This window comes from Synchiropus splendidus, chromosome 4, assembly GCF_027744825.2.
Source record: "Synchiropus splendidus isolate RoL2022-P1 chromosome 4, RoL_Sspl_1.0, whole genome shotgun sequence".
Lineage (NCBI taxonomy): Eukaryota > Metazoa > Chordata > Actinopteri > Syngnathiformes > Callionymidae > Synchiropus > Synchiropus splendidus.
This window is the reverse complement of record NC_071337.1, coordinates 14,598,727-14,720,622: the sequence shown is the minus strand read 5'-3', so window position 1 is coordinate 14,720,622 and position 121,896 is coordinate 14,598,727. Positions and strand designations below refer to the sequence as shown.

General features: G+C 41.8%; 7 protein-coding genes across 16 annotated transcripts in view; 6 read left to right on the top strand and 1 right to left on the bottom strand.

The window, feature by feature from the left end:
* The first annotated feature begins 2,014 nt into the window (after positions 1-2,014).
* LOC128757242 (potassium voltage-gated channel subfamily KQT member 4) lies at positions 2,015-42,800 on the top strand. 7 transcript variants are annotated; one of them, XM_053862360.1, is made up of 17 exons: positions 2,015-2,817; positions 23,073-23,163; positions 23,776-23,902; positions 24,029-24,204; positions 24,608-24,733; positions 26,133-26,243; positions 26,324-26,419; positions 27,192-27,280; positions 27,753-27,878; positions 28,198-28,218; positions 29,080-29,136; positions 31,021-31,250; positions 31,328-31,427; positions 35,662-35,793; positions 37,012-37,150; positions 37,389-41,520; positions 42,620-42,800. In XM_053862360.1, exons 1-16 carry the CDS (start codon positions 2,516-2,518, stop codon positions 37,590-37,592), a joined length of 2,127 nt encoding a protein of 708 aa, XP_053718335.1. In that variant the 5' UTR covers positions 2,015-2,515; the 3' UTR covers positions 37,593-41,520; positions 42,620-42,800. The 7 variants fall into 7 exon arrangements, with proteins under 7 accessions (XP_053718335.1, XP_053718336.1, XP_053718339.1 ...); XM_053862361.1 differs by lacking the exon at positions 29,080-29,136 and having other exon boundaries at positions 31,024-31,250; XM_053862364.1 differs by lacking the exons at positions 27,753-27,878; positions 28,198-28,218.
* A 12,321-nt stretch (positions 42,801-55,121) lies between these two features.
* tinagl1 (tubulointerstitial nephritis antigen-like 1) lies at positions 55,122-76,668 on the top strand. 2 transcript variants are annotated; one of them, XM_053863180.1, is made up of 12 exons: positions 55,122-55,210; positions 58,389-58,699; positions 61,332-61,398; positions 63,609-63,701; positions 63,766-63,880; positions 66,241-66,367; positions 66,454-66,604; positions 66,764-66,950; positions 68,132-68,177; positions 69,556-69,679; positions 73,593-73,638; positions 73,963-76,668. In XM_053863180.1, the coding sequence occupies exons 2-12, from the start codon at positions 58,396-58,398 to the stop codon at positions 74,128-74,130; spliced, it is 1,428 nt and encodes a 475-aa protein (XP_053719155.1). In that variant the 5' UTR covers positions 55,122-55,210; positions 58,389-58,395; the 3' UTR covers positions 74,131-76,668. The 2 variants fall into 2 exon arrangements, with proteins under 2 accessions (XP_053719155.1, XP_053719156.1); XM_053863181.1 differs by having other exon boundaries at positions 55,137-55,206.
* A 2,932-nt stretch (positions 76,669-79,600) lies between these two features.
* On the top strand, positions 79,601-87,537 carry ubqln4 (ubiquilin 4). Its single transcript, XM_053862729.1, has 11 exons — positions 79,601-80,407; positions 82,568-82,719; positions 82,928-83,037; positions 83,139-83,401; positions 83,520-83,678; positions 83,753-83,975; positions 84,061-84,200; positions 85,179-85,262; positions 85,601-85,716; positions 85,942-86,170; positions 86,752-87,537. The coding sequence occupies exons 1-11, from the start codon at positions 80,264-80,266 to the stop codon at positions 86,890-86,892; spliced, it is 1,761 nt and encodes a 586-aa protein (XP_053718704.1). The 5' UTR covers positions 79,601-80,263; the 3' UTR covers positions 86,893-87,537.
* A 1,217-nt stretch (positions 87,538-88,754) lies between these two features.
* On the top strand, positions 88,755-92,634 carry LOC128757435 (ras-related protein Rab-25-like). The gene is made up of 5 exons (XM_053862731.1): positions 88,755-89,000; positions 89,153-89,348; positions 89,422-89,615; positions 91,937-92,017; positions 92,094-92,634. The coding sequence occupies exons 1-5, from the start codon at positions 88,964-88,966 to the stop codon at positions 92,216-92,218; spliced, it is 633 nt and encodes a 210-aa protein (XP_053718706.1). The 5' UTR covers positions 88,755-88,963; the 3' UTR covers positions 92,219-92,634.
* Positions 92,635-97,586: 4,952 nt separating this feature from the next.
* Positions 97,587-110,217, top strand: LOC128757834 (zinc finger protein 385D-like). 2 transcript variants are annotated; one of them, XM_053863407.1, is made up of 8 exons: positions 97,587-97,716; positions 98,598-98,707; positions 103,208-103,306; positions 103,747-103,897; positions 104,834-105,058; positions 105,130-105,311; positions 106,932-107,033; positions 109,627-110,217. In XM_053863407.1, the coding sequence occupies exons 1-8, from the start codon at positions 97,644-97,646 to the stop codon at positions 109,867-109,869; spliced, it is 1,185 nt and encodes a 394-aa protein (XP_053719382.1). In that variant the 5' UTR covers positions 97,587-97,643; the 3' UTR covers positions 109,870-110,217. The 2 variants fall into 2 exon arrangements, with proteins under 2 accessions (XP_053719382.1, XP_053719383.1); XM_053863408.1 differs by lacking the exon at positions 97,587-97,716 and adding an exon at positions 97,813-97,906 and having other exon boundaries at positions 109,627-110,216.
* Positions 110,218-113,847: 3,630 nt separating this feature from the next.
* sgo1 (shugoshin 1) lies at positions 113,848-117,148 on the top strand. The gene is made up of 8 exons (XM_053863660.1): positions 113,848-113,966; positions 114,424-114,566; positions 114,763-114,950; positions 115,103-115,152; positions 116,284-116,369; positions 116,441-116,494; positions 116,584-116,647; positions 116,835-117,148. The coding sequence occupies exons 2-8, from the start codon at positions 114,434-114,436 to the stop codon at positions 116,911-116,913; spliced, it is 654 nt and encodes a 217-aa protein (XP_053719635.1). The 5' UTR covers positions 113,848-113,966; positions 114,424-114,433; the 3' UTR covers positions 116,914-117,148.
* A 1,231-nt stretch (positions 117,149-118,379) lies between these two features.
* The window catches only part of kat2b (K(lysine) acetyltransferase 2B), an 8,830-nt gene continuing 5,313 nt past the window's right edge, over positions 118,380-121,896 (bottom strand). Inside the window, exons 11-18 of one of the 2 annotated variants that reach the window (XM_053862243.1) lie at positions 121,817-121,896; positions 121,618-121,728; positions 121,386-121,529; positions 121,041-121,155; positions 120,938-120,968; positions 120,733-120,796; positions 120,584-120,668; positions 118,380-120,510 (exon numbers count right to left, since the gene is read on the bottom strand). The exon at positions 121,817-121,896 is cut by the window's right edge and continues 47 nt beyond it. In XM_053862243.1, the coding sequence (XP_053718218.1) occupies positions 120,317-120,510; positions 120,584-120,668; positions 120,733-120,796; positions 120,938-120,968; positions 121,041-121,155; positions 121,386-121,529; positions 121,618-121,728; positions 121,817-121,896 (824 nt within the window). In that variant the 3' untranslated portion in view covers positions 118,380-120,316. Of the gene's footprint in view, positions 120,511-120,583; positions 120,669-120,732; positions 120,797-120,937; positions 121,156-121,385; positions 121,530-121,617; positions 121,729-121,816 lie in introns of both variants that reach the window. The other variant, XM_053862242.1, reaches the window with a different exon arrangement.

Below are 121,896 nucleotides of genomic sequence, written 5' to 3'. Positions count from 1 at the left end.
CATGCTTGGCATTTGCTGATGTCACTTTCTGTGGTCATTTCAAACAATGGCGTTCAGGGACCCCCACACAACACGTCCCCCAGAGGCCCTTGTGACAGGTGACGTGTGTGTACACCAGCGTGCAGTATGTGTCACAAACATGGATTTAGACCCAACAAAAGATTGTGTCTCTGCACCTGTCCCTCTGCCTGGGTCAGTTTTGTGTATCAGGACGTTTGTAGCTCTTTATGGAGTTGATTCTTCATGTCATATCGTATCCGGCTCGAACTATTTTGGACAAGTGGAGGAAGAAGTGATTTTTTTTTTTTTTTTGAAGATGGAGGAAGTAGCTGAATTATCCTCCATAGTTGGAGGAGCCCCTTTGGCGTTGTTTCGGATGCCATTTTAAAGTTTTTGAGCAAGCCCTTACTAACATCTTTACTAACTTAAGTTGACTTTGTTGATATTGTAAATGGCGACTATCAATCTGGTGTCTTGACACATGAGTGCTGACGGAATGGAATCTGATGAAAGATTAGAGAGCGGATGTATGTTTGTTGTCCCTTGGGTTATGAAGCGCAGTCAGTGTTGAACCCACAGAGATGCTTCATCCTAATATTACCCTCCGACAGAGAGTCTAATTATCTGTTTACCCTTAAGTTCTCAGCTAAAAGAGTTAGCGTCCAATAAATGTACCTTTTTAATCCGTCCTTCGACTGGACACTTAAATCCTGTGATGGTGATTGTCACACCTTACTTCCTCAAGTTACTTTACACTACATAAATGAGCATTTGTTAGTGCTGCTGTGACACTATTGTACACCTATTGTACTAAAATGAACATAATCTCGTCTTAAAGGGGAAAAAAACAGTTGATCAAACACTGTATCGCAGACAAATATAACCTTAAAACTAGCTGCATCTTTTGAAATGCAACCTACATGTGGTTTCAAGAATGAAAATGATACACCTTTTTGGGATACAAAACATTTTATGGAATCTACAATATAATATATTGTGTAATAATATATTGTGATTAGTCTTCGTTATTTTATTAAATTTTATTTTATTTTATTTTATTAACAGCACTTTATTTCGAAGCACTTTCCTAGTTGGTGGAACCCCCTGACCATGACAATAAATTCTATTCTACTCTATAAAATGTCCTTCTTACAACATAACTAAAGCAAACGATGAATGTGGTGACACTGGTTCTTTTGTGGTGGTGTGGCCCACTATCTCCCAACTTGACACATTTCCTATGAGCATCTGCTTCTTCTAATAGTTTCTTCTCAGCAAGTTAAGAATCAACCAATGACCAATGATTTTGAAACTTAAAACCTCTTCCGTCTCCTGTCTACATATGTGGAAATGACTTTTTTTGCCTTTCAGCACTTTGTTTTTTAAAATGTTGGTCCATTATCCTCAATAAGGGACAAGATTACAGCTATTTCACTGAGGAAAAAGATGGAAGGAGCGCGAGCACATACAGAGACAAAAGACTTGTGTAACAACAACTTCTTTAACAGATCAGGACAGAAAAATATCTTTGAATTGTATCTCAATCCGGTGGCGTGGGAATCTGAGATATTTTAGTTATGGTGGCAGTATTAATATTAATATGATCATTGTTGAGAATAATCCAGAAACAAGGACATTCTTTTTGGCAACTTTCTTGTCAATACAAAGTTCAGTTATGACTCGAGTGAAAATCTTATCCCACATCGCGTAGAGCCAAAAACAACAAACGCTCTGGACCGAAGAAGTGAAGTTTAGACGTTTTAAAATCGTTACTTTTTAAATGTTTTTGTTTTTTTCGATTTTAATATAAAGTGAAGGTTTGCCCCGTTGTCGTGGCGATTAAACCTGGTTTCCTCGTCAGGTTAATGTCATCACAGCCACTATGTGGATATGTCTTTGTGGACTTTGGATCGAGTTGCGGAGCTCCTCGATCGCCCCCCCAGCTCTCCTCCCCCGCCTCCCCCCTCTCCTCCTCCTCCCCCTGCCGCCGGCGCGGAGCTGGACCAGAGCGGCGGAAGGAGCTCGCGCTGATGCTCACCGAGGAGGCGATCCGTAACTGATGATTAACTCTCGGTACAGATAAGAGCCTTCGTTAAAACTGTACTTAGTTTTAGCAGAACACGGGTTACAGTGTGGTCCGCTTGCGCTTTGTTAAGTTGTTTACAAGTGCCTGCCTCAGTGTGTTGACGGTAACAGATGACTTGATTGATGTCAGCTTAGCTTACCTGAGTCAACTTCTGTGAAATAACGACATTTATTTTGCAGTTAAGATGGTTTCCGAAGTTGACATTTCAGTGAAACACACTTTGACGACTGGCGAGCATCGTTTGTTCTGCGACCGGGACTTAATTTACAGATAACTTCCAGGCGTCGGCGAAACTCCAAAGAGAAAGAATGAGATTTACGTCGAAGCTTGTTGGAGTTTAAGTGGTTCCAGTCCACTTCATATAGCGGGACCGGAGTATGTCAGTGAGTCCGCGTCAAGTCGTGCTAGAGTAACCGTCCCGCTCTGAAGATGTTAGGAAGTCCGTCCAACAACGGCGGCATCAGGACGCTCGTCCCCCCGGCGGCCAACGATGACAGGCGGGTCGAGTTCGTGGCTCTCACCGCCGTCCAGACGGAGAGGAGCGAACCGTCCACCCCGGAGCGAGGACACCCGTCTCACCGCACGGGACTGCTCGGAACCCCGCTGCCAGGACCCCCCGGACCCCGGGCCAACGTGTCCGCCACGAGCAAACGCTTCAGAAAGTTACAAAACTGTCTGTACAACGTTCTGGAGAGACCGAGAGGATGGGCGTTCATCTACCACGCGTTCATGTAAGTCAACAACTCACAAGACACGCGGCAAACTTCACGTCAGATTCCTTCATAATAACCATGTTCCACCACCCTTTCATGTGTCATGAAGTACCTGTAAATATACATTTCTTTCATTTGATTCTGATCTGAGGTACGACTGTCTGCCTCTTTTAAATATAACTTTGCTGGGCATTTCTGTCACTTCTAGGTAATTTCTTATTTCATCTTACTTCACAGTTTTATTTTTTTTACTTTCACTCCCAGGCCAGGTTTTATTCATTCAAATGTCCTGTGTACTTACTATTTACTTTTCCAATTCATCAGACACTTGACCAAAATAAACTGATATATATTTTATATTTATTCTTGGTAAATAAATGTAGTAAATATAAATGTAATAAAAAAGTGGAGCAGGATATTTGCCATATAAAGTTATCAACTCACGTCACTTGTTTTACATATTATATTACAGACTATAGCCATCAAATAATATCATTCAACTGCTGACAGCATGCCACAACATGATGTTTTAAAATCCTTGTGCGGTTGCCTTATTTTTTGGACATTTTTAATGAAGCTCGTAAGCTAAATCTCGTAAGTTAAATCGAACGTCTTGTTCGCTGATGCTACTATTCTGCTCCACAGATGAGCTTGTAGATGCTTTGCTGTCTCCTTGCTTTTATAAGTTAAGATCTGTGGAAATGAACGCTGAACATAGATCTCGAAACATGTCTAAGTTCAGATCAGTTGGCTTTTTAAAAGGAAAAAAGATCCTAGCTTTTAAATAGCAGGATGTTGTCAAAATCCAGGACCTCATTCATCAAGAAACCACCATTCATAATTGATCTTATGAGAAAGAAGCTAAATTTAAACTTATGATGAATCAGTATCAAATCCATTTGCCTCAAGACTTATATAGGCAGTTGCGTCCGTTGGTCAGAACTATGAAAGCCGGTAGAGTTGGTGAAATATTTTAGTATAATTTGCTGTATTAGAATCCGACACCAACCCAATAGATTTTTCTATTAAGCAAAGCTGGTAAGAAAAGTGAACTGCTGATTTTACTCACAGGTAAAACAGCATGGATGGGGTCATCACGTTAGGCATTTTATCCAAAGCAGTTGATATGATAGCAGTGGATATCATGCGGCACAGATTGAGACAGTTGCGCACTCGCACCAGTCATAGTGCTCCAGCTGCGACTGTGTTTGGCACCTTTTGGGCAACACAACATGTGGAAGTGTCCTGCATCTCTCTGCCGCTGTTTAGACAAGTCCAGCTGTCTCTGCCAGTGCGGTCATTTGTTTACATCAGAGGGAAATCCCACTGTAGATCCTTTATGTGTGGGGGTGAAGTGGAGAAGAGTGGACCCAGTTAATATCAGTGGAACCAGTTAATACCTCTGACCCTTCCTCACGACTCTATATCACTGTACTGTAGCAAGAGAGCTCCACTCGAAGCAGTCTGGATGGCAGCGTTGCTATTGTTATTTGTTGGTCAGAGTGACAGGGGGGAATGTGCTAAGGTGTACGGATCATGTTTCAGATGCCATGGTCTTAACAGAAGAAGTAAGGCTCTGTTTTTTTTTACAAGACAGCTCTTTGGGTTTGATGCTGCTGTGCAGACGGTTTGACCCGTTTCATTCGGCGCTTGTTAAAAAATGTTTTTGGAGCGAGTATCTGGATACAGACAATTTGTTCATCAATATGCTTTAGCAGATATTGAAGGAATAATACCTGTACTATCTACTACAATTAATATTAGAGTAGAAAATTCTTTATTTTCAAGTTGTAACATATCTAGTCAGAGTTCATCGTGATGGTACTCAGCGCCGTCATTTGTAAATTCCAGACCATCAGTTGGGGTTCAAGGAGCATAAGCAAATACATAATTCATGACAGGGATTGCTGGAACACGCTTCCTCTGGAGACTGTACAGAGGGGAGGTGTGAGTGGGCTGGTAGCCAACCGTTATTTTCATTTTCAATAAGTCATCTGTTAATTATTGTGATTCATCTGCAGTTATTCTGCTCTGATCATTATTTTAGGCTTCTAATTAATAGTTTGTTTTCGGTTGTGATAGCTACTGGTTTGAGAAGAGGCGTACAGAGCATTGTTGAATAATTAATGGCATTATTTCCGTGTATTTTTCTTTTGTCTGAAACAGATGATGTGGTGCTGCCATGTCATTTCCCTGAACACCCCATGGTGAGGTCAAAGGTTGAATAAGTGTATTCTCAGCTTGTCTGTAGAACCCACAAATCCTTGAAGACAAAGGCTAAATTTAAAACCTGACCTCAGACCCTCACAGGGTTCCACACATCTTTATGTTGACCAACCTCTGAATGGGTCTTGTACACTCTATCCCTCGAATGTAACAGCTGCGTGCTAATTTGGAGTTGACATTTAGTCTCTTCTCTGCGCCCCTCTCCTAATGAGTAAGAACACAGAGGCTCATTAAACAACACAATGGCATTCTTGGAAATCTTACTGTATCTGTGGAAAAACATCCGGAGAACCTGACGCCATCTTAGTGGGAGTTGAAACGTAAACCTACGTTTGCTGGGGATGTGGTTTACGGTCTCCACAAAAGCTCCAACTGTAGCACCTCTGCGGTATTTGGAGTTATAGGCAACACTTCAAACGACATTTCCAGTAAGATTTCAGAACATTAAAAATATAGCGTTTATTTGAAATATTTCTTGTTTAGATTCATTCGGTCTTTCAGGTTTTTCATCAAAACACAGAGAAGTCTCTGTGGGAATTGTGTGTCTTATGGTTGTCTCAGCTGTTTTGATACCTGGCTGAACAACATCTACAAACCTGCCGTGAAATGGAGGCGCTAAGGTTGAAGGTCATAACAGCTGATAATCACTAATATTGTTAATTAATAATAGAAGGATGTTAATCATCAATAACTGAAGGTGCGGTTGTTTGTTTTGTTGTTGTCTTATTACATCCAAAAACGTCACGTAAGGGTTAGGGTTAGTAGAAGTAGTAGTAGTGGTTAGTTACATTTTGAATATGTAAAATTATGTTTTGTCATTGAACTTGACTGTATATGTTGAAGTTGTATTTTGTATTAGTGAATTTTACAGTCATGTATTGTACACTTTCAAAGAACAGTTTAGGTACAAAAGGTATCTCAGATTTTGCGTATGATGAATGATGCAGGAGATCAGTGTGTACACACAATAGAAAGAACGTTAAATAACCAATTTAAGTATTTTGTCCAACAATATTGGGCCATTCACAGGAAAAAAAACGATTTGATGTGTTTCTCTAACTGATGTGGCGTTGAATAGCTGTACTGCCATGATGATATCATTACTTCTGTAGATTCTCGTGAAGTGGAACTCCATGCCATAACACGTCACTCTAGTAGTACGTGGGTTAAGGTCCGTCAGCTTCTATTCCAATTCCACCCCTAATGTTCAGATGATGTGTAAGTTGTTGAGCTATGGAAAGGGCAGCTTCACCTTTTCTCTGCACTATGTATGAAGCATTACAACTTGTTTCAGTCCATGAAAGTGCAGCTGAGTGGTTGAGATAGAAGAAGAAAGAGTTGAGCCAACGAGAGAAGCATAAAACTGTACCGTCATCAGATGGGAACCGGTTTGTAAGTGAGCTAGCGCCATTTCCCGGCCTTCTTTCTAATGAAACCTATAGTTTGTCCACCACATCTGAAGAATCTTTGTTGTGGGACGGATTTCACAAGGTCAGGCCATTCAGTGTCCTGCGGTTTAAGTGTGGCTGGTGCTTGACTGAAGTCTATGACCAACATTTGTTTCTTTTAGTTCATCAGATGTTTCACATCTGTCCTTATTGCGATGATACGAGTCAGATCAAGTTGGTGCAGGTAGTGTATGCAACAGGCCAAACCTACTTTGCTGGTCTTGAATTGGTTGAGATCATAATCCACCCAATTTCCAATGAGCAGTGTTGTGCACTGCTTGCTGGTGTTAATACTTTCATTACAATAACCTGCATCTATTACAGTGTAGTGCAATATCAACTTCATCTGCCAGTGTTTGCCAAAGAATTCTGAGCTTTGTATATGATCACCAACATTCAGGATCAGTGGCCGGGGTTACATGGAGAGGGTAGCCCATCTAAGGCATCCATCGGAAATCCTGGGACTAAATCAGAAGCATAGTCCCACCTGGTTTTAAGTTGGAAGACCATTGTTAAACATACAACAGTGCTGTGTTTTAGATCATTGGCATGTGCCCCTACTTACTTACCAACAACCTACGTTTCCGTGACGGTATTGTTGTGTCCTTCAACCAACAAATTACATTGTCTAATCTTCTGGTGAGAAACCTGAGTGATGGTGGTTGGAGAACATCATATCTGCTAATCTGCATTGTCGCGAGTGGCATGTCAGGTTTGTTATACAGTATATTCACTGCAGACATTAACATAGACAACAGTTTAGCATCAAGTTACACATAAGACTTCTCGCTTGCACATCATGTCACTCAACCGCCTTCACTTCTTCCAGAGGACTAAACACTTTTTAGTTCCGATGGTGCAGCAGACCAAGAGAAATTCAAATTTCTCCACCACAGTTGGACTAGTCTGTTTTCTTGCATTTTAAAAGTCTTAGCTGGATTTACACATTAGTTTGGTTTTCTGGTCCGTGGCCAGTGTCAATGTTTGCCCTCACCTTTAGCCCCTAACCCATTTCCACCAGAGGCAGTGCCCCTTTTTAGACCATCTTGTGGGGGATTGCCCTTCGTAATTAATCCCTGCAGGGGTCCTCTGGGGCAGTGGAACTCCAGTCTAGAATTGGGTTAGCTCTGGTCAGTCAACCTAAAACAGCTCAATTCAAGAAATCATGTTGGGCCTCATTATTTGCTTTGGCTGCAACATTCCCCTTATTCAGTGGCTTTGAAGTGACTCCCACCGACTTGGTGGCTTAATAGTGCTCACAGCGTGACAGGAGAAGAAGTCAAGACCGGCAAGTCCGGATGACTGATTAGTTCTGAGGAGGTTGAAAATATTCCATCTATGAATTATTCAGTCATACAAAGGGAAGCAGAGATGGAGGTAATTTTTAATTTGGTGTCATTTACACGTGTCACATTCCGAGGTAAGGTTCAGTAGTCCTCGATAAAAGACGTATAAAGTTTCTGGTGTCGTGCTACTGTCAGTGCGACACGACCCAGTTGAAATGTAAACATTGGATTTTAGAGGAGATGGTGTCAAACATGAGGCTTGGAGGCCACAAACAACAACTCTAGAATGCATAGCAGCAATGGATCTCATAACTGCTTACATCATGAGAGGCAAATTTGGTTGTTTATTTAAAAATGTGTAACACAAAACCTGCCCTTGTGGTGTGCTGCCTTTTTTCGGCCAATATGACAAAGTTAACATTAACAGCTAATTTCATTCATTTTTGCAGAAGTCAACTTTGTTTTTAATGATGTGCGTTGGTGTTCATTACATGCTTTATCCTTTGAAACAAAAACAAACAGCAATACTTATGTCACACGCCTTAAAGAATGAAATATTGTGTTTAGATTGTTGAATATATATGCAATATATCCCGGTTTCCGACTTGCAATTTCATTGTCATCGCTTTTGTGTTTAAAAAGATGCTAAGGGTAAAAAAATACCACTGTACTCTTTGCGTTTTATATGCCCTCAAAAGCTACTGGTGTGATCAATGTAATTGTCATCAGAAATAATGTACTGCCTCTTTGCCTGCTTTTTAATTTGCATAAACTCACTCTAGAAATATCAGCGAATGGATTTAAAAAATGAGTTTGAGCATTTCACCTGCAGCCAGCAGCATCACTAAATGTTGGCGTCCACTTACACGTTATATTGTGAGCTAGATTGAAAAGGAACTTAAACAAAGAGGCTTCTACACAACTGCGGCTGAGTGCCTGCCACTTTAAATAATGCATCCCATATAGTGCACTAGATCATGAAAAACTTTTTCACTTGGTTTTCTCTTAAATCATCTTGTGAGGATCTCTACTGTCACATTTGTCCACGTGACCTTCTGTGCGCACCACGCATCATCAGTGCCTGTATGTGTTAGAACGCCACATTTAGCGCCTTTGCGGGAGCCTGAGCATGACTGTACTATTAACTTGGCTTTTATCGTGACCGATTGGCCGTGTCGGCCATTAAGTAAAGGTGAATTGCCCCTCAGACATCATTGACTACATTACGCTCACCGTGTGATGATTAGATGTGTGTTCTAGCAATCACCTTCTTAATTGAATTAAAGCTGGCTGAGAAGAAGAAGAGGAGTTATTTTAAGTAGCATTATTTCTAACTGGCAGTCCATCGTCCAATAGACATAAATACGCTGAATGAAAATCTCCCATATTGGTGCCAAAACTTGCTCCTTTCATTGTGGAGTTGTATATCCTTTCCAAGGTTGTGTGGGTTTTCCCAGGGAACTCCGCTTTCCTCCCATGACCTGACAATACTCGGGTTAATTGATGACTTGATACTCTTGTTAAATGATGACTGATATTGAGTGAATGGTTGTTGGTCTGAGGTGGAGTGATCTTTTACCATATGTGTGACCCCGTCTAGAAAAGGCAAAGCAATAATCTCTTGCAATGACTTACTAAAATCACATGGAAAAAAGCACAGTTATTTCTCTGTATGTGCTGCCCAGCGAGTACTGGTGCTGTGGTGTTCACATGATCGCGTGTTGCACAATTTAGCGTGTATTCATGTGGACAAAAAGTTAATACGTGCACCAGGAGTTAGGGGCTAGTTTTAGCATTCAAGCACGTAGAAATTGCACCAACTGTGTTGAACTGATGGACAAGTTGGACCAGTTGGACCATCTTTCTCCAAATTTAGTTGCAAAGATGTGAACATTTTCATCATGCTTGAAATTTGATTTACTGTGCTGCTTCAATATAGAAGAGAACCAGTTATGAAAAGAGTGGAAAACATTTCACCTTCTAGTCAAAGGTCCCCTTTGTGGGAGTCCAGTTGCCTCTTTTAAACCCTGAAGCGCGGTGACCTGGATGAGCCAGGACCTACACAAAAGCACCATTAATTCCCCTCTCCACCTCACGTGTGGTTGGAACCTTCCTGGACTGTGGTTTTGGGTGTTGCTCATTTACCTCTGCTCTTTTTATAAAAACTGTTTACATCAGCAGCTTGTGTAAAATCTGCTCCATTAAGACGAATTGTTTACGACACAAATGCCTTTGCTCTTCCTTCCTTCTCTCTCTCCTCCATCACGTCTTACTTCAGAGAATATCATCCCTCATCAGCCGTACTTCCCAGACTAATTGACTTTCTCTCTTGAGCTCTACAAACCATCAGAAGTGATAAGCTGAAGGACTGCCAACATCTGCGTGATCCATTCAACATTTCTTTTCACCACATTGAGCCACTTTAGTTGATTATAAAAGGACACCGTAGTCATGTGTAACACTTTCCTGGGTGAGGATTCCTGATGGTTTAGTGCCGCATTGGAGGGAAGTTGTGCACAACATCCTTGCATAGAGATAAAGCGATTTCTGGGACTGTGTCTGACTAATGTGCGGGTTAATCAATGCCTTGTTATTGCAAACAAAATACCTTTGAAGCCAACAATTAAAAAACTGATCATATTAATAATGATTTCAAGTGTGAGCCTTGGTTGGCATAGTAGGCAGACTATTATAGATGGGAGTGCCAGGATGCCTTGTTTAGGATGTTATTACTCAGGATCACAGTGTGTAGATGAATCCGCCTGAATGAGTAGAGAGAGAAAATAGAGGTTAGGTGATGTATTCATTTCTCCTTTCTGAGCAAAAACTCTCTCCCAGGGGAGAGAACTGTCTGTCCTGAGACGAGCCATCGGGCATCAAGTTTCCCCCGAACACACAGTCATTCTGGCCATGCTCACCCAAACTCACGATGCACTGGCGGCAGCCGAGCAACAAGGCTTATTTACCTCTGCATGAAGTGGAAGAAGACGCTGAATGTTTTAAAGTTTCAGAGTTAAAGTATTTAATGGCTGCTTTATTGAGACGTCTATTTCTAATCTTGTGCCAATTCAACTGGAGAATCTGTAAGCTTGGAAGTGTCGTCCTCATCTTTCAATGAATTGTAACTTGCTCATCATCTTATTTTTTTGGACTTAGAAAATGATTCTTGCTGAGTAAGCACCTTCACCGAGGTACTGAGTAGGTTTGACGTTCACAGCTGCCATTACTTGTTATGAAGACTGAGACAATCATTTCCCTTTAGCCTGACGTATAACTTCCCTCACAGGCTTTCTTTTTGAACTCCCCCACCCCCACTCTCGTATTGCTTCCCAAACATTTCAACCAAATATACGGCATGCTGCTTTTTTTCTGGTATCTGTCATTGTTTGTGAGAACCACCATGTTTTCTCCTTACCGTCTTTGTAGCACTTGTTTGAATTGACCTCTTCTACACATTAACACATCTCTGCCCATAACTATGGATTCCCCTGTCGCCTTAGGCCTTAACTGTGTGTTCTGCAAATGAGCAGAGAGAGATGCTCTTTACTTGCAGTGTGAGTTAGTGTTGAAATGGGCTTTGGCAGTGTCTGTGCGACTAGTGGCTACAAAGACTATTAGGCATTTTGAAAATCAATCGCTCCACAGTCCATTATCTCAGACAACACTTAAGATTTTGACGGTATACCTGAGCCAGGCATTTAACAGCAAACTCTGACTGATAATGAGACACATCAATCCCTCTTTATACTAGCTGATATCGTATTTGGCCCTTTAGCCTCAGTGAATAATTATTTTTTATTGATATCACAGTTTTGATAACTTCACTTGGACCGCCACCAATGACAGTTAGTGTTAAATCCTGCATAGAATCTGGTCATGGTAGTAAAATGTGGTTTTGCCTCCCACTTTAGTCTTTAATCCATATTGAGGCATTTTAGGTGGCAATGGTTGCAGAGACTCAGCCTCCTACTGGCGCATGGAGGGGAAAGAGAGCCTTGACATCATGATTTATTAACACTAGGGTTGCACCAATACCATTTTTTCCAAACCAACTAGTGTACGAGTACTTGCTTTTGAGTACTCATGGATACCTTGTACTTCCACTACACATAAAGTTGCTTTGAGTTCTTTAAATTTATCCATGTGTATCTTCATTTGAATAACCTTCCTCAGTGTGTTTTTCTTGTACATGGGTGACGGCCACAAGTTTCACTGCAGTACAAACACAAATTTTACATAACTGTCATGAACTAAACATATGTTTAATTATTCGCGATATCCATGTTGAAGTCGTGATAAAAGCTGCCACTGTGTGAGACATATTGCCACTTATCCCTTGCATCGGCCAATGTTTCCATAAAAATCTGTAAAAAACAAGTGTCCCCTTTGTGAACCATAAAGGGCAGCGATTTCTTCCATGTTTGGAGGACTTAAAAGGTGCAGTAGTAAGAAGCAATATATTGTGAGATCATTCTCGCATTTATATTGCAAATGTACAGCTTTTTTTCATGACGTGTCTGTTTGCAGAAGTGGCTCATTTTCCTGTCCTATTTTTAAAGCACGAGTTATGATAACCAGCTAAGCAGCTGTTTAGTCCGCCTAATTGAGGTCCAGCACTGCCAGGGCATTGATGGGAGCAACCTGACTTGCACACGTTTAGCATATCTTTGTGTCCTATGTCCCACATGTCTTCATGTCAGCTTTTCTGTCCCTGCCTGGCTTCACCCAAATGGATATCCCTTAAGTGTTGTTAAGCTCATTTTAATTTATAACTGCACTCACTATAAACAAGTGAGGAAGCAGTGCCATGGAGACAGGGCTCAAACAAAATCACAATGTGGGACAGTATTTATAAGGTCTGCCTTGCTTGCAGTTAGCGCTTTGTGGAGCAAGCAGCGGTGTGTCTGCGTGTGTGTTTTCCTCCCTTGGCTGAGTGTGCAGAGTCTGAAAAGGTCTTCAATGGCGTTTGCACATTTGCAAAATGTGTGCGCATTCATGCATGTGCAAGTTTATAGGAATAGTGTTCGTGTGCATCGGACATTGTGGGCAAGGCGTAAACAATAATCAAATGTTAACGACTTATCTATAATTTGCAGGCTTTGATTGGACTATTTTCTCTTGCTTTCTTCATCCATCTGCACTAAAATGGTTTATTTGTGCAGTTTATCATTACATCCTCTTCCTCCTGTGTTTCCCCATCATTCATCAGCAGCTGGCCTTGGTTGCGATGGAATGAAAATCAAGTGTATTGTCAGTATTCGCCCATTTACTCGTGAATAATGGTGGACTGTGGTAGATCCAGTCTACTGCCTAAATGTCTACTGATGTGGCAGATGTGCAAAGAGTCAGCGCCAGCTAATGGCTGAAAATGCAATAGTTTTGGCCACAATGGTCTGTGCAACGGTACCTTAAAATATATATTTCAAGTTGGCATTGCAACTAAGATAGTTACACAGATACACAGATTTCAACCCTGAGATCCTCTAAATCGAATTATCAGCGGAAGCACTGTCATAGGATCATTAGACTAGACTACACTGGTATAGTCCAAAGTTTACGCTACATGTAAACGATTGTGGTGCACCGCCACAGCATGAGAGCCACCACAACCGGATAACACATGACGCATCATTGAGATGAACGCGGTTAAGGTGGTTTTTAACTGAAAAACCCCAAAGAAACAACTCAATGACTGAAGCTCATTCAAGTTGGACCGTTTAAGGATGGCTGCACTTTGGAGAGAGATTTACTTTTCATGATTTTGTTTTAATGTTACCAATTCACTAAATTTTAAAATGACACAAGGATGTAGATAAAAGTAAATCCATTGCCTTACATTTGAGAACCCATGTTCTCTCTTCGAGTGTGTGTGTGTGTGTGTGTGTGTGTGTGTGTGTGCCTGTGTCACGGAGTCCTCTGGTTGTCCCTGAGATTGAAGGATTGTCAGCAAGTGTGTGATGAGTCCTCACAGATGATGTCTTTTTCTGTTGTTCTCCTTGGGTTCCCCCTTGTCTCTCTGTAATTATTTGTTAAGCTGCCCAAAGTAAACTGCCTCGCTTAGGTTTACACTTACTTGAATCACAATTCCTGTGTTATTGTAGCTGTTGGAGAAACAGCAAATTCTTGTAATTTTGTTTATTTAAGTCTTGCATTGTATTGAGAGTTTGATCAATGTTTGTGCTGTGTGGTTGACAAACCAAACAGTGGTGCCATTCGAAGTCCCGAAGTCACTTGGCTGGTTGGCAAATGTGTTACAATGAGAGTTGAGTAAGTTGTGCTGTTGGGCTCCTGAGCACTTGACATGTTGAAGATGTAGAATGTGTTGGTAAGAACTTTTCCTCTCCTGATCTGGGCTTGTTTTATCAATGTTCATCGTGAGGACAAAATTGGATCAAGTGTGGCTGATAGGTGGAGGAAGGATTCCTCTGTCGCTGGCTTTGATTCAAACCCTTGTAAGAGTGAAGGGTACATGAGATAAATTCATAAGAGGCAAAGATAAGTGGTGATAGCACCAGCACCTCTTGATGCCGCCTTGCTGTACGTATTTGCTTTAATTCATCCAACTTTATTTGGACAATTTTCCCAAATGTTTACACTGTAGGTGTCGGTTTTAGAACTTGAAGGTTTATTTAGGCTTGCATGGAAACACCATGGTATTATTATGAATCCCAAACATCTTCTGCTTGTACTACTTTGCTCTGCTCAGCGCTTTGAAATGTTTTCGTCCACAGTCAGTCACAAATCAGGACATTTCTTCCTGAACAGCAACTTGAACCTCTTACACAAGCCATATATGTCTGTGTCCTTCTTTCAAACATTTTAAGTAAAGGTTAAGATAACTACCATAAAAGGTAAATCCAGGAGCACAATCTTGCTGAAGACCAAGGCCAGCTCTCATTTCGAGCAGGAGTTCAGACTACACCGCCTGATTTATTGCATTAGCAAAGCCCCTTTAAGTCTTTTTTTCTGGTAACATGATCCGCTGAAATTTGAAAATGTTTTTTGGTGTTTTCCCTCGCTCTCTTGGTGACTCAGAAGTAACGTGATATCACTGCACTCTAAATGAAAGAGATGTCTCTGAAATACAATTCTGGCAAAGTGCTGGGTGAAGGAAGCCCGGCTGGGATTCAATCCCCAACGCTGATCTTGCAAAACGTATGCCTTTCACACTAGTCTGCCTGTCTGGTGGAAGTAACTTGCAGTAATTGCAGTACTCTGTGTTGACTTTCTTCTGTCCATGATCAGTGTGTCATGCTTGGATCTGTGATCGCTGTACGTTGACCTCCAGTATAGTATCAATATTTTTCTCTCTCCCTTTTTTTGGGGGGGAAGAAAAAAAAAACATGTTTTAACTTACTTGGAATTAAAATGAACTTGAAGCACTTTGTTTTCAAGTTAAGTGTACGCATGTATCTTTATCGCTTATATATTAGGCTGAGCTCTGCCACAGTTTAAAAAAAATCCCGGTGGAAACCCTGTATATCTTGAAAATACCTTATTGTGACCCAAGTATCGTATCGTGAAGTTCTTGCCAATAGTCACCCCTAGCCAAGAGCAAGAAAAGGTTACCTTGCAGTGGAATTTCTCTAGGTAGTGACAACAAAGTTTATCATTTCCTTCTGGCTGGGTAACATCATGTCCCATGTTTTTAAATCTGCAAACCCCGATTGGACTCGCTCTTATGTGTGTATGGAGCATCTAAAAATGTGGAGCTGGTACATGAGGTTAAGTATGGATTCAGTCTTCAACGACACTTGGTGTCTGACCTGGAGCCGCTCTCACATGAGCCCAAGGAGTAGCAGCTCCTGCAGCAATGTGACCTCCGCACCAGTGTTTGACTCTAACAGCGGAGATAATGTCAGTGGGCCGATAGCGGAACATACTCTGCAGCAAGGCCTGAATGGTGGGATGTATCCCAGCAGCCACATCAAAGTTAGAACTCCCACCTCAGGTTCATGAGGTTACTGAACTTGCAAGTGTGACAAGAAACACTGGAACACTGAGGGAGTTTTCTTCTGTGCTTCTGATGAAAATTAAAACAAGTAGGAGGAATGTTACCATCAAACTTTACTCACTGATGTAGTGATTTCCCATGTTTCGTATCAGTAATGAGAATTTTTATTTTCAGTACACAGCAATCCACATAAACCTTTTCTATAATCGTGATGTTTTTCTGATACTAGAAACAAAGCCAGCCACAGTTGAGGTTAAAATTCGGAGTCTTAACTAAGAGCAAATTCGGCTAATGTAGCACCATGACGGACACTCTGGCAGAGACTTACATAGTGAATAACTGTAGTCCATGGCGGAAGGCACCTGGTCAATATCTAACCCACTGGTCAAACTCATGGCCCAGGGGCCAAACCTGTCAGATTTTGCGTCCCCCAAGAGTTTGAACAAGTCAAACAATGGGCACCAGTATTTTCTTTTTTTTTTTTTTTTTTTTTTATGTGGTCACCCATGACGACCAGTGTGTTCAACTAAGTTGTTCAACTGTCTGTTTACCCACATGTGATAATAGATTATCCAGAAACGACTAAAGAAGGAAGAACTCACGTCTTGCAGCAGAGATAATGCTCTATATTTAGCCTGAAAGAAGTATGGACAACATATATCTCATACTGTTGTCGTTGCTCCTTGTATGATGCAGTGTGACACACCTGCTGCAGACAAGTGAAAATGAACTACTCTTTTAATTCCCATTAAAAAAATTTACATTAGATGAGTGGTATTGTTTTGTACTGCTGTTAAAATCCGTCCTATAATTACTTGGATATGTTTCTAATACTGTATGATGATCACATGAATTAAGCCTTAGCTCTATTTCCAAATTATACAGGTCTTATTTATTTTAAGCTTTTCACATTATTGCAAGCATTTAATGACTAGGCTGTGTGACGACAATATTATTTCACGGTTTTATTGGTGGAAACGTGAGCGACTGTGCCACAAATGATCTTGTTAGAAACCTCTCTTTGTTTCCTTCATCCTGTCACCTCTTGAAGACCTGCTGACCACCAGAGTTATTTACGACCCAGGGTCACAGTCTTAAAGCTTGCCCCTCCAATCCCATTACTGTTCGAATGTTTTCTTTTTTGTTGTTTCCTCCCGAGCCTCTGCGATCCATCACTCTGGAGCCCTGCTGCCACAGTAACCAGATTACATCTGTCACAGAGTAATGATGATTGGCCTGGATTTTTGTCTTCATTGCAGGTGCGGTACATGTTGGGTTTTTTTCCTCCAAGTTTCTTCTGAGTTTAAGGTCTAGCTTATTTTGACCGAGTTTGGGAGTTCAGGTTGTCCCTGGTTTTTGCCATTGATGTGCTTTATTTATTTGACCCAGCGACAAAAAGAAAAAGTTTTATGAACTTCTTTTATGGAAGCTGAAAGAATGCTCAGTGCGGCGGTTAAATGTCGTCAATAAGGGCACATTGATGCGCTAACTGCTGCTAACAATAACACTGTTAAATGTCAGAGCTCTCTCAGTTCTCCTTCTCAACCCTTAGCTCTGTATTGTTCCCTGACAAGTCCAGAAGCAGCAAAGAGCACAAGTCAGCCCGCTGACACTCGAGGTCTCGTGAGATGTGCCTTATCTCCTCTGGGAGTGTCCATGTGTGTGGCTGCTGATGATCATGTACCATTTTAACCTTTCCAAGTTTGTAAAGGCCTCTATAGAATATATGTACTGTGTGCAAAGATAAAATGTTTCTTTACTATAGTTTGTGCTAAGAAGTATAAACTGTTGTCTGATTGCTTTGCGTCAAAATATTCATGGAATATTTAGTACAGTGTCACTGTAATGTATGTGCTAAAATTATTATTAAATAAAATTATGTGGGTTTTTTTTACTGGTTCAGAAATAATGCTTGGAAAAAATGTCTGCACGCTTCGATTGTTAAAATGTCAACTGTGGTACTCTTTTCCCAGACGACAGATTGATATGTTATCTTGTTTTTTTTAAGCATATCAGCCTTTTCCTGAAGCTTGGACCTCTTATTTGTCAACTGATTAACTGCATCCTGAGATATATGTTAAGTATGGTCACATGTGAAACACAGCCAAACAGAGCTGATGATTTCTGCAATACTAACTCTGTAGTGGATTGTAATTCAGTTATATAGTAAATACTGAAAGACAGATTTGCAGGGTTGCTGTGGTCATGTTTGTTCGTCACCATTTGATTTGAAGAATTGTTTTTCATGATTCAGGACACAATATAGGCACTTAAAGTGTATAATTAATAGTTCATTCTAACAACCAAATAATAACCACAAGGTTATCGAAGCAATCATTCATACAGATTTTTTTGTTTTTGCCGTTGTTGACATTACCCAAAACCAGCACTGACCTCATATTTACCTGGTAGTTACCCTCAACCTGGGTCGGGTCATATGAGCACTGATGTGCCAAAGACATGAAAGTAAAGTATAAAGTATTTTTTCCTGGCAGTCAATCTATAAAAGTGTAAATCGTATGGATGTACCAAGGCACCAGTGGGCCTGTTGATGGGTCAGCAAAGATCAACAATGTCTAATCCTAGTTTGTCAAATGAATTCATTTCATGTAAAAGAATTGCCATCGCCAAGTATGCGCTGTCTCCCTTCAATGTTTCACCGTAACACAGCAGGTAAACAGACGGGTTGATGTCCATACAGTAAACAACAGTTGCCATTGACATGTGCCTCGCTGTGTCTCCATTTGACCTTGAAGGATGTGATTGCGTGGATTTGCGCTGCGATGCTCCCAGTCCTCATAAACGGCACTAATAATATTTTTCATTTTGACGCTTTTACTCATTGGTTTGTAAATAATTCATCTATTTGCGCAATATTCTCAGAGCATGGGACATTTAGAGGAAAAGGAACACACTAGCAAATCTGCTTCACTCTCATGTCAAGTGCCTCTACCTTTCCCCCGCCTTCTCACTTTCAAGGGCTTGGACCAGTACACCCACCTATGATTTGCTGATTCGTCAGCTTTTTTTTTCTTGTGAAAAAGCACTTTCATCCCTTATTTGTAGTGTTGTGTATTTTTTTTTTCTGCTGTGAAAGTTTGCTGTCCCAGAAGAAAGAGGAAGGGGAGGGGGGTAAGTGCCCAGTTACTGACCTGTTCAGAACTGGGATCTGCTGCCACCCTGCACCCCTTTCCTCCCCCCACACTCCCTGTTTAAGGAAATGAAATCTATTAATATCATGGCTCAGTGTTTCTCCTCTCCTTTCCCCTTTTTCTTCTTTGCTGACAAGATCTTAAACCACCTCTTTAGTGATACCTCATCATTTTTTCATCTTTTCACTACCACTGATACTCACATTTTCCTTCTTTGTCTTTCAGTATTTCCCTTCATGGTTGGTTGTCTTAACCTATCATGATCATCCTCCTGAGTCTGAACCCTGAACCCTTGCTCCTCATGAACCTCAGTGGCTGTCATCTGTTTCCATCCCTACTCCTTACATCTTCACTGGCCCACCTGTCCCTACCTTATTAACATTCATGTGTTCTTCTGTCTTCTTTCTACCAATCTTCATTCCTCTTCTCTCCCGCTTGGAGCTCCACCTCTCCAGTTCTATTTCCACCTCCTACTTGCTTTCAATACAGATCACTATACAGTCAGCAAACATCACTGTCCAGGAGGCTCCTCCTTGACTGCATCTGTCACCTATCACCATACCAAACAGGATTCTTGAAATAATCCTGCTATCACCTTTAATCTGTCCTTGACTCCTGTAGCACATTCCCTCTGCACCTGTTATATAGCACCTCTGTCTAGCTGTCCTCATACATGTCCTGTACAACTCTCACACACTTTACTGATGGTTCTGACTGCCTCATACTGAACCATGCTTATTCTCTAGGAACTCCATCACAGGCTTACTCAAGGTCTATTAAGATACAGTCAACCTTCTCTGTTCTTCTAAATGCAGACGAGGGACGTCTAGTTCTCTTTATTGGCATGAAACCAGACTGCTGCTCATAGACAGTGCCCCCAACTCTTTTCTACTCACCGCCAAAATCCAAACATTTATCCAATGCAGCAATAATCTCTGATAATTCATGAAAACATAGACAATAAAAGTACTGGCATGAAACTACGCTAGACCAAAGACATAAGTTGACAAGGATCCACATTCTGTTTTAGTTGACGTGGAACCCGTTTTACAGTGTTTTTGAAGCCAGACCTTTTTCCTGTTAGTGCTTGAATTATAATTCTGTCTTTTTTCTTCTGGTAGTTTCTACAGTATATTGTTCTGTTCCAGCTGGATTTTGTCCCCTCCCTCCTCTTTTTTTCAGTAGTCACTCACAACATTTGACTCGTAAGGTGGACTGTAAAGGATGCGCTCCCTCATTCTCCCATTCCTCCACCCTCTTGTCAAACTTTGACACGTCGCACATACCCCACAACTAACAACTAGACAACTAGAACATGGAAATCTAAGCAGCAAGTAAGGTCTTGTTTGTGTTTACTGTTTTTTTTCCAACTGTCTTCATTAACAGTCTTAACAGTCTAAAGTCTAAACTATTAAAATTATTTTGTAGCAGTTACTACATCACCCTCACTTGTAACACTGATTTATTAAATCTTATTAGGCTGTTCTTTTACTCAGAAGTTCATGTTAACAAGGTGCCTTTTGCCTTGCATTTACACACGTGTAGCTATGTGTCCTGTCCTGTTGAAGTTTGTTTGCTCATTATATTTACCTGTATTTGTCCTTGGTGAAGGTGTGCTCAATAGTTGTGAGAGGGAGGTCGGTTGTTGTTATTTATTTACAGATGGAAACTACGTTTTGCTTGCACAAGTGAAGCCGTCACCGCATCCTGTTTAAATAAATGTGGTCACACCAATAGGATATCAATCGGATGTCAGAAAACACATTGAATCTGTGAAGCAGGCCTTGAAAGCTCTTGAGAGCTTCATTGATGGATGCTGGCGCCATGCTGCTGGCGTCACACAGGTGCGATGTCCGAGCATCACTTAGAGTCACATGACACCAGGGCACTTTCTTTATGTCTTGCACTGTTCGCCCAATTGCATTTTTAGAGCTCCTGCCCTCTGTTTGCTGTTCACAGCAATATTTTACCTTCCCGTCTTTCAATCCGAGTTTGCTTGGTTCATCCGTTATCCTCACAGCGGTGCGCCCTGGCCTTCTTCATCTCATTGGCCTCGCCCTCTCTCCCCGGCTGCCAGTGCTCTGTGTAGCTGAGAGCTGCTTTATCATCCAGTTGATGATTGAATAGAAGGTGCATCGGCCTAGAACCCTTCCGGCAGAGTGCGTTGACTTGTTATGAGAAGGTAGAGCAGGCCAAACAAACACCTCAAGGAAGCATTTACAACTGTGGAAGTAGATTTTATCAACTTATCATGCCGTCTAATCTAACCGTTCTATTAGGAAAACAATGGATGGATGAGAGTCTGGACTCAAGACAATAACCTTCAGTGGCTGTGGACATAAATAATTGACTCTTTATTTAGGTTTGTCTGAAAACACCAGGTGCCATCATCGGTGGTGGGTTGTGTTGGACTGGCCTGGTGCAGTTGAGTGCTGTGGACTGCTTTTAATGTTTTCACACAGTGTATGTGAACTTCTGGTTTCAATATATACAAAAGGTTCTGCTCTGACAAGTCCCTTTTAAGCTAACCTTGCTGATGTGATGACTGGGTGTTTGTGCCTTAATTGATATTTCAAGTCAGTGAAGGTGAAGCTGCAGCCTCAACAGAAATGTGACTCCCTCCTTCAGTGGATCATATGAGGTCAGCGTGTCCCCTGACCTTTCTCTATAGGCTGTTTATTTATGTTATTCTCGGTGATTTTGCTATGTAGCAGCACAGATTTGAATAATCTTGTTGGGAAAGTGATTCTGCTGGACTTAAAAAGCAGATCTTTTGCGGCTGCCTTGTTTGTTCACAGATATAAATTCTTTTCCATGCACCTTCTTATGAAAAAATTAATCTCACAAGGACATTAGCCTAACTCAGGATCGCAATTTTTGATCGCATTACTTGTGAGAAGGTTCTATTGTGTCTAATCCAGACCCTTTCCTGCTCTACAAGTGTGAAGCACACGTTGGCCAGACAAACAAGCAGCTGACTGGCTAATCTGTTTCCTGAGCTCTGAACACATCCAACAAACAGGTCGAAATCCTGTTTTGATTATTTGATCTCAATGGGTGGAATGTGTTGAACCAGGACCCAGTCATAGTCTGATTTTCACTATAAAAAGGGTGTTGATACTATGTTGAAAATTACCATTGTGATATGACTGGACAGTATATATGTATCATGCTACAGTGGAAATGACCATGTTGGTCACTTCACCTCTCAATGTTTGCTCTGTCCGGGAAGAGAAATTGTTGAGATGTTGATCTGGTAAATTGAAAAGCAGCCTCCGGTAATGATCACATTACTGATAGTTTTTGCTTTCTTCTCGACATTCACTTTACAGTTCATAATGTTTAATAACGTCTACTACTGTATTTTTGCACAGATAAGATCTGAAAAGTCTCTAATAAGGTCAATCATAATGATTTTGACAAAAATATATTTCATTATTTACAAAAAACGCAATTAAATCTCATGGACTGAGTATAATCAAACTTATTTCTTAGAACAGGTATTTAGTTTAGTATTTTTTCTTAGCATAACCCAATGTGTAGTTTTTGAGTGTTCCCAAATGAGATGGCACTCACATTAGATTTTTTTTATTTCTTTATAGGCAACTACTTTCACATCTTTTTGGCTCGTCCTTAGAGAGGTTGTTCACATTCACATCTCTGATCCTAAAATTTATTAATGGAGTTCCGCGCTGCCGGCATGTGCAGCACATGAAATGTTTACTTTAGCACAAGAGCATCTCAAACATGAGACACAATTTAGCATGATTTATACCGTGTTTTGCTCTTGGGAGTCCTCTCATTTAAGTGGCCATTACATTGCAGGGACAGTGACTTTTGTCTGAACAGGATTCAGATTCTAGTTGATGTTTGATAGTGTTTTTTTTCTAATAAGAACTTAAAAAAACTGTTTTATGAAAGTGCATGTTAGTGCAGTCCGTTGATCTTAAATCCTTTTTATTTCCCCCACTGGATTTAATAACCCATTTCAACTGCAATGTCTTGTTTAGACCATGAAAAATCAATTACAGTGCAATACAGTTTGTAAAAATGACAATTGAAAATGGTGAAAAGAGGTCACCTAAAATCAAATTTTACATTTTAAAGCTCAAGGAATTTAATTGGTGCTCCAGGTGGCTCATATTCACACATTAAATTTGAAAATAAAAAAAGTTAATCTCTGTGTATTTTTTTAAATATATTTCAGTTTTCTACTGGTGTTCAGCTGCTTGGTGCTTTCTGTGTTCTCCACGATCCCCGACCATCAGAAGGTTGCCAACCAAGGCCTCTTCATTCTGGTAAGACTTTTTTTTATCTCCCTTGAACACACAGCACACTTCGACGACATCAGCAACCATTTACTTTATACCGTGTCCTTCTGCACCAGTCCATTTCTGTATTTGCCAGCCTGCGCGATGCTTTGTTCCACAGCAGCGGCCAGAGAGCCATGTAAGCAGGCGAGAGGATTCAGGTGTTGTTGACTGCGCAGGAAATCACAGACATGATCCACTAATCCCTAATAGCCATCCCATAATCTCCCCTCTTCCTCTATGCCCCCTCTGCTTTTTTGAACGGTAATGGACCTGACGCGTCCTCTTTCCGTCCCCTCCTGGTGGCCATCCATCGCGCTCCCTATTTACCAGTCCGTCCTTTGACATCTGTAACATTCCCAGTTCCCAATCCATTGATCACTTTCTCCTCCATTAGTGGACTTAGTTACACAAACAACAGCGTGACTGAGAGCTAGAATGCAAAGTGCGAGTGTCAAAGAGAAACGGGACGACCTCAAATATGAAAGGTCAAAATGGTCAGCTGTTTCTATGTTTGAAGTGAACTTTATGCGAGGTGTCTGCCAGATCCCAAACATCTGCACCCCACTATGTGTTTGTATCTCTGTGTGGTGTTTGCAGGAGTTTGTGATGATTGTAGTGTTTGGGATGGAATACTTCATTCGGATCTGGGCCGCCGGCTGTTGCTGCAGATACCGAGGATGGCAGGGACGTCTGAGATTTGCCAGGAAGCCGTTCTGTGTCATAGGTCAGTGGATGTATGGACGCTACAACCAGCCCACATGAACTCCAGGCGTGTGTCTCTGAAAAAGGTTACGCACGTCTATCATGCCAAGACTCCATGTTCTCACTCTGCCTTTGATTTCCTCCGAAGACTTCATAGTATTCGTAGCGTCCCTGGCTGTCATCGCCGCAGGAACACAGGGAAACATCTTTGCCACCTCAGCCTTGCGTAGCATGCGCTTTCTGCAGATTTTACGCATGGTGCGGATGGACCGGCGGGGAGGCACATGGAAACTTTTGGGCTCCGTTGTATATGCTCACAGCAAGGTGGGGCTGCATTTGAATCTTTTGAATGTCTACTTCTGCATATCTGTAGGGTCAGTGGGAGCAGAGATATAAATACATGCATGTTCTCCACTGTAATCTATGTATGGAACGATTGTCGGCACAATACATTGTTGTTAACATTTATTCCCCTCAAACATCCAACTTTGTTTTCTCCATTAGTTTTTGTGCTGACATAAACAAGAGACTCCTGCTGGACAGAGTTAGACTTGATTTGATGATGGTGATGAGGTGATGCATCAGCCGTCCAGCAGGACTCAGCAGCCAAATGTGATGATAATGGGCTTTATTCAATAATGATGCTAGCCAGCGAACAGTAATGCCAGCGGAGATGATGTCGGAGGCTGTGGGGCTGACTGATTGATACCAACTCCGACTCTCGCAGGAGCTGATTACAGCCTGGTACATCGGTTTCCTGGTCCTCATCTTTGCCTCTTTCCTGGTTTACCTGGCGGAGAAAGATGTCAACTCAGATTTCTACACCTATGCAGACTCCCTCTGGTGGGGCACTGTGAGTACTGTGAAAAACATCTTCCAATGGTACTTCTGACCACATACTAAGAACATCGCCAGGCGAAACATCTGGTAATGTTGAGCATAAAGATCATATCAGGGGTTGACACTTGTGAAAGCTGCAGGTGACCTTATATTTGACAGGACAAGCTGTACCTGGTGTGAAAAATACACTTGTTAGTGTAGACCTGTCCACAGAGTGGGTGAGACTTCTACTTTTAAAGGAGTGTTATTGGTGTAAATGCTCAGTTGTTCAGTTCAGCTATTTTATTTACTCTGTTTTGTTTTGTATCACTATCCCTCCCATATGCAAATGTGTGGCCTGTTCGAGAATCACATGCTATTTCCTATGATTCATAATTCCTGAAATATTGCAGGTTTTATACCAAAAAAAAATAATGGCAGGTGGACAAAAAACCATTTTTGCCACTATTTCATCGTCATATAGCTCTGTCATATTTTCCACATAGCCAGTCCATTCAACTCTCAAAAAGCGTGAGAAATGCTTAAAAGTTTGATTCCTTTCTTTCTTAGCTCACTGGGGGAACATGGTAAATCATAGACAAATGATTTTCTCCAGCTTTACAGACACATTCGTCCTCTCTCTTACAATGTGCTGGTTTGTGCAGGCCTCAGAAACGTACAGCCAAACCCGATACTCTGCCCCATTGACTCCCAAATAAATTCTAGAGCTGGTTTTCAGGCAAAAAGTGAAAAGTCTCTCATTTTCAATTCACCACTATTTCCAAAGCATTGACTGTAGACACGTGGACCGGATCATGCCGGGCACTGATAAAAGCTTTATTTTTGCTGTATCTCCTTTAGTTTTTGAAACATCTCTACAGGAGGTACAACTTCATAGTTTTTCAGCCTGTGACTCATCAAATAAATTCTTCTGAAATTGTGCATACACTTGGTGTTTACTGCTTAGATTATGACTTGAAGATGTATCAGGCTGATTATGTGCGACATGGCACACAAACTGAGCTTGTGGTTATTCAGTTCTGTTGCTATATTTAGCAATTTCACAAGGCTTAGTGCTTATATCAATGTCAACACTCAATGGGAGGAATATAAAAACAACAGGTGGTGGCTACGTAGGTCGATGTGATGAGATTTCTAAAATCCAATTTCATATTTTAATTTTATTATTCCTCACTGCCATTGAAATCTAATTCTTCCTCTTTCATACTTTCCTCACTGGTTGTATATTTCTTTTTTATTGATGCTGATTTTGGGAAATTTCCCTTGAGCTAATGGTAACTGTCTTCTGCTGCTGCTGTAATATTAGTGCTGTAATCATCACCTTCTTGCTTTGCTGGTGCTGGTGTTTCCTCTTAAAATAGAGTGCGCCATTAAAGAAAATGTTTTTTGTTTGTATGTGCAACTATATACAGATTACATTGACTACTATCGGTTACGGGGACAAGACTCCACATACCTGGCAAGGACGCCTTCTGGCTGCGGGCTTTGCTCTTCTGGGTGTTTCCTTCTTTGCTCTTCCTGCTGTAAGTTTATGATGCCATCGCAGTGTTGTTAATGGTTCTGCTGTGAGCAATTACGATCTTAATATCACGTCTAATCCCAGGGAATCCTGGGGTCAGGGTTCGCCCTGAAGGTTCAGGAGCAGCACCGACAGAAGCATTTTGAAAAGAGGAGGATGCCGGCCGCCAACCTCATACAGGTTGGCACATTCACACACCTCAATATTATACATATTTAATGAAGGATTTCTGGAAAATGTCCATGAATTTCTTGTAAGTTACTTATAGTGGGGGAATTATTTCATTGCATGGGCCAGTGAATGATAATTTAGGTTGCAAAGCGAGCGGACCAGGTGGTTTGTATACGAATGCTCAGCAATAAAAATGCATTTAGTTTGACCTGACTGCTGTAGAATGAAGCGTACTTCAATCCGCTTGTTTTCAATCCCTTTAGGATGATAAAACACATAATATTATGGTGGCAATTTTCTGTATATGAATAATTTTCTGTATATAAAAATATTTAGTTTTAGCTACAGAATAGATGTAATACAATATTTGAAAGAATCATGAAGAAAAATGGGGTTTAATATTTTTTGTTATGGATTAATAAAATAAAGATCACTTGTGTAGCTAAAAACACACACCCATTCTGTTTCTATGTGTTTAGAGGACATTTCATTGACGTTCATACTTTCCCCAACCTCTCACACTAAACCTAACCATCCAAAACCAATGGCTAACCTTCACCAGGCCTAAAACAAACTTAAATTCAATTGTAATGACCCTGCTGTTTTGAAGTTTTATTCTTCAAACTGAGGTTCAAGCTTGTGGTGACTGATAAAAGGTCCCCACAAGTATAGCTGGACAAGACCACACACATGCACACACACACGCAAATCAATAACCCTTTCAATGTCGTTTCCCACCCCACTGTGGACATTCTTACCCTGTTTGTTTGTCTCACCTTAGGCTGCCTGGCGTCTCTACTCTACAGATGCTAAACACTCTTATTTAACCGCTACATGGTACTTCTACGACAGCATGTTGCCTTCTTTCAGGTATGTGCTTTGTTAGTTTACTGTCCCGCTCTACCTTTCTCTCTCTCTCTCTCTCTCTCTCGATCACTGCAGACACAGCCCCACACACAGTGCACGTCATGCACCTGTCGCCCAGACACTTTATGTATCTATAGATTCTTCATAACTGTTCTCTTGATACATTTAGAGATGAAGAAAAGAGCGAAAACTGCGTAGAGTTTATTCCTGTGTTGAGTATATTTTTTACTTCTGTTCCTTGGTGTGGTTTCCTATGTTTTTCTTTCATGTATTAATTTCACTAATTTAAAATCGCTTAAAAGGAGGGGGCTAAACGTGTAGAATTCTTTCTTTATTTCCGTCCTTTATCCCTCTTCTTTTGAGTTTTGGGACCAATTACTTGGCCTTTTTGATTATTTTTTCTTATTTGTCATCCCTTATTGTTTATTTGTCATGTCTATTTTTTTTTTTTTTTAATGATGCACGTGGGTGTCAGGGAACTGACGCTACTGTTCAGTCACCTCCAGCGACAGCGTAACAACAAGAAGGTTCTTCACAACTCCTACCACACGCTGCTGTCAGGGCTGCGGCCCTACAGCTCACCCTACCTGTCGGGGGACAGGTACGGATCCATCTGCCTCTCACATCTGCACTTCACACCCACACAGGTGGTTTAGAAATGCACACAGCCACAACTGTTTCAAGAGGCTTTTCACACTGAGAGTCCTGGAGCTTTAACCCTGAACGTTTTGTTGCTAACAGACTTGAACTAATCCTGGCTTGAGCTCAACATGTCTATTCTGTGTATCTTTGTCTGTGTATCTTACACATAATCCTTCCCACCTCCATCATTTCTCTTACTGTTTCCTCTTTTCCCTTTCTCTATGTTTCCATCATATTGTTTCCATGCCATCCATTCTTCATCCATCATCTGTTCTCAGGAAGGCAGAAGTTCCATGCAGGTTTGTTTTCGAGTTATGAATTGCACAGCGCAGGTCTCCTACAATGAATGACTTACTACTCCATCCGTAGATTCACTCACTATTTCAATAAAAAAACATCTCTTTATTACCAATAAAGCTATATAATTTCATCAGTTATATTACAAATATATTTACATATCTTTTAGGCTTTAAAGTTATCATAGTAATTCAGATTATGTCCCACTTTCAAGTGTAGTTTTTTTTAGTACAATACACTTCAGTTGCTTGTACCTGAGACTTCAAGCACTCAAATGCACCTTCAGTGTTAAAGTATTGACTCTGCACTATTTCACTGTCCCAAGTCAGGAGTTTGTTGCTCATATCTTCATCATTAGGCAGAGGACAAGTCCACTCACATGCATCTTGGATCGGTTAGTTATCAGAGAAAGGTTAAACATTGCTGTGTGGATGTAGCTTTATATCTCTGTTACATCAAAACAGAGGTAATGGGCTGTTTTATGGTTTATTCCATTCAGAACATTGGCTCTTGAGAGTTGGTGAGACTTGTGCGCCTGGACCTGACTTTCATCTTAGAAACCGTTGACCGAGATGCCTGCCTATTTTGATGGATATACCAAGATGAAATATTCCCTGCTCCCTCTGCATGACCCCATCCCCCACCTACTGGTTCAAATCTTCACAAGTGTCTCTCTAGTCCAAAACTGCCGCTAACAATTGGCTGGCTGGATTATTTAGACCCCAAGCATCAGTTTTTACATCCAGTCTTTCTTCACTCACGTCATCACCCCAGCTTGGGGTCCACATCAGAATTCGGCTCCCCCTCTGTGTAATCCTCCGCACCCCTCACCCTTTCTCCCTTTGACTTGTGTGTCTCCCCAGTCAACTCCTATCTAAAAAGCGAGGTCTCTTCCGGATTCATGCAGGCCGCAAGCAGAGGTATCCACGGCGAAGAGCCTGTGCACGGGGCACGCCAGAGCATCACCAATAACTAATGTTCTCCATCCCCTTTGGAGCTGTCTATGTCCCCCCTTGCCTGTCTGAATTGACATTTTGGAGGCCACTTTTGTTTACACCACTTTGATTTTTTTATGAAGCATAATTCAATGTTGCATAGAGAGGATTGGGTGTATGAGTGTGGTCTCCAAAATGTTATCCTTGTCTCCCTAGTCGTACTAATGTTCTTGGCATGGAAAAGTGAAGCTTCATGTTTCTTTTCTTTCTTTTTTTCCTTTGCTACTACTATATAATACATTTATTAGACAATATTTCAATAGCTTCACCTGAGACATTATACAATACTTACCATAATTCGACATGTAAACAAGGAGAATACTGCAGCTAATCCAACTGAATGTCCTTCCTCAGTTCTTTAGATGAAGAGATCCTCTCTGAAAGAAAGGTTTTTGGACATTACATAATCTTAATTATCACCATGAAATAGTTTAGAAAAAAATATGTTTTGGTTTTTCACAAGGTGTGCCTGCATTAGACATACACAAAATAATACAAATTCTGTATTTTATGTTTACTGTGTTTCGAATAAAAATTATATTCTTGTGATTTTCAGTCAGTTCTCAACATTGTCGGTATCAAAGTCAACAAATAACAGAGAGTGTGTTCAAAACTGAACAAAAAAAAGTAAATCATCATCGTCATCAATATTTAGTAGTGCTGCCACACATCGTGTCTGAAAACGTTTTTCCACCATTGTACGTCATTCTGCAACAAAGCTAAATCCAGTCACATTCAGTGCCTTAGAACAGGGAAATAAAGTTTCATTATTGTCATCAAATGATTAAACAAACTTTTTTATTATTTTATTTTATTTTATTTCTTACTTCCTAAGAAAGTTTAACTGATAATAAAATCAAATATATTTTTAAGTTAGTTTTATTTTGCTTCATGTTTGTAAGTCTGTCGTTTGTGTCTGTGCGTAAAGAATGTCACTCATCCCGCATGCCCTCAACTGCCCACCTCCCCATCAGAAAAAAATGTTTCCAAGAATCCTGCGTGCAGAATATTGTTCCAAATGGACCCGCACAGTTCTGTTTGCATGCAACTTTACAGACTGCTGCAATCGCGGGCCATAAAAACATCCAAATCGTTTAACAGCTTGCAAAGGTCTTTCACTCTTGTCCTCCCCGTTCCCTTCAACCTGTCTGAAGCATTTCATCTACGGAGTAGTTTCCTCTGACATTCCATAAGCATTTAATTTTTAATTCAAATGGCCGGCTATAGAACACGCGGCACAAAGAGTATATCATCGTAAAATGTGGTGTCGAGCCACTCAGTCAGAATTGCTCTGCCGTGCATGACGTTTGCATTATGGATCCGTGACAGTGTGTAACGTGTAAGTGGCGACACAGCAGGAGCTCTCTCGCGAGTGTGTTCCAACAGCGTCGTTAGAAATAGCTTTGCAACTGTAAATAGATGATCCAACACTTTTGCTGAGGTGAGTGGAACAGGGCAGTTTGTATCGCAGCTCTTTAATGCTGATATTTGCTTGTTTTGTTGGCAGGATTTCAGTACTTCAGGGAGTCTTAGGTCCATTATTGACTTTCCACTGTGTCGAAAAGTCCTTGTCTGTTTTTCATCCACAGACAGTGTCTTTATCTGTTTGTCCGTTTGTCTGTTACAAACTGAAAGATCTTAATTTCTTGACTAACATAATTTTACTTTTAATGCCTTGGCAGCCGTTTTGATGTTTCCAAATGCCACCTGGGAAACTCACCCTAGACTTTTGTGAAGACCAATGACGCTTTTATTACAGAGGCATAATAATGTGGCCATTGTTGTTCATGGTTTTGTCTTTTCTGACAGCAGCAAAATTGGCTTCAGGGATCGCATCAGGATGAATAATTCACGATCTTCTCAAACAATTCGAAATAAGGCGTCCCCCCTGCCGCCCACGCCCGGCGTTAGAAACTCGCCCAGTCAGGAGAACGTCCCGGAGGCCTCCAGCCCCGGGAAGGTTCAGAAGAGCTGGAGCTTCAACGACCGAACTCGCTTCAGAACTTCCCTTCGTCTCAAACCTCGACCTCCCGCTGATGGTGAGTAGCACCATAGACGCAAATATGTCATATTGGCGCATTATTCTTCCAGGGTTTTTATTGTACTTGCTTTTCAGTGGAGGGAGTTGGAGAGGACAGCATGGAAGACAAACCGTACTGTGATGTGGCCATGGAGGACGTTATTCCGGCTGTGAAGACTCTTATCAGAGCTGTCAGGTCAGTCAGTCATTTACTCCACTTGTATATGTGCTGTGGCAACGCAGTACAACTTCTCAGACATTATTGTCAGCAGGTCTAATGTTGCTGATCACTGATACCGATCGCAGATAAAACATTGGCTATCTATTTGTTAGTAGTTATGACTGCTACAGAACACGGTCTGGGAAAAATGTACCATAAATATCACCTTAATTTAGACAATGCTTTATTGACTGGACTGAAAATGAAAACCCTTGCAGGCACAATTCAGCGACTATGTAGTCAAAAGGACAACTGAAGTGTACACTGGTGGAGCGCTGGCAGAGCTACATCAATGAAATATACATCCCAGTAGGAGGGCTTGAGGTGAATCTGTCCGCTGTCTTCCAACACAGAGACAGGCTGTTCATTTACCCTGGTGGAATCTGTTATTTGCCGGTTATGCATAACTTTCTGACTGTCATGCATGTTTGGGTCAGAGTCTTTTTCTTATTGTCAGCAGTGGGCCTTGGAAACTCACCATTCTGTGTCGAGCGTCCACAGTTTGTTTTCTCTCCGTGTGTTGCAGGATCCAAACTTAACTGGCTGATAAAAGTTCCAGGAGAAGTGTCTCTTGCATTCCTAGTTGCATTATAGGCAATGTTCATATTAATATTGCAAACCTTGTCAGTCTAAGCAGACATGGTTTATTACACCCATTATATCTATCAAACAAGAGATGATATACTGGAGGAAGAGGTGATGGAGCATCAAAACCGTGATGTTAACATTATTGCTTAGTACATGATATTTTGTTTACTTTACATGTTTAAATTGAGCTGGACTTGGTCATCTAACTGGAACTCTGTTTTTGGTAATATCCTAAAAGAAATATTGGATCATGTTTTTGCATCAATATCGTCATAGATAACGGAATTTTCCTGAAATGCTTGATAGCGTCACCTATACTCTGATGGACCCTGGTTTAATCGGTAGGTTAACCTTGTTGATTTAATAGAAGTGGGTTCCAGGTGTGTAAGGAGGGATGAGGAAAATGTTTGCACGACTAGTGCTACTTCATATTCACTCAGAACAACATCGGCAGCCTTGAGGTTACATAGTTACTTGTACATACTTTCTGTGAAATTTAAATCGCTTCTGAATGTCTGAAATTGTATTCTGATTGAATATCGGCAAATTTCTTTTGGATGCTGAATGCTACCGACAATCTTCTCCTATCTACGCATCATTCTTAACCTGGGAGTTCAACACAATCAGTATACAGTTAAGACAAGATAGAATATTTAGTATATAAGGTTATGGTGGCAATATGAGGTATATGTATCAGTACTGATGGGAAGTGACTGATGTACATATTAAAACTCAACACAGAAATCATCTGCAAGTCATGATCATGTAATGACACTTTTTTAATAGTTTGCTTTGGTATATTTTGTCAAGAGCTATGTCGTTGGATGCATCTCTTGGAGTTTGATTTTCTATATTCAGCAATTATTGTGTGGGAAGCTGCGTTGTTGTAGCTCCAGTGAAAATGCTGTCAGTTGTGGCTGCTATTTTTTTTGTTTAAACATATTAACCAGCATGTTATAAGGGTCACTCTTTGACCAAATCATCTTCATTTGCACGACTTTCTTTGCTGTATCACAGTAAATGCTTGAAATTGTTGTCGTCCCACGGTTCCTGTGAATCAACCCTGGCCTTAACTTTGTCATTATCCTTGAGTTACGCGTTTTGGCAATATTGGCGACAAGGGCCAGCCCTGGCAGATTGATATTGATCCGGAGTATTACATGAGTAATTTGGTTTCTATGATCTCTCCTCGGGCGTGCACTTGACTCAGCACTGAGCTCTGACCTCAGCTGCTCTGGGCCGCACACCAGAGACAAGAGGCAGTTCCTATAGATAGTGCAGGTGTGTACAGCAGGTGTTAGCGCACGCACACATTTACATGCAGCGCCCATGATTGATGTCTGTGTAGCACCAAATTGCGCACCAGTGCTTTACTGCTGACACCTCACTTTGGCGAGATGCGTGCGTTTTATCAGTGCCCAAATAAAATGTGCACGTTGTTCATTTTACGCAAAGAGGGATTGGTGAGGGAGGGGATGGGGGGAGGAGAAATGAGGGCGAATTTCTTCCTTTGCTGTGTTTCATACTTAAATCCAATACTGCATAAAAGACAAAATTTGTCCGTGTTTGCAGTCTCTATAATAAACATGCTTGTTATTGTTGGGCCGGTGGTTTTTACTTGGTGTCATCAGTTCTGCTGCGCTTATTTGATCCCTGCGTCAGACTGAACACATAAGACGGTGCCTGTCCAATATTGAACACTTAGCAGTGAGCGAGTCATTTCTGGTGAAGGATCTTCCTTGCAATGGTCGACCTTCTGTCAGCATCCGTCATTTTGAATCCACCGACCCGGCCATGTAATCAGAGACCATCGGAAACCCACCTCTGCTGATTTGCGAGAACATTTTCTCTGTACGTTTTGGGGCCACAGATGACACTTTCTTCCCAGCAACTGGGAGGAGTGGCACTTCCAGTTATACGCACCGTTTCAGTCAGGAACTGGTGCAGCAGAGCCAGAGGTGGTCTCGGGTCACATTCACATGACCAAGCAATATGGGCAGCATTATAGGTAAATCCCAGGAGGATCCAAGTCAAATCACCCGCTCTCTTGTTTCCCCTGTCTGTCTTCTAGTCACACACCTGAGACCCATGCAGGCACAAAAATATGCACCTACACGCAAAATAAGAAAGATCGTTGGCAAAAATATCATCGGGAAGTGGTGCTGTGCCAGGGGAAGAGGTTCCTGGCAGTGAAGCGCAACTTTTTAATGCCTTGATGCTCTTTCTGTCTGGATTGTCATTTTCAAAGGGTGCTCCTCTCATGTTGTAGAATATTTTGCCATATAGCGCTTAGAAAGCCTCATGTTTATGTTATTCCTGAGATGAGGTGCGGCACCATGAAAACAAATCAGACCCTCCATGGTTCCACTTGACCTCACAAGTCTCAAGCACAGCTCCATTTGTGCAACTTTGTGCGACCCCTGGCCTTTTGTAAGAGACCATGACAGTGGGCTTTATCATCTGACTTTAAGGAATAGGATCCTCAGCTGGAGAAAAACCTCCCTTCCTTTTTTCTTTACTAGTCCATCTCTTCTGCTGAGGTGCCATCCATCACTGTGTAAGATGAGCATGTGCGTGTGTGTGTGTGTCATAGTCTCCATTTGATATTTCAGGGCATTTCTGTGGAGCCAGCATTTCTCACAGGACTAGAAATGAAACATAGAGAACTGGACTCATACTGTACATGTCGAACCTCCAACCTCCAAGACGGTGTCCAAATTGGAAGTGTAAAGACTCCTAGCTATTTTATAACTCTCTGACACAAATTAAAAACTTGTCACCTTTGAGCCATTAAAGAAAGAAATATCAGCTTTTCACCATTTTTAAAACTGCTATAGAAACCAATTTGTGTTAGTTCTGTTTTTTTTTAATTTTTTATTTTTATATATTTTTTTAAATTAAAAGCTTCTCAGAAGAACTGAACCAACCAGCCCCTCAACGTTTTACAGACCACATGAGTTATGGTCCTACATATCCAACTTTAAAAAGTTATTTTTCATTCATAGTCTAAGTAGTCATGCTTGTTTTTTAATCTTGTCTTTTGAATCTGTTTTCTGACCTTCCAAATTAAATACTCTTGCGCACTGATAAAATACTTTCCATACTGGTGAACTCTAGCTTCTGATCAGTGTCATATAAAAACAATTGCACAGTCATCAATTCCGAGCGCACATTCAGCCACACATTCAGTATTCTCTTGTGTGATGGGGAAGATGGTGGTCTGTGAGGAAGCAGCGAGGGTCTGTCACCTTGACAAAGGAGGAGGCGCCGGTGGAAGTCATGATAGAGGTGTGCGTGGTGCACGTCACTATCTGCAGCGCTGTAATTGCTGAAGTAGCAAATTCTGATAAGCAAATGTCTCTTGGAGATGTTGTCATGGCGCATCCATATCCGCTTGGTTTAGTAGCGCGTGGTGCCTGCTCTGACGTGGCACTTTTGAGCAGGCTGTTTGTGAATGATAAGGTCACTCTGACTGTAATTAATCTTGTTATTCCAAAGGGCCCGGACTCCGTGATAGCCTGTCTTCATCCGGCATTTACACAAGATTTACTGTGTGCGCGTTGATGTGGATTCTAATAATACACCCACGTGAGTGTCAGCAGTGTGTCCTGTGTGTCCGTAGGATTTTGAAGTTCCTTGTGGCCAAGCGGAAGTTTAAGGAAACCTTACGTCCGTATGACGTGAAGGACGTCATCGAGCAGTACTCTGCTGGACATCTGGATATGCTGGGACGCATCAAGAGCCTGCAGACGCGGTAAGTCGGCTCTTGTTTAGAATATCAAGGTTTAGTACTGTTGCTGTTGGAACATGTAGCAAGTTTTATTTTTTCCCCTGCCACCAACATTTACAAGAAAAGGTGAAACTCAATAATAGTGCTGATGCGTTGCACACAGTCCACAGGAACAATCAACAAAAAAATCATTCAGCATTGAAATGGAAAGGTAAACATTAGGCCAACTACAAAGAGACCTACAACACCATTTTTTCATGAAACAAAAATATGTACAGCAAAGCTCCAATAAACTACGTAAAAACAAGGCCTATGAAAAGATCTGCTGGTGTGGTGCATGAGTTGTCAGTTTATCTCCGTCATCAGATCCTCTGTGCTCTGCAACTGTGAGGACGAATAAGTATGGAGCATGTTGTAGGTTTTACTCTTTCTCTCACACTCAATATTTCACATAAATCACCACACTATTCACTAGAACACCCCTGTGTGCCGTCACACAGTGTCCAAAGGGGCCACATTACTGTATATACTCTGTCTGTCAAGCCAAAAGACGTACAGAAGATAAGGAGTCAGTAATTTAAATGACCTTTTGCCTTTATTATTATAAGACAGTTGTAAAAATGCAGTGATCCCATGATAATATATATGTTTTCATGCTATATAAATTTTATTTAAAAATTCTCAAGATGAATTACAAATGCTTTTATGTGGTATGTAGGTTTAAACTTTTTTTGTTAAGAATTTCAGAAATCCCAGCTTTATGGTGCTTTTGTGCAGTACTCCTCAGATGTAGCTAGCAAGTCGTACGTTATAAATGTTTTCGTCATCCCCGCAATATCAGAGAAAAAAAAACGTAAATACTGACCTCTCTGATTTAAACTCATGGCCTGATACAAAAATCCTGTGACCCCTGTTGAGATCCAGAACCTCGCACTGTGTCTGTCTTAAACTGTTAATTGAACCTCACCTGTCGAATCACTGTGATGCTATGCTGCATCATAAAATGCACTGCTTCTTCAACTGAACCTTGAAAGCCTGAAACCCCTCCTGCGTATGGCCTCCATGTTGTATCTGGAGTCTACAGTTTACAGTAGGACTCATCAATATCACACTTGTATCCCATATTTTGAAGCAGGGAACAAGTCATGTCTTGCTCTTGAGCGCCGGTAATAAACCTCTTTCTGTGGAGAGAAACAAATGATGTAATGTAATGTCTAAGTGGCTGTCTTGTCTGTGGTCAAGGGTGGATCAAATCATTGGGCGAGGGGCTGTGCAGACGGACAAAAAAGCCCGGCCTGAGAAAGGAGAGAAGACTCCGCCAGAACTGGATCCTCTGGATGAGTTGAGCATGATGGGACGGGTTGTCAAGGTGGAGAAACAGGTAACACACATGTGATTTAGCTGACAGGAAAGAGCAACTATGTTCTGAACTTGTCTGTGACCAGCTCAGAGTCACAGACAAGTTCAGAGTATAGAAGAAAGAAGACCATAAACTGGTCAGAATTCTGAGAGTAAATGAGGGAATCCGTGTTGTTATTCTTGATCACAGCCTGTTTCTTCATCTCAGAATGTTGTTGTTATTGGTGAACAATCTTTAAGGTGTGTATGTGTGTGTCTAGGTTCAGTCCATAGAGAACAAGCTGGACCTTCTGCTGAACTTCTACTCTCAGTGCCTCAAGAAAGGTTCGTCCCACCTCACCCTCTCCTCACTCCTGGACCCAGACTTGACCTCGGACTACCAGAGCCCCACGGACCAAAGAGACCTCTTCCCCTCTGCAAACACACTCAACATCTCTCAGTCTGAGAGTGGGAACATGGAGTGACGATGAACAGCGACAGAGACGTGTCTTGAAGTCTTCCAGCCAAATGTATTTCATTCATAGCTGCAGCCAGTAGAGAGCAGCAGCTGACAGGTCAGAGGTGGCGATGAAGCCACTGAGCAACTTTACTACTGAAACACTCTCTTCTCAGCGCTGTGATTTGTTTATGTTATTGAATCCTGTTTCTTTCTCGGCTCTCACACAATGAGAAGAACTACAGGAGGGGTGGATTCTGCACCCTGGAAAAAGAGATGGGGTCAAAAAAGTCCTGCATCAGAAAATCAGTGTTCGACTATTCACACGTTCTTCAGTGTTGAACCCACAAGGTTTGCTCACACCCTAATCCACAGTTTTAGATGATCCATCCAATTAAAGGGCTAGATCAGTACATGGTCTTGTAGCGCCCCCTGGGATTGTCACCACGGCCAGAGAGGTTATGTTTTTGTCCGTCAGCAAAGCAACCTTTGAAGGTGTTTAAATAAGCATTTCAGGACAATAGTTTAAGGAGCACCATCTGGATTTAGGAACGTTTTGAAGAAACCTTCCTTCACTTTTACAGTCCTGCTCTGTTCACAACTAGCAAAAATGTTTTCTTCCTCCATATAAAACATGGAAAACATCAGTAAAAGAAACTTGCAAAGCAAATGCTTTTCTCAATTCATCATTTAGGGTTCCTAGATGATGGCTATTGCTTTGAGACTCGTGAAAACAGCTCAGCTAACGTGGCTATGCTAACGTGATGCTAGCTTAACTGTTTGGCGTCCTTGAGCTGCTAGTTTTGCAGTTACCTCGACAACCCTGTCCGGACACGTCCTGTTGGCGAGCAAGCACAATTGATTTGAATGTAGGCTGTTGTATGAAGTCACGTGACATGAGCTGCGTGGCGGAGGTTTGCGCTGTCTCACTGCTTTTCTTATTGTGTCATGGGACTTTACACCAAGCACAGAAGGCAGGAGCAAATCTTCATGTCCTGAATCAGTGGACTTAGCATCACGTTTGTAATAAACCAGCGTTACTTTTAAACCGAAAAATTAAATGTATTGAAATTAGCTAGTCGGATAAATCACTGGCGTTTGGAACATGTCATTACAACAAATATTGATGAATTTAAAGTCGTATCTTAAACAGCAAATATATACATGCTCTGCACGTGTGATTATCAGGATATGATTTTTAGGTAAGAAGTGTATTTTCAGACCTCGGCGGGGTCAGGTGCAGAACTTCACGATCAAGGCAATAACCAGGTGGATGGATCATTTTTGGCCAGCTTTACTTTGAATTTGCTCATTTTGAATCACAATGTCTCTTTTTTTTGGAAAAAAAAATCAAGCCCATCTGCAAAAAAACCTCCCTATTTATCGTCTAATAATGAAAGCCCTTGCTAGTTTGCTTCCGCTGATAGCTAATCCACTGGTCCCCCTCTAGGACTAGGCAGCTCGGGTACTTTCTCCGGGCCGCGCTGCGCTTCTCACATCCAACCTCAGGTCAGGTGTGCTGGTTACACAACATGACCCACCTCACGTGCTGCTCAGAACTGGTCCAGTCATCAGAACCTACTGTACACACAGCTGTGGTCAGCAACTATGTAGGTGCTGCTGTTTAAAAAAGAAAGAAAAAAAAAAACACTTTAGCAGTTTCTCTCATGTGGACGGTCCAGATGTTCTGCATGAATATTGAACTATTATTCTTGCATGTGTGATGGAAACAGTTCCAGGGTAGGTTGCAGTCGGACCCCCAGTCTAACTGAAAGGCATTACTGTCACGTTGATCCTGTCGCTGCTCAGAAGATGTTCTGTTGTGGTCGACGAAACTGGAGAGCACACGCACACACAAAGACCCTTTACTTATGAGACTTAGGCACTTGATAAGAGTATTACAATTATGTTGTCGCTATTGATTTTGGTTTTCTATTCTCTGAAAATCATGCACTGAAATGTGTGTAACATAAAAGTGACTGTTTTTATTCACTGATTTTGTTTGTTAGTAGATGTTCTAATTTATATTTAGTTACGTTCTCTAAGGCTGCTGTAATCACTTTTTTTTTCAATTATTTTACAAAGCCATCTCTTTTTGATCAACAGATTACAATCGTTTTAATTTATTTATTTTAAGTTATTTATGAATCTTTAAAAAAAAAGTGAAATAATTTTCTTAATTTACAGGCAGGATTTCCTCAGAATAACCACTCACTATATTTAAATGTGGCATTTAATCGAGAACTCTTGACTTATAACAATAAATTCAGATCAGTTTTATTTAATACCTGCTTATAGTTTCAATACAAATATTGATTCTCTGGTACAGAAAACATTTTAAAACAGAAAGGCAGTACATTTCTGAAGCTCTTTGGAGAGATGTAAATCACAACACGGATGATCACGTTTACACACACAAACTGCTTGTGGAAATATCTTTTTATCAGACACTGACAAACTCATTGAAAAAACTCACAACAGTGATCTTTGTTCCTCCGTCCATTCAAGACACTTGGTGCTTTTTCAATTGAAAGCTATTTTTTGTAAAACTGAAGCCAAGCTTTTATTTATGTTTCATGCAAAGGCCAGTGTTTTGAGTGCAGGACAGCCCTCACCTTGGCTGAGTGATCTCCTCTGAAGTGTCCCTCTGTGGTCACAATGTTGAGTCGAATCGCCCCCAGTTATATTCACAATTCACTTTAACACTAAGTGCTTGAGCAGCTTACTGGTGGTGTTACAGCACATTAAACAAAATCCAGCTCCTACTGGAAATTAAAAGCAATATATATATAAATCATTGTTGCAGCACAAAGGTACCCCTCACTTGGATTGTTCATGTTAGCGGTCACCCACAAAATTAGAGTCAATCTGAGTCATATTTCGCTATTATTTCTCCTGACAGTTGCTATTTCCTGTTGATCAGTTGGCATTTATCCTAGATTATTATTTAAATATGCATACATGTTTATCATATTCAAGTGGCATTTCATTACTTTATAAAATTTAGTCTATTTAAAAAAATGAAAATATAAAATTCTAATGACATTTTTACATACTCTTTGACCTTCTTTTCAGTCTTATACAGCCCCTTCTGAGAAATATTTAGCTTCTCACGTTTGAAAGGGTGACCAGCTCAAGACAAGTGCAATAGTTGAATTTTATTGTCATATCTTCAAAGCCAAGATCGGCGCGCTGCCGGGGGGCGTCTTTATAAGCTTATTGTTAGAAGTATTTAATGAAACATATTTTAGATGTTATAGTAGGTGGGAAGAAATAAACAAGGATGCAAGGAGATATTATTTACTTAATTTATTTAGGTGATTTCTGTCCCTTAAATCCACTGAAGTAGTATTTAAGGGACAGTTTTCTACTTTATCATATAACTAAATGGAAATGAAGTGGGAAAAGTCACATATGAAAAAGAAAAAAAACGACTGTGATGGAAATAATTCAATATCATGAGGGGAAAAATATGTTATGTTGTAGGACCATTATGTTAAGAAGATGAAAGTATTTAAAAGCCATGCAGTATTTTAAGTGGTAGACTTTAGGTTGGACTGTTGCTAAATGAAGTCATGTGCCTTCAACGTCCCTCTTGTGGTTTGATGCAACAATTCTGTCTTATTATGCTGCTTTATCTTGACGATTTGATCACATTTGTTTTGAAGAAACATACACTGTTGTACAATAGTCTCCTGTGGATGTCGCTAGTGTAGCACTGTAATCCTGTGTAACTCACTTTGGAGGCTCCAACACCACCACCTGCATGTGTCCTACCATGAGTCGACTGGCCTCCGCACAACTACCTCTGAGGACACTAGGGGGCGCTCGTCCAGGGAGAAGCCGTCTCCGTGAATGATACTTGCATGACTTTATCTGCATGTTCTTCCTCTTCCCTCCATCCACTGACTTGCTGCCATTCGACATTCCAGCTCGTTGCCCTTTATCTAGCGTAGGTGTCACTGCCCTATTTGCTTCTTCATCCCGTTTTGCTTCCAGGGCTCAGTTTTATGACGTCATTTCCTGGACGCATGCGCACATTGGAATTTCAAGACGTAATTTCCTGTCCACATGCGCACATGGGTGTCGCTGCTTGACACATAAATTAGAATAAAATTAGCAACGTCATTGCGCCACGCCTCACTACACACTCGTATTTCATCAAGAGAAGCAGAATTTGAATTACTAAAGTACTACGCCGACGCATTAACTGTATTTTAACCTTATTTTATATATATCACTACATTTGACTTGTATTCAACAATTCGGATATTTTAACAAGATTTTGTTTTGTTTGATGAATCGTCCAAAGGAAACTTTTGTGATGGTCACCTTGTTTATTTGTTCATCTTATAGCCTGTTAGTCCTTCTTCTTGTTTATTTATTTTTCTCTATCGACACCTAGTGGACATTTTACAAACATCACTGATTGTCACAGATTTCAGATAAAATAATTGGATCTTTCTGTGCAATTTGCACGCCGTTTTCTATCTTGCCTACGAGGTCTCAGTGGTTAATTTGGTTTATTGCAACCAAATAAACAACAGGACAAACGTCTTTTTCATTGAATCACAACTTTTCTGAGGATTACATTTTATTAACAAAACATGAAAACACACCAACATTATTTATAAATGACTAAACTTATTTTATATACAAAACATCGTAGGCAAGATTGAAAACTGCGTGCAAATTGCACAGAAAGATCAATTATTTTATCTGAAATCTTGTTAAAATATCCGAATTGTTGAATACAGGTCAAATGTAGTGATATATATAAAATAAGGTTAAAATACAGTTAATGCGTCGGCGTAGTACTTTAGTAATTCAAATTCTGCTTCTCTTGATGAAATACGAGTGTGTAGTGAGGCGTGGCGCAATGACGTTGCTAATTTTATTCTAATTTATGTGTCAAGCAGCGACACCCATGTGCGCATGTGGACAGGAAATTACGTCTTGAAATTCCAATGTGCGCATGCGGCCAGGAAATGACGACATAAAACTGAGCCCTGGAAGCAAAACGGGATGAAGAAGCAAATAGGGCAGTGACAGTAGGTGCCGGATTTGTTGTCATCATGAAGCAGGAAGTGATCAAAGCAATAACCTCTTCCAAGTCTATGTAATGTAGCCACTGGTTGAAAACGGCGCGTAGCGTAGCTCTGACTTTTGATTCGAATGCTTCTGTTTAACCGTTGAACCCGATGCAGAGTAGTGCATCAACTGAGAGTAAACTCAGTTCACTTGACTTAATAAATTATTTGTTTCATTAAAGTGTCTCATGTCGATCTGTGCTCTCCTGACTGTGGGAAGGACCGCAGCGCTAAGGCGCCTTCACAGAAGATCCAGTGTTTCTGTTTCAATGTTAGGAATCACAGCTACAATGGATGTGATACTCGTCGTCTCATATAACTCGGTTGTTTAAAAAATGTTTTTGTATAAACTGAGTAAACTCAATTAAACTAACAGTTCATATATTTAAAACGGGCAAAATTAGTTTGCACAAAGAACCCGATTAGACTTAGTTGAATGGCCTTAAAACCATTGCTGCCACAGGAAAAGAGCATTTTGAAAAAAAGGTGCAATAAACCAAACAAACAAACAAAAATGTTGTCAAAATTAAGCTGGAAAGAGTTCTGAAGAAATAATATGAAATGTAGTTATGGCCAGATTTTTTGTGAACAAGTAAATCTATTTCGATTTGCAATGCGGGAACAAATAGGGATAAGTGATATTAAAAAAATATATATATATAGTTAGATGATTTGTTTTTACCAAGATCTAAGAGATCTTGGTAAAAACAAATAAATGCACATAAGGTGAACTTAATGTCTTCTGGAGTTCATAGACGTCAATTTGGAGATATAAGCGAATAATTACATTTAAGAGTAAAAGAGAATCTAAACTATATGAGTATGGCATGCTGAGCACCTAAGAGTAAAACCCTGTGACATGAGCTCCTCCAATGAGAGACTACGTCCAGACAAATACACACGTGACACATGGACTGTGCTGACGGATGTTCGCCGCGCCCTCCATGATCGCAGCCAATGGGAAAAGCTGTAGCGAGGCTCTACAGGTGGGTACTTCCGGTTCTGGCTAAACGGCTGAAATGCAGTTAAGGACGTCCTCGCCATTATTTGGTGAGATTGTTTTTCAAGTGTTAAAATTTCGGTGAAAGGAAGGACATGTGGAACCTCACAGAACGCAAGGCATCTGACGGTTGAGTAAAAGATGTCTGAACTGCTCGGACTCTGGTGGTCTATGTTTTTCTCTCTTACTTAAATGGAAAATGATGCGATTGTCGGTTGAAGTTTGCATTATTCACATTTCTTTCTCCAAAGCTCAAGCTGTTGCAGTCAAACAAAAATATTTTTCATTTGATCTACCGGCGTTTCTTTGTTGATGTTAATATCGGAAGCGCCACCAGGGGTCAATGTTGTTACAGCATATCTCTGTCTCACGTGTTCACCCGTGTAATTGTGATATTTTTCAAATTCCCTTGATGCGCTCCATACTGACAGTGTCTGGTCAAAAAATATGTAGTTAATAAAATAGGGGTTTTCTGTATTCTTTTTCTAAATATGTTGATGAACTAGGAGATTAAATAAGACTGCATCATCTCAGTGTTTTCACATTAAGTTGAAGGCACTGATCTGACTGACTCAATGCCATGTGATTCTCATATTTGGTCATGGAGCAGAAACCTGTCAAAGCTGATGTGACAGCAGGGGAATGTTGTGCTTTGTGTGTCTGGGAACTAAATTGTTGCCATTTCCCATCATTCCATGTGGTAATACAGCCAGATTAAATGATCCTGACTTAAGGAAAATGTAAAATCAAAAGGTTTTCACTTGACTGTCATTTCAGTTCCCTGGATCAAGGTGGTGTCGTAAAACAGAGCAAACACATAACGTACCTCATATAACATAAGGCCACCACACAAATATTGATACAAGATTGGCATGGAGCCAGACTGTTGGGGAGACTGGAGATATAACAACATACTTTGATTGGTAATATTTAACCCTATAACGCCAAACGTGTCATATTTGATACACGAGTTTTTCAGTTTCAGTCCTGCTCATGGTCAGTGAGATTTTCTTTTTCCCCACTGAAAAACCTGATGTATACAATCAGACACGTGTAGTGCACGGTTGTGTCAGCAGGGGGCAGTGATCGTCATGACTTACGAGTTGGACAGGTACAGTTTGAAGAAACGTTTAGCCAAGTTTGAAAAGGTAAGAAAAATGTTTTTATTGAAACACCAATAGACCTATGTTTTAGTTAAACAGTGTTCAAAATCTGCAGATATATCAGGTCATGTAACTCCAAGTCATTGTCATTTGTCATTTATATTTAAATCGTGCATTATATATCATAACATCAAGCCACATACAGTCTTTTATTTTGAAATTGTATAACTTTAACTATAACAGATAACTATAACAGAGCTATATTTGTGGATTTCTCATTACTGCATTACAGTAACACTTTTTTTATGTTTGGAATTACTCATGTTGGATTTGTATGTGTTTTATTATGTTTTTGTTTTGAAAAATATTCTTTTAGCATTGTGACCTGATTTAAACCTATGTACAATTATATTTTATATATTTTATATTTGTTTGTTTAGGGGACCAATAAAGGTACCTAGTTAAAAAAAAATGGAATTTTGTGTCAGTTATTTAATGGTTTGGACTTTACATGGTTAAGGAATTGACTCAGAGACTGAAAACAAAAAAGTGCCAATCAAAGCCCCCGAAAAGGTCACCACCTTTGACTGCACTGAGAGCAAGAGGTTTGACTCATGCATTTATCAAATCTTTGTCATGACATTTTAAGTCGTGCTCTAGGACCATTTGTCAAGTTGGAGTTTCACTTTTCTCGCTCTTTTTTTATGATTCATTCATGATTTACCAAGGGGTGGGGCCAAGAAGCAATGGACACCCTGGACAGGTCACCATCACAGGGCACATATAGACCACCACTCGCATAGATATGGAGTCTCTCAGTAATCCCTGCGCCAATTACTGGTTTCTATAATATAACTGTCCATGTACTTTGCAGTATGAAAGCAGGATTTTAAATCAGGCGACAACAAACCCAAGAATTCTTTGAACAGTAAACTAGAATAACATGTAATCTCCTGGTATAATGGAAGCATTTTTCCTTGTAGTTAAACCTCAAATGTATACATTAATATTAATATAATAGACAGACAAACAGACAGTACTGTAATAAGTGTCTGAGTAAAATATGATACATATATAAAACACAGACAAGAATTGGAGGATTGGTTTGATCTAAAATGAAACCTAACGTAAGTAATGATGTTGCTGCTGCTGTAGTGTTTACAGTATCTGAATTATCTTTCTCCAGTTGTTCAGGCGCCTGAGGACACACAACCAAGTTTCCCACCAGCAGGAGGCAGCACCAGACCCACCACAGGAGCCAGGTTATTGTCAGGCAGCCAGTCCAGGAGAAGCCCTAGCTGTTTTGTTGTGTCTTCCTGCAGGAACACCTCCCGACTGTTTGTCCTTGTTTATTCACCGTCCCTCCTCTGAGTGATAGCCTATCTCAAATATGCTGGGAATCCCAGCAAGCCAAGCAAGGACATGTCAAAGAGCAGGAATATAGAGGAAGGGTAGATAGTAGCTGCGGGAGGAGGTGGCAGGGCCGGAAGATAAAGCTCACTGACAAGGCTGGAATCTGATAACACCTGTCTGTGACTTCTATTCTTTTGCACGTTAGCTGGAGGCTGGCCACCTCCAGTTGGAGTGGATGGGTACAAGCGGTGCGGACGGCAGACTGATGGATGACTGTGCGGACACATTACAGCCTTCACAGGAGCAGGTGGCTACTTCAAATCTTATTGTGGAATCTGCAAACATGAGTTTCAACATGAACTCCTCAACAAGGAGGAAGACAAATCCTAATTGTATGGAGTTAAAAATCCAGATGCAGCGCAACACAGTCCCTCTCAACTGAAGAAACGTTTCTAAAGAGCTGAGCGCACTGGTCCATTTCTGCTTCACTACTTTGACATTTGTCCTCAAACAGTCCACTCAGTGTGCTGCCCGTTGCTTCTGTTGGCCCTGCTTCTGTCTGCGTCTCCATGGAAACCGTTTGTGTACCGTGGAATCACATGGGAGATGATGCTGAATGTTCCAGTGGCATCCAGGAATGTAACCCCCAGTTCTGGGCCAAATGCAAGCAGATAGCGTCGACCAGAGCTCTTTTCTAGAACGTACTTGTGATGAAGGTCATGAGAACCAAATCAAAATCCATCGCCAATACTGTTCTCAAAACTGATTTTAGCTCTTGAGCAGATGAATAAGTAAACTCTCCGGACTCCTGCTGCTGCCTCTCAAGCTTCACTCTTGTCCCTCTGAACTGCTCCTCCAACTAAAATAAAACTTCATCCTGTGGGCCAAAGGGCTCCTGTTCACTTGTGGAAAACAGTCGACGGCTCACTCCGCACCAGTTTCCCCAAACGGGTTTCATTCACACTTGACTTGAGAATTGCACATTTTTGTGAGAATTGCACTTGTTTTTCATCTCATAATTCTGAACAGACGTTCACAGATGTGTGTCTATCATCTACCTCACATTACTGGGAAGAACTGAAGAACTGAATTCTGAAGAGGCTTAAGTAGGACTCAAACCTCCACATCTCCATGTGAGAGAAAGTATGTGGTTCTAAGTAACGTCAAAGTTACACTATAACTTTATACCACTGTATGCAAGAAACATACCGAAATCAAGATGCCAACAATTTTATTGAACTGCTATTTATATTTTTCTAGCTTCATAGATGATTTGTCACTGTGAGCTATCCCATGACTTTTTTAAACATACAGTTACTAAATAACATGGACAAAGCAACACATGGAAAAACTTATGCTTTATATTCTGTATGCTATTGTGTGTTTTATCATGAGTAAAAAAGAGAAATCTGTGTCGATTTCACCTTCTCATGTAGACCACAGCCTCGGTGTAATGCAGCTGGCCATGAAAGAAAGACGTGATCTAAATGGAAAAGCAGTTGCATGTAGGACCAACAAGGCAACGCCACACAATGTCTCAAACTCGGCGAGGGAGTTCAAATCAAATGGCTTTCCAATTCATTCAACAGAATCTTCATTATTTATATTTTATATATTATTATTTTCAGATTCAAAATATTTCAAAATAGAAAGTAGTGAAATGCCTTTTAATATTTAGCACCAGCTCCACCAGTGTATCTCAGCCGAGTGTTGCAACTGTCGGAGATATCGAGCGCGAGTGAGGGTCAGGCCCTTTGGGGAAGGGAAGAGCACTGCAGACCTGTTTTTTAAGCTCACAGATGACATCATTGGTAAGATGCGGGAGTAAATGAGAGATAATCTATGAACTGCCTCCTCCAGCTGCTCCCTGTAGGTGACTGACTATCTGGCTGTAACAAGCGTTTCCTGAGCTGTCCAATATTACATTTCCTCCCTTTGGAAGTCAAAGAATCCATCAACATGTTTAGTTATTCTCTTTTCTTGTTTGTTTTAACTGCAAGAGAAGGAAAACAGCACGTCAGCAGAGGCTTTTCTGGGACTAGATTTCATGAGCGTTTATGTGTCCGGAGTCAATAGTGGAAAATAAAATCAATGTAACGTATCATTCACTCACTCATTTTCTGCTGCTTCTTCTCTTATTGGGATCGCAGCAGTTTGGAGTCTGTCTGTGAGCCAGCTGGTGTGTGAGGACTGGTCACCAGTCCAGGATGGTGACCCTTTGAGTTGAGCGGTCCCATTATGTTGAATTCCGACTGTTTCCCAAGGAATTTCAATTTACATGAACGGCTTCCTCCGATTATAACATGACAAGTCAAGTCAAATGTAGAAGTTGCCTTTGTTTTGGTAGCTGGTTTTGATGTTCACACTGGGGATTTTACTGAAGGCTAGTGAGAGGTGTGCAGCCTATAACCTACCTTTCCTAAATTCAGCCAATGAACGAGTGATTTAATTCTAAATCCAAATGTCAGAGGACGTTTATGGTTCATGAGTGGAACTTTGTGACTTCATCTTCAGAGAGAGTCAACAGTGAATGAAAAAGAATGTGTCACTTCTTTGTATGCAACTGGCTTCAGAAGAAGAAGAAGCCAGCACATGAGTCATGATGTAATGGACCCTTCCTCACATGAGTCATCGTGCCGTGGAAGCGTTTACGCTGACGATTATTGCTGTGTTTTAACTTTTCTGTCAAATAAGTGGAAGAAGTTGACATATTCAGAGCGATGTTTAAATCCAGTCATATCAATGTCTCAATAGCTGAGTGTACATATATTTTAGCTGACAGCAGATGACTGAAATAAAAAAGTCCTTAGTCATTTGTGATCCACCGAACAGAGATCGAGATGTTCCAAAGTTCCGAGAGATTCTCTGCTTTTGTAAACTTTACAAACCTCCATCCAAGTGTCTGCAGCTCGTGCCCCAGAAAATAGGTGTCTTTTTTGGGCAGACTACCTTGTGGACAAATGATGAAAGATCTAAATTTGGATTTGGACTCAAAAAGCACCAAGCGAAATGGTGATCAATGACACTGCATCTTCTCAAGCGTGATAACAATAGCTGCCGCGGCTGCTCTGTCATGTTTTTCTGGTCTACATTAACGTCAGAGTTTTGTGTTTCTTATTCAGACTATTGAAGCGAATAGAAGTGAGTCCATCTGTGAGCAAATACCAACAATTATTGGCTTGTGAGTTCATAGAAACTGTTGGATATTAGATGTTTTCACCCACTTGTGACCCTAGCTGGACATTCGCTGGCCCATGTGAATGCTATATAACTTATTCAGGAGCACTATTTCACAATATATAGCGTTGCTGTGATTGTATTCTGTTTTATGTTGTGATACGCATTTGAGTCCAGTCCAGTGAACTCATTTCAGGAGGATCTCTCACAACAGCTATGAGTCCAAGCTGGTAGTTTTGATGTGCTCATTTTGTTAATTCAAGTTGTTTTCACAGCAAAAGAAACGTTTGACATCAAGTGGAAGTGACTGTGATAAGTGAATCTGAAGGTTCTCCTTCTTTCCAAATGATGAACTTCCTAATTTGACAGTTGGTTTCCAGTCCAACCCTCACCTACTGTCTAGCTTTCCACCTAAAACATCTGCCTGTTCGATGACTATCTCCATAGAACGCATCACCCACTCACATGGGCCACTAAGCGCTGACGGCACCTTAGAGTTACTTCGATGTCACATGGCCATGAATGACTTCTCTGCCAGCTGAAGTGACCAAGCATCGATGAGGAAGCACCATCAAATTTCAACTTCCGGAATTTGTAGCCTTCGTTGGAATTACTCTGAATTCAAGTAAGCTAGTTAGAAAAGTTTCCAAGGTCACGTGATGTTGGCCAGTGGAATGGGTCATGTGTACTGTGAATTCAGTGAACTGATAACATCCATGTTGACTGAGTTTCGATCATAACTGGAGGTATATTTTGAATCCAAACCGCTGAAATATGTGTCGTAACGGTGGGTGGCGCATAATATCACGAGTCTAACTTCAAACCCTGAAATGTATATATCGCAAAGTGGTTAGGACTTTGGCGGGAGACATCAGCAACCAGCTCAATTCTTGTCGTTGAGAAGCTTTTTTATTTTATTTTATTTTATTATTTTTTTAATTTATGGTCACAAGTTTTGAATTTTTCACATACTCTGGTTAACAGCACCTCCACGACTCAGATGATACCTTTCACAACGAAGGCTGTGGGCTGTGTGAAGTCTGCTACAGGAACCACAAATGGCCCCGGGCCAGACTCCAGACATGCCTGCACGGAGGAATCCATGACTGTTTCCGAGCAAGTGAGAACACAAGATACTCCGTCAAGGACGTGGTCAGCTATGTCAACAGTAGTCATCATATTGAGCGATGATGTTGCTGCTTGGTTGAATGGTAGTTGGCATTTTCACATCACCTGAGCGTCGGGTTTACTGCGATGGTCGACTTGTTGTTTCAGATGTACTTCAACAATCTATAACGCTACTTTATCTGGAACCAGACTAACTGCACAGGTCTGTGTGTACTGGTAGTTCTAGGGATATATTTTAAGACTTGATAAAAAGAAAATAATCTGGATACAGCGATGGGAAATGACAAGCCAAGTGCGTGGGCCCGGAGGAACAATCCAGTCTTTCTCCAAGCTGGCGCATCACGGTCCTCCCATCATCCAGCTCAACATGTTTGGGAATCCCAGCTGTGCTGTGCTAGAGTGGAGGTCTTCTCCTCTGACCTCACGAAGGAGTGGACAAATGTTCCCCTGCATCTCTCGGGTGGATTTCCTGTTCCAGGATAGTACATAAGTTGTAAACAGCTGTGTGTTTTCTGGTGGCACATGTGTGCTTTGCCGTGAATCATGAAACTTTCGGATTGTTTTGGAGTAAATTTGGCTGCAGGTGTGTGGAAAGACGCGCTGTACTGCTGATGATGAGGATCCCAGAAATTTGGGAGGACTGTGTTGGACTTTTTGTCCTCAGTATCTGCAGCTGCGGAACTGACACATGGCGGTTTTGTTGTTGCTGTTGAGTAGCTGACAAACACCAGGTGAAAGACAAGCTACCAGGTCTCTGCCTATAATCCTGTGTCTCTTTGCTTCACCTTGAATTTCCGACAAAACGCATGCTAGCGAGAAGCAAACATGCTACCTCGGAACTACTGCTGTGTGGCTGCTGCTTTCATTTGTGATAATAATACTGATATGATGATGAATAAACCCAAGTGACATCACTTGTCTGATAAGACAGACCTTGGTGAGATAGTTCAGCCTCTAATGGACCCAACTGGCATTTTGAACTTTTTTACAAACTCTTTTCTGACCCATTGATTTACCCGTATGAGATTAATTTTTCCATTTTTTTTTTCAATGCCCAAAAATTTTTTGTTTTTTTTCCTTTGTTTTACATGAAAAAAAATATTAGGCTTGAGCACCCAGCGTCTCATGTGCTCCCTTGGGCAAACGGACGCCGCTCCCTGGCTTAGATCATTGCTTGTGTATGTTTGGACTCTATTGTTTCCGTATGTGCCCTCAACCTCTGCAGCTCGGTCTATTTTCGAGAAATGACCTCAGAAACAAAAGCGCTACTGATATCTGCTAGAGTCTTCCGCTGCTGCCCAGAAGTGTCACAGTGAAAACATCTGGAGGGCATGTCGCCACTGAGTCATCACGGGGCGGGTTGGGCTCCAGTTCATATTGAATGTGTACATGAAGCTTACGACACACTCGCCCACGGATCTTGTGAAACATACTGCGAGCGCTGAGCGGAGGTGATTCAGTGAGAATTTGGAAATGAATCATTTGTCTCGAGACTCCCTTGGGCTGTAACAATATATGTCTTGTGTCTTTGTCATGCATATGCATTCATAGTTTAGTTGGCTGAATGACTCGCTTCTTACCAGAAATAGTGTGTTGCACTACTAGTAGGAGCGCATCAGTGTTTGGGGCAAAATAGTGTTGAGCACCAGGGAACGTGAGCTGGGTTTAGACTGTCGTGAGACAGGTTAGTTTTACCCTACTGATGATGTGTTGTCGCAATAGTAATCCAGTCTATTGGCTCCTCTTTGGTGTCTTTGGAAAAAGTGTCAAGGTAAATGTAAATTGGGAACTACTTAATTGATATACACAGATTACTGTGGTGTACTACGACTATTACACTTACCATGACTAAAATGTGCTTGATATTGAATGTGTTTGATATTGAATTTATCTAAAGTCAGTTTTATAATAGTTCTGTTATATTTTACTACATTGCATCTTCAATAAAAAGATGCTTAATAAACATTTTACATTGATCGCTGCCCTGGGCAAAAACAACAATTTTGTCTCTGCAGTAGACTGGGGTTTGTAATTAAAAATAAAGAAATACAAATCTGTGAAACATCTTACAATACTCATTTTCAAATACCAGTGTGGTTGAATGTTCCATTCCACACTCTGTTCATGAATAATTTAGCCAAAAGAAGAGGTTCATTTTTTAGTTCCAAGCTCAATAATGTATCTATTTACAGAACTGACCACACTTTGTGTAATATAGACATAGATATCGTTTCAAAAATGCGGTCCATGAATAAAATGTGTTTTTTTTTTCAAATGTAAACTCAATATATTTCATAGTACAAAACCATGTTGTTGAGTACTCAAGACTGCCCTCGATCTCAAGACTGGGCTCAAGGCCTTGGTGGTGTCTTGACTGCATTTGGATTCAGTCTCCTCTCGGTCATGCTGGGTGAGGACTAGGTGTCTCAAGCTAATGCACCCAATTACGTCTACTGCCACCCATTTGTCATGAGGCATGTTCACCTCCAACACGAAGAGAAATGGACAGTTCAGCCTCCAGTTAGCGCTAAATTCAACATGAATGAAATCGAGTTTATCTATTACGGGTCACTGTCCGTCCATCTATCTGTCCGTCCGTCCGACCATCCATATGTCTGTTTGTCCTTTTGATAGGGCCAAAGGCATTTCAATGAAGATATTCAGGGATGGTGGGAAATGCGCAGATTTGAAAGTGATTTGGTGCCTTCAGTTGGGTTGTTTGGATTTCCATTGGAAAATAGACTAATGTGTTTAGTATCCAGTTTGGTCTTGATCTTGCCCCCTCATAGTGTTGGTCTTGACTCGACCGAGGGTTAGGTAGTCTGGACTACGACATTACAAAACAGATACTTAAAGTTTAGTTTACTGTCACTCAGGACACGCTGCACCTGCACAGTTTTCTGCCACCTATCCAAGGTCAAGGCACAGACTTCTGTCTTCCACATGAAGCAAGGATTGGAAGTTATTCTCCAAAAGCAATGGCTTGTTTTGTAATGTCTTATATTATATAGTATAGAGTAAAACATCCCAAACATTAAATGAAACCTTGTCTGCTAAACAAATGTGTCCAAGTTTATAATCTTTCTCTCTGTTCTTACATTGATTCCTTTATGGATCAGTGTTTTACAATTTCATATCTTCTTCTCATTTGGGGCGTTTCCTTCCCCTCCCCCTCAAACACTTACAGACACCCGGCCGTGTCACAATTATTGATTCAGCCCTCAGCGTATTGATCAAGCCATGATGGGGGATCTCTGGGGTCTGTGCAGCAGCTGCCACTTCCAGGACCACCAGGAGGGAAATACATAACTGAACTTTCATGTCACACTATGAAATGTTGGTTTAAATCATCTGTAGTTTTAACAAAGATAGTTTTACATCATAGAAATACTGTTCTATTTATTTTTTCACTCTTTCTTTTTTTCACACATCTGCGAGGCGAGAAAACAAAAGCATATTTCCTCAAGAAACATTCAACAAGAACACCTGCTGAGCTTAACTTGCCAGTATCTTCACCACTGTGGAACAGTGTTTTGTCTGGATGCGAGTGCTTCACTGAAGCTGTTTCCTGACCTTGGTTAGGGCGAGCTATAGTTCAGTGTGATCAAGGTAAAACAGAACATTGATAATTACCTGGATTGATCTGAAAAACAGAGAGCTCAAATTAGGAAGGGGCCACTTTTGGAACTCTCCCGCAGCTGAACACGCAAGTTTGTATTGCATCATTAGGACAGTGTGATATTAAGACACATCATGGAGAGTTTCATTTCCTATGAAGTGATGTGTCCATAAAACAGCGCTTTTATTCTGTAGTTACCAGTGCTCCCTCATTGGCAACGGAGCGATCTCATATAACTTCTTTCTGGTCTAGATTGTAACTCTTAGTATTGGTACATCAGCAATTAAAAGTCCTTCCTTATTTACTCTGAGGTCAGATGATGTGGTGATGGTGTGAGTCTGCTGCTGCTCTTCCAATTTTTGTCTTGACACTGACTTGTGAAATCAAACTGTAATTGAGCAGACAGCCTCCTCCCAATGCTGCAATCCATGGATTAGAGCTAGAAACACCCTCAACACCCGCTGCTGTCGTTGGAACACATGCACGAAAACATTTTTTAAAGTACATCAATACATAATAAATACAACTATTATATTCATTATGTTGCACCTGAAAGAGAGTTAAAAACACCTGGTAAAATCTTCTGAATATGGGCCTGAATGGGGAACCTATAACAAAATAATAGTAATAACAATATTAAATTATTATTACAACAATAACACTGTGTTTTATGTGTTTAAAATGCTGAGTCGCATATCCAGTGTGCTTGGTGATGTTTCCTTCATGGCCAGTAGATGGTAGCGTCTCAGGAAGCAAAGTTCACCGCTGGTGTTTCCCTGCCGTGAGATCACATGGTGAAAGGCTGATAAGTGAGAAGGAAACAAGTGCTGTGTTTATGGCCCTGGACTGGGGACATGATAAAGAACCAGCTAGAAGTGAGAAGGTGGCTGTGTGAAAACTGTTTTTTCACTTCTTCATGTTGTTGTGAGTCGATGAGGCCTGAAGCCAACCTGTGGGAGTCAAGGAGAGAGGGAGCGGTGGGAGAGCAGGAGGCAGTGGGCACGGGGCAGAAAGTGAGGGGGGCGGGGGGGTCAGAGGGGAGTGGCTACTCCAGGCCTGCTGCCTCTATATAGAGAAGAGAGTCTGGCCAGGCAGAGTGCGTGTGAGTGAGCAGCAGACTATTTCCACCTTCAACGACTTCAAGTGGGATTACGCATTTCAGGCTTCCAATCGTGGGTAAAGAAACTTCCCTTTTTTAACGTACCAGTCCGATTCTAGACAGGTGCTAGTTTGTCATCACTTTTTATCTTGTGGTTTCTCATGATTTCTTTCATTCTTGATTGTGTTTGACTCTGTCACATGCCCTGGTTTCCCCTCACGTTTGTTGCTAGGATGGTGTTTGCTTTTGAGGTGGGATTGATGCACACAAAAGCTGCTCATAAATATAGATTCTAAATCATGAATGGAAGGCAGGTGCGGTTTGTCTTCCCAGGGTTAGTGAGTCCAGAGTGTGTCTTCACCTCTGTGTCAGTGTGTGCCATCATGACTCACCTGTTACAGTGAACACATGAATGTACTTTTCAGGGCTTCTCTCCCAGGTGAGCTGATCTATGGAGTGTTGATATTTCAAAGTTCACCTGCATATTCGGGGGATGTGTCGCAAGGGCCCGGATTTCTTATTAACAATGGCACGTTGAATGTTTTTAGTTTGTTGGGGTGGAAAAATTGCGTGAAGGTTGACTGATGGTTGAAGTATAAAGCAGACGTGGGCGCTGCATGGCCCGCGTCCACGGTTGGCTCCACGACTGTCTGAGCCAGGTGAAGCAAACAAGATAGTGTGACAGTTTTGGCTCTTTTTTCAACCTACATTATTTTTCTCATACTGTCATACTCATAGACTCTGATTTTAATTTCTGATTTAGATTTTTTCATGGAACTCTCCTATTAAATTTTACCCAATGTGAACTTTTTCTTTCTGTAAACACTTTAATTTCACTTCAGAACTTGACTTTTTAAGCCTTTAGTTCCTGAAGGTATCACATTTTATTAAAATTACATTTTGATACAGAAAGTTACAATATATTAAGTAACATTTAATCAAAATATATTCATATGAAACTTGAAAGAGATGATCTTTTCATGCAGCTGAACTGTCTTTTTTTTTTTTAAACTCATACAATGCAAGTGTAGTTTTGTCTTTAAACCTTACGTTGTCTTCTCTCAAAGCACCGTCCTCCAATTCTATCTCCTGTCTGTTAATATGAGGCCATAACATTTATTTTTCTTTTCATAATTTAAATGACAAATATGAATAAAAGCAAACCACTTTTTGGGATGTAGTGTGGCAAGTGCTCACCACAGTGTGAGTTCTGTAACTCATCACAGCTGTGCAGGAGTGAGTGGCATATGGCAGCCTTTTGGTCCCTGCAACAACGTTGGTCCAGTAGTGTTGTAATCCTTTAAATTCATGCTGGTTTGGTTTACCAAATGTTCTATGGGGGGGGCAGCAGTCTCTGGTGAAAATGCCCCATATTCCCCTGCCTTGTATTTTCACAGTCACAGTTTGAGCTGAAGCCCTCAGCAGCTCCTTCTGCAGACTGTTAGGTATTTTATTGTGCCGCCACCCGGAGTCTTGCACAACCCCAACGCTGGCGCGGGTCTGTCCATCCCATGCTGCCATATGCTGGTTTGTGTGAACGTGTTCTCAACTAAAGGCACAGTCATGCAGAAAACAACGCAGCAAAGGTCTTTTCCGGGGCTTTGCTTTACGTGCCGCGTCCATTGTGCTCCCCAGATCTGATCGGATAATTAATGATGTTATTTATGTGAGCAGCGGGTCAACCTTTGTCTGCCCCTATAGAGGCTCAGGAACAAGACACTATTACACTCGCTGCCTGACCTTTGTTATGTTTCATGGAGGAATCTCTTGTTAAAAAAAAGAAACTATTCCCACACGGATTTTCTCTCATTTGACCTCAGCGGCATAAGAGACACTTTACTATTCATTTCACATTTCAGAAAAAAATGACTTACAATGTACGCATCATGGGGCACATAAAGCACATAATAATACAGTTACTTTATGACATTATGTGGCTTCAGAGTACTTGAAGGCTACAAAGTATTTCTTGTTTGCAACATGTTGCTTAGCTGTGTGATGGAGCTTTAACTACTGTAAAAAACGTCTTTTCTTTTTAGTTTTTACTTTGTAGTATTTAACGCTATCTATTACAAATATAACTTTCAGCCATGAAATAAAACATTCCCCTAAGAAAAAAAACTGCAATGCTGCAAGATTAACGTAGTAGTGTGTCACCATTTCCTCATGAAATACACATTATATTACATTTTGTTGGGATAAAATTGACTTGTTCATCTAAACCATTAGGATAAGTGAGAAAAATTGCTGTTGGCATTCGACCTTGCCCAATTTAAAATATAAAAAATAACTGCACCTAACATGCACTTATACTCGTGAAAAGCCAAAAACAGGTAAAGAGAATGATGTGGTGTCAGAATTACTGTGGAAGCATAAAGAATCCATGGATTGGCCTGTATTTGAGATCTAGGGTTGCCAACCTCATGAAAGACATACTGTATATGAGCCAATGCCCGACAGGGTTGCTAACCTGACTGTACTCACCACCCACGACCTGGTAAAATAAGTGTGGCTCCATATGGGATGATTCCTTTTTTTTGCTGGGACTATGGGCAATGACTTTTAAAATGACTAGCTAGCTTGTTATTTTGTGCCAAGCGACTTCCCACTTCCAAGGTAGCTGGATTGCAATGTTAGAGCCAGCAACAACCCTTTGTCTGATATGACGTTGCACGAAATAAAACAAATTGTGGTCCAACAGAAACTCCTGACGTATGAGTGTGATGTCCAGACAAGACGTGATAACTGACATTTTGATCTCATGAATTATCAAAATGATCCTCAGAGTGCGCCGACGAGCTTGTTTGTTGTTTCTGCTCTCCAGCTAATACAGTTTTAATGGACCCTAAATGGAAAAAGTGGTGAAATCTCATTAAATGTGGGAACTGCATTTGTACATATTACTGTCCTGGGAAATTGCATTTGCTCCAAAACAGGCCTGTTATTTATGGATGAATATTTAAACATCCGCCTCTCCGACAATAAGTGCTTGTTTTCCATCATTTCTTGCTGACTGTACTTTCACGTTCTGTTTGTTCTGGCTGCTTGAAAGGAAATTTGGGGAAAATGAGCAGATGATCTCTGAGGATTATGTGGGCTGTTATATGGAGTTTTATGAGCCAAATTCGTCCGTATTGTTTGTGTGTCTGTATGTGTGCACATTTTAGCTACACTGCAGGGGGGGTGGAAGGAGTCGAACCCCAATTATTTAGCTGATCTTGTGACCTCGACTTTTGACATGCTCTCACCTGTTAGTGTCATCATGAAGCTGGTTTTGCTGACCTTGACCGGACTGGTGCTGCTGGCGGTAGAGGGACGGGCAGACAGAGTCCTGTCCAGAAGAACAAAGAGGGAGCTGGCCGGTCCTCTTCACGTCGGTGGAATCAGGGACCCGTTTGGTTCGTACTGTCAGAGGAGAGGAGGATGCTGTCCCGGGAGAGATGACCAGTGTACAGTCCCCTACCTGGACACCATCTGCTACTGTGACCTGTTCTGCAACCGCACCGTCTCCGACTGCTGCCCCGACTTCTGGGGTCACTGTCTCGGTGTGCAGCCACCCTTCATTGGTATGTAGCCGCTGCCCGAGTGTAGCCGGGTTTTGCCTGTGCTTGAGTGGGTTTGGAGAGATGGTGCGAGTGTGTGTGTGTGTGTGGGCCTGTCCTGGTCAGTTAAGTCAGCTCAGAACCCTGCTGACACTTTTTGGACCGGGGCAACACCAGGCCTGCGGATAAATCTTAATTACGTATCCAGATTTCTTCTGTCCTGAAGAGACAAGGAAAATATGCCGAGCTGTTGGCAAGTTTGTGGGGTCAGCTATATCTGCAAAATAGTATAATCTCTCTTTGTATATCACAGTTTTATACAGTTTAACCAAACAGTCTGGAAGCATTGGTGTGTATGTTTGTTACATTGAGCTTCTTTTGCCAGTTACTGTGAGGGGTAGAGAGGGAGTCACCATGTTTGTGTTCTGTGAAGCGCGACTGCCAACAAGGCATAGCACAGTGAATTTGTTCACTTAAGATTAGAAAATAAAAAGTCTAAACAATTGCCTTGTTTATATCACAAAAACACACACAAAATCTTAATAATTATTCATTTTCATGTGTCTTTTGCATTCAAACAGGCTGATATATTCCTGTAGAAAACAGGACAAGGGAAGTCAATAAAAAAGTATGTTAGCTCCCATCTTTTTTTAAAACGGTAGTGAGTATCAAATTCAAATACATTTCTTAAAGCTGCATTTGCACAGCCTCCTTCATCTCCTCTCTTGGAGTCTTGAAACATTCCTGCAGCATCACAATAAGAGAAGCAAATCCCTGGTCGAATCCGCCAGGCTCAGAGTGATGCGTCTCTGCTGCCGTTCTTTGAGTGCAGATTTGCAAACTGTGCCAGGAACAGCAGAAGTCTACCTGAGAACTGAGCGAGGAACAGTGGTCTTCTTATTAAAGCGGACAGAGGGTGGAGGGATGAATGAGGGTCAGAAGAAAGAATTTGGGCTATGTGGAGTGAAGGAGTGACAGACCACGAGAGCAGGACAGGAGCGAGACCAGAATTTGGCAGCTTGTGTTCCTCGAAGGAGTCGCCGAAAGAGTAGACCACAGACATGACAAGCGTCTCACTGGGAAAGGCAGGGAACTATTGTGTCTGTGGTTACAACTGTTCATCTTATCCGTGCCTTGCTTCATCAGACTTATCCCTACTGTATAAATTGTATAAATACCACCCACATTCCTCAGCACACAATAATACTATTTAATATCTGAACTCGGTGTATCATTTATCTATTCTGTTGCATTCCACTGTGTTGTGGAGAATTCCTTTCTAGCAATGTATAACTCATCACTGCTCTGGGTTTCGATGACCCATGAAAGTCACGTATCTGATGCTGGCGGGGCTGTGGATTAGAGCGAAAACAGACAGAGACCAAACCTTTCTCACACAACATTTCAGGATGTGAATGGAAGCAGAAAGCAAATCCCCAGGTGAATTATTGTTGGATATCAATCCTAATACAAATTCCATTCAAGAATCGTGGATGATCTTGTCTAAAAGATGTATAGCTAGTAGTTGCAAAATAATATTCCATCAAATCTTAACCCAATTGCAATGAATGTTATTGTGTGCTTGTTCTATTGCTGCACTTCTTTCAGCATCATAAGGTGCCTCCTCTTCCTCCTCAGCCAATCTTCATCATCCTCCCTTGTCACACTGAAGGCCCATCTATGCTCCCTTTACGTACAAAATTGTACCCATCCGTTTCAAACATTGTTACTGTCAGTGATCACACACTTCCATGCGCTCTTTACATACATAACGTTTAGCATAAATGGGCCTTTACCCTTCTCATGTCATCATTTATCACGTCCATGACCATCCCCAGCTCTCTTCCTCTCCTTCTTTTATCTGGTATCTCCTTCTCTAACTTTCTTTTATCAGCATGTCCACTGTCTCTCTTCTCAATGGAGCTGCCCCAGCTAACTTCTCCAAGCTTCTCCACAGGTGCTGTACCTCTGATATAGTCATCCTGTTCTTTGTAGTGAGCTCCCTGCCCTGGTGTCAGTGTGTCAAGTCATTGCTGGACTCACTGTTGTCCAATAAAGCATCCCGTTCACTATTGCTGCTATTCTTCCGTCCCAAATCTCCCCTGTGGTCATCTCCAGCTGCTCCACCCCAGCTGCATTCTCCTCGCCTCCCATCACCGTTCAATTACAGCTAAATAAAAAAAATATCGAAACAAACAAAAAAACAAATACAAATTTTGAAACAGCTTTATTAATCTGCTAGTTTTCCACTATTAGCCTTAAACCTTGAGACCTGAGGTGTTGCCATTCCGCATGCAGACAGTTCCTCAAGCTGGCAGTTCAGCAGCCGTCTGTTTGGGTATGAATCTCGCTCACATATTTAGGACACTCAACGGGGCATTCCTCTGCCTCCATTTAGCCAAAGTGGTTGGCACAGCTCGGGCTTCAACTACTTCACACAAAAAGCCTGGGAACGCAGGAAAGAAGCTAACTCCACATTCTAACACCGGATTATTGGAGCTCACGGCTCCTTAAGAAGCAGATTGCATATTCGCTTGACACATTCCCATCACACCGTGTTTCTGTTTACACTTCACTCACCTGTGTCTTTGTCAGATTTGGCAAGAGGTGGCTGTGTTTGTGTGGTAATAACTTTTCTCTGTGCGTTCACTCCTAGGCACTTGTGAGAGGAATGGAAACAGATTCTTCTCCGGACAGACGTACAGAGACAACTGCAATTTATGGTATGTATCTTACCGTATTCCTCCTGTGTTTCTTGAAAGAAAAGAAAAGCTCTCTATATCACTGCCTTTATTTGCTACTGCTGTGTGTGAAAGGCTCCAAAAGTATCAGGATGGGTCAATTAGTTTGGGCTCTTGGTACTAACTAGTGTCAGAACCTTCAGCCAGGTTTTGGTTGACAAATAGCAGGGAGCACTTAAAATAGCAGCTTGTGTTGCTAAAAAAAACAGCAGGTATGTGTCAACTGCCCCTTCAACTGTCAGACAAAAGAGTCTTGTGACATTCTCTTTGACATCAGCACGTTAAAGCTATAGGCACCGACGCTCGAAAAGTTGCACCACAACCTTGGCACACCCACTCATGGGCTCCCACTCCATGGTCTTATTCATATCCAGAATGTGCATCCTCCCGAATGGAAAGCGGACCGGAGGGTGGAGGTTGGTTTCCGATCCTGATGACTCCCTCTGCCGTCTCCTATTAGCAGCCGCTCCGCCAGCTTATCAGACATTCCTTGACTGAGCGCTGACTTGAGCTACATCCTCTTACCACCGATAATGTCAGTCAACCCTTGGCTGTGATGCGCCGACACGTCAGAATGAAACTTACATCATTAAAGTAGGAGGAAGTTGAAGTGTGAGCTTAGTTAGTGTTGGTGATCATGGATTGCTGTGCAAATGTGAGCTCCAGCTGCATCCTTTTCCTCACCAAGCTGTTGCCTCGCTGATGACTCTGAAGTGGCTTTAAATGATCCTCAATGTGTCGACCTGAAGAGTGTTTGTGGCGGCTACTTTGGCTGTGTTTTGATCACCAAACAATATTTTAAAGAGTCACCAGTCGGTGGTGTCTTAGATATTAGGTAGTGGATAGACTGCGCCCATAGAGAGCTGGTTTCCCAGCGTTCTTGTACAGACAAATAAAACCAGACCATGATCACTAGTGTGTACATGTAGACATGTTTGTGTGCATGTCGTAAAGTTTGCCTCAAATACAGAGCGGTATAGAGAAAGCGACTGCCCACTCATATATCATTGATGCTCACACTTCGAAGAAGCGGGGAAGTTATGTTGTGTGTGTGCCAATGATTTGAGGGGTCTGTGATTAACTGCTCTCTACCCAGAGGCAAGTTTCTGCCTCAGTGTTTTCTGTCCCCTTTTTCCATCATGGACTGGAATGTGTAACACTACAAATGTAATGATCTGTTATTACCTTTGGAGGAGGACTTGCCAATAACCTCTCATACACGATTTATTGCTGTAAACAATCCATGACAATTAAACATACCCCCCCGAAAAAAAGGAAAAATGTAAAATGTCAGGTCAGCATCACATCAATCCCAGGCCATCTCCGAGCAGCCTCTGTCTCACATCGCCACAATTTAACCCCAAAATGTAACTGAAAGAACACAATGTATAAGGCTACCAACACAACAGGGTTCTACTGTCGGAGAAACGTAAAACCTAAAACCGTGTGTAAACACGGAGACATTCCTTGTTGATGTTGGACAGTCCGGTAATAAAGCAAAGTTAGTACCTGCTAAGTACCACTTGAAACAGAAGGACAGTCATGACAGAATGTCACGAATCAAACACTTGATATACAATTTACACTGTCATCATTATTGTTGTTTTACTTTTACAGTTTATCTCCCGTAAAATTGTACGCTTTTTCACAATTACAGTTGATCATCGTGATGCATCCATGATCGTGGTTTGATGTTATTGTTCAGCTATGGTTTTGAAGTTATTGTTGCCGTCGCTATACTATTGTTACTTTTTATTCTAACTAGTTCTATTGAAATTGATGTTTTCATTGCTATTGTTCATGTGTTTTTACCAGGACTAGGCATCTTTAAGGTGTGTTAATCTCTTAAAGTTACTTTTATTGTTAAAACCATCCATGTGTCAACAGTGAGGAGGAGTTGACATATGAGCTTCTATTCCAGGGCTACTGCGTGACATCAACATTAAAATCCTGCTTTCTTATTTCCTCAGCCTTCTCACTCACTTGTGTCCCTCAACTCTGCCCTGACTAAAGAAGCATTGCTCGTCTTATAAGCTACTACTCTGAATTCACTCTCGCCCAAACTTTCTGACTAGTCTCAAATGCAGACAATGCAATACATGTATGTGATTCAGGACGGCAGCAGCTGAAGGTGTTCCTTGTCCTCACAAGATTTTGACGTCACTTTCTAAATCTGTTGTTATTCTCTGCAGCACCTGCGGTATTACTGGGCGCTGGGAGTGTGACCAGAACGCCTGTCTGATCGAGAGCGACATCATCCAGTCGGTCAACAGAGGAAACTACGGGTAAACACTGGGATTCACTTAAAGGTCAACAATGAAGTGTAAGGCTGAGTCACTGCTCCTCCAGGTGGAAAGCAGCCAACTACAGCCAGTTCTATGGCATGACTCTGGACGAGGGGATCCGCTACCGGCTGGGCACTCAGAGACCGTCCCGAACCATCATGAACATGAATGAGATGCAGGTATTCCACAGCAGACAGCTGTTTTGCACTTGACCTTTGAACCCGGTCCGGTTGTTTAAAAAAAAGTGGCAAGTAATGTCCTGCCCCAAGTTAGAAGAAGCTCATATTACCTGGTAGTTTGAAGTGTTCCTCCAAGCACAGAAAGATTTAGTTAACTGGAGGTCAGGGGCAAAGAAGAATTTGTTTTTCTCTTCATCTGAACCCTTGAACTGTCATGTTGGGAACATATTTTTGATTTCCAACATAAAACCAGTAGCCAATCTGCTGTCAACACGTGTGCATTCATAATCAGAATGAAGCAGCCGTGCAATGTTTAACGTTGGCTTACATTTCATTTCGGCGACTTGTCGTGACTTGAATTCGGTGAAGTCACTGTTTATATCCCCAAAATTGGAATGCATTACATTGCATCTTTCGAGAAACAAGATCCAACATTTCCCAAGCATTGCTAGCACGTACCTGATACTATATCAAGTCACTAGTATTTCTAAGACTTGTATCCGCTGAACTGCTTCCCCAGTAAATGTGTATTAATGTTTGGAATACTGTTGATTTTAGACCCTGTTTATAAATCACCGGCTTAGTTTCCATGAAGGTTGTAGGTTAGTTCAACATTTGTTTGAATGGCTGTGAGATATTCCTTGTGTTGGCCAAGAATCGCAGACTGAAAATTCCACTGGACATTATCAGATGTGTTCCTTGTTGTTGTGGTGAGAAAAACCTTCCACGTCTGAAAGCTCCAGTCTTTATTTGTGTTTGCGTTTCATCCAGACCGATTACATAAGTCAGAACCAAAACATCATGTATACACACAAGATGGGGGCCACACACACCACCACTCTCTGTCTGCCTCCATCCAGTGCTCCAACCATCCACAAACACCCACACACACCTGCCCTCTCAAAGCATTCCACAACTTCCCCCCCCTAAAAAAGCTCCTCCTCCCTCCGCCGTCAGCATGTCTTTACCTGCGCCAGGAAGCGGGACCGAATTCATTCATAAATTTCCCTCCTTTTTTAAAAGTCTGGCCGCAAAACAGACACCTAACACCTGCCCAGCCATTTGCATCGCTCCATATTATCAAGTGCTAAAGGCGCCCGTGTGGTTGGACTTTGACCTCTTCCTCCTAAAAATCTGTGACCAGCAGCACATTCCTTTGTTATGTATTAGGTGGTCTGTTGAGCTCTGGATACAGCCCTATTAATCACAGGAATGCGGTGCAGGCCGGACGGTTGCTGGAGAGAAAGGACCATGTGCTCAGTTATCCCTCATAACTGAGTTTAAAAGGGAGAGTTGGGCATCAGAGAGTCCCCGTTTAACACAATATAAAGAAAACGTTTTCCCTCAATGGTCGTAATGATGTGGATTGCATCCAGGGAATTGCAAGCTGACAATGTGAGTGACGCAGTAGATGTAGCGCTGATGTAACAGGAAGGCCTCATGCTCATGCTGCACTTACAACAGGCCCTCCACACTACAATACACTGCTTCACTCCAGCGTTGACGCTCACACTTACATAAGCTGCACTACCAGCTTTCATTCACATTGAGACTGACCATCGACCCCTGTTTGTTTACTGGAAAAACCTTGGGTTGCTGCTGAATTTTCATCACCACTGTTGTGTTTAAGGAGTGATAACTTTATTACCTTCTTCAGTAGTCAACAACAAAAATGGTCATGTTCAACTGCTGTAAAACCCTGGATAGATTCAAATTTTGTTTTCTGTCTTCATAAATGTCTCAGTCTTGTCGACCAGATGTTCGATTATTACAATCAATGCAGACTTTCATATGCAAGTTCAATATCATTCTTGTTTTGCATGAAAACCCATGTTCTGTACAAACAAATTGAGGAATTCTCTCCAACTCAGTCTACAGAAAGAGTTCATGTTGGAATTATGTCCCGCTTTTCTTTGGCTGTAAGACTCCAGTTCTGACTGAATGAAACCCCCAAAACAATTTTAATTCAGTTGCATTGCTTGCGAGTCATGGTTAAAGAGACTGTTGTGTGTTTTCATCTGTAATGAAATCTGTCATATTCATAGAGTAGCTTCCCAACAGTTTCACATTTTAGATGTTTTTGTTTAAGTTATATCCAGTTTACAAAATGCCTCGCCTCGTTCAAAACGCTGTTTTGCGTTGACATGTACTGCAGAAATGTCTGATGCACCGTGTCCGAGTTATCAGTCCCAAGATGTGGGTCCCATGAACACACTCAAGCGAATCAGGTAGAACATAATGTTTTGGGTGGGATTATTCACGGTCGGCCTGAGGGGCAAATGACAGTCACAAGAAGGAAATGGAATCTCACTTACCAACGCAACTCACTTTAACTGCAGCTGAAATCTTTGACTCACCAGATGAACATGGACCCTCAGAGTGAACAAATGCCGCTGCGGTTCGACTCAGCGCAGAAGTGGCCCGGGAAGATTCATGAACCGCTTGACCAGGGAAACTGTGCAGCTTCGTGGGCCTTTTCAACAGCCTGTAGGTTTGAATCCCTGTCGCAAACTAGACAGAAGAATTCCTCCTGTGTATGACACCGGCCTGTTTTGCTGCTGTATCCTGACCAGCTGTGGCATCGGACAGGATCTCCATCCAGTCCATGGGTCACATGACTCCCCAGCTGTCGCCACAGAACCTCATCTCCTGTGACACCCGGAACCAGGGTGGCTGTGCTGGTGGGCGTATCGACGGGGCCTGGTGGTACCTGCGGCGCAGAGGGTAATCCATGAACTGCTTTTTTGAACTAAGATTTTAAACCAAGTTGAGGGATGATGTGAGTCATGACAACTTCAACTGAAGTTTTAGAGCCCCTTTAAATGGAATTAGCTTCTTATCAGAAGAGCTCACGACACTAACAGTATTATTTAACCCTTCCAGAGTGGTGACCGAAGATTGCTATCCGTACCGCCCCCCCCAACAGACCCCAGCAGAGGTGGGCCGCTGCATGATGCAGAGTCGCTCTGTGGGCCGAGGCAAGAGACAGGCTACTCAGCGCTGTCCCAACACCCACAACTACAACAATGACATCTACCAGTCCACGCCGCCCTACAGGCTCTCCTCCAATGTAAGCAGTTTTTGTTTTCACTGCTCCTCTTTCTGCTGCATTAATTTTGTGCAAGCCAGTTTTAGGACTGTTGGTGTAGAGCCGGACGAACAGCTTTAAAATGATTCAACAAAAACATTACTCACGTCACAAATATAAAAATAATGATGGAGGACATGAGAGGAAAATATGACAGAGTGTGACCCTTGTTCTGCGACCTGGACTGGCTCCAAGTCAGGCATTTTTACATTTATATTAATAATATAGAATATATAGAATGTCAAACTCACAGTAAATGGTTTAATATTAATTTAGATAAAGTAGAATACATATTAAACAGATGAAATAGATTCTTCTTTCTTTTTCTTACATTTGGTGCGTCTTTCATTACAGACTCTCAAGTGAAATAGCAGGATCAGGATTTGGACCTAAAAGATGTACAAATGCTCTCCACCAGCTTGACAAAATTACATTCCTCTTCACTCAGGACGGTGTATCCTGTCCTAGAGGCAGCCAAGTCCCTTTATTGCTTCTTTTACAGCCTCAGCGGAACCTGCCCAGATGATTCTGAGAGTAAACTATAAATAAATACACTAAAATTGATTCGACATTCCATTTTGAAAAAGTATTTTGTGTTTTTGATGCCCCATGCAAAAGACATGCAAAAGATGAAATGAATCTGTCCATGTTTTATTTAGATTCATTTTGGAAGCAGAGTGCAGATGGACTCTTCAGACCTTCTTCAGCTTCCTACCTTGAATTGTCCTTCCCTGCTATCACTTCATCAGTGTTAGGTTCCACCTCACTCACAATTTGTTCACAATTTCATTTCACAGTACCATTTGTGTCTCCGTGCTTTGGTGTTCTGTGCTACAAAGAAAACACAGTTATCGATTTAAAAGCCCTTGAAATAGCCCAGCATTGGCCCTTATTTAGTGCTCTCACTCAGCAATACTCCAAGTCCACTTTCTCGCATCTTTGCTTCAACGTGTCCTGTCAGTTTGTGACGGCTAATGGCTCTTAAAATAGGTTCAATCGCTCATGTCAAAAGGTCAGACTCTAAAAGCAGCAGGCTCTGATGGAGTCGATCTCATTGCTGGACTTTCAACAGCCCAACTTTCATCTTCCTCATTTCCCTGACATGTAATGATTGTTTTGGGTCCGTCGTGCTCCCTGCTAACCTCTCATCTTTCTTCTGCCAGGAAAAGGAGATCATGAAGGAGATCATGGATAATGGTCCGGTGCAAGGTAAGGAGTTGTCAGTCGCACTGCGCTTGTGTTTATTTGTTGTGGTTGATATCTGTTTGTGTCAGTGGTGCACTCACAAACCCGCTGGATCCCACATTATTTCAAGGGTCAAGCAATAGAGTCCAAACCAGAAATAGGTTTTCCTGGCTCCTGCTCTTTGTTCCACCGGAAGTCAGGCATAGTTCAACCAAATAAAGTGTCTTAAATGACTCATCTCATCCAATGGGGATTTCCATGACCAGTGAATCTGGAGATAAGCACGAGCAACAGAAACTATCAGAGAAACTGCTCCTTAAAAGGCCACATCTTAAAACCCTCTGCTCTCCTGGGTGACATTTGGAGGAACACAAGTTATTCCAAAAATGTTTGAGGCCTTCTATTAGGTCGCTGACCTTCACTGATGTCATGTTTGACCTTGTCAGACAGAGCTGAACTTTCACCCCGTCTAAAATGATGGCTAGTCACGAGGGGCTTGGTTGAGTTGACCTTGCTGTAACCAGCTTGCACCATTGCCCAGCTGGACCACCGACAAGTATGCTCCTGATTTCAGAGTGTGTTTTTAAAGGGCTTGTGTGTGTGCGTGGTGTGTGTGTGTGTGTGTTATTGTTTAGCCATGCAGGAAAACCGACTGGCTTCACATCAAGTTTCCTCTCTTCTTTGAATTTCTGCCGGACAGAGAGCAGAATGTGTGCATGTGCTTGTAACTGCTCATTGTGTATTGCAATGATAAGACAAAGGTGCAGCCCGTGTTCTCGGGATCGGAACACTGTATTCCCGAGCATCCATCATAATAAAACTCCGCAAGAGGAGGGAAAATTCTCAACACATATTTGTTGCCCTGTCATTTATTTTTGTTCCCCTCTTGATCAATTAAATAAATAAATAAGCCTCTAAAAAGTTGAGCTGTCACATGACAGATTGGTTTGTAAACCAGGTATTTACTTTTTGCGTAGGAACTGGAAAACACCTCTGCTGCTAAAATGCTTTCCTCAAACACAGACGCTGTGGAGCGGTTTGCATCACACTATGGCTGACCAAAATAAATGATTCATATATAGGCTGCCATTTTTTTTCCTGACAATATGTCCCCAGAATGAATATAATTCAGTTGGTGGGACACCATGTCCGTTTCTGGGTAACCAGAAGGTGAGCCAGGCTCAAGTATCAGTTGAAGGTATCATAGACAAATTCAGAAACGGCCGAAAAAAAAAGTTTCATATCTGAGGACTTGTTTCCCCAAAGAAATCCAAATCGTAATATTCAATACTATTAAATGACACCAGAACATCAAGTCAGTATCCACACATTGGCATTCAAATGCAGTCTGGACGAAAGCAAATGGTCCCACCCCCAGTTTATTCCTCTGTGTTTTTTGCAGCGATTCTGGAAGTTCACGAAGACTTCTTCCTCTACAAAAGCGGGATCTACAAACACACCGATGTCAGCTTCACCAAGCCGCCTCAGTATCGCAAACACGGCACACACTCTGTCAAGATCACCGGGTAAGTCAGGCCTGTTCTTCTCCTTTCAAGTTGACTCGATGATGTTTCAATTTCATGTTGATGCGAAGGGAAGTGCCAGTGGACGATGAATCATGTTCAAGTTCAGATCAAGCTGATACCATGGGCTGCTTCATGTCAGTGCACACATCCTGGTCTACTGCTTGTAAAGACACACCTTGACTCCACGTCCAGACGGTCGCGTCCAGACGATCGCCCCCGCCTCCACCCTCTCTCCTCATTAATTGCCACACTTTGGAGACTACAAATATGCGGGCGTGTAGACAACTGACACACCTGGATGAGCAGAGCGTCTGTCTCCCCCCCTCCCTCCGCTCTCCCATGTTTTGTCCATCATCACATGACTCATGTAGCCACTGCGTCTCTGCTCTTTCCTGCTAAAATTCCCTCATTTTGTCCCTCATAATTTAGTTATGCAGGTTAATAAAAGGCCAGATTAAGATTTCATCACAAGCCTAATGTTCAAGCTGAAGAAAGGAGTGTGTCGAGGAATGTGTCTCAACACTTATGACTTCAACTCATACTGTATAAAATATCTGGCCCATTTTCTCTGAAATAACTGCTTTTATAGGATTTTTTACAATGTTCATATGGTGTCTGTTTATTACACTTTCCTGGATCACTCTTCATGTATAGGCATGCGCATGATAAACAGGCCAGACCTATACTTATCGTGTTGAAATCGCCCACTTCAGAAGCATGCAACCGTCACAAACGTCTCCCCTACATGTTTGTTCTCCTCTGTCATATCAACTTCAAACTAGACTGTAATTACATCTCCGCAATGCCGAGCTTTAAGTTGCAGGGCGTGACGGCTGATGAAGAGGAGAATGAGGATTCCTCCTAACATTAGCTTGATGTTGCATTCCTGGGCTTGTAGTGAGTTTTGAGCACAATAGAATATTACTTTTCTGTGTTTCGCGCCAGGTTTTGCACAGACATGAGTCGCTTGCTCGTCTTAGCTCAGCTCCAACTGTCACTCTATAAACCTGTGTGTGATGTGTTCAGGTACTGCCACATTCTAGGAAATTCAAGCACACTAGAGTCCCTAGTATTTCTCCTTAATTGATCAAAAAAGGTTGGCCACACTTCACGAGTACATGGTCCACGATGTCAATATCATCACAATACTGAGATAATCGATATTCTGCAATTCCATTTGTGTCACGATACATCACAAAATACATCAAAGTAGTCAATATGAAAGTGACATGAAATGTCTATAGGGTTCTTTTCACACTATATTCAATGTCTCTTGTGCTGCGCTTCTACTGTATCTGGCCACAACGTCCACAGGTGAGACCACTTCAGACTAAATCATATGCACAACTTTAAGATTATAGTAATGTGAAACACTGAACAAACTAAATCATGTGCTGATCACTGATCTGAACCAAGTTAAGACCACGTCTGAGTCAGAGTCGCAGTATCTAATAATGACATTGTTGGTAGTTTCTTAGATAGTACGGAAAATACTGGTGTTTTAGTACTCGAGGTTGGTCTTAGTCTCAAGGGCACTTTTTTAGGGTCTTTACTTTGTCTTGTCTCAGTCTCGGTCCGGGGCAGACTCGGGTTTCTATTCGAGGTTGCTCGAGATACACAGAGAAAACTGTCGTAATTGCTGAGCCTGATTCTTAAAAGAAGGATTCTGGCTTTATATATCTGGGGTTTTAAACGGATCCGCATGAGGGCGACAGTAGGTCTTCTCTTTGTTGCAAATAAAACAGGAGGATACCCAAACACCAATAAGGTGTCTGAAGACTGTTAATAAACCTGTTAACCAATGCATGCCTGCACCCACCCCCGCCCCTTTTTGGATCACTTTGAGACTCCTTAAATAAGTAACATCCGACTTACGACCTACTTGACTTGTGTCCACCCGTACTTACAACCACGGCCAGCAGAATCTTTTTTTTTATTCAATGTCTGGCACCGCAGCATGTAGCAGCCCGGCATCGCGTACAACGGAACCGATCCCGGTCTACTTGTATACACGGTCTTGGTCGTGTCTCAGTTTCGATACTCCCCAGTCTCGATGTCCTGGGCTCGGTCTTGACTACTGCACTAGAAAATACATATTATACTACGATCATGAACGGAAGTCCTCCTGACTTTCTCCGCATTCAATGTACAAAGATACTGGAGGACAAACCAGCCTGCATGAGCATTTGAAATATATTCATTTAAAATATCCATACTTGGCGTGGTTTTTGTCCCCCTCCCCGATGCTTGACTATTCACCGCCGACAAGAATGACTCAAAAAGGATTTCAGTGAAATGTTGTGGAAATTGCTGAAATGACTGGGAGCAGATGATGAAATTTGGTGCCACCAATCTTTGCCAGGACTTGTCACAAATGTCCTCTTCGTTCTGGAACGCCGCTGCCACCTGCTGTGCGGTTGAGTGCATTTGAATTGGACTCTAAATTACTGATTCATTTATTGCAAAATAAGGTGTATAAATGTATGTAGGGCAATAATTCGGATGGAATTCACAGTGTAGGTGCAAGCAAGGGGGTAGGTTTTAGGTCCGAAGCTGAATATTTCTATCAGATCAATCAAACACAGAATGGCTTTTGCATCTCGGAGCGCGAGCATCTCCAGGTTGAGAGTGCAGTGTAGAGAATTGAGGTCAACGATGGAAAATTTGAGCGTCAACCTGCCCGGCGCTGGCATCAGTATGTTTACGCAGCGCTAATCCCAGAGCGGTGCGCTTCTTTAAGCCCGGGTCCTGGGAAAGTTTGTGGAAACAGCATTGAGGTCCACTGTGGTGGAAAGAGTTTTGTCTGAACCGCTGATCCCGGCTACACCGGACACAGAGAGGGGGATCGTTACCCCAGTGGAGAGGTCAGGGCAGGACTGAAGGTGGGGCAGAAGGCGTGGCACTGGGGCAAAAGACTCCATCCTTGTAGCAACCTGAGTCCTGCTCTGGAAAGCTCTGCAGTCTCATTGTATTTTCAGAAAACAAAGCAGAAGATTAAAAGACTTATAATTGATTTTTTGTGACATATTTCTATTTGTAATACGTTGGAAAAGCTTTTTGCTCTAGGATCGCGTCTGTTTATCAACTTTCTTGAAAACATCCATCTGGGTACAGGGTGTCTCTTGGGAAATCAAAGGTCTAGTAGGGAAAACAGGATGGGAATCAGCTCAGGAAGAATGTTTTGTTCATGATGAGAGGAGCAAAGGCGTCTCAGAGTTGGCAGCTGATAGGAGCTACATCCAAGGCATGATGGGAATTCGTGGACTGGAGCCAAAATTCACTGACCTGGATTGGATTTAAAATTCCTTATGTGGTGTGATCATTTAAAAAACGGGTGTCAGAATTGTCAGAAAGAACATATCAATGTGTTTTTATTTCACCACAAACGCTGCATCAGCAGTAAAACTGTTCTAAATCTGAGTAAAGATAAATAAATAAGAACAAATGAAAACAGTAATATCAGAAAAATGATTAAAATGACAGCATCACATCTTGCAATCGTGCGAACACACAAAGACGCACTTGTGTTGTTGTGTGGCTTGTGTTCCATATCCGCTGCATGGAAACATTCCGGGGTCTTTTGATTGTGAAGGTGTGGGAATTGAATTTGGTGACCAGCCTAAAATACCCGCCAGGATGTTGTGAGCTGGAGTAATACTTTGCTCCACTTGAACGCGAGTTATTCCACTTCCTGCATTTACTCCCCAGAGGGCGGAGGCTTTTCTCTGAAGTGTTTTCTTTTCCTTTGACTGTTGAATGTAGTTCTGACTCTTGTACCTTCGACTTTTCCACCTGCCCTAACCATCCTAATCTTAGTGAACTCTGCTATGGCGTCGACTGTTATTGGACATCCTTTATATTTGGTCGCTGCTTTCAAGAACTAATAGATGCTGTGTGACTGGTTTGTCTTTAGGTGGGGAGAGGAGCCACACTTTGATGGAACTCCACGAAAATATTGGGTAAGTACAGCGAAACCGTGAGTGGCTCTTCTTCAGGTGCTAAAGTCACATCTTATTCCTGCTCATTCACGCTATGTCTTTTGATTTGATTCGTTTTTATTTATAGACTATTTACTTTAAAGGCAAAAAAAGTTATTTACTTGAACTTTTTAGTAAAGTATTCAGGGTTACTTAAACCTAACAAATCTGCAACATATTGAGGCTGCAAACGGTGAACTGGTGAGAGATTACTGTCTATGAATATTTTTTTCTATATAAACTAGTTGTATGTCAAGTGTCTGGTCAACGTTCATCATTTTCATGTTCTTTTCCTCTGTTTTTCAGATCGCAGCCAACTCCTGGGGCAAGAACTGGGGCGAGGACGGCTACTTCCGTATCGCCCGCGGGGAGAACGAGTGTGAGATTGAAACGTTCGTGATCGGAGTTTGGGGCAGGATCACCATGGAGGACATGCACAACCATCACCACCATCATCGTCGCCGACACATTTAAAGACACAAGAAAGGTTTAGGAGACATTTGAACACAAGGAGACTCAAAACATCCCCTCATTCTAGAGCAGGCTGGGAACAAACGTGAGCCCTGTTCATGAGAACCTCAGTTGTCCACTTGTGATTTTAGTTCAGCCAAAACTCAGATCTATAGTGTTTCAGTTCCAGCATCTCAGGTACCTTCAGTTCCAAAGATCACACTTCGCAAGGTCATCAGGATGAATCTAATAGTGAAAGAGAAGTCGCGTTTGTGCTTTTGGTCAATTCTTCCACTAAATCTGTGTAATCCAGTCGGACCAAAGATGAAATCTGAGTATGGGATTAGGAGCTTCCCCTCGGACAAAGACACGCCCAGCTCAGCCGTGTAACCTGATAATATCACCCAGCACCTTGTTGACATTTACCTGTCAGCTATATGCTTGATCATGTGACCCTGTCGTTTTTCCAGACAATCGGAGAGCTGCAGGCAGGAGTTTGCTATGTTGGTCAGCAGTCTAAAGTGACTTGAGATGTGTATAGCAATCGAGAATAAAAAATAATGATGCAGTTGGTGGGCAGCTGGGCAGTAAAGTCACCGACCGCTTCACACGATAAAGGAAGAAATTGACATCTGTTGTTTGTATATTTCAATAGTCAGCTTCCTTACAAATCTCATGGTGACTTTAGTTGACTTGTGTAGACAAAGTTGAGTTGAGGAAGCTATATCGGATGTTAGTCCCTTTTTGAATCGTATTCATTGTTTTGCTCAGATTATTTTGAGATTTAAGCCTGAACCTAATTCTACTTGTTTGCTATTCAAGACAAATATTTTCATGACATGTTAGCCGTCAGTGGCAAAGATAAATATGCATAAAAGTATGCGCTACTTTACTTGAAAGTAGAAGAGCAGTGTTCAGTTCCAAAAAGACCACTCAGAAAATTACTACTAAATAAAGTTATACTTCTGGAATTTTCCTAAATTGTTGTCTTATGTTTTTGTAATATATAAAAATATTTCTTTCTTCCATTTTATTTATAAATGCCCCCCTCTCTTACTCACTTTTTCATTCGGTCGAATGGGTGATTACTAGAGACAAACATTCAGTGACGTGACGGCTATGATCAGAAATATATATTTATAAATTGTGACCAAATCTGGACGTGTTCCTTCTAAACACCTCACATAGTTCAGATGCATTTATTTCAGTTTTGATCGATACTTTTAGACTCTACTATTGTTTAACTGGTGCTGAACTATTGTCATGTGATACACTCTTTGTTGTGACCACTGCTTCGTGTTGTCTTAATGTGATGTGTCCACTGTTACACAATATTTTCACCACAATATGCTTCACGGTTGTTCAAGAGGGAGGTGTTCTGCTGCTGCTGCTCTCTGTCTCAGTCACCGTTTTATGCGCCGTTAAAATGCAATTTCAGTCTCACAGATTCAGTTTTTTTAAATGACGTCGTTGCCTTTTTATTTAAATTACAGTTGGTTGATGGATTTGTAGGCACTTTCCCACTTGTAACTTGAAGTACAGTGTTATTACCATTTGCCTTCAATTATACTCGACTGTGTAACTTCAAAAACCGACTTCTGTATCATCACGGTCTTCTGATCCTAAAGTGCCTCTGTCGTCCTCTTAAGACTTAAAAGAGAAAAGTGCGGCCGGAGGGTCAATGTGCAGTGTGGTGGAGAGGCTCTGGCCGGATCAGCCGCCGCAGTTTTTCTCCAGATTAAGGTGGAGAGGGATGAAAAACACAAAGAAAAAGCGCTCTTGAGACAATCTGCACAGCAGGGGTCACAATCTAAACTTAAAGAGTCACCAACAGCTTGTTGAAGAGCATGAAACAAGCTTTTTTTCTTGGATTTTGCTCTTTAAAAATGAAAAATATCAAAGTCCACTCTGACTTGGGAATGTCATGGGATCCTTCAGTCAGTGGACTAAGGGAAGCCTGGAAATCCCTGGACTACAAATAACAAATATGAATCTCAAAAATAATAATTACTGTCAATCATTATGACTCAAAGCACAACAGACAAGATGCAGTGTGGAGTCACCAGTGTCTTAAATGTTCATGTTCATTCTGTATCTTTCCGTAAGAGCAGCCGATTGTTCATCATCCCCTAAAAGAATGAATGTTGGTGTGTGAATGTTTGTGTCAGCGAGAGAGAATATACTGTGGTGTTGGCTACAACTGGTTTCACTGTAAAATAGACCACTCCATATTCACTAGTGTGTAGACTTATTTATGACGTGTAAATGCTATACTTTATTACTCTTTATTACTGCTCCGTTGTCCTGTGCGATGTGTTATTATCTTGATGGAAACATGTAACATCACAGCAGTGTTCGCTTGCCTGGCACAATAAAGTCTTAAAACCAATCAATGTCTTCTGAGTTGAACGTGATGTTGTTTTCACAATGTGATTTGTTTTTCTTGATATGCATTTAAATAACAGACCTACTTTGTTTTAGAAAAAAAAAAAAAGTTATTTCTCTGTGTGACGTCCCTTAAAAGTATGTGATGACCTTTTTTAAAATCCAAATAAATTAACAAATGAATTGATTTCATGATTTTATTTCATTTTATTTTTCATTTATTTTTATTTTTTTAATCTGACATGATCGTTTTCATGGACATTCTTTTTTTTTCAGGATTGCAACGCATGTTCAAAATTCTATTCATTACAATGCAACATACATATCTGGATAAATATTAGTTTGCTTTTGGGGAAATTTCTGTTTCAACTAAAATTGCAATTTACTCATCATGTTTGTCTGTCAGTGACATCTCCTGGTTACTGATATAAGAAGTATATAAACTGCAAAATAAACATGCAAATCTGAAGACAGAAGGCTTGTATTCTGGGTTAATTTATATTGTTTTTTAAGCAAATCTTTATTATGGCAGAAATGAATTTGGATTAATTATTTACAGACAAAAATAATTTGAATAACCAAACAGGTTACTCAAGCACAAACTGTCTGTCTCAGGGAAGACTTCTCAGTCAACAATTCCAGGTGCACTGCGTAATAAAATGTGATAGCATAACCGAAACATCAACGGTCATGGAGACTAAATGAGGCTACATAGATGGATGGATAATTTGAGTTTATGATCATGTGAACATTATAATTCTGTATATATATATATATATATATATATATATATATATATATATATATATATATATATATATATATTTCTGCACTTGGCAGATAAAGCAACACATGCATTGAAAAAACACCATCATATTATATCGTAACTTAACAGAGAACAGATTGATGCTGACATGTTGCAAAAACTTTCAATTTTCCTCGACTCCTTTCACACACGTGGTGAAAACATGAGCATCAGAGAGCTTATCTTTTCGGTGCAGCCGCCGGGACCAAGTAAGGAAACGTGGATCAAGGGATTTGTCCGGTGACTGTTTACATTGCTCTCATTGTTTCTGCGTCACTAAGTAGCCAAAGCATTCATGACCTCAGCAGCAGCTTCTCACATTCTCTCAGCTGACGGGGAGCGATGGAGCACAGGAAGCAGTTACTGAAGACACAGGGACAATCAGAGGCTGCACACCCCACCCAGGCCCACCAGGAACATGGTGATCCTCCTCTCCACTCATTTTTATAACCTCATTGTGCTGTCTAAAGACAAATGTCGGGGGACACCAACAATAGCATTAATCCAGGCCACACTCCAAAGGCGAAAACATATTCATGGTTAGAAGTTAAAGACACCTTGACCATTGTGGAAAAGAAAGGACAAGTTTCATTTAACATTAAAAAAGATCAAATTTGCAGGGTATATATATATGTATATATATACTGCATTTTAGGTGTGGATTCGATTAATTCAAAAAAATGAATCTAGTTAGAGAGTTTGTGATGAATTAATCTCAATTAATCGCAGTTTAATGGTATAAGAATATTTGCCACAGGAAGCCACATTTTTTTATTTGAATGAATTTGGGATATTTGGTATATTACTGAATCAAATATTGTTTATTTTGCATCAGTTTGACAAGAGCACAATGAATCATGATGGTGTCTATATTCAAGTTTTTATATCACTTCATTTGAACTAAAACTCTTTTAATGTCTTGAATATATTTGTATAAGAATTCCAATGTTATAAGAATTTCAAGTCCATTCAGAGTAGTGGAAACCCTGGCCATTGTGTAGTGAAAAACCTCCCTGAACAAAAGCAAACAGATGCTTTTGTTTGCTCCATGTTTGTTGTTGTTATCATCCTAGCTGCCACGTGTCTTGTGCATCAGTGTGATCAGTGGACCAGTAGTTAAAAGGTTAAATCTGTGAGCAGACAAACGTGTACTTTATTTGAACGCTCTTGTGGCTTAGAGAATGTTGACTGACTTCACAGTAGCCACCTATCATTCCTCTTGTGGAGGGTGAGGGGAATTCCTCCTCTGAGGTTGAAGTGAAAGTGGTGGCACAAAATGAAACTGGCTTCAGGGGAATTTCTCAGACAAACAAGCTCCCTGCTCCTTTGAAGAGGCGACTCTCTCTACGTCAACGTCATCACATATGCTTCCTGAATGTACAGTATATTTCATAGATTAAAGCCTCAGAAGAAGGGCCATTGTCTGAGGTGTTTGGGTTGAGAAATAAATCGCATCAGACGAGAGACCAGCTCGGTCGTCTTCACTGTTGTGTGAGGTCAATTCTGTGACGCACACCAAAACACGAGCCCAGATACCATCGTCGTTCAAAGATGCTTTAGATCATCTGTGAAAGGTTGTGCAGCAGGACACTGAGGCACCATGACGTTTCAAAAAACTCATTGCTCGACTACATGGAGTGACTCATCCAAGAACAGGCGACTGCTGGCTTCCTCATAGTTTGTCAGCTTTTAAAGAAGTAAAGTCATTTCTAAAATGGACAGCAAGTCTGTATCTGGGTATAAATCTGGAGTGTCCACTAAGACTCTGGAGTTAAGGTTGAAGTAAGACTGGACTGAAGAGTGGCAGCAAGTCAGCAGCCTGAGTAGGCAACACACTTACATTTGAGTATCCAAGCATTTCCTCACACTGAACAGTGGTAGCTGAGTTGAACTCACTCTGGCCAAAACCGAGACAGCTTCCCTGCCAATATTGGCCACTCTCCATCCTCTCAGGCGGGACTTAACTGTTTTATAGAATTTGATCCATGGCCACTCGCAACAGTCCGTGTTCATCGAATGGACATTTGGAAAATTGAATCCTCACCTCTGATTTGATTTTTTTAAAAAAACAGCAAGCGCTTATGTGTCTTTGTTGCTCAATATCCTGTTATTTCTCATGAAAGCACGCCACACAGCTCATCGAGGAAAACAAAACAAATATTTAAAGTGCACCACTGCATATTTGCTCGTCCATTTTTCTGGTGTAAAACACTTCAACTGGGCTGCCAACAAACATGAAAGAGACATTTTGAATTAAGACACATATAGGAAAACGATAGATTAGACATGGAAGCGCTCAGTATAATATTTTCTGCGTATGAGGATCACAAAATAACGTTATTTATTGAGGGCACGGTCTCATCTTATTTGCCGTTAGAAGGCGAAATACTCGACCTGCTGGTCAATTAGCGTCATTACACTGACATTGCTTAATAACCAATATCATAACTAGTATAGACGGCAACTTAAATTAACAACTAAAAATTGTATATTATGCCACTCATCTTTAAAAAATGCAAAAGATTAATCGTTTTTAACTTTGCATTTGCTGAGTTTTACCTGTTTCTCGTAGTTATTACCTTGGATGAGTAATAACTAAACGTGATCTTGTAAGGAGAGACGTCTTGGCAAGAAAGAAGGCCCTCATTTATTTCTGTTACCATGGTGCTGTTACTGCATAAAGGTGAAACATGACAACATATCTAAAGTGGCTGTGGCAAAAGGTTTCATCTTTAAGCCGCAGTAAACATCTGCATATTTGTAGACAAGGACTGGGTTGGCCCACTGAATCAGACGTTTAAAACAACCCAATAAATGGCATTTTTTCTAAGCTAAAAGAAAGTGCCGTTTTGACGCACAGGACCCGTTTCTGGAAAGAGTTTTGACCCCTCTCGACCCGGAAGCTGACGCTGCAGGCTGAGCTGTTGTACGGACAGACGACAGACTCGTTCCATCGGTGGAGTAAAGATGGCTGATCAAGGCGCCGCAGATCCTGGAAATGACAATAATCTGAAAAGCGAAGCCTCGGAGGGCACCACCATGAAGGTCACGGTGAAAACGCCGAAAGATAAAGAAGAAATCGCCATCGCAGAGAACGCATCCGTGACCCAGGTTGGTTGATCTGGCCGCAGCCGTTCTCTCTTGCCATGCCCCTGCCCACAACTTCGGCTAGGATGCTAACGCCGTGTTAGCATCTGTCGTCACTTACCGGCGAACTGAAAACGTGCGTTATTTGAAGGCTCTCTCGCAGTTACGATGCTACTGGACATCTAAATGATCCGCCAGTGTAAAACGAGTTGCTATTTTATACAAGAAAATGTTTTTTAGTCGCAGCACAGACAACTAAACGTAAAATTAGCTCATGCTAACGCGTTAGCCAATAAGGCTAACCGACATTAGCCTGCTATGCTGCCAAAACAAGTGTCAGCTGACTTATATCGCTTTCGTTATTTTCAGGACTATTTAATTATGCTCATGGAGCTTGTGCTGAACATGACTCAATCGTTCAAGGTGATTCTTCTAGCGAGTCGCCTCTGATCGTCTCGAACATTCTCACTCCTGCTCTCGAGTCGCTCAGCTTCCAGGGGAATAGTCGCTGCTGTCGGCTTGACGACGGTGACTAAGCACTTCACACGAGTAAACGACACATCTCCTCTCAGTTTGTTCCCCGGAAACGTTTATTCTTCTTCTTGGACCATTCGGGCGCGCAGTGTTGAATCACCCCCAACGTTATCCGATCGACAAACGCCGAACTAGTGGAATGATCAACATGCTGTGTGTCAACGTTCGTACAGCGTTCAGGAAACATCAGTCAGACGCAACAAACACGCCACATTTCAGCAATATCAAACTACCACATCTGGCGTTGACAAAGACAGAAAGCAAAGTGATGCAACTTTTCGATGGCTTCAATTACTCATTAACTCTCCCTGAAAGTCCTCACTGCAGCCACTTATGTTCATGTGATGCAAGTTTCACCAGACTAACCAACCGTTGATGGTGTCTCAAATCTTTCACTTGGTGTTGTAGTTTATTTACATTGATGCCTGAACCCATTAAGTCAGTTAGGTTATTATGCGGTCATGTTAGCTGTGGGTCCATGTCTGTATCCACACGATCCTGTCCCGACCCCCACACCTATCACCCAGAGTTGGTGTGATCCAGGAATCTCCGAACTGCAGAGGATCCCATGTGGTGGTGCTAGTTGGGTGGTACACAAACATTGGAGGATCCCTCAGTCAAACTGGCTGACTTTGCTGGTAAAGCAAATAATCATACCCTTGTTCCCGAAAAAGGATGACAAAAATAAAGGCACACATGAATGATCATGTCTGTGCATGATTCTCTACTTTGGTAGAACCACACAGATAGCATTTTTACCCATAACAGCTCAGTTCATTATAATGGAGCTCCTTTGTTGGAAACTTCTGCATGACTAAATCCGAATTAAGCAATGGCTCGTCTTATTATTAGCGCACTCTTTAAAAGACGGTCAGTTTGAAGTAAGTATAACACTTTAACCCTTTTTTTCCACACCTGCTGCTCTGTCAGAGTAGATTTGCTCCGGTGTTTAGAGGATTAACCATTTATTCAAATATCCTAGCAAAAGTGTGACTTGGTCACGGTAGGTTGGACCATGTGGGTTGTCAAAAAGGCATCAAAACAGTATAAAAATAATTGTCTTTGTTGGCCACAAATGAGTGTTAAAAGTAATGAATGAAATGATGTAAGTTTGCTTGAAAACCTCATTGTAGTACAGTGCATTGTTAGCCACACTATCTATCCGTTGTTAGTTGGATCAGTGCTGAGCATTTTCGTGGTTATTGTGGTCCCTCTATGACAGGGGTCACCAACCTGTTTGACACAGCGAGCTACTCCATGGGTGCCGAGTGACCCAATGGCTTGTACCAGTGTGATAACACTTCTGACATGCTATATGTTCCATTGTTTGCTTTTGAAATATGTCATTATAAATGATGTTCTTCTGAGACAACGATAAAGTTTTTGATTCTAATACAAGTAACAAAAGATTTAACTGAATGGGAAACATACTGTTATTAGCTGGTTCACTTAATAGTATATCAAAAATGGGTTTTAGAGCATGTACATGGGTCTCGCTTTCGAGGTTGGTAAGAGCCAAAATAGCTGAAATATGTTTGCGCTTCTGTGCTGATGGGAAACTACCACATTCTCACCAACCCATGGGTTTTTCCTGTAACTCTTATCGCTGCTCATGCTCCGTCTTTCTCGTTTCACCTGTTGCTCTTCTAGTTTAAAGAAGCAATTTCCAAGAGATTCAAGGCCAAGCAGGACCAGTTGGTTTTGATTTTTGCTGGGAAGATCCTGAAGGATGGAGACAGCCTGAGCCAGCACGGAATCAAAGACGGCCTGACAGTTCATCTGGTTATTAAGACAGCAAACAAGTATGTACAGCCAAGTTTAGTTTCATTCTTGAAAAATGAAAGTTAAACGTATTACATTGTGCCAAAGATAAAACCAATAAACAGTGTTCTCTGTTTATGTATCATTTCATTCTTCTGTCTATTCTTTATGGAATAAACATTACTTAATATTTATATATTTCCACTTTCGTTTGTACCTTTTAAAGATTGTCTCTGTACTTGTGTGCAGGGAAGGAGACGGTGGAAGCACCTCAGCCTCTAGTTCAGCCACCGCCCCCAGACCCACAACAGGGTCCCCTAGCACAGCGCCGCCACTCACACAGCCACCCAACCTGCTCTGTAAGTGCTGACTGAGCTCTAATGTTCCCATAGCCTTGTTAGAGTGAGGGACGCGGGCTTAAACAGAGACCTTCACTTCACACATGCCTTTGCCTTCTCAGCTGGTTTTGGTGACCTGTCTGGATTGGCTTCACTTGGGATGGGCTCCGGGAACTTTATGGAGCTTCAGCAGCAGATGCAGAGACAGCTGATGTCCAACCCAGAGATGCTCTCACAGATTATGGAGAACCCTCTGGTCCAGAACATGATGTCCAACCCAGACCTAATGAGGCAGATGATCATGGCCAACCCCCAGATGCAGCAGTTGATGGAGCGCAACCCCGAGATCTCTCACATGCTTAACAACCCTGAGCTCATGAGACAGGTGAGTGAGCCTTTTGTTTCACGTGTGACACCTTGAATTTAGCTGTTCAAATACTGGCGACAAGATTACTTTCAATTGACTTTGTATTACAGTGATGTTGAAACTTTTCTTGTCCCAGACTATGGAACTAGCCAGAAACCCAGCCATGATGCAGGAAATGATGCGTAACCAAGACCGTGCGCTGAGTAACTTGGAAAGCATCCCAGGTGGCTACAATGCCCTGCGGAGGATGTACACAGATATACAGGAGCCCATGCTCAGTGCTGCCAGGGAACAGGTGACTTGGACTGCTGTGATGCTCCATTGGACTACTGTTCTGATGCTCATTCATCTGCCCCGTTGTCCTTTCAGTTTGGTAACAACCCGTTTTCAGCTCTTGGTGGTGGCTCTGAGTCCGGTGCTCAGCCGTCACGGACAGAGAACAGGGAGCCTCTGCCTAATCCATGGGGACCCCAAGGTTCGACTAACCCCTCTGAGAGTGGTGGAGGCTCTACTGGAAGCACAGCCCCCTCAGCTGGCACCAACGCTTCTGTGTCCAACCCACTGGGTATCAACCCCGGGGGCCTCGGAAACGGTGCGACCTACCCAATACAGTTTCATAACTTCTTCTCTGGTGCTCCGTCTCAAACATTAATGTGAATCTGTTGTTTGTGCCACAGTCATGTTTAACAGTCCAGGCATGCAGAGTCTACTGCAGCAGATCTCTGAAAACCCTCAGCTAATGCAGAACATGCTATCAGCCCCGTATATGCGCAACATGATGCAGTCACTGTCTCAAAACCCAGATTTGGCTGCACAGGTATGGACCAGAGAATTATCGATGTATGTTGAATCACATGTGCTGTCAAAGCCTTTTAAACAATCATTTATGATACCAACTCTATCTTCATGTATTTTTTTAAATGGTTTTTTTTTTTATTTAAAGAAAACCTTTTTTTTGCTCATTGCAGCAGGAGGTGTGGATAAATTACGTTCAGGTTGTGTGGGCTGGCTGTTTATATTAGTGACCTTTCTAGACTGTCATCTTGTTTCTGAGAGACATAACATTGTTCTCTGTCCCTCTATCAAAGAAGATTTAACATACAATTATTTCACCTATTTGCGTTTCAGTCCCCTGTGTTGCTTTCAATGTTAGAAGCAGCGGCTGCCTCAGTCTCACACTCGCAGCTCTGCTGTCTTAAAAGGCAACACAGAGTGGGATGAAGGAATGTTTTGTGATTGCTCCTCCATTTCCTGTCTATAAATACCAGTGTTTGTTCGACAACATTTGTTTCCTCATGTTTTCAATGGCCAGTCACGTTCTGGCTCCGCTGGAACGTTTGTGACGAGTGGCGCCGCAGGGAATTGAGATGGCAGTTACTTATCAATGCTAAAATGAATCTGATCTTCCTAAATTCCGATAATCGGCCTGTAACCTTTGAAAACCTTTTTGCATTTTTTTGTTTAAAAGGCTCCTAGACCAGTGTAGATTTGTTTTCTGTCCACTCTGCTGAGAGGATTTCATTTAAGCTATTTAGGTATTGGGACAAAACAGCAAACTATTGACCCATTTAAAATCTGTAAACAAGATAGACGTGTTTTCAAATACAGCCCTGATATTGTTCCTGCTTCTTGGCAAACGTCCATTTTGGGTAGACATTTTAAATCTTGGCTCTGAAGTCAGAAACCCTAAAGTCTCTGGTCTGCCGCACAGCATGGTCATCTCGTCTTGTCATAGGACAACTGGCGATGTATAGCACCCACCATGACATTTGTGTTTTGTCTTGGTCCTACTCAGGTCATGATGAATAATCCCTTGTTCGCCGGAAACCCACAGCTACAGGACATGTTCAGGTCTCGGCTGCCCTTCTTTCTGCAGCAGGTTGGTCTGTCACTCACTATAATGGGGTCTCCCAAGTGTTCTATTGTTTAATGTGGAAGTAAGGAGGATTGTACAGAACCAATATTTAAATATCTACTGTACCAGCCACTGATCCAAATATGTCGGGTTTTAATAGGCTCGGACTAGAATGAACCCAGTTGATGTACACTTACTACAATGTTCATCACTTGGCTGTTCTTATTTCACACAGATCCATTTGGACTATACAAAGACACTAAAAGAGAGACTTCACACATATGCAGAAAAATATGGCTCAGATTTTGGACATGTATTTGCTGTCTTCACTTCAATATCAATGTTTCTTTGTGAACCTCCAGATGCAGAATCCAGATGCCCTGACAGCAATGACTAACCCCAGAGCCATGCAGGCTCTCCTCCAGATCCAGCAGGGGCTACAGACGCTTCAGACAGAAGCGCCAGGCCTCATGCCCAGGTATGCAAGACAATACAGTCAGCTTACATATGAAAGGCAAAGGGATTGTTGAGACATAGAATAAGACGAGGGGAAATGGAACTAACACTCACTGCAGCCTGATGTGGCTGACTGCCTCATCAGTTTTACATTCTAGATGAGACTGAGAACAGTCTTGGTTTTAGTTGGATTACTTTGGTTTCAACGTAAACAACTTACAGAATTGCTGTCTTGCTGTTGTCCTAGTTTGGTGCCTGGTGGCATTCCTGGTATCCCCACTGCAACAGGCATGACCCCGGAAAACCCTGCCTCCTCACCCAGCAGCGCACCAACAACAGCCACAACAACACCTCCACCACCGCAACAACAACAACAACAACAACAACAACAACCACAACCAAACGCCGCCCAGCAACAGCTCATGCAACAGATGCTCCTGATGTTCGCGGGGGGAAGCGGAGGAGGAACTACAACGGTACGCACACTCACCCTCTGACACCTGAAGTAGTAGAGTAGAAAGAAGATGAGTCTCTGGCTGGAGTGTTGTGAATGTGCTTTTTTAAATTATTAAATAAAAAATTAGATAATAAAATTAGATAAAATATACCTGTTTTGTTTTTTTTCATCTTTTTATTTATTTATTTATTTATTTTTACAAAAAAAAACCTTTACCACAGAATTCAGAATTAGTTACTACCCTCTAGAAACAATTTTCTTCAACTGTCTCCTAGTATGGTTGCATTAAAGTGTAATGTTTTATTTGAACAGCAGATGTCAGTGGTGGATATTCGATAAGTAGGGGTTGTGAAGTACATCATATACATTTGTTTTTCACACCACCTCCTTTAATGTGATGGGATACACAAACACAAAAAGATGGTTGATGTGGAAACCATGTTTCTAGAACAGGAAGCTTTGGAGACTGCTCTGTTTTGGGGACACGTGTGTGTTAAGTTGAAGATTTTCTGTGTTGCGTTCGTCATCCTCACTGTAAGCTGTGATGGGTGAAGGTGGCTTTCCAGTGTGTTTGCTCATGCGCGACCTCTCACCCTGCAGAACGTGACCCCAGAGGTTCGGTTCCAGTCGCAGCTGGACCAGCTGAACGCCATGGGCTTCATCAACAGAGAGGCCAATCTTCAGGCCCTCATCGCCACAGGAGGAGACCTCAATGCCGCTATCGAGAGACTGCTGAACTGACAGCCCCCTTAAAAGACCCACAGCGCACACAGACATACACACACACAAGTACTCGAGCATCGACAGAGCACCAAGAGATGTGGTCCCAAATTTAACCGAAGAAACTTGGGCAGCCTCGGGCTCCATTTGTCTCCAGGTCATTCCCATACTTTGTTTTTGGTCTCATCACACATTTGTCCTCAGTGTTTAAGTGGAGACGGACTGCCGACGACCCTCACAGCGTACTACACCACCCTCCCCCCCCTCAGCAACTGTATTTTACTATTTATTTGAAGCGCTTAACAGATGACGTCATCCGTTCGGCCCCCAACTTTCAATTTGTCATTCCAGGTAAAAGTGCCCAAAACCCTTTGGTCCACTGTGTCTTTTCTCTGAGGCACCACTGCTGTGCCTTCTGTACTCTCCTGCCCTATCAGAGACATCTCAGCTAACTCCACGCAGGCAGGTCGCAGCGGCCTCAATCACGGCCCCTGAGCAAAGTCTCCACAGCGACCTTGTCATTTGACCTATTACCAATGATCAGATTGCATCAGTCAGAAGCAGATGGTGCTGTCAGGAATGATGGTGGAGCTCTCCTTTGATTTAATCTGATTCTCTCTTCATTTATAGGTATAAGAAAGTGAAAAATAAAAATAATGAAAAATCTGTTTTGGTGGCATCACACACTTTGGAAATGTAGATCTAGGCTTTTTCATGATGGGAAAATCTTAGCACTGTTGTTGTTGCCTCTCTCAGCTTTACTTTGTCTGTCAAACTCGGCTGAAAAGAAAACTAAGAATCCAATCCATCTCCAAATTAAAATGTTGGAACTAACTTTTACGAGTACTGTACTAAAGAAATAAATCCTAGTCGAAAACCGTCTGCGCCCTGTGTCACTTTGAATTCAGGTGATGCTGCAGTCTGAAAGAAATCTAAAACTACCTGAGAACAACCTTGAGTCCTTTTCTTTGAACAACTGTCAGAAGTGTATTTGGTTGTCCAGTGAGTCCAATGATAAAACCAGACAATCTTGCAATAACGCCATTCCGAGGAGGAAACTCCTCCCGCTGGTAAAAAGGTAGTACTGCACGTGCCTCACTACCTGTTAAGAAGGAACATTCTAGTTCTAGACTTCCCACTGGAGTGATACAGTTCCTTGCTTATCAGCACATTTACTTCTGATGCTTCATATTCTGTTTCTTTTGTGTTTTGCTGAATATACCATCCCTTAAAGTTATCTTCCAGACCTCATTTTGGGTTAGTTTAAATTAGATTATTGCCTTTTGGCAGAGTGAAACGACAAATACTATGCATTAAGTTTATTTTCTTTTCCCTCTCTTATAAAGTACATTCTTTTTTTTGAGTGATGCTCTTTTTAACAGTACTTTTGTCCCTCAAAGATGGAAACACCTTATAATAAAGCACATTTTAATCATATTTTCACTTAGAATAGTGTTGCCAATTTATGCACCACTTCAAAAGATCTTCCAATATTTATGACTTATATCTTGTATAAAATGAATATTGGCCACTGTGTAATGAAACTGAATTGCCCATCGCTGGAATACAGCCATTTCTCAACAAGGATATGTTGTGTATTCCCATGGCTTATCCCACCCAATAAGTAGTGTCTCATTTGAGTGGTTCCCTTCCTGTTCTGGTTTGAAACTTAAACAAAAAAGTCTCTCTTTGAAAGTCTTAAGTTCCCTTTGAACAGTTACAAATGCATCAATAGTCTACAAACATTCCTGAAATGAACCGTCCAATTGGAGCCTGCTTGTATTTACACCTGCTGGGTGAGGTGGAAGGGAAACGTTTGAGGGCGGAGCCTGTTCGAGGTGACTACCTGTCAGTGGTTCTACCTGTTACACCTGCTCTCCTCCCCCTCCGTCGCGTGTCAGCTGATTAGGGATTGGCAGGACGCATGACTCCAGCCAGCGAGCTCTGTCCACTGCTGAAGAAGGAAGCGGGTGGGTGCAGTGGAACCTGTTTTCCATTTTGACTGGGAGAGAGCCGGAGTGCTGTGCGGAGTCTCATCAGTGTAGTTTGGCTGTCCAAGGTGGCTTCAGGAGAGTGACTCACGCCACACAGCATGGGGTCTGATGAGTCATACAACTTTGTCTTCAAAGGTGAGTGAACAGAGACCGTGTACGACTGAGAATCTGCGGCTTCCATTGTGACCCGGTGCTGTTTACCTTGTAAGAGATTTCCTCTGTTGACTCCACTCGTCTGTTTGGAATGTGTCGTGGATGACAGAGCCGGCTTCTCCTTCCTGTTTCAGTGGTTTTGATAGGAGAGTCTGGAGTTGGGAAGAGCAACCTTCTTGCCCGGTTCACCAAAAACGAGTTCAATCATGACAGTCGCACCACCATCGGCGTGGAGTTCAGCACCCGCACCATTCAGCTGGACAACTACATCATCAAGGCGCAGATCTGGGACACAGCAGGACTGGAGCGTTACCGGGCCATCACCTCGGCGTGGGTGCACACGCACACACAAACACACACACGCTTGTGTGGTGTCACCAAACTTTCAATGTCATCCCTGCAGGTATTACAGGGGAGCAGTGGGAGCCCTGCTGGTGTACGACATCACCAAACAACCAACCTACGAGAGCGCGGAGCGCTGGCTGAAGGAGCTGTATGACCACGCTGACCCCCACATGGTAGTCATGCTGGTGGGGAACAAGACTGACCTGGAGAGCATTCGAACCGTGCCCACTGAGGAGGCCAAGGACTTTGCAGGTCAGTGCTCATGGAGCTTACTTCCGACCCTTAACAAAAACAAAGCCGGCTCCTTCCTCTGAACACATACAAGAGACTTCACATCTCTCGTGAAACATTCCCTCTTCATTCCTTCACCAGAGCCACATTTAAATTTATATGGCCGACATATGAATTTGAGGCATTTACTGGCCACAGAAAACAACGTAGCCCTCAGGCGATGACTTAGACACCTGCTTCTCTCAGAGGTCCTGCCTTTTTCATTTGAAACAAGTCCACCTTTCCTTCTCAACTGAAACACACAAGACGGAGCGGGAGCCCCTCATTCTCTCCACATCAAGGTCTACACAGAAGCAGCGGCTGCTCTTGAACCTGGAGTCGTGAGCCTGCAGCGAAAGGAAACCAGTTTCGAGTGATTGTACCCTTAACTTGATCTTTTCACCTCAACAGTGATTACAGGTGTGAGTCAGTCTAGTGATGTGAACTCAATGTCCTGCTTTCACTGTCGTGTGAAAGAGACGCGACATAGCTTCCCACCATTACCTCCCTCACATCAACTCTGAATCCCGGCCCTCACAAACATACATGCAGAGTACAGTAGCGTCTTGCTGAGGGCTCCACACTGGGGTTTCAACTAGCAACTTTCTGCTCCTTAGCCATTGCCATAACTGTATCGTGAAATGATGAAGTCATGTTGAATCAGAGCGCCCCCTATCCGCTACCATTCTATTCATCTTGTGGCTCAAGCTCTTACTCCCAAACATCGGCTTCTATACACTCATCTGTTCTGGCTTCAGGTTAGCCCCATGTTCCCCACCCAGATGCCTTCTGGGTCCAGTAGGAAATCTCACAGATGTTTGTCATGTTTGTGACGCCTGAAACAAATCTCTAAATCGCACATTGCAATATGCTTTAGTGCTTCTTGTCCTTTAGTTAGCTGAACAGGCTTTGGTCAGAAGTAAACACCAGCAGCTTAGAAACAGCGGCGGCATCTTTGCCAGGTGACAAGGTGAGAGTCAGCGAACGACCAGTGGCCACTCTTGAGTCAATACCTCTCCAAACTGTCAGCCCTTTTACAAGTGAGGGTCAGTCATTTAAAACACACCGATAAACATCACACACAATGGGTAAACATGTTTCAAAAGTGAGAGGTCAAAAAATAAACACATCACTCACCTCTGGTTCCAGATTCCACCCAGACATAGGCTCTGTCAAAACTGTGCAAGCCTCAGCTGACCTAAATACTTCATGAGGCGTTCACTGACCCAGTAGCGGTTGCACAAAATAAATAAAACTGGTGAGCTTCTCTTTTGTGTTCTGCTGAAAACCGTGACCGCCAACATGCAGGTGCTGAATCAGACTTCAATTACAAGACTCCAGCATTATTATTATTTTTTTTTTAATTCAGCAACATGTGTCCTTCAGACGGTTCCTACTCCACGTGCTCTTTCACTACAACATTCTGGCGGCAGCATTAGAGCCGAGCGTTGGGTTCCCAGACAGAGAGCCGCTGGAGAGGCTGCATGCCAATCGCACACTCCCTCGACAACTCCTCTTGTTGGTGCTTTGTGTTGCATGAAAGCAGTGAACATTTTACTATGGCTTTTCATTGTGACGGCCGGAGACACACCCTCGCAATGTTTCTGAGCAAAGATAACATTAAAGCAGGTAATGTAACCTTGTAGAAGTAACATTAAAAATGTACATTATTTCCGAGTTCTGAACTAGAAAAGCTGCTTTCTCGGGGCGCAGGCCTGAGAGACGTGCGTGTTAAATTGAAAGTCTCAGGGAGATGGTCACTGGGTTCATGGATGTGCTCGAGGTGTGGCGGGTGAGAAGGAGCAGACGGGTGAGGCTGACTTGTCTCGCAGTGACTGAGCTGTAACTGCTGTAGTACAGCGCTTGTACTGAGTGGTGGGAGAGCTGTTCACAAGCCCATCAATACTAGACCTAATCTGATCATGGCACGTGGTGCAACCACAGGGTGGATATTCCACACATGTCTTTGCTTTCACATGCCTGAGCTGGAGGGTGAGAAAGAGCAGGGTTTGACAGCTCTGTTTTCAGCTGCTCACCCTTTTCTGTCTTTTTTTTGAGGCCGCATCAAGTTTCTTTCCTCACGAGCGGTGATGACAAACTGACCGGCTCCATTCTCCCCAGCATCTGCTCCCCCTCAGGGTGTCTCCTGGTGGTCCTCAGCAGCCCTCCTCTGAGTTTCTTTAAGCATCTGCTTTATCCACAATTGGAGCTAAGCCTCCACAAACAAGTGAACAATAACCTGCACTGCTGCTTAGTTGATTTGTTTTCCACATTATTTTTGACTTATCTCTTCTTTCTTGCAGAGAAAAACAATCTAATGTTCATGGAGACCTCAGCGATGGACTCCACCAATGTTGAAGAAGCTTTCAATGAAGTTCTCACAGGTACAAACCGCCTTCCTCATTCTGAGCGTGACGTTCTCCCTGGGTTTTCCTGAAACTCCTCTCTGGTTCTCCTCAGAGATCCACAGGAAAGTGGCCAGCAGAGAAGTCACCCGGGGCTCCATCAGCGCCGTCACGCTGTCCAGTCCCAATGGACCCGCCAGCGAGGCGCAGGCCGGGCGGCGAGGCTGCTGCAAAAGCTAGTAACAGACTGCTGTCCACAGAATCAAGCCATGTTGAAACACAAACCACAGTGTGGATTTGGAACGGCCTTCGCTTTTAGTCTTTTTCGATTGGCTGCCTAAATTCCCTCTTCAACGTTTTCTCCTGTATCGATAACTACTGTGCTACTTAATAATAATGACGGAACATATTGTTGTAAGCATTGTCTGACACAAAGAAACTTCAGATGCGAATTAAGGAGAAGAGATCCTGCTATTTATTGACATGATTTAGAGTCAGTTTCAGACTTCCTCAGTTTGTTTTTGGGTTGAACCCAAATGTCAAGAAGCATTTTTATTTGTTTTGGATTTTTAAAAGCCTTGTTCCACAGTGTGTGTTGAAGATGCGCTCCGTTTTTAAAGAACTGAAATTCACATTGACTAAATAATGTTGTTTTTCAAGTGTTGTTTGTTCACTCTGATTCACCAATGAACAGTGAGACAGAATTCCAACAAACACCCGACTCAACAGCGCCATCCTTAGCATGATCCACTGCCATGTCTTGCTTCTTTAATCCCAAAGCATCGGACACCATGTGTCCGCTTGTGGGACGTGTCCCCAATGAAGGATTCAATGCTACTTTCTTCCACACTTTTGGTGTGTGCTTGGCTTGAAGTAGAAAGTGGCGCCACATGCTTCACTTGAAATTAACTTTGACGTTTAACGTTTCGAAAAATCCAATCTTGACCGCCGGGTTTGATGTCAGGACACACCCACATTTTACACCTGTGGCCCTTATAACTTTGGAGTCAGTGCTCGCACTCGCTAGCTCCAGCTATACAATGTGATCTCTTTGTGGCTGAACGCAAGCTAACACACCGCTGCCTCACCTTTTCAAAGATCTCCAAGCAAGTGGGGCATATTTTATAAATTGGCAGCTATGTAACAGCTTGTTCTTTTTTTCTTGTGAACAAAGTGTTGTGTACAGTTTCAATAGACTATTAATCTAATCAGATCCGAGCACTATGTAATTAAAATATAATTACATCACGCTCCGACACGTGACTTTTGGCGCCAGAACTAAAATCATCTCACCACGGCGCCACCTACTGAATTTAACCGTCCTACATTGAAGAGGTTTTCAAACCCTCTGTTCATGTATTTCACGCTTTTATTATTTATTTGCGTCAGAAAATGAAAACGCCAACTGTTTCAACCCTGAGGGCAGCGCGGGGAAAAATGGCTTAGTTGTACCTTCAAAAAACAAACACAGAGGACAACAACAAGAAAGCATATTACCAGATTTAAAAAGACATAAACAGCAAGTCAGTGAACAGAGAGTCCGACATCTGATTTGCAAGACATTTCACCAGATGTTCAAGCCCCTGGTCTCGCACCGTCTGACTTAGCACATCACTGACCAACATGACACGCAACTCAGGTGACAGTATACAAGGGTCTGCATCAAATAAGAAGGTGGAGCGATGTGAGCGCTTCGAAGGTCCTGTTTCACACGATCAACTCGTCCAGTTTCACGATGTGTTCCAACTCTTCTCCTGCAGGGGGCGGTATTGGATTCACCAGCCGGAGTGCACATTTCAGTCAGCTGTAATCTTCTCATCACATCTGCATTGTTCGGTGTCGTGGAGTCACTATCAAGTGCATGTCAGTGTTGCCTTGGAAACTGGTTTGACTCTCGCGTGAGAGAGTCAGCAAAGTGATGACTTTTTTTTTTTTTTTTTTTTTTTTTTTTTTGCAAATGGACGTTTGCTGTCTTTAAATAGAGACAGTGGAGAGTGTGGCAAGATTGTTGCCTCATGTTGCTCCTGCTCCTCTGGAATGAGTGTGGAAACCTTTGCTGCAGTACATGTGCGTTACCATGTAGATGGCCCAGGCATTTTGAGGGGCAGGAGCTCAAGCCAGAAAAATGGGCAACTGTTGTGAAAACTATGAGTAAAATTCTTATTCTGGTTTGTTGTCTATTCAGCCTTGTTTTCATGTTGTCATTGGAGCATGACACGGAGCCGAGGAGAACAAGGTTATTTATTACCATCAGCCTGCGCTGTTCTTTAGTCCTGGAAGTTTTATTTACTCATTTACTTGCTGTGTCTTTATACACACACGGAATTGGCGGATTTCACTAATGTCTGACAAGTAGCAGCATTATTCTCAGCGGCGCTTATGTGGTTACTTTAGCTCCAAACAAAGTCAGGGGATTGCACTTAGACTTTTTTTTTAGTAAATGGATGGTTGGTGTATTTTGCAATAATACCAAAATACACCTGGATAGATGGGAGAGTCTTTTCCTAAGAATTGAAGAAGAAAGGCGCTCTTTTCTACGGAGTCCTGCAAGTGACATGCATGTGTTTATTTTTTTGGGATGTGACATGCATGACTTTATTTTTTTTTTGCCCGAGATACGCATTATCACGAGATAAAAATCTTGAGATCATTTTTATCTCATGATAATGCATATCTGAAGATAACAGTTATCTTGAGATAATCTTTATCTCAAGATACAATTGTAAATGTCAGCGCATGCGTAGCTGCCTCTCTGGCAAAGCATTTTGTATACGTCCTCCTGGAACCACTATGTCTCCCATGGCTACATAACTGTTCGCCACCGTTGTCAGTCACTGTCTGCAAGTCTGTGCGCTTTGAACACAAAATAATACCATATGTGGCTAAGCTATATGTATTATGTGTCCCTGGAAGCAACATGCATGACTTTATTTTTTTTATCCCGAGATAACAGTTATCTCGAGATAATGTATCTCGAGATAACTGTTATCTCGGGATAAAAAAAATAAAGTCATGCCTGCCACATGTGGTATTATTTTGAGGTGAAGGCACTTGATCAGAGTGTTGAAAGCGCACAGACTTTGCCGTCGGCAATATTCTGACTTGCAGACAGTGAATGACAACGTTGACGAACCGTTACAAAGCCATGGGAGACAAAGTGGTTACAGGAAATTATCGTTTCTTGAGATAAAAATTATCACGAGATAACAGTTTGTTATCTCTGGCTAAAAAAAAATAGAGTCATGCACGTCACATCCCAAAAAATAAACACATGCATGTCACTTCCAGGGCTCCGTACTTTTCATATTGAGGGCAAATGTGTTTTTTTTTTTTTTTTTTAACCCAAAATGATATTATCCAGGCCAAAGTTTAGTTCGATCCTGGCCTGCCCGGAATACATGTCAGACAAGAACAAAATGTTCATGTTTTGACACTACGAGTCAGTTGCCATTGTCACATACTCACTTCTAAAGTTGATCCTTGCCGAAATGTTCCCAGAAAATTGAGATTTAGTTTGGCTGTTAGGTCATCATATAAACAAGAATCATAACTGGATTAAAGACACACACAGACATAGTGGCAGTACAGCTCACTCATTTATAGCAATAGTCATTTTTGGAGCAGAACCAGTGATTTTCCTACACAAGCAAGGTTGATCAAGAAAACAATTGAAATCACTGCTTGCCGAGAGCCACAATGATGTTGTTATGGCGACCAAACCATTTGACTCTGGCCAAAACCACCACAATGGTTTGAGCGTGTACATACTGTCCTTTCACTGATTTCTGGCAAAAGGCAGTGGGGATGTTTCATTATGACAAACTCTGTGTTCAGTTCCTCTGTTTCTGCGCTCCAGGTCCGGTTCAGGTCATCAGATCTATATCTGGCATGAAAAAACAACAACAACCCAAGAGCCTCAACAATGGTTTGTTTAACATATTGCTTGATGATCCAGTTGCCATGGCGACCGCTTTGTTTTCCTGCAGGTCTCATACTGAACAGTGAACAGACACCTGACTGGCTGCAGCAGAGAGAAAAGTGATTGAAGATATTTGAGTAAAAAGCTTCGGTGCCGAGTCCAGTTCGTGACAGCTGGAGCTTTAGACTCAGCCATGAAGATAGAGGCAACTTTGCTCTCGCTTCTGAAGGTTAAATGTCTCTGGATGCCGTGTTACGCCTCTCCTCATGGGTGCTGACACTAATCGTCCCACACCAGACCCAGAGCGGCCTCTGCTCTTTCTCAGAGGAAACATTCAAGTCTGCGAACACGGTGAATGACTTAATGGGCGTCAGGCCTTTGAATGGTAGCCTCCCCTGCTCTCACTGGCCGTCCCAGCGTCAGCAGTGTGACTGACAAACATCACATGATGACTTGATGCATGACACACTGGACTCTATTATGGTCTCAAAGTCTTTACTCTGCCCTGAGCATGTTTTCTGTCAAGCTGAGCAAGTTTCCACGATACAGAGTTTTTTCCTCCTGAAGGTTAACTAAACAAAGTCAGGATTTCAACACTGTTACTATAACAATGACACTGCTGTCTCAGATATTTCACTCTAAATCTAAACCTGTTCCTAGACATTAACTGAGTTACATGAAACTAACCATGTCTTAGCAGGAAACACAGAATTGACCATTATAATGCAAATGGTGATAACTGTTGCAGTGCAATATGGGATTCTAGTATGAGTGGTGGGAGGGATTTTGCTGAAATTCGGTGTCGGTCTGTGTATTTTCTGATTGCAGGCTGGCTTTGGCCCATGTTAGCTCGTGGTCCTGACTGATCCACTGGATTGTTTGTGGCTCTTGGGCCCAATCTTATCTTTTGACTCAGTCGACAACAATGACGTCATTGATGTTTGAATAGCGGTTTCATTTTGTCGGGTTTGCTAAACACTAGGTCTCAACTATGTCAGTTAATTTGGCTACTACAACGGGACGTAAAGCTAGTTGAAGTTGAGAACTATGGCCTCAGTCTTGGTCTCAGATTAGATGGTCCTGACTGCAGGTACATATGTAATATTTCCTCTCTCACTTAGACACATCCCCCTGTACTCGATGTACTATCCTATTGTCTGCTTAACTATTGTTTATTTATTTGTTTTTAATAAATTATGCTTTGTTTCCACAAATTTTATTTTATTTTTTAAAGATATTTGAGCAATAGTTTGGGATTGTAACGGAACTCATCTGTTTAGAGTTAGAGACATAAGAAACCCTGAACAGGTTGCTGGTCCATCAGGGGTCACAGAATCCTCTGCTAGTCCATTTGGACTGTGGGAGTAAACTGGTCTGCCATATAAACTCCTTACAGTTGCCTCAAGCTGGGTCAAACCTGTGACTTTCCTGCTGACATTTCGAGGAGCAGTCTTCACCTCAAATGTGTAACGCTCAGTTGGTCATGATCTCATGGCTAAATATCGGATCAGATTTATCAAGAGAACAGAAACAGCAAGTCAGTTTTAGAGGAGCGTGTGCACTGCTGCTGCTGCTCTCTTCAGGGTTATTTACTAAATTTGTACCAGATTTGAGGCGATGCAGTTCAGAGTCGTAGGAGGAGGGAGCGGAGCGGGGAGGAGAAGGAGGGAGAGGTGGGTGGTCAGGAGGAGGGAATCCAGATGGGAAGAAGAGCAGAGGAGCCTGCAAGAGAAAGCAGCATCTCGCATGGATGTGAGCCACACACTCTATTCTGACGGCAAACAAGCGCACCAGAGGACCTGCGTCCATGTTTTGAGAGGTAGGTGAGCATCAAACCAGTGAGGTGTCACTTGTTGCTATGATGATGGGATCAAAGTTTCAGCCTCTTTCAGCTTGGGAATGTGTTTCTTCCTGAAGTGATGCTTGCTGATAGAAGGAAATCAGAGTTCTAGACGGAGCGGATGGGCGTGTGGAGATTCTGATAACAGCAGTCGTCCACTCTGACTCAGGTCAGCTCCACAGTGTGTCAGTTACAGAGCAAAATGTCAGACGAGTCACGATCACTTGTGAGCTGTTCAAGTGGAAGTTCTTTCACTACTTCTGAAGTGACTGGTAATAACATGGTACTTTCACTGATCTCTACCAAGATGTAGTGTGATTCTAGATTGAGAGGAAGAGGAATAATCATGGGAATGATCTGACATGCACATTACTCTGTTTCCGATTTAAGATGCAGTTCTTTTTGTATTCCTATTAGTTTTCAGCCACCTGATATTCATTATTATTATTGTGTTTTCCTAGAATTTCTTTTCTTTTTTGCTGATCCTTCACGTCGTAAAATTGCTCATGACTGAACTGTGTTTGATGTCAATGCTTTTCTCACCTTTTCTTTCATACGGCTTTGTATTTCTGTGGGAATATTCTGTAAATGAACGCATAACAATAATGACAATAATAATCATGAAGCTCATGCATTCCTTTATTCAAAATAAAGAAATGCATTTGTCATTTTTTAATGCAATCTGGATTTATAACTTTTCAATATATTGCTTTTTGTTCTTTGTTCTGAATGCAATTAAATATCACTCATATATATCGATAAAACAGTCTATAATGAGCAGGTTCCTGGTGTTGTGAAAATGCCCACAGAGGACAACATGGATTCTATTAACCCCCCCGTCCTTGACGTGTTACCTCCAGGCAGTGTGTGTCCCAGTTCTACGCCACCTCCGGCTGGTCCCTCATCAGAAGTCTCGCTGGACTCCAACCTGAACGTCCTCGTCCCTTACGTGCGGCCTGAATTCACTGACGTAAGTACTGGCAATCGTCATGGTAACACCACTACCCCTGATGTTTGATCTCTTTTTTCGAGTCGAAACTGATGACTTTCTTCTGGAGTACAAATACCTGAGATATTTGCACCATTGAGGACACATTTGAGAAAGGAAGACTTTTGTCAGCGTGTGTGACCATGGTGTCAATGGGGTCAATCTCTATTCTATTCTCTCCTCACTTCCCTACATCATCTGCATACAGCACACTAGTAGCTGGAATTTGGTTATGAGATGGACAGGACCAGTGCAGGATCATTTATCTGCCGTGTTTAATGTGAGAGCGCAGACCTCTGCCAGGCAGCTCTCTCCCCACTGTCATTTAAACCAATATTATTGACCTACATACATTTTTTAAATATTTGTTTATATTCAAATGCAAACGTTTATATTCAGCAATGAGCTGAATTGTACAGCAGGTGTCAGTAGCGTTCCCGCACACAACAGCGTTAAGACTGCAGTGACTGAGTCACCTTCGTGGGAGAAAAAACATACTAAATTAAAGACAAATGTCACATTGTATCTGACAGGAAAAAGATCCTCAGGAGGCATGTGATGTTGTTTCATCAACTTTTTAAAACAGAAATATAATGTTAGTAAAATACATTATGAAAAAGATCATGTTCTTGAAAGACCAGCATATATGTAAACATATAAATATCACAATAAATAATGTCTTCAAATAAATAAATAAATAAATAAAATAAAATAGGACAAAATAAATGCAATGAGACGATATGAAAATACACATATTTAACATAATTTTATTTCATTTTTTTTCTAAATAGCAGAGTCTATAAAAATTGTAGGAGGATAGAGTCAATATCCGATTGAGAGACACATTTGCATTCACATTTGCAATCATGAAAACTCAGTAGTTTATTTGAACCTTACTTTCCACAGAAAAGGGGAGGCTGGAGTGGTGAAGTGATGCCTTCAGAAGGCGAACAGCAAGTCTTCTCAGGTCTGATGTGAACTGGTGGGTGTTGGATAAGTGGGCACACAGCTCACCAGCTCTACTTAAGAGTGTGCTGTTGTGTGCCATTTGTTTTTGGCCTCCATCTGACGCTTTATTCTTCGACACGCTGCAAACTCTCCGGAAACTTCAAAACGCTTGTTGTCGTGGTTACATTGTGGAAACGATTTTTGAATGAATGTCAAACGAAGAACAACCAGGAGCGGGGTGAGACACGCAAACCTAATCAGGAGCCGCTAAAACGCACCCCGCCGCTTTGTCTGACAACTGTGTGAGTCGCTGCCGCTCTCGGGAACATTCGTCATAATAAATGATGGAGATGTTGCGCTCCAGGTAGCAGTCCGTTTTACTTCACCCTGTGTTGTGGCAATTACTCGCTGCAGCCAGGTGTGTGCGTGTGAGCGTGTGTGTGTGTGTGTGTGTGTGCGGGCTTGTTTATACTGCCTCGTGGGGACCATTTTTTGACGAAACACCATCCTTGTGGGGACCTTGTGTCTTCGTGGGGATCTTTTGTCGGTGCCCACAAGTCCAAACCTCAATTTGAGGATGAAGACTTCAAAATCACAAGGTGATAATTAGGTTTCAGTTTGGTTCAGTGTCCTGGTTAAGATGAGCCATGTGTTTTGGGTGGTTAGGGAGAGGCTGGGGAAAGGGTTACGGCAATGAGAAACCTCACAATGTCCCCACATGGATAGCAATACAAACGTACTGGCAAGGCAACAGCTAGTCATCACACTCCAAACATTCCTGACCACCCAAGAGGAGCAAAGGTCACATCCTTTGAGCCTTCAGTGAAGCCAAATGGATTGATATGAATGAATATACAATTCATTTTTTGGTCCATTGTTTTTCCTTCAGTTTGTCTCTTAGACTTCAAAATTCCAACGTAGACCACCAAAACTGAACCGTGTCTTTGAGGACGAAAATGTGCGCTCACCTTCATGAAGGCTACCTATTACTCAGTATCAGCAGAAAGTTTATCTCGGGATCAACAGATGATCTGTTGTGGTCAGATCAGTTGTCAAAGATCTGAACCAAGTCATTAGAGACACAGAGAGAGTGGAACCTTTGCAACACGATAAGCCACTTGTGCATTAGTCCATTGAAAATGTTTCATTTTGAGGGAACCGAAATTTGGTTCCCTCCAACCACACCTACTGTGCTGTACGCAGGATCAAACCTTCAGCCAGCCTCTGCTGACACCTGCCCTTAGGAGGGGGTCATGATGTCATCGGAGCATCTCTGGATTTCTGCATCACCTTAAACAAAGCAGTGTTTTATGCTGGAATCTGTCTCCAAAATCATTAAAGACACATGATGCATATGGTCTTAGAAGCTTTGCAAAAGAACATCGAACAAGGTGGCCCTATAGTCGGAGTTGAGAAGCAGGTCAAAGCTTGTGCGTGTCATGAGGTCTAACAGAGAAGCTAGCTGATCTCCGGTTGCGAAAAGGATGTTGTTAGTTCATGGTGTTTTTCAAGAAGCAGAAAGATGTCATTCATCATTTCAAAGGCTGTAGCTTGACAGAGGTGATTAACCTCTGGCTGGAGATGATGGCGTACTGTAAAATAGAAGAGTCTTAGGTGTGACTCATCCAACAGGTAACTGGTTGGAGATTATCACTATCATTTATGGAAGGACAGTGAACATGGACCTTTCCTTCTTCCTCTACCATTCTCTGTGTGTTTTCTACCACACCTTCTACAGCGACTGCCTCTATATCCCCATTTTATCCCCGTTTTTTTTCCCCAGACATTCCCACTGCACGTAAAGCACCATCTCCAGTATGTGCTCCCTGTGGACTGTCACTATGCACAGAAGCAGCATCACGCTCTGTCATGCTGTACCAGTGAGACGCTTCACCAGAGTGTGAATATTCCTCTTCCGAATCTGAGCCAGCCAAAAGGGGGGGTTCAGTCTCTATTTACTGCAAATTTAGATGAAAACACGCTCACAAACATTGTTCAGATTGCAGTTACATGTGCTTGTGTAGAGTGGTAACTACATCAGGCGTCTGATTTGCAGCTGGGCTTGTTGAAATGCTGCGACACTGCTAGTTGCGATTTTGTGATGATTCCACCCAAAGCTGCTCAGGAGCTACATTCATTTGGGATAATATTTTAATGGTGGTCATTATGTCAATAGACATAGATTTTGATGTTTCGCTCTTAATCTTCTTGAAGTGCTTTTTCAAGTTGCCTGTGTGGACTCACTGAAGAAGCATGTTGTGGACTGACACATCCCCTCCTCACCTGTGACTGGGGGCCAGGAGAAAACAAAAGCATATAAAAGATGCCTACATGGAGATGCAGAGCAAACTGAAGCACAGTGCTACGTGGAGAAAGTACAGAAAAGTTTCCTGACAAGCGCAGATCCGTGTGCTCGGAGAGACTGTCGGAGAAGAGAAGGGCAGGACAGTCGGTCCACAGGGAGACGGCGAGGTGACTTTGATACATAGATGAAGAGAAACCTCGTGGGGTTCAGCTGGAGCAGATGTGGGAGGGAAAATGTGTTGAAAGGTGAAACGTGGAGACGCAAGCAAGGGCTTTCCCCCCCTTTTTCAAACCACGACTGCGATAAAGGAGAGAGCTCGCAGTCTTCACTAACGGCTGGCTGTAATGTGGAGGCTAATCTTGCAAACAGCTGGAAGGAGATAAGAAGCCAATGAGGACTGAGATACATTCCACTGCAGCTGCCTGGAGAGACCATCAAAGAAAATGAGCCAGGACACACACATGCACGCACCAACACACACTTCTGATCTGCCATCTGAAAGGCAAAGCAGCAGACTACAATGCAGCTCTGGATAGTGTATATTCCCATGAAAATACTTTGTGCTTTTATTTCTCCCATCAACGCTTCGCAATACATACATTTGCCACAAGAAGCCACATTTTTCAATCTGAATGAATTTGGTGTATTACTGAATCAAATGATGGATATATACATTCATACATACATTTAAACAACAAAATATTGTTTATTTTGTATCTGTTTGACAATAGCACAATAAATCACATGGTGGCTATATTCAAGTTTTTATATCACCTTATTTAAACTAAAGCTCTTTTAATGTCTTGTAAATATTTGTATAAGAATTTAAATTTTAAACAAATTTCAAGTACATTCAGAGAAGTGAAAACCCTGCCCATTGTGTAGGGGTTCCTCCATGTTTGTTGTTGTTATCATCTAGCTTTTTTTTTTTCTCTCTCTCCTTCATGAATTTATTTTCTTAAGCCTTCCAAGAGTGCTTTTCCAAATCGTCTATTTTTGGGTCACAATTAAATTAATTCTAATGGCTAGCATTCCAACTTTTTTCATGCCACGTAATTCAATTTGGAGAGACGGGAAGTGACCATTTAGGGTGCAATGTGAATCCATTGGAACTAGCTAATTTGGTTACCCAGAGAGAACCAAGAGAAATCCTGACTCTGACTTGAAAATCTACAGTGGCGAGCTGAACAGGTGATGATCCCCATCTCACTCTGCTGTGTTCCATGCAGATCCATAAGGCTCTCATGTGGCGACGACTGGGCATCAGATCAACGCTGAAGAGAAAGTCTAGCTCCTGTGGAGTCTGTGAACTTGGGTGTGACCTTGAGGTGAGTGGAGCCTTCAGTCCTTGCGTGCACTGCTATAGGGAGCCTGTGTCTTCGTCTTCTGGTCGGTCCATGGTCCCAAAGATCGAGAAGAAAATGAATGGAAGTCTATGGGCAGATCAAAGTTATTTTCTGGTACACTTTGCTTCATGCCCTGGATCACACATGTGCTGTAAAATGACAAAATCAAGGGGAATATCAATATGTGTGTGAGACATCATAGAGTTAAGTTGGAGATCAGGAACAGAAACAAATTAAATGACTTGTTCCTTGCTCCATTATCATCATGTCCTGAAAATTTCATTGAAATGTGTTCTGTTTTCAAGCTATTTTACAGACAGACAGACGGACAGATTGAAAATGATAAAAGATGCGGTTGATTCAAGTCCCTCTGGTCAAACGCAGTTTTTATTTCATGACTATTATTTGTCTTTTTTGAACAGCATCAGGTCTCCTCATATCATCGAGGACCCAAATATCCCAAAAGTCTGAGCGCATCAGAGTCTCCCGATTCCAAGACCTCTGAACCGGTTGTCAAGGAAACGACATTGCAGATCTTCTCGTCGGCTTCCAGCTCTGACACAACAACAGGAGGTATGTGCTGCTGCAGGCGTGTGTGTGTGTGTGTGTGTGCGTGTCCGTCTGTCTGTCTACATCGCTTACAGCAGCGCACAGGTCTTTTCACAGTCACGGCTCCGACTCTTTGAAGTGAAGAGCCACCCACTGGGCTTCACTGTGCTCAGATTAAAGGTTGCACATTATCTTCAGCTTCTTCATGTCTTCATTCACCCGGCTCATTCATTAGCTCCCTCAGATCAAAATACATCTGAATATTCTGAGCCTGGAGTAGCTGCTCCAAAACACACTGGAGTCCCGTGGTTCCTATTTCACCTGTTGAATTGTCAGAGCGGATGAAGAACAAACAACATGTTTGCAGACCTCTCGAGCAAATGGCTTCGTCTGTCGAGCAGAGCAGGAATCAGTGGCACAAACAGCACAGTTGTCAACACCAGCACGAAGCAAAATCATTGTTATTAGCAGAGTGAACCTCCATGGAGGACAGCAGTAGAAAAGAGACCTGTTGTCCACATCTGAGAGCAGAGAGATTGTTGGTCAGATTAAACAGAGCTTCAATTGGCTGAGCCTTCATTGCAACTTCAACAGATCGTTTTTAAGCGAATCTTGAACAAACATCAGAAAATGAAAACTCCAAGTCTTCACTTACAGCGTTGTTTTTATGTCCTCCCTTTATTGCTGCTCAGTATATTGACGAATTACCGACTTTACAGTCCAGCGTTGAGCCAGAAGCTGTTTTATTAGCTTCCCAGCCGCTTAGTTTAGTCCATTTCTTGCTGAGCTTTGTCCAAATATTAAATGTGATGAAGAGTTTTTAGATCATAAGGGATGGCAAACACGTCTCATTGGTGGAGGTACGGGATACAAACCCAGATCACACCTGGGATTTGTAGGTGCTGCCTGTGACTTTGTGGGTGTCATCCTGAGTAATGTGCTCTATGCCCTTTTTTCCAGAGAGTCAAGAGCTAGAACACCTGACAGAGAAGCAGGGAGAATCAAAAACTCAGACGGATGCTGTGAAGCCGTCTTCAGAATGCACAGCAGGATTGGCGGAGAAAGATGGAGATGTGGCGGTGCCTGCAGAAGAGTCGGAGAAAGAAAAAGCCCTTCGACTCCTGTACTGTTCCCTCTGTAAAGTCTCGGTCAACTCAGCCTCACAGCTCCAGGCTCACAACAGCGGTAAGGAAAATACTGACATTTTTGTTTCAGATTATTTTCTCGGACTGTCTCGTTCATTTGATGTTTTTTAGGTTCCAAGCATAAAACCATGCTGGAGGCCATGAGCGGGGACGGCGCCATCAAGTCTTTTCCCAGGTCAGGGGTCAAAGCAAAGCTGGCGGCCTCATCCGAACCATCAACTGGCCTCCAGAATAAAACATTCCATTGTGAAATCTGTGATGTTCACGTCAACTCGGAGACTCAGCTCAAACAGGTGGGTTGGTTGCATTATTCTATATACTTCAGTCTAAAATGGATTTGCCCACAAAGAGCTGGGTATGAGAAAATTAAGCTGGCAAACATGGACACAAATTATTATGGTAAATTATGGTTAAAAGGTTGATGCATATTTGCAAACAATACCCACCAAAAAATAGTTATAGGATTATTATTACCACAACTAATACTACTACTGCCTCTCATAATAATATAACAACAACAACAGCTTGGTGTGTGTAGAGACTGCGTGAAAAAGTCATTTTGTCTCCTATCCACAAGTTTTTCTCTGCTCAAAGCTCATAACCATTGGTAAGAGAGGGGATTAGGTGGAAAATAGTCAGTCAAGATACGAGATACATGCACTCTGGCTGCGCCAAGACATTGTGCCCATGATGGTCATGAACAAGCCTCGATCATTTTGCAGCTAAAGCAAGTCATATCAGTTATAATAATGTCTCTCTGTCACCAATGACCTTGCTTCGATCTCACAAAGGAAGGCGAAAAAGGCGTTCCGATTGTTGCAGCGATCTCCAAGGGCGACAGCTATATAATGGGTGTTCACTCGCAATTAACTCAAACAGTTCGCAAACACTTATCAGTGAAAGAAATCATGGTCTCAAAAATAAAATGTAACACCTTGTTTGCTCCTTGTCCTGAAAAAACGGAGAGAAAACTGAGACTCTGGCTGGTATGACGATTGCCCATGTGACAAAAATGACCCATTCACACAAAACAAACAGTATTGGTCATAAGCAGTATTTTCATTAATGTGACTTTAGAAAACATAAAAAGCACTAAATATTGTATGTGTGATCAAAATCTTGATGAAATAGCGTGAAAACAGCAGGTATGACTTGATAATATATTTCACAGCACAGCAGTTGGAACATCAAATTCTGCTGCTCAAATATGAATAGTCTCATATTTCGCATTGACCTCTTGGTCTGCACGAACAGAACTTTGCGTTTCATCTATTTTTCAGTGGATATTACCTTGATAAGTGACACCGGGCTCCGTACGTGAATAAGACATGTCGCTCGTGGTTGCGCTCGCTCAGTGGAGAGGTTATGTTGCGTCACTCAATAGTCGCTGGCATTGTCTTGCTGTCCATCTTCTCAGACCTGGTTCATCTTTTAGAATTGGAAAAGCCATCAAAATTCAGTCATGAGTCGCTCCGTCTTGAGCCGATATTCCTGTTGAAACCTGAAGGAAAGAAAATGAGTCATCCAGCGTCTGATTTACTTGTTCCTCCACCCACACAGAAATTTAAATGACCAACTGCCGTGAAGGTTACGTGGCTTGCAACACTGACACGGCCACTCCACTCAGAATGAAAAGCCACTTGACTTATTGAACATCTCAACACACTCCCCGATATTCTGTGAGCAGGCGATGAGAGCCTTGTGTTTGAGCTGCAGATAAAAAGTTCACTTTAAACAGGTGCTCATGTTTATTAAGCAGTGAATCACTGATAATGTGCCAGCGAGGCCATCTGTCGCCTGCTTCTTTAGATCCCAAATCTTCATTCCACACCTGAAAATGACGGTGAAAATATCTGAAATCTTGATCTGTAAAAAATAATTGGGGACTTTATTTTTCCGTTTTCATCCTCCAGCACATCAGCAGCCGGAGGCACAAGGACAGAGCGGCAGGAAAACCAGCCAAGCCCAAATTCAGCCACTACAGCACGCCACAACGCCAACAGAGTCTCACACAAGTGAGTGACCTTGGAGAGGAGTGAGAAGAGAAAGTGGAGCAACATACTAACCTCAATCTTAGATGTTTCCATGATATCAATTGATAACAGTGCAAATAGTAGACACCTGAAGTTTTGAATTTAACATCTATGCCAACAAAATAGTTCCAATTTGAGATTACGATTTAACATAACTTGTATTGGATGGTTTTTTTTTTACTTTTTAATTTTTTTTTAAACACAATATTCTCACCTGTAACATTAGCATTTACAAAAATCCTAGCCAGTGTGACTCCTTGACATCACACTCAACCCGAAATGCAAATTGAAAGTCTGATAAGATCATAGTGCCTGACAAAGCCAAGAAAGTCAGTGAGGTAGTGCATAGATTTGTGTTATTTCTTGTCATAGATTTTATCTCCTGACAGTGAGACTGTTGAGTATTCAAACCCAGCTTCTTTAAAGGCTTCTCTCTGTTGTGAACCTTGGTTCTTTGTCCTTGTGTTTGGGTCCTTTGCCCCCACTGTCCAACTGTATGTCGAGGTTAATTGATCCCTCCAAATCATGTGTCAAACTCACGGCCTGGGAGTCAAATCTGGCCCTTCAGGTCATTTTATGTGGCCCACTAGAGGTGATTCGCATAAAATAAAATGATATACCAATTTGAAAACCTCCCCTTGAACCAAACTAAAGACATTCTGGTTCCTCTGTGACCTATGAGTGCATACTGAGTTTATATACTTGAAATACATGTGGAAGTAGACTTCCAGATTGCAAGCTGCTTCTGCGACCTGAGATATGGACAGTTCTTTTGTTTGAGTGTTCAACACACTGTGGGGATTACACAGCAAATGTCAACCATTTGTGTTGAGTTGAAATGTGGGAGATTTAATGAAGAATGGGGGAGTAAATACAAGTTTATGTCATGACTTGTTGGAGGAACGAGAGTACCTCAGGAGGCAGCTGAGAAAAACGTCAGGCATGCACAGAATTTAGGTAACAGGAGGGCGAGAGAAACGAGAGTCGAAGGAGTTTACCGTTAGGATGCGAAGCAACCATCTGGCAACACGAACTGGCCAGGGGCACCAATAACAAAATAAAAGCATGAGAGAAAAACTGAAACAGTTTATCCTTTAAGGCAGTGTCAACTGGTGTACAGTGAGAGACTGTCAGGTCTGCCGTGGGAAACGATCCAGTTTCACCTCATTTGTCCGAAGACAGAGGTGGGCATATGATGACATTAAATCATGAAAAATGAGAACGTCTACCAACGTGTGGAGAATGGATTTGGTTGCATTCTTTCTATACACTCTAGGTCTATGCTGATGCGTTGGCTTGTGCATCAGATGCACTAGCGCTGCGCATGGTGCTCCTCTTCCCACATACACTCACAGCAAAGAACCTGATGTGCATCTAACTTGACAACACACACTTTCAAGACAGAACGATAGACTGTTCCTTGTCGCACCTGCAAGGCCAAAGGCAGTCTATGCCGCAAAGCTAACAGCTAACGTGAAGTCTCACTTCAAAACTTCACACTCATCAAAGTTTGCTTTGTGGTTTAAAAGTTGGCCAAAAACTAAATGTAGAACCAGCTAAATGGAGTCCAAAATGTGACGAGATTATTGTTGTTATGATGCAGCAAGTATATTAAAGATTAAATATTTGTCTGGAAATTCCACAAACTAGAAAAAAATCATGTGAAAATGATAGTGATGAACTGAAACAATTATTTAAAATAAATAAATGAATAATCATGATATATGTCTGCCATATTGCCCACCACTTTGTGTAGACAATGCAAAGTGATTTTCTGCAGGACATTCGACGAAGCACAATTGGACTTTGGACAAGGTTCTGTTGGTTTGAGCCTCGAGATTTTTGTCAATAATCAAAGTGTACCGTGGCTTAGAACAGGTTGAAAAACACTGCTATAAGGAAGAGCACTTACAGTACATTCTGGCGAAGGTGAGATAAGATTGGTGAATGTAGCCTCATACAAATATCCCAGGAGCTTCTTTATATCTTCATATTTCCTGTTAAAACATTGTCACATTTAGGTCCGTTTTTTTTTTTGGTCCGTTACTGTGACTCTGTTTCTGTCACTGCGTTTTCATCGTTGCATGACTGAGTTGGACAGAATAGACCAGTGAGGCACATTCAACAGAAACCTCTTTTCCCAGCTAGCCAGGGTTGGAAAACCTTGGCAGCCATGATTAAATATCTCACATGGTGCTCTGCTTGAGATTTGCGAGTCAGTTTTTCCTATAGCAGCTGAGAGCCTCACTCTCTATGTGATGTTTCATCATTCAGAAAGGTTCTTTCATGCTGCCTCAGTGTATTGGTGCACTGTTGTACACCATTATTAACACTTATAGAGCAGCTGCAGCATTTTTTCAAAACTACATTCACAGTCCCTCAGACAGCTGCTCTGTTGAGCCAGCAACTGATGACAAAGCATCGGGTCCTTTAGAGAGGGAAGAAAGCTGAGACTGTGTTCATGCAGGCGTTAGTTTCTACTTTGGAACAAAGCAAACATAGAAACACTTTATATAGTTTTGTCAAAACACCATTTATTTTGAGCAAAAGAAAATGAGAATTTTATTGTCTTCAGGTTCTTCAAATTCCAAGCAAGAGTCCGGACCAGAGCAAACCTTTGGCTGCCTGCTTCGTCCAGCATCCACTCTCAGTCGCTGCTGCAGCAGCCATGGTGTCACTGTCCCACTATCCAGGCCGGCCGTCCTATAGCGCCAACCCTGCCTTTCTCCAGGCTCCATCACTCACCCCAACACTTGTCCACCCTTCCCCTGTACGCCTGTGCTCCACACACACTCCACTTCTGTTTCCCCACTACTGACTGACCCACCGTCTCCACATCGGTGGGTTCGACTGAGAGACACTTGCTTGTTTGCCAGTCTAAATAAGTATTCAATAAAATATCCATGAGTCTTTAATGACACTCTCAATGGCTTTTGTTTTATATTCTGACCAAGCATAATACCTCTAGCTTTCTCTCTCACAGCTCCTTGGTGTGTTTGGCCCTCACCTCCCATCTCTCGCCCTTCTCCTAGTCTGCTCTCAACAGGAGTCAGGAATTCTCAAACTGTCCTCCAAGTTCCATTCAGCACTCAGACGAATTCATCTCTAATGTGCCCCGGGATATTTGACTCACAAAGCCCACTTTTATGAACGGCTTTAGTGTATTGATCCGCAAGCACTGCTCCTGAACTGTGATACCCCACTGAGGCAGCGTAGGCGACGGTTACGTTTGCCTGCTCGCGCTGTAATGCTGTATGCTGTCGGAGGCGTGTCTACACTCACTGAGTGTTTCCAAATTTTCATGTATGTATTGACATTGTATTATTTGGACATACATTAATTTCTATCCTCTTGTATCCTCTTTATATTTACTTACTTAACATTTTCCCTATGTTCATGCATGTAAATATTTTTATCCTTATTTTTTCATGTCTTTCACTATTTGCCATATATATATATATATACATATATATATATATATATATATATCAGAACACATCAGAAAAGGGTGCCAACAACTAGAGACAAAACAAGATTAAAAACGTGACACACTAGAAAAAAAATGTGATCATTGCTACAAATGCCTGCTGGGACTCATGTCCCTGAGGTTTTATTTCAAGAGCAGTGAGCCAGATGGGTGTAAAATCTGTCCAAACTTTAACGGCTGGAAGGCACAGAAGTCTGAAAAATGCAAGCTAAAATATCATTCAGGCAGACCAGTCGCCGGTATTTACAACAACATCATTTTGGAATCTTTCGGGTTTAGTTAAATTTCAATCAAGTGCTTGTGTCTCAGCTGTAAATTACAGTCTCTGACTGAAAAAGTAGAAGAGAAAGAATGACTAAATGATCTCAGTAGGTCCAACAATCCAATTGTGAGTGAGTGTAATGTTGCCCAGAGAAGCTCTGCTCCACATGACTTTGTCTATTTATGCGACAGTCTTGCGACAGTCACCAACCAACTGTGTCAGTGGCAGATCGCTTCCAGCATCAAAGGTAGATAGTTAGCAGACAATTGCCACTGAGGTTATCATCCGATCAATCACGGCCTCCTCATTTTCCATGTTGTCACCGCAGTCATAATTATGATAATAAACTGTCGTGGGTAATGATTGTGAACAGCTGTGTGTGGGATGCGCCGGAATCCTCTGGCTGTCAGAATCCGGAATGTTTTTTCCTCCACTTTTGATTGAAGTCCACTGCTTTTATTACACCATGATACCATAGACACCGAGTTCCACTTCTTCTCTGCCAAACTCTAGCACATGCACCCAGAAACATGGCAACAAATTCAGATTTGAACATCCAAGGAATGTTTCATCCCGTGCTACCTGGAGACGCCACAAAGGGGGAAAATATAGACGAGTGAATGGCATGTGAGGGCAGCATGCCTGCAGCTCACCTGTGGGAAGATGATAAAACAGTCTCCCAGCTTGGGAAAACATCACACACATGTAGGAAATCAAATTTAGGAAAGCTAGTTTTGAAGATTCTCCATAATCAAAAGCGTGTGATGAAAAGTGATTCGTCACACAAAACCCAGCCGGCAAGCTCTGTTCAAAGAATTCAGATTACATGGAGATCCTTAAAAATGAAATACCCACACAGTAAAGCTCTTTGAAGAAAGACTGGGATTAGAGCAGAGTGAAATGTAGACCTGCTCAAATGCCAAATAAGAAGTATGTCTGGAAGATTTAAGGAGGAAGTTGCTGAGGGGCTACTACATTTCCTAAAGGGCCAAATCAAGTGATGGCATCATGTGTGATTATGAAATTACACTTTAAAAATAGGCAGAAAATGTTGGTTTGTTGTGTTTTATTTCATTTAAACCACACTCCATTTAAAGATTTTCGATGTGTCTCATGCATTTCAACATTTACTTTCAACTCTAATGCATTCTAAGGTACAAGAAATACTCCTAAAATGCTCAATGATAATGTGAAATTATAACAACAATTTAAAAAATAATAGAAAGTCATTGCACAAGACGAAAATGTCAGACAGTCGGACATGATCAGTTTTATAGTTTTACTCTGACTCCAGGAGAGCCACATAAATGCAGTGAAAGGGCTGCATTTGTCACTCGGGCCGCACTTTGCCCAGGTCTGTGCCAAACCACTGGTTCTGGAATGAGGTTCCCACTGACATGTGGACTTCTTTTTCGAGTTAACTTGGCAGAGGCTATTGCTTGACGTCTGGAGCAGTGGCCATGCCGACCCATCACCTTTCAATTTCCATTCAAATTTGATTCAATTTCAAATTCCCAGTATTTCCCTTGCCATTCACATTCTACACTCATTGCTTATGGCCATAAGGGACAAGGCTACCTTCCATGTGACATTTCTCTTTCTCCAAAAAGCCAGATGACATTCCGCCCCAATTCCAAAACTGCTGATATCAGCAGCACGTTGACGGACCGTGCTACTTTGGTGATGACCAGGACTTTTCCTCTCCTGTCTCTCATCTCAGCCGCCTGACACTGGTACTCTACCATGGAAACCCAAGCCTGATGACTATATGTGGTCTTACACTACCTCATGCTTTTGGAAACTGCCGTCTGGCCTTTCCTCTGCCTTCCACTTCAGGGTGTCAGTGGTTCCATTCTATCCCAGATATAATGGTTTAGCGTGGATTCATTTATTTATAGCGTTTTTAAAAATTGACCTGGTTCCATAGATGCCAATTTTTGCATTGGCTTCGATTCCATTCTGCCGCTCATGGCACAGTTTCCAACAACGATGGAGGGTTTTATAATTAAAAACACATTTCTTTCTCAAAAGCACTTACCACAGTGGACTGTGAAACCGCTCTCCAAACCTGCACTGTAACTATTTGTGGAATTGTGTTTCCTGTTCCCTGCTTTTGTAAACAACTGTTTTCTGCAGAAACTAAAAATGCCAATAATATTCTATGCAAATGCATTTAGGTGAATACACTGCAATAACAACAATAATATTTTTCAAAACAGACCCATAATATTCGGCCATTTTGTGAAATCACATCCCTTCAGATGATATGACTTTTCCTCGTACACACCATGCCACATTATTGCCATCCACTGTGACTATCATGGATTTTTTTTTTCTTGGTCCTTCAATGATCGCACGTCCAGATTCATGTTGTTTTAGCTGCAATACATTTCAGAGAGAGAGTTCACCACACGCTGCCAAATAACTCCTAAACTGTTTGACTTTGACCAGGGAAAGTATACGATATCATGACTTGGAATTCTGGGAATTCCAGTATTTATGGAGCCAAGTGTGTGAGATCAAGCTACAAAAAGGAAAATGATTCACTCAACATTAAATGCAAATGTTCACATGATTGCAACTTATATCTCATTTTATTCAAATAAAGGTCTGGATTCCCGTGGCGGGTCGATTCAACACACAAATGTTATTTATGACAACAGGTTGGTCAAATACATTTCTATTGTACAAGAAACAGCTTCTTTCTTTCTTTCTTTTTTTAGAGAGACACACACAATCACTACAATTGAACAAACGTTTTTTAAAAAGCATCGTTTAACCTCAATGAAACGCACATTTTACTAAATGTTATTAGTAAATGTGACTTGCGGAGGATTTTAATTTAGGTCAATCGAGCCCTGCATACTAGCGACATCTAGTGGCTATTTTCCAAAAGTGGCTCTTCGTGTGGCTGAGATTTTGAATGAAATAAACCGAGTGGTATGATACACGGATATATACACTAGAAATCCTGGCTCCGTTATCAACAACACGTCTAACTCCATCTACGGCGGAAAACTATAAACTGGTTCGTAGGCGGATGTGACGTAATATCCCCACCAATTGGAAGGCGAGGCTCGACATTCAAACTCCCGATTCCACCATGTTGCGTTATTGTTGTTTTGTTTAACCTCATGTAATCGTTTAATCCTTACGACTCACCAAGGTAAGTGGTCCTGCTGTATAGAAGACTAGTTGATGCGTAGAGAGAGCGAAATAGTGACCGACCTCCTGATGTGCCGACTAGTCTCGAGGCTGCTACACCGATGCTATCCTTGCTAACTACGCTAACTGTACACACACATACAGTACATACACTTGTGCTACTATGACACGATGACGTCGAACACCGAAATAAAGCCGGAACAAGACGTGTGTTGGCTGCTAAAACACAGTTACTCTCAAGCATAAAACGAGAAACAGTGGGCTCTTCACCAAAATGTTATATTCGTCTGATGACGCTTTATTAATTTGAATACTCGGGCAACGAGGCGGAGTTTAATTCTATTAAAAATGTATTGAGTTGTGCTTTACTTAACTCATATGCAGTACTTCTGACCTCTCCCAAAGAGTGTCAGTCCTTACTTGGACGTTTTGTTTTACTAGCCTTTTTCTTGCTGCAGGTTTTATACCATGGAAAGACAACAGGTGCAGGAGAAATCCTACAAGGCGAGTCTGGAAAATATCAAAAAGCAGATCAAGGAAAAAAGCAACCAGCGGCTGTCCAAGGTCACGACTCGAAAAAAAGGCTTGACAGGAAAGCCAGGTGGGTTCATCGCTTCATGTATTTGAGCGCCTCAATCCATATGGAGTAACTTGTTCTCATTGCACTAGCTGGATTCATGACCTCATCCTTAACCAATAGAATCGACCCAGTTGAATGGAAGTGTACAGTCCGATAACAGTCAAGTCATGTTCTTTCTCACGCATCTAACCTTGAGTCCTGTCGCCGTTTCTTTCAGCGGCGCCATCCAAAGCATCTCTCCTTCAGTCGCTGCAGCAGAACAACAAGGACCTGGCAACAGCTTTGCAAGCAGAGAGGGAGAAATTGAAAACTGCGAATGAGCTCATCTATCATTTGAAGAAGGAGAATGCGCTGATGTTCTGGCACATTGCCATGCTGAAGAGAGGGCTGCGTCAACAAGAGAAGGTATCACTTTGACTGAATTGTTACTACTGCACAGTGGATTGAAGATTAGCATGGTTGTCTTGTTTTTGCATGTCAATGTTTACACACCTGCACACGCGTTGCACACTGTATTTTTGCTGGTCTTCATGATTATTCTATGTATCCTTTCTCAGAACACATCCGACGTCCTTGTGCAGTCACAGACAAACGGCATAACATCAAGGTATTTTTATTTCTCTCCCTTATTCTTATTTCTTCTCAAATGTTGTAAACATTTTTAGAAGATCCTGGCAACATAACCATAGTGTTGCAACTCTTAAGAGTTAACCCTTTGGGCACCATTTTTTTTTTCAATGAGATATTGTACCTTGATATCTACTATTTCAAAAGGCTGCAGCTTGAAAACCGTTAGAGATGATGGTTCTCTAAAACAGATTTTCAGCATGACCCTAAATTGGATATGGGAGTAATATTCACTCACATAATGTGTATGTTACGACATCACCAGACGCTGGCTGTAGTCAATTACCTAACTTTTTTACTGATGTATATCTGAATCAAGAGTTACATTCTTCTTCGTCTCTCAAGCAACAAATATGGTTTGTTTTTTCTCTCTGAATTTGTACTGCGTGTGACGCTACATGCGCTTTCATTTTACATTCACGCTACCTCCATCACAGTGTTTTGACACTGAATCGGCTCTAGAATGTTCTTCTTGTGCTGCTGTCGCAATGAATTGACATGTTGTCAGTTTGCGCAGAAGCAGCATTGCCTAATGCTGCTCTCACTTTCCGCCCCACTGTATTATCTCCATCAGAGTCTGAATATTACTGTTCTGAATCTGATACCTTCTCATTTGCTCTCTTGCTGTCGCTTGCTCCTAAGGCCTAACTAAAACCTCCGTTCTCTACATGACAAGAGTCTGTTTTCAAACCTCCTCGTTCTCCAAAAGTTTGCTAGAAACTTGCCCCCGCATGTTGCCCACATCAAAGATGCAGTCTGCCACCTGCTTGTATAAAGTATTACCTACATCAGGCCCCATATTTGCAAATTGTATTGTATAAATGCCACAGTGCTGCAATGTTGCGTCTTTGTCGTCCAAAGTGTTAATAACCTTCTCTACTTCAGGAGTGAATTGCTCATTTGTAGTGGGTCAATGTCAGCACACTGGAGTCTAAAGCTTTCCTCCTAACATGTCGTCTTTTTTAACAGTCTTTGTTGATTGATGTGGTGGAGGAAACCGATGAGACTGGGGTGATTTTGAACTGGTACTGATAGAAGTATTAGCAAGAAAGACTTGGCATACGCTGGGTTAGTTCCCATGCAAGCTGAACCTGTTTGTGTCCAACAACAGGTGTCAGCCTGCAGTCCACGATGAACACATGGATGCATTTGAGAATGTTGAACACAGCAGCACACCCGAGGAAAAGGAAAACTCAAGTGAGCTTTATATTTTACCTTCTTTATTAGCATTGTACAAATGTGGTTTTAACACCCCGCCTTTCCTTTAGATCCCCGTTTATCTAAGCGAAAGTCTGCGCTATCTGAAAATAAAAATGGCAGAGGTATGCACATCTTTGCACTAAATTCTTTCAGTTTTAGTCAGTCTCTCAGTTTGTACACCTCCATCTTTGTGATCATCTCTTCCACTTAGATCGAACCTTTCGAAAACGTCGCCAGACGGATGTGGTGAGCTACGCAGAACCATCATTAAAAGTGTGAGTTGACACATGGTCGTAACAGTGGTGTTGCACTGGCTCTTAATGTGTGTTCCATGTTCAAAATCCTAATATTTAACTTATTCTACAATACTTGTATGTTACGTTTACACTGTCGAAGATAGCGGTGATGTATCTCTGTTTGTCCTGGGCTCTGTTTTTACTCCTTGTTTTGCCATTCTTACAGGAAACTGAGACAAGGAGACAAGTTCACAGACCAAAAGTTCATCAACTGTCCTTTCCGAAGAAGAAGTGCATTAGTATGATATAGGTATTTTATATATTTATTATTTAAGTCATTCAAAGCTCCAATAATGAAATAAAAATGTTTGATCTTGTCCGTTTGTCCACGGATGTTCTATTATTTGAAGCTTTTAATGTGTACATTGTGCATTTTTAATGGGTCTTTGATCAGACTTTTTCTCTTTAAATTCCTCCAAGAGCAAACATTTGATGGTTGCTGTATAATGCATTTATTGAAATGTGTCATTCTTTTTTTTGAGTAAAGTGATCTTTCTGGTAAATGTTTTTTTTTGTTTGTCTTTGAATTAAAATTGCTCCTTTTCAACTCTCTTTGTCGCTCTGCTTTACTCCCTCAATAGGCTTTGAACGGTGACCAGAGATTGTCTGAAATTTTGTCAAGAACCATTTGTCATTTGACAGGTGTGATTGACAGGTCCTCCGCCCAATCGAATGAGAGGACCTGCCTTCATTAGCTGCACAGATGGTGGCCATCTGTTTTTAATTTTACCAAAAATTCAGGTTGGAATCTGTCTTAATATGTTAAAAAAAAGTCATATGAACAGACAGTGTAGTGTTCTGAAACCCTGGATTACACCGGACATCAAAGCCTTCCTAAAGGAGAAGAGTGCGACAGGTTTGTGGTTGGCATTGACCCCATTGACCTTTATTTCCAGTCTTTGACGGTGTATGTACAGCAGTGCATTCAAATCTTAAGTCTTTTCATGTCTGAAGTGACTCAATCCCGACACAAAAAACAGTTCCAGTTTAAAAATGCTGTGACTGTAATGCCGCAGATCTTTTTATGTAGGTTCCCCGGTTTCTCCCCACAGCCCCAAACATACAGTGCTCTAGTTGTGTATGTGTGTGTGTGTGTGAGGAAGAAAGAGCCAGAGGTGGTGTGCCTAGATGTTCCCAGGGAAAGACCGTCTCCTTGTGCTAGATGCTTTTGGTTCATTAAAGACACAAACTTTAAAAACAAGAACCTATGAATATTGTTCATACAACATGTGAACAATATTGTGTCTGTTATGTAAGTCCATTTCATTCCTATTTTCGTTGGGTTTTTGAAGTTTGAAAATGCAATACTTGAGGAGAAAAAGTCTTTTGATGTAGGACCAAAGCTGCAAAAGACATCCTAGCTATGACACACGTTTCTTTTGATCATCATGTGAAAGAGTCCTTTGAATGGATTATGGTCCAGTGAGAGGAGAGGAATACAAACAGGATTTATGCTCAACAACCATCTGCATGACAAAATGCTTCCCACCACTTCACTTGTCTTGTTTCTCACAGTCTGTTGTCCTTGCCTCCCATGCTATTGTCCTGCCTTGTGGTGCTCTCCTTGTTTACTACATCAATATACAATGTATTTCCACGTTGGTGTGATGTAGTGCCAAAACATCACACTTCATAGAGCGCCGTCTCTGTAAGTCAATGAACCATTAACTAAGAAATGAAGAGGAACAAACCACCAGGCATTTTACAAAATTTATTTTGTTAAAGTTTGAAAAGTACAAACAGCTTTTTACAAAATGGCAAAACTACTTCGTATTGCACAATCTTTTAATTCATCTCCAAAGTATAAAGTTATCAATCTCCATCTGCAGGTCAAATGTAAGAGAATAAATTAAGACATTGTCTTAGTCATATTTCTTGTAACTCACAGCACATAAATAACAATAATCTTTAGATACTTAATTTAGTCCTCATTCAACAGCAGTCATTTCAATGCCAGAACAAATTCTAGGGAAAAGAAAATGCTTGTATTCATGGTAGTCAATACTAAAAATAAAAGTGCATTGTAAAACTACCCTATGTGGCTTATCAAGGAAAATATTTTTTTTTTCAATTTCTGAAACAAAAATACAGCTTATACACATTTAAAATACAGTTTATAATAGGTATAAATTCTTTGAACTAGATAAAATCTGTACAAATTTAAAGTACATTTTTCTTTTTTGTTTGTTTTTGGCAGGATGAACTCAAGAAACTTTGACCTTCCTACACAGAAATGATTGGACGACTTATTCTTTGCTGTCACTTCTTGACGTTAACACTGTCGTGAGAATGACTTCACACCGACTGCTCATGATTATCAGTACCTGAGTCAGCTGACAGAGAGTGTGGCTGGGATGAGAAGAGAAGCACCGCGGTGCTCTTCTTCCCCTCTTCTGTGTCTTATGCCTTAAGAAATCTTGTATCATAATCATCTGAGATTCTCTTCTCCATGAATACGTATAATAATTTGCTTGGAGATACATGAGGGTGAACACATCAGCACAACTTTTTAAAAAACTAGGGTTCTCCTTATTAAAGGTTTATTTGTTCAAAACCTGCGTAAACGTAAAAGTGTTAGAAAACCCGCTGCTATTGCAGTAAGAGAAATAACTATCTTTGCTACCGATGCTACTCCAATAGACGCCCAACTAGCAGTTTTAATTGCAATGAAATGATCTAATGTTATTTTTTTTTAATTCAGATAACACTGAACAAAGGTTCCCTGGCAAGTTCACATCCACGCAGTTGATTTTGCTGCTGGAAGCAAAGCAAAGCTGCCGCTACAGTGACAGAGGAGAGAGACGACATCTGGTATAGTTCGCTGTTTCAGCAAGAAGCTTTCACATTCAACATCTTTCATTGTCATTGTCCAATGTTTTTAGTCTTCTGTTATGAAATCTGTATTGTATACATGTTCAAGTTCATATTTACACGCTCCCTACAGGGACATACTTTTTTTATGGACTATAATATAGATCTATTTCAGTGGAGGATGCGGCAGTGATGCCACACGCATTCAGAACTCTAGGAAAGGAGGAGCACAGATCCCAGTCACTGGCCGGTGCATCTCGCACTAAAGGCCTGCAGACCATACTGTCAGCTTGGGTGACCCACCAGCTCGAGAACAGTGATAATAAACTAGCTTCTAAAGCAGAAAATACCTCTGAATTTCCTCATCTTTGGGTAACATTGGTGCACAGTGTTAGTGTATACCACATAGGACCGCGAGGACATTAATTTTTAGTGCAGAAGGGAATTCAGGAATTTCCTAAGAAAATAAAATACATCACGTTCCGTTATTTAGAGCATTGCTGCTTTACATTTCTGGATAGATTCATCTAACTGTTTATTTTTTTACGCATGTGTAACATGTCTCATCTTGAAATGGGACTTAAAACCTAACCTTTGACATGTTGCCATCGACCAGAACATCCGTTTTTCAAACATAATATTCAAGAGTACTTTTCATTTTGGACAAAACTTGTAGTGTCCTACCTTTTGAGTTTAAACCTCAGTCTAAACCAGCCTTCAACAATCACATTAAGACTTCTCTGAAAACTCATCGCTCCAGTATCAGTAGTCACATTCTCTTTTTGCTGTGGACGCTACTTGCATTATACTTGACCATCGAGTCCTTTTTAAGGAAAGCTACTTTTCTATCAGCCCAGCTTCTTTGATCTTTGTGTAGAAGAACTTCTCCAGCAAGTTGGCGCACTTGTAGTACTCACTCTCAGGAGGATTGTATTCACGACAGTTGGTGAAAATTCGCTGCATGTCAGCCATGAACAGCTTGCGCGTCGTGTAGTACCTGCTCTTCAGACGCTCACTCATCGTCTTGAGGTCTGTACAAGGAATAAGACGGTTTCACGTCAGGATGAAGCCTAGAATGAAGTCGCACACAGGTGACATGCATACCCATTGGAAAGCGAATGACTTGGTAATATCCAGGTGCGTCTGTTTTCTTTACAGGTTCCATAAAAGGCCAAGCATTCGGATGACTCTGAAAGTTAAAGAGCATCATGTTGAGAGGTCATTTATGAACAGATCAATGGTCAGGGTCTCACCTTGACGTGCTGAAGGATGGTCTTCAAAGCACTATACAGTTGATCTGGGTCTCTTAACTCCTTCCTGACATGGAAGGAAACATAGAACTACAGTTTTTGTTTTTTACCCGGAGTTTGCTTGGCATACATGCTTTTGTGCAACAAAAATATCAAGAAAATTCAGGAGTAATTTCACGAAGTCAAGTTACTTCACCGTGTAACTTACCCCTTGCTTAGAGGCTTCCAGCCAGTTTCACCTGAAAATGAAAGAGAATCGTGTGAAATAAACATAGCGCGTCGGAACAAGCTATTGATGACAAGCTGCTTACGTATGCCGGGAATACTCTCGATGGGAATCTGCCGCACTCCTTCCTTAAAACAGGAAAGCCCCGGGTAGACTTTTCTGATCTGAGCCTGCTTCCTTTCGATCAGTTTTTTGATAATCTGGGAAGAAGTGAGTGGAAAATCTAGCACGTCTTTACTTATAAAAAAGAAAGTAAATTGCAATTGTCCAGGAGGGACTAGGTGCTTTCAAATAATTCAGATTTGTCTGGCTACAGTATGACAAATATAAATATATAACCCTGAACCCTGAAACAATACATTTCCATCAGCCATTTGGAAGAGCAGACTTTTTCCAGTATGTTGATGTAAACGTTATAAGAAAAGCCCACCTCCTTCTGCTTCTTGATGATGACTGAGAACTCAGTGTAGGGAATGCTGGGGTTCAGTTCACAGCCCATTAGTGTCGCACCTTCGTAGTCCTTAATGTAACCCACATATTTGGCTTTGGGAACTTTAATGTCTTTTGAAAAGCCCTGCATGGCAGAAAGAAAAAAAAGGTTTTGTGGTGACCAGTTTTTCCTTGGTTTAAGCCCGTTTGAATTCTCACAGAAGATGGTTTACTTGTTTTTTGAAGTATCCAATGGCATACTCATCAGCGTAGGTGAGGAAGTTGAGGATTTCGTGCTTAATGTGATACTCTTTCAGGTGATTCATCAAATGAGTCCCGTATCCCTAAACGACAGCAACAGCAAGAAGAGAGCGATCGCTCAGTGACGTCCAGTCCGCAGGGTTTTACATAAACAAGCCACTCCAGTCTCACCTTGACCTGTTCGTTGGAGGTGACGGCACAGAAAACGATTTCTGTGAAGCCCTGAGACGGAAACATCCGGAAGCAAATCC

Coding starts and splice junctions, on each gene's coding strand:
- sgo1 (XM_053863660.1), top strand. CDS start 114,434: ATGGAAAGACAACAGGTGCAGGAGAAATCCTACAAGGCGAGTCTGGAA. Junction 114,567..114,762: donor AGGCTTGACAGGAAAGCCAG/GTGGGTTCATCG, acceptor CGTTTCTTTCAG/CGGCGCCATCCAAAGCATCT. Junction 114,951..115,102: donor GGCTGCGTCAACAAGAGAAG/GTATCACTTTGA, acceptor ATCCTTTCTCAG/AACACATCCGACGTCCTTGT.
- LOC128757834 (XM_053863407.1), top strand. CDS start 97,644: ATGGATGTGAGCCACACACTCTATTCTGACGGCAAACAAGCGCACCAG. Junction 98,708..103,207: donor TGCGGCCTGAATTCACTGAC/GTAAGTACTGGC, acceptor TGTTCCATGCAG/ATCCATAAGGCTCTCATGTG. Junction 103,307..103,746: donor AACTTGGGTGTGACCTTGAG/GTGAGTGGAGCC, acceptor TTTTTTGAACAG/CATCAGGTCTCCTCATATCA.
- LOC128757435 (XM_053862731.1), top strand. CDS start 88,964: ATGGGGTCTGATGAGTCATACAACTTTGTCTTCAAAG. Junction 89,616..91,936: donor GGAGGCCAAGGACTTTGCAG/GTCAGTGCTCAT, acceptor TCTTTCTTGCAG/AGAAAAACAATCTAATGTTC. Junction 92,018..92,093: donor TTTCAATGAAGTTCTCACAG/GTACAAACCGCC, acceptor GGTTCTCCTCAG/AGATCCACAGGAAAGTGGCC.
- ubqln4 (XM_053862729.1), top strand. CDS start 80,264: ATGGCTGATCAAGGCGCCGCAGATCCTGGAAATGACAATAATCTGAAA. Junction 80,408..82,567: donor AGAACGCATCCGTGACCCAG/GTTGGTTGATCT, acceptor TTGCTCTTCTAG/TTTAAAGAAGCAATTTCCAA. Junction 85,263..85,600: donor TGCCCTTCTTTCTGCAGCAG/GTTGGTCTGTCA, acceptor GTGAACCTCCAG/ATGCAGAATCCAGATGCCCT.
- tinagl1 (XM_053863180.1), top strand. CDS start 58,396: ATGAAGCTGGTTTTGCTGACCTTGACCGGACTGGTGCTGCTGGCGGTA. Junction 61,399..63,608: donor AGAGACAACTGCAATTTATG/GTATGTATCTTA, acceptor TATTCTCTGCAG/CACCTGCGGTATTACTGGGC. Junction 66,951..68,131: donor CCTACAGGCTCTCCTCCAAT/GTAAGCAGTTTT, acceptor TTCTTCTGCCAG/GAAAAGGAGATCATGAAGGA.
- LOC128757242 (XM_053862360.1), top strand. CDS start 2,516: ATGTTAGGAAGTCCGTCCAACAACGGCGGCATCAGGACGCTCGTCCCC. Junction 23,164..23,775: donor ACCAAGGCCTCTTCATTCTG/GTAAGACTTTTT, acceptor TGGTGTTTGCAG/GAGTTTGTGATGATTGTAGT. Junction 35,794..37,011: donor ATCAAGAGCCTGCAGACGCG/GTAAGTCGGCTC, acceptor TCTGTGGTCAAG/GGTGGATCAAATCATTGGGC.